Genomic DNA, 144,179 nt, shown 5'->3' with positions numbered 1-144,179 from the left:
CTCCCCGGACAGGCGCCGGAATGTGGCGACTAGGGGCTTTTCACAGTAACTTCATTGAAGCCTACTCGTGACAATAAGCGATTTTCATTTTCATAATAATAATCTTTATTGTCACAAGTAGGTTTACATTAACACTGCAATGAAGTTACTGTGAAAAGCCCCTAGTTACCACATTCCGGCGCCTGTTCGGGTACACAGAGGGAGAATTCAGAATGTCCAAATTACCTAACAGCTCGTCTTTCGGGGCTTGTGGGAAGAAACCGGAGCACCCGCAGGAAACCCATACAGGCACGGGAAGAACGTGCAGACTCCGCACAGACAGTGACCCAAGCCGGGAATCAAACCTGGGACCCTGGCACTGTGAATTGCTAAGCTCTGTGCTACCGTGCAGCCCCAACTGCAAGCTCCCGTGTGACAAATCGACTGCCCTTCCTCCCCCCCTTACTACCCTCCCCACCTTCCCACTGAATGCCCCCTTGTCCCCCAAAATGACCAATCACCTGTCCCTCCACTGCCCACTCAACCCCCTGTACTGACCGCCTGACTCCCCTGACCACACCCCCACTGGCAACCCCCCCACCTGACCACCCACTGACCAATCAACCCCCACCACCATGATCCCCATGATCACCAGACCCCTTCCAATGAGCATACCCACATTGACCAACCTCTTTGCCCCCTTCACTGACCACCCACCCATTCCCTTCCCAACCCTATCCACTTATTTTATAAACTTTTCCTTGGCTTCTGAAAATAGCTGAGCCTCTAAACGTACCTGCTTTAGTAAAAGAGGACGTGGCTTCCTTACCCTCAGCTGCCCTGGACACAGGGAACCCGCTGCCCTACACTGATCCCATCCGGCCTGAGTCGGAAGGTCTGGCGTGAAAGGAACGGCTTCATTTCCAGGTATGTAATGAGGAGCGAAGTGAGAATCCGACCCTGATTGCCACTCAACAGAAGTTGCGGGCCTATAATACTCTATCCCTAATGACATTGTTGGAACCCGATCTGCAGACTTCAGAGAAGGAGCAGGCTGGCTTCGGGTCACTGCCATTAGCACCAGATCTGTCAAGCAGCGAGTGGACTTTGTAACTGCCCCCTATTGCACAGGATGTGGGGAAATAACATGTGCTGGATTCTCCAAACGCTGGCGTTCCACTCTGGGCTTTCCTTAAGAAAGTCCAGAGTGATTCCCCAACCTGCAGAGGGCTAGCACGGCCCCGGAGTGCTTCTCGCAGCTCTGGCTGCGGATACGGAGCCCTGCACTTCCGGTCGGGAGTCTGAGACCCGCCCCATGCAACATGGCGGACTCACACCACAGACCCTGATGTAAGGAGTAGGTCCTCCCGAGATCGCACGCGCCTGATCACTTGCCTGGCCGTCCATGAGCCCCCCACCCTCCCCCCCGGTGAATGATCACCCCCGCCCCCTCCCCCCGGTGAAGGATCCCCCCCCCCAACCAGGGCGGCCGTGGACTGAGTCCGCAGCCACCCACCCGAGGTTCCCGACAGCCGATGCGTGGTTAGAACCACGCTGTCGGGCACTCAGCCAGTTTTCCTCAGAGCATCGCGGGGGGGGTCGGGCCTCTGTCAATGGCCCCCTACCCCGCGCCGCGTAGTTCGCGCGAGAGAGACTCCTGAGGAATTCTGGAGCGGCGTCGGACCTGATTTTGGCATAAACGCCCATTCTCCAGCCCCATGTCTCAACAGCTTTAAGGAGAGAGTTACAACATTCGGACCATTTTCGCTGCCAAGTAAGTTCCAAGGAGATTCATTTGAAATATTTTAAATTATGAACGGTTTTGATACGGTGACGAGGAAAAAATTATTTCCTTTGGTCGGGCAGTTAGGGACAAGGGATCATCAATTTAAAGTTGTCAACTAGAGAGTGAGGAGAGTGGGAAAAATAAATTATTTTCTTTAAACAGTTGTTGGAACATGGAATGCCTTGCCACAGTCAGTAGGTGGAGCATAGACCATTGCATCTTTCAAAATAAAACGGGATTAAACCCGATATTTGAAGTTGGTCGATGAAGAGAGAACAAAATGGTGAAGTTTGGATTGGTGCAGCAAAGTGTGGACATAGACACGATCATAGAATTTCCAGTGCAGAAGGAGGCCATTCGACCCATTGAGTCTGCACCGGCCCTTGAAAAGCGAACTAAGCCCACACTTCTACCCTAACCCCGTAACCCAACCTAACCTTTTTGAATACTAAGGGAAATTTATCACGGCCAATCCGCCCAACCTCCAGATCTTTGGACTGTGGGAAGAAACCAGAGCACCCGGAGGAAACGCACACAGTCACGGGGAGAATGTTCAGACTCCGCGCAGACAGTGACCCAAGCCAGGAATTGAACCTGGGAACCTGGAGCTGTGAAGCAACAGTGCTAGCCGCTGTGCTAACACCCCACACCTGGTACCATGATGTGTTGGCTAGTGTAGGCTTGAGAGATGAACAGACACTTCCAACACTGATGAAGGTTCAACTCAATTTTATTAACTACTTCTAACTAACACACGATGACTGTGGATCTAAATGATGCTAATTTAAACTAGAGACCTAAGCCTTGTCCGAACCAGTCGATTCTCTCAGCATGTGTTGTTATCTATGCTGGGCTGGATGAATTCCTGTTACACTCAGAGGCAGCACCCAGAATGAGCGGGAACCATGGTGCCCTCTGCCTTTATAGTGTGTGTATTCTAACTGGTGATTGGTTGTGGTGTTTGTACATGTTGATTAGTCCCTGTGTGTGTCCATCAGTGTGTGCCTGCACTAAATCGCTGGCTTTTAAAGCAGACCAAGGCAGGCCAGCAGCATGGTTCAATTCCCATACCAGCCTCCCCGAACAGGCGCCGGAATGTGGCGACTAGGGGCTTTTCACAGTAACTTCATTTGAAGCCTACTTGTGACAATAAGCGATTTTCATTTCATTTCAGTTTGTTTCAAGATGAACCAAATGGTCTTCCCAGGGCCGGCTCAAGGTACCGGCAACTCGGGCAGTCGCCCGGGGCGCCATGTACTAGGGGGCGCCATCAAGGAGTGCGTGACAAAGACAAGGAAATTTCCACAACCGTCAGCTTGTACAAGTCACCTAAGGTGGGTCGCGGGCGGCTGAGGACGCGGGCATAGTGAAATGTAAGTAAATTATTTCATAATTTTTATGAAGTATTTATCTGACTGTTTTTAATTTATTTTACAACGCAGTGTTTATTTTTACGTGACCGTAAATCATTTTCTGTTGGCTATTTTTACTTGAATTCCGGTCAAGTGCGGGACCCACGTAAAAATACAGCCCCTGGGCTAGGAACCACAGATGATTTTACAAACAGATGTGATCTCGATGTGAATATAGCTATTAGGTACACTTCTACCATTAAGTCGATGTTAGTAAGAAATAATATTTCAGAAAAACCAAATGCTGGTGTAAACCGTGTAATATAGACGAAACTGGGAATATTTAGTTATTAGATTAAAAGAACATAAACGTGACATGCCTAACTGCAACACAAATAATGCTGTTCATTTGTTCATACTTTTTATTAGGAGAAAATTTGTTACAGCTACAGTTTTTATCATCGTGAACTTACGGAATATAGTATGCTTCTCAGTTTGTTCAGATTCTGTACAGATTTGAATGCCTCGATTTTGTAATATTGTAATAAACTCTTTATTCTACATTTTCAGTTTTTCTCCTTGTGAAAATTTTTTAAAATTATACTTGTAAGGGCGCCGAAGTTCAGCTTGCCCGGGGCGCCAGCAACCCTAGGGCCGACACTGGGTCTTCCCTTGCTGCTCCTGGTTCTCGCCAGACAATGAGATATGCACAGTTGACAGAGGCTATTTGACCATCTCCATTCTGAATTTAAAATTTACAGATTACATCCCGAGTGGGTTATCTAACTGTATCTTTGGGCACGCGTCAGGTTTTTGATCCACAACCAGTCTGGAGGATTATACATTAGAATTAGAATAGTACAGCACAGAACAGGCCCTTCGGCCCTCAATGTTGTGCCGAGCAATGATCACCCTACTCAAGCCCACGTACCCACCCTATACCAGTAACCCAACAACCCCCATTAACATTATTTTTTTAGGACACTAAGGGCAATTTAGCCTGGCCAATCTACCTAACCCGCACATCTTTGGACTGTGGGAGGAAACCGGAGCACCCGGAGGAAACCCACGCACACACGGGGAGGACGTGCAGACTCCGCACAGACAGTGACCCAGCCCGGAATCGAACCTGGGACCCTGGAGCTGTGAAGCATTGATGCTAACCACCATGCTACCGTGCTGCCCTCAATAATCGCTGATCCATCTCTGCCCAAACAAATTGCTCCTGGCTTCAGAGCTTCTTGGCCTGACTACTAATGCCTCGATTTACCTAAAAGTAGCACTCCCACCTTAAAACGGTGCTTCACTTATGTTCTGATCTGTATCTGCCCCTTCTGTCAAACACTGGGACACACAATCGCATTGCATTACCATCAAATTAGTAAAACAGCATTTTATTTATGTTGAATGCCAGTAGAGCTGTGCCAGTGGGTGAATTGATGCACAATATGATTGTGTACTGAGCGATCCAAGTCAGATCTCTGCTCTGTCATGAGTTGGGTGATGACAAGCAGCGGTGGGGTGCGGGGGATGGTGCTGGAATTGATTTTCGCATCCCCAGGAGCAGGGGCAAACTGCAATTTTCAGCCGGGATATTTCTTGCCATGGCTCTCTACTGACGCCTGTTGGAAGGCGCGGATACTGCAATGAGAGATAACGACTGAAAGGGCTCTCAGGTTTTCCACCGGCAATGGTTTGAAATGGACGAAATAACGCTACCTTTTAAAATCACAATAATTTGAAGACGTCGACCGACAGACTGAGCTCAGATACGATGACTGGCGCGACTTTGGCAAAGCGATGGAGGATTGCTAGTGCTAATTAAACTGTGTCCTGAAATAAATTAATCCTACTGGAAGAGGGTGAAGCAAAGGTGCAAAAAAAATCACCCAAAGGCCAAAGGAAATCCCACATGGGCTTTTCACCTTGAAAGGAAAACATTTTAAGCTTGTACTAATAATAAAAAATATTTATGAGGATCTATACTAAGACTGAAAATGGACTTCAGGAGGATTTGAACCTTTGGTCATTGCATTTTCCATCAGGAATGCTGGATGTATTGTGGTAAACTCAGCTTTAATAATCAGAAGAATGCTTATTTTTCTTAAGAATAGAGAAGCATCAGTTTTCGTATTAAAAGCTGTTTCATCAGAGGATTTATTTGAAAATAATTTGACCATTTGAAAATTTGGGGCTTTTAAAATTTAAATGCTGCATTTTATATGCACATTTTAACCATCTGGTGACAATTTAGAAATAATTGTCAGGGGCTGGACATTGACGTCAAAGCTAGCATTTATTGCTTATCTCTCATGGACCCAGAGAAATGGTGTGGGACCTCCTTCTGGGAACTCTGGCACAGTTTGGTTTAGCTGGATCACTCCAGAGGGCGGAGTCAAAACATGCTGGCGTCACATGCTGGTAGGGGTTGCCAACCCTCCCGGGCAAGTCACTTGTGTTTGGTCCTTTGTACCTTACGAAGGAATCCACCAAACACTTTGACTTGTCCAAACCAGAATCTTTTATTGAGTCTCATGTGGTAAGATAGCAATCTGTTACAGAGCATGTTATCATGGAATCTGCTAACTACTCCTCTGGAACTTGCACCTAGCACCTAGGTATGTCTTGTTACCGTCTGAATCTTTTTCTGAAGATGGCCAGATGTGTCTCCCTTTATAACGGAGTCACAAGTCACATGACCTTGGTCTAGCGACTGTTTGGTTTGATATAGCTCACAGGTATATCACCACACCAACTACATCCCCACACCCATAGCCAACACGGTGCGTGACAAGTGTGCATTCAAGATGAAGCCATAAATCATTAAATGAGGGAATTACGCCGCACCAAATAACTTTTGAATGCCACGTGCACAAATAAGTCATGAAGATCAAACCCCATCACCACCCCAGGCAGCGCAGAAAGAAGCAGCAATCTACGACACAATATTCTATGGATACTATGGGGGCGATTCTCCGAGCACCGCACCGGGCCGGAAAATCACCTCAAGCGGGCCACGACACCCTGACGCCGGTGCACGATTCTCCGAGGTGCGAAGAATCGGCGGCATTTAGAGCCGGCGCGTCTGGCGCGGCGCCGGCTGCTGGAATCGGCGGGGCCACCGGTTCTCCGGCCCGGATGGAGTCCCGCCAGCGCCGTTCACCCCCTGTTCACTGCTGGTGGGAACTCTGCACGAACGGTCGGAGGGCGGCCTGTGGGAGGGGGGGGGAGGGGGGGCTCCTTCACCGAGGGGGGGGCCTCCCTGGGGTCTGGCCCGCGCTCGGGGCCCACCGATCAGCGGGCGGGCCTCTTCCCCCCCCCCCGAGGCCTACATCCCTACGCGGCCAGCCCCTGAACACTAATGCCACGTTGAGTCGGGGCCGGCACGCTAAAGAAGTCCCCCGCGCATGCGCAGGCTGGCGCGGACCAACTGCGCATGCACGGGTTGACGCGGCACCCATTTGGCGCTGGGAAAGGAGGCTGGAGTGGCGTGAACCGATCCAGAATCGGTTGTCCCCGTGCTCGTTTCGCGCCGCTGTGAAACGCGACGGCGTTCACGACGGCGCGAAGACTTGGGCTCCATATCGGAGGATCACCCCCTATGGGCTACAAATCCTGAAGCTCCAGTTCCAGTATAGTGCGGTTCATTAGAGCTGCAGATCATAGAAACAGATAAATAACTCACTGCATCCGATTCATTGCACTTCTGATTTTCTGGCCTTTCGTTTTAATAACTGGAACCTAAGGAGCACTGGGAATTGTGCATACCAACCTCTACACCAGGTTCTCTGATCTATGCTTCTGTTGAGCCAGAGTGCGCGCTGGTAACAGGGTAAGACAAAGTGTGCCTTAGCATTTCTTGTCATTATTTTAAAAATGAACATTTTAAGGCTACATTTTATGTACATATTGCACCATCTAGTGCTGATAGTAGATAATGCAACCAGTGTATTTATAAGTAATTGCTTCATTGTATGTGAAAATGCAACTTTCATGTCCTCAGGAAGTCCCGAAGCACTCTGTAGCCAATAAGATACTTTTGAAGTGTAGCCACTGTTGTAATGAAAGAAACACTGCAGCCAAAATTGCTCATTGCATGCTCTAACAAGCAGCAATAGATCATTTGTTTCTTTTTGTGATGCTCATACAATCCCTAATGCAGAAGGAGGCTATTCAGCCCATCGAGTCTACACCGATCCTCCAAAAACCACGCCACCTAGGCCCATTTACCCCACCTAACTCCAAAGCCCCACCTAACCTGCACATCCTTTGGACATTAAGGGACAATTTAGCACAGCCAATCCAACTAACCTGCACATTTTGTGACAACTCTGGTTGAAAAATAATTGTTGGCCCAGCATCTGGGGATAATTTTCTTGTTCATCTTCAAAGTGGTGCCTGAGAGCATTCTCTACTTGAGCGCCTCAGCTTGACATCTCACCTGCAAGATGGCACTGCCAACAGTGCATTACTGCCTCAGTAAAAGCAGCATCACCCTATATCTTATGCTCAAATCTGGAATGGGATTGTGGTACTCACCACTGTTTGTATATATCGCATACATGAGATGTAATACGTTAAGGCTCCTGTACTACAGGTACGGGGTAGATCCCAGCATGCTGGCTCCACCTCAATAAATTAATAAAGCCTCGATTTCACTCTACTCTCATCTCGTCGTAATTGATAGTGCATCAATTTATTACGCAGAGATTTTATAACGATGGATCTCAGCATCAAGCCTGATCGCCTGCAGCTGCACCCTCAAGCAGACAACGCCACTTCAGCCTTCGCTCACTGGCTAGCTTGCTTTGAAGCCTACATCGGATCTGCGACGGAACAACCCACAGAAGCACAGAAACTCCAGGTCCTGTATACACGGCTGAGCTCCGATATCTTTCCCCTCATCCGGGACGCGCCCACCTACGCTGAGGCCATGGCGCTTCTGAAAGAGAACTACACCCAGCAGACCAACAAACTCTACACCAGGCACCTCCTGTCCACGTGGCATCAACTCCCCGGTGAGTCCTTGGTAGATTTCTGACGTGCCCTGCACACCCTGGCAAGGGACTGCGATTGCCAGGCCGTTTCGGCCGTTGAACATTCCAAACTCCTAATCAGGGACGCTTTCGTTACGGGCATAGGGTCGGCGTACATCCGCCAGCGCCTCTTAGAAGGGGCTACCCTTGAACTCGCAGCAACAGAGAAACTCGCGACCTCACTAACGGTTGCCTCCCGTAATGTACAAGCATATGCTACCGACCGCACGGCACCCCCCTCCTGGACATCGTGGACCCCACCAGCGATCGCCCCATCTTGGACCCCACCAGCGACCGCCCCATCTTGGACCCCACCAGCGACCGTCCCCCAGCCAACCCCAAGCCTGCACCGCGTGGCAGCCAGCCAACCCCGGGGGACCCAAGTGCTACTTCTGCGGGCAGACAAAGAACCCCCGGCAGCGCTGCCCGGCGCGGAGCGCACTCTGCAAGGCCTGCTGAAAGAAAGGACATTTTGCTGCGGTGTGCCAGGCCCAGTCGATCGCCGCTGTAACCAGGCCCATTGTTCCTGCACCCCCCACGTGCAACCCGTGGGTGCTGCCGTTTACGTCCCCGCAACCCACGTGCGGCCCATGGGCGCCGCCATCTTCCCCCATTAGACCTCGTGCGGCCGCCATCTTTAACGCCGCCCGTCACGTGCACGTCGAGGGTGCCGCCTCTCTTCCCCGCCTCAGGACCCCTGCTCGCGGACACCTCATTGGGCCACTCGTCGCCCGCAACCGCCGCCGACCAGCCCGGAGCCTACCAACACCAGCTACAGCTCGCCTCCATCACGATTGACCAGTTCCGGCCGCACAACCTCGCAAGCGGGTCGATGACGGTAAAGGTCGATGGGCACAAGACATCCTGCCTTCTTGACTCTGGGAGCACAGGGAGCTTCATCCACCCGATACGGTAAGGCCCTGATCCCTCACGGTACATTCCATTACACAACGAATCTCCCTGGCCTCCGGATCCCACTCCGTGGAGATCCGGGGGTACTGCACTGCCACCCTCACCATCCAGGGCGTGGAGTTCAGCGACGTCCGGCTCTACGTCCTCCCCAAACTCTGCGGTGCCCTGCTAGTCATCCTGGACTTCTAGTGCAATCTCCAAAGTCTAACTCTGAAATTCAGCGGACCCTTACGACCCCTCACTATATGCGGCCGCACGACCCTTAAGGTCGACCCGCCTTCTCTGTTTGCAAACCTCACCCCGGATTGCAAACCCGTCACCACCAGGAGCAGACGGTACAGTGCCCAGGACAGGACCTTCATCAGGTCTGAGGTCCAGCGGCTATTGCTGGAAGGCATCATCGAGGCCAGCAACAGCCCCTGGAGAGCCCAAGTAGTAGTTGTGAAAACTGGAGAGAAACACAGGATAGTCGTTGACTACAGCCAGACCATCAATCGGTTCGCGCAGCTAGACGCGTACCCCCTCCCACGCATATCTGATATGGTCAATCAGATTGCACAGTACCGGGTCTTCTCGACAGTGGACCTGAAATCTGCCTACCACCAACTCCCCATCCGCAAGGCGGACCATCCATACACTGCGTTCGAAGCAGACGGCCGCCTTTACCACTTCTTTAGGGTTCCCTTCGGCGTCACTAATGGGGTCTCGGTCTTCCAACGGGAGATAGACCGAATGGTTGACCGGTACGGACTGCGGGCCACCTTCCCGTACCTGGATAACGTCACACCATCTGCGGCCATGTCCAGCAGGACAACAACGCAAACCTTTCCAAATTCCTTCACACCTCCAAACTCCTGAACCTTACGTATAACAAGGAGAAGTGTGTGTTCAGCACCAACCGCTTAGCCATCCTTGGCTATGTGTGCAAAATGGGGTTCTAGGGCCCGACCCCGATTGCATGCTACCCCTCATCGAACTCGCACTCCCCCACTACTGCCCAAAGGCCCTCAAACTATGCCTGGGGTTCTTCTCAAACCATGCCCAGTGGGTCCCTAACAATGCTGACAAGGCCCGACCACTCATTCACTCCACCGCTTTCCCCCTGATGCCCTATCCCAAGGTACATGTGCCAGCACACAAGTAGACCGACTCTGGACCCGACACGATGATCACTGTCACCCAGGGGTCACCTGGTTTTTTCACTTCATAAAGGCCCGCAATCTGCCCGACTCCATCGAGGAGGTCAGGGCTAACTGAGACTGCCAGGTCTGCGCAGTGTGTAAACCGCAGTTCTACTGGCCAGACCGAGTGCACCTACTGAAGGCGTCCCGCCCCTTTGAACGCCTCAGCGTGGATTTCAAAGGGCCCCTCCCCTCCACCGACCGAAACACGTATTTCCTTAACGTGGCCGACGAATACTCCAGATTCCCCTTCACCGTCCCATGCCCCGTCCACTCATTCACTCCACCGCTTTCCCCCTGATGCCCTATCCGAGGTACATGTGCCAGCACACAAGTGGACCGACTCTGGACCCTGCACGACGATCACTATCACCCAGGGGTCACCCGGTTTTTTCACTTCATAAAGGCCCGTATCGATCTGATATGACGTCTGCCACAGTCATCAAAGCACTCAACACCATCTTTGCTCTGTTCGGTTTCCCCACGTACATCCACAGCGATCGGGGATCCTCCTTTATGAGTGATGAGCTGCGTCAGTACCTGCTCAGCAAGGGCATTGCCTCGAGCAGGACGACCAGCTACAAACCCCAGGGAAACGGGCAGGTGGAGAGGGAGAACGGGAAAGTCTGTAAGGCCGTCCAGCTGGCCCTACGGTCCAAAACTCTCCCGGTCTTCCGCTGGCAGACGGTCCTGCCCGACGCCTTCACTCATCCGAACGCTACTTTGCATGGCATCTAACGAAACCCCCCATGAACGTCTCCTAGCCTTCCCCGGGAAGTCCACCTCCGGGGTTTCACTCCCAACGTGGCTGGCAGCTCCGGGACCCATTCTCCTCCGCAAGCACGTGCGGCTCCACAAGACTGACCCGTTGGTCGAGAGGGTACAACTACTCCATGCAAACCCGCAGTATGCCAGCGTACCCCGACGGCCGCCAAGACACAGTCTCCCTCAGGGATCTGGCACCAGCTGGTTCCCCACATCCCCCCCCCCCATTCTGCCCTGGCGCCACCGATCCTCCCCCCATCGCACCTCATCACAGCCCCCTCTCCAGGACGCTCCGTCCTCCCCTTGGTCCTACCCGGGGATGAAGATGAGGTCTACATGCTCCCCGAGTTACCGGCACTGGGACTGTGGCGCTCACAACGGAGGATCAAGGCACCCAACCGGCTGAATTTTGAACTTTCCTCAAAAATGTACACTTTAAAATGCTCACATGCATAAAACTAGTTTATCCACCACCCCCGCTGGACTCTTTTTTAACAGGGGGTGAATGTGGTAGTCACCACTGTTTGTATATATCACATAAGAACATAAGAACATAAGAACTAGGAGCAGGAGTAGGCCACCTGGCCCCTCGAGCCTGCTCCGCCATTCAATTAGATCATGGCTGATCTTTTGTGGACTCAGCTCCACTTTCCGGCCCGAACACCATAACCCTTAATCCCTTTATTCTTCAAAAAACTATCTATCTTTACCTTAAAAACATGTAATGAAGGAGCCTCAACTGCTTCACTGGGCAAGGAATTCCATAGATTCACAACCCTTTGGGTGAAGAAGTTCCTCCTAAACTCAGTCCTAAATCTACTTCCCCTTATTTTGAGGCTATGCCCCCTAGTTCTGCTGTCACCCGCCAGTGGAAACAACCTGCCCGCATCTATCCTATCTATTCCCTTCATAATTTTAAATGTTTCTATAAGATCCCCCCTCATCCTTCTAAATTCCAACGAGTACAGTCCCAGTCTACTCAACCTCTCCTCATAATCCAACCCCTTCAGCTCTGGGATTAACCTAGTGAATCTCCTCTGCACACCCTCCAGTGTCAGTATGTCCTTTCTCAAGTAAGGAGACCAAAACTGAACACAATACTCCAGGTGTGGCCGCACTAACACCTTATACAATTGCAACATAACCTCCCTAGTCTTAAACTCCATCCCTCTAGCAATGAAGGACAAAATTCCATTTGCCTTCTTAATCACCTGTTGCACTTGTAAACCAACCTTCTGTGACTCATGCACTAGCACACCCAAGTCTCTCTGAACAGCGGCATGCTTTAATATTTTATCGTTTAAATAATAATCCCGTTTGCTGTTATTCCTACCAAAATGGATAACCTCACATTTGTCAACATTGTATTCCATCTGCCAGACCCGAGCCCATTCACTTAACCTATCCAAATCCCTCTGCAGACTTCCAGTATCCTCTGCACTTTTCGCTTTACCACTCATCTTAGTGTCATCTGCAAACTTGGACACATTGCCCTTGGTCCCCAACCCCAAATCATCAATGTAAATTGTGAACAATTGTGGGCCCAACACGGATCCCTGAGGGACACCACTAGCTACTGATTGCCAACCAGAGAAACACCCATTTATCCCAACTCTTTGCTTTCTATTAATTAACCAATCCTCTATCCATGCTACTACTTTACCCTTAATGCCATGCATCTTTATCTTATGCAGCAACCTTTTGTGTGGCACCTTGTCAAAGGCTTTCTGGAAATCCAGATATACCACATCCATCGGCTCCCCGTTATCTACTGCACTGGTAATGTCCTCAAAAAATTCCACTAAATTAGTTAGGCATGACCTGCCTTTAACGAACCCATGCTGCGTCTGCCCAATGGGACAATTTCTATCCAGATGCCTCGCAATTTCTTCCTTGATGATAGATTCCAGCATCTTCCCTATTACCGAAGTTAAACTCACTGGCCTATAATTTCCTGCTTTCTGCCTACCTCCTTTTTTAAACAGTGGCGTCACGTTTGCTAATTTCCAATCCACCGGGACCACCCCAGAGTCTAGTGAATTTCGGTAAATTATCACTAGTGCATCTGCAATTTCCCTAGCCATCTCTTTTAGCACTCTGGGATGCATTCCATCAGGGCCAGGAGACTTGTCTACCTTTAGCCCCATTAGCTTGCCCATGACTCCCTCCTTAGTGATAACAATCCTCTCAAGGTCCTCACCTGTCATAGCCTCATTTCTATCAGTCGCTGGCATGTTATTTGTGTCTTCCACTGTGAAGACCGACCCAAAAAACCTGTTCAGTTCCTCAGCCATTTCCTCATTTCCCATTATTAAAACTCCCTTCTCATCCTCTAAAGGACCAATATTTACCTTAGCCACTCTTTTTTGTCTTATATATTTGTAAAAACTTTTACTGTCTGTTTTTATATTCTGAGCAAGTTTACTCTCATACTCTATCTTACTCTTCTTTATAGCTTTTTTAGTAGCTTTCTGTTGCCCCCTAAAGATTTCCCAGTCCTCTAATCTCCCAGCACTCTTTGCCGCTTTATATGCTTTTTCCTTCAATTTGATACTCTCCCTTATTTCCTTAGATATCCACGATCGATTTTCCCTCTTTCTTCCGTCCTTCCTTTTTGTTGGTATAAACCTTTGCTGAGCACTGTGAAAAATCGCTTGGAAGGTTCTCCACTGTTCCTCAACTGTTCCACCATAAAGTCTTAGCTCCCAGTCTACCTTAGCTAGTTCTTCTCTCATCCCCTTGTAATCTCCTTTGTTTAAACACAAAACACTAGTATTTGATTTTACTTTCTCACCCTCCATCTGTATTTTAAATTCCACCATATTGTGATCGCTCCTTCCGAGAGGATCCCTAACTATGAGATCATGAATCAATCCTGTCTCATTACACAGGACAAGATTTAGGACCGCTTGTTCCCTCGTAGGTTCCATTACATACTGTTCTAGGAAACTATCGCGGATACATTCTATAAACTCCTCCTCACGGTTGCCTTGACTGACCTGGTTAAACCAATCGACATGTAGATTAAAATCCCCCATGATAACTGCTGTACCATTTCTACATGCATCAGTTATTTCTTTGTTTATTGCCTGCCCCACCATCCCGTTACTATTTGGTGGCCGATAGACTACTCCTATCAGTGACTTTTTCGCCTTACTATTCCTGATTTCCACCCAAATGGATTCAACCTTATCCTCCATAGCACCGATGTCATCCCTTACTATTGCCCGGATGTCATCCTTAAATAACAGAGCAACACCACCTCCCTTACCATCCACTCTGTCCTTCCGAATAGTTTGATACCCTCGGATATTTAACTCCCAGTCGTGACCATCCTTTAACCATGTTTCAGTAATGGCCACTAAATCATAGTCATTTACGATGATTTGTGCCACCAACTCATTTACTTTATTCCGAATACTACGAGCATTCAGGTAAAGTACACTTATGTTGGTTTTTTTACCTCTGTTTTGAATCTTAACATCTCCAATTTTATTCCTTTTGTTATTACTGGGCCTATTCACTGTGCTCCCCTCAGTCACTGTACCTTGTACTGTCGCCCTTATGGATTTCTGACTATGTCTTCTCTGCCTTGCACTTTTCCCCTTACTTCCTTTTGTTTCTGTCCCTGTTTTACTACCTTCCAACTTCCAGCATTGATTCCCATCCCCCTGCCACATTAGTTTAAACCCTCCCCAACAGCTCTAGCAAACACCCCCCCTAGGACATCGGTTCCAGTCCTGCCCAAGTGCAGACCGTCCGGTTTGTACTGGTCCCACCTCCCCCAGAACCGGTCCCAATGCCCCAGGAATTTGAATCCCTCCCTCTTGCACCATCTCTCGAGCCACGCATTCATCCTATCTATCCTGACATTCCTACTCTGACTAGCTTGTGGCACTGGTAGCAATCCTGAGATTACTGCCTTTGAGGTCCTACTTTTTAGTTTAACTCCTAACTCCCTGAATTCCGCTTGTAGGACCTCATCCCGTTTTTTACCTATATCGTTGGTGCCTATGTGCACCACGACAGCTGGCTGTTCACCCTCCCCCCCCAGAATGTCCTGCAGCCGCTCCGAGACATCCTTGACCCTTGCACCAGGGAGGCAACATACCATCCTGGAGTCTCGATTGCGTCCACAGAACCGCCTGTCTATTCCCCTTACGATCGAGTCCCCTATCACTATAGCCCTGCCATTTTTCTTCCTGCCCTGCTGTGCAGCAGAGCCAGCAACGGTGCCATGAACCTGGCTGCTGCTGCCTTCCCCTGGTAAGCCATCTCCCTCAACAGTATCCAAAGCGGTATATCTGTTTTGCAGGGAGATGACCGCAGGGGACACCTGCACTGCCTTCCTACTCTTGCTCTTTCTTTTGGTCGCCCATTTTCTATCTCCCTCAGTAACCTTCACCTGCGGTGTGACCAACTCGCTAAACGTGCTATCCACGACCTCCTCAGCATCGCGGATGCTCCAAAGTGAGTCCATCCGCAGCTCCAGAGCCGTCAAGCGGTCTAACAAGAGCTGCAACTGAACACACTTCTTGCACGTGAAGGAGCCAGGGACAGTGGACGTGTCCCTGAGCTCCCACATCGCACACGAGGAGCATGACACGGGTCTGGGATCTCCTGCCATGTCTTAAACCCTTGGTAAACTTAAACAACTAGAATTTCAAAATAAAAATAAATAAATTAGACAATGAAAAGAAAAAGAGAGACTACTTACCAGTCACTTACCAGGGTAAAAAAGCACCTCCTCACACTCTGCACCGAATTACCTCACTGCACCAAATTACCAAGTTTAAATCTCTCACTCTGTATGAGTCTCACTCCGGATGTGTCTCCTGGAAAAGTGCTCGCTTACTGTGTGCGCTCTCTGTCTGTCTTTTATACAGACCTCAGCTAACCGATGACTCAAAAAAAACCTTACCTTCAAAGAGAATAATACAATGTGCCCCTAAACAGGCCTCAACAGGCCTCAGGTGATTGACAGATAACTGCCTCTCAGCAATTAGGGTGGGGGCAGCTTCAACCAATCAGACACTAAGCTCCACACTGCACTTTTAACTGAAAAACAGCAGAATTAGATTTTCCACTTACCTTTGCTGATTTACCTCACTGCACCAAATTACCAAGTTTAAATCTCTCACTCTGTATGAGTCTCACTCCGGATGTGTCTCCTGGAAAAGTGCTCGCTTGAGCATACATGAGATGTAATACGGTAAGGCTCCTGTACTACAGGTACGGGGGTAGATCCCTGCCTGCTGGCTCTGCCCAGTAAGCGGAGTATAAATGTGTGGGCTCACTGAGCTGCAGCCATTTCGGCAGCAGCTGCAGGAGGCTACACATCTCTGCTTAATAAAGCCTCGATTACACTCTACTCTCGTCTCGTCGTAATTGATAGTGCATCAGGGACTTGAACCCGCAACTTTCTGAATATGTTCATTCGCAGGATGTGGCTATCGCTGGCAAGGTTATTGGTCACCCACTGTTTCACTAAGCTTTCTTGAATGGCTGAAATCCATTTATTAAAGATGCTCCTACATGTTGTTAAGTAGGGAGTTCGGCCGTTGGATTCTTCGCACCCGAATGTCAAAATCGCGTTCAATGACGTGGCGGAGAATCCAGTTTCACGCATGAAATCGGGACCGCCGCCGGTTCCACAATTCTCCGCCCCCCCAAAAAGCGGCGTACTTGGGGAGTATGCCACGCCAATTATCCACCACCTGAGGCCATGGCTTGAGGCCCGCCCCGTTATTCTCTGCCCCTGACCGGCTGAATTCCCAACGGCGTATTCCTAATGTTGTCCTGCCGTTCGAGATACTCACAGTTGGGGGGCGGGCGGATCGGAGGGCAGGGGGGGCCTCATTCGGGACTGGGCTTTTATCATGCGGGCGGTCAGGGTCGGGCGCGCAGTCGATCGGGGGCACTATTTCAGCAGTCCAGGTCCGCAGTCTGAGTCCGCCATGGAGCATGGCGCTGCTGCTGGAGGCCACCGCCGTGCACGGGCACAGCCTATGACACAGAGGTGTGGGGGGCCGTATCGGTAGCTGGAGCTGCGAGTTCCATGGCAACTGCCTGCTAGCCCCCTGCAAAGCTGTGAATTTGTGGCCTTTTGATAGCCGTGTATCTGGCGTGAAAGACCACAGTTTTCACGATGGCGTGGGGACATAGTCCCTGAAACGGAGAATCCAGCCCCTGGAGTTTTGACACAGTGACAGTGAAGGAACGGTGATGTCGTTTTTTGTTAGGATAGTGTGTGACTTGAAGGGAACTTTCAGGTGCTAATGTTTCCATGGATCAACAGCCCTGTTAGGTCGGGGAGGAGAGGTTGCAGGTTTGAATAGCACTGTCGAAGATTTGACGGGTTCACGGTCTACAGTGCATCTTGTAGATCCTATACTGCTGTGCCCACCAGTGATGCATGGAGTGAATATCTAAGGTGGTGGTTGGGCTGCCAATCAAACAGCCAATAGTGAACCCAGCGATAGTAATGAACCTTAATGTCAAGGACAAATGATTAGAGCCTCTCTTGTTGGAGACAATCATTGTCTGGCACCTGTGTGGTGTGAATGCTGCTTGCCACTTACGCTTTTAATCCTGGATGTTGCCCAGGTCTTGCTGAAGGAGGACACGGACAACTTCGTTGTCTGAGAAATTGCGAATGGAGTTGATCACGGCAAATATCGGTGAACATCCTCAATTCTGACGTGATGAGAGAGGGAGGACGCGTTGAAGCAGTTAATTGGACCAAGAACATTGCCTTAGGAACTCCTGCAATGGTATCCAAGGTTAAGAACAAAGCAGAGTGAACAAGCTCTGGCTCTAGTCCCCGGAAAATAAAATGTGAGGGGGAACCTGAAGAGGACTTCAAGACTATGGAAAGATTTGATAGGATAGACATGGAGAAGGTGCTTCCACCTGTGAGCAAGACAAATGCTGGAGCTCATCAAGATAATCACTGATAAATTTAATGAATTGAGGAGAAACGTCTTGACCCAGAGAGTGGTTCAAATGTGGACCTGTTATGTGGACATGTTTAAGGGAAGAGTTATATACACATGAGAAGCCTAAGAATTTAAGCATATGTTGATAGATGAAATAGGATGGGAGGAGATTTATATGGAGAATACACATTGCATAAACCAAATGACTTGTTTCTGAGTTGTTGGGTGGGATTCTCAGACTCTCCGCGCTGGAATTGTGCTGTGCGGGGGCAGAGAATTACCCAAAATAGGCTCCCACGCCAGCATGAGATTCTCTGGTGACCGGAGAATCGCCATCAATTGCGCGCGCGCAATCGACGCGGCGCCAGTCGGGGGCTATTGAAATCGACCCCCGGGGTGATTCTCCACACTCGATGAGCTGGGTGCCCGCTGAGTCCCGCCGGCATGGTTCACATGTAGTCCCACCCGGCGGACCTCAGCGTTCTGGCTGCGGGGGCCGTCCTGGTGGGGAGGCGGGGGATCCGACTCCAGGGGTGGGCCTCCAGGGTGGCTAGGCCCGCGATTGATGGTTACCGATCGGCGGGGGTGCTCATTCCGGGGGGACAGAGGTCCTATGTTCCTCCGCGCCGGGCCCCCGTAGGACTCCGCTATGTTGCACGGGGCAGCGCAAAGATGGCCGCCGCGCGCATGCGCAGGCCCGCGGCCAGCCACCGTGCATATGCGTGGCTGTGCGGGTTTAACTGCAGGGTCCCACCAGCAGCCAGAGCTGCGGGACACACGCCGGGCCCCTGACTTGAAAGCGGAGAATCACCCCGGACTTTCTCGGAAAAAGTCCGGAGTGGTTCCCACCCGTTTTCCGGCGGGCGTAGGGACTTAGTCCCCTGAAAGGAGAATCCTGCCCCCTATTTCTATAGTAAGAAGTCTTACAGCACCAGGTTAAAGTCCAACAGGTTTGATTCAAACACGGGCTTTCGGAGCACTGCTCCTTCCTCAGGTGAATGGAGAGGTATGTTCCAGAAACATTTATATAGACAAAGTCAGAAATGCTAGACAATGCTTGGAATGCAGGCATTTGCAGGTAATCAAATCATTGCAGATCCAGGGAGAGGGATAGTCACAGGTTAAAGAGGTGTGAATTGTCTCAAGCCAGGACAGTTGGTAGGATTTTGCAAGTCCAGGCCAGATGGTGGGGGGTGGATGTAATGCGACATGAATCCAAGATCCCTGTTGAGGCCGCACTCATGCGTGCGGAACTTAGCTATAAGTTTTTGCTCGGCAATTCTGCGTTGTCGCGTGTCCTGAAGACCGCCTTGGAGAACGCTTACCCGGAGATCAGAGGCTGAATGCCCTTGACTGCTGAAGTGTTCCCCGACTGGAAGGGAACATTCCTGCCTGGTGATTGTCTATGTTATTATATTGTTATTATTGTTATTATCTAAAACCTCCTATTTCTATGTAAGAGGTTCTTTACAGTTGCTGAAGAATCTGAACTTGCTTGAGGGACTGCATGAACAAGTGAAGAATGGAGTGGAAGCTGCTGAAGGCTGGCCATGGATCAGGATTCTGTTTTCCTAATGAAGTACAACAAGACATGTTTCACTTTTAATGAATCTTCCAGTAATCCTGTCAAACCATATGTGTTCATTCTATTCTGAGCGAGCTTCAGGAAAACTCTGATTCAAAGCCTTAAACATGCAGGGATTTTAAATTTAGTTTGATTCCACTTTTCCTCTCGTCACTCAATTTAAAGCAAGACGCCTTACTGACGCCTTGTACATTGCTCAGTAGCTTACTTTCTTGTTTACTCTGATGAAGGGTACGTACACACTCACATACTGAATATCAATTTATTAGTGTCAGTCCTTTAAAGATAATCTTTGCTATTTGCAGCCAGTCTCCTTTATTCAAATTCACCTCGAGCAGTAATTTGTTATCTGATTTTTGAGCAGAGTGATTGCTGCCACGAGATTTAAATGGAAATCGCGTTCAGAATGCGGAATTACAAACCACTTTAGCGCTCTTGTTCTGATAGCTGCTTCCTTTGCTTTCTTTGCCTCCTGACAGCCTCTTGAGACCCAAAGCTGCCATATTCTGCCGCAGCATCTGTTGGAGCTGACTCGCGGCCAAATCCCCTCAGTGCATACTTTCCTCTAGCTTGGTATCAATTTTAATTTCAGCTTAAATGCGCAGTTTGTACACCGGCTCTCGTTCACTGATCCAGCTGGATGAGGCGGAATGTTTAACCCAACCGCATCGCCAGGCCCTCCGAGAACAGTCAAATCATGCCATTCGTTTACTCAGAAATCTTGTCAGGAAAAACTACACGGCAATCAAGTGGGCATTGCATAATAAGAAACAAGTGGAACCTGACACACAAATCAATATTGAATGAGTAAAAATTATAACGGCAATCATTTTTAGATTCATTAATGGTAATTGGGCATCACTGTCTAGGCCGGCAGCTGTTGCCCATCCCTAATTGCCCTTGAGAAGGTGGCGGTGAGCCGTCTCCTTAAACAGCTGCAGTCCCTACGGTGTAGGTACACCCACTGTGCTGTCAGGGAGGAAGTTCCACGATATTGACCCAGCGACAGTGAAGAACCAACGTTATATTTCCAAGTCAGGATGATTTGTACCTTGGAAGGAAATTGCTGGTGGCGGTGGTGTTCCCATGCATCTTCTCCTCGGTGGTGACGGGTTTGGAAGGTGCCATTGCCTCTATGTTGTGCAATTTGCTGCATGGTATCTTGTGTATGGTACACGCCGCCGCCACTATGCAATGGTGGTGAAGACAGACAATGCATAAGGTGATGAGTGGGGTGCCAATGAAGTGGAATGCTTTGCCCTGGATGATGTCAAGATTCTTGAGAGTTGTTGGGTATAAATGTGGGAGAGAATGTGAAAAAGGAGGAGAATAAAAATATTTCATTTTGAAAAAGCTTCTTACTAGTCGGCGGGATTGCATCCAGGTGACTGGAGATTATTCCATCACACACCCTACACTCTGCCTTGTGGCTGGTGGACAGAATGACAGGATTCCCAGCCTCTGTCCAGCCCTTAGAACATAGAACATAGAACGATACAGCGCAGTACAGGCCCTTCGGCCCTCGATGTTGCACCGACATGGGAAGTCAAAAACTAAAGGCCATCTAACCTACACTATTCCATTATCATCCATATGCTTATCCAATAAATTTTTAAATGCCCTCAATGTTGGCGTGTTCACTACTGTTGCAGGTAGGGCATTCCACGGCCTCACCACTCTTTGCGTAAAAAACCCACCTCTGACCTCTGTCCTATATCTATTACCCCTCAATTTAAGGCTATGTCCCCTTGTGCTAGCCACCTCCATCCGCGGGAGAAGGCTCTCGCTGCCCACCCTATCTAACCCTCTGATCATTTTGTATGCCTCTATTAAGTCACCTCTTAACCTTCTTCTCTCTAACAAAAACAACCTCAAGTCCATCAGCCTTTCCTCATAAGATTTTCCCTCCATACCAGGCAACATCCTGGTAAACCTCCTCTGCACCAGTTCCAAAGCTTCCACATCCTTCCTATAATGAGGCAACCAGAACTGTACGCAATACTCCAAATGCGGCCGTACCAGAGTTTTGTACAGCTGCAACATGACCTCATGGCTCCGGAACTCAATCCCTCTACCAATAAAGGCCAACACACCATAGGCCTTCTTCACAACCCTATCAACCTGGGTGGCAACTTTCAGGGATCTATGTACATGGACACCGAGATCCCTCTGCTCATCCACACTGCTAAGAATTTTACCATTAGCCCAATATTCCGCATTCCTGTTATTCTTTCCCAAGTGAATCACCTCACACTTCTCTACATTAAACTCCATTTGCCACCTCTCAGCCCAGCTCTGCAGCTTATCTATGTCCCTCTGTAACCTGCAACATCCTTCCACACTGTCTACAACTCCACCGACTTTAGTGTCGTTTGCAAATTTACTCACCCAACCTTCTGTGCCCTCCTCTAGGTCATTTATAAAAATGACAAACAGCAACGGCCCCAGAACAGATCCTTGTGGTACGCCACTCGTAACTGAACTCCATTCTGAACATTTCCCATCTGTCTTCTTTCAACTAGCCAATTTCTGATCCACATCTCTAAATCACCCTCAATCCCCAGCCTCTGTATTTTCTGCAATAGACGACCATGGGGAACCTTATCAAACGCTTTACTGAAATCCATATACACCACATCAACTGCTCTACCCTCGTCTACCTGTTCAGTCACCTTCTCAAAGAACTCGATAAGGTTTGTGAGGCATGACCTACCCTTCACAAAACCATGCTGACTATCCCTAATCATATTATTCCCATCTAGATGATTATAAATCGTATCTCTTATAATCCTCTCCAAGACTTTACCCACCACAGACGTGAGGCTCACCGGCCTATAGTTACCGGGGTTATCTCTACTCCCCTTCTTGAACAAAGGGACCACATTTGCTATCCTCCAGTCCTCTGGCACTATTCCTGTAGCCAATGATGACATAAAAATCAAAGCCAAAGGCTCAGCAATCTCTTCCCTGGCTTCCCAGAGAATCCTAGGATAAATCCCATCAGGCCCCGGGGACTTATCTATTTTCACCTTGTCCAGAATTGCCAACACTTCTTCCCTACGCACCTCAATGCCATTTATTATAATAGCCTGGGTCTCAGCATTCTCCTCCACAATATTATCTTTTTCCTGAGTGAATACTGACGAAAAGTATTCATTTAGTATCTCGCTTATCTCCTCAGCCTCCACACACAACTTCCCACCACTGTCCTTGTAACTGCAGTATTTACCTTTAGTTACATTTCTGCTCTGTGGTAACCCCACAGTGTTGATGGTGAATGTCGTGGAGGGGTACTTAACTTTTCTCTTGTTGAAGATAATCATAATCTGGAACTTGTGTGGCATGAATGTCACCTTTAAACTCAAGATTCAGTGTTGGCCAAGGCTTACCTCATGCGGGCATGGACTGCTTCAGTACCTGAGGAGTTGCGAATGAACACTGCAATCACCAGAGAACAATTGCACTTCTTTTTTTAAATTCTAGAGTAGCCAATTCGTTTTTTTCAATTAAGTGGCAATTTAGCGTGGCCAATCCGCACATTTTTGGGTTGTGGGGGCGAAACGCACGCGAACACGGGGAGAATGTGCAAACTCCACACGGACAGTGACCCAGAGCCGGATCAAACCTGGGACCTCAGCGCCGTAAGGCCGCAGTGCTAACCCACTGCGCCACCGTGCTGCCCCAACAATTGCACTTTTCACCTTATGAAGGAAGGAAGGTCATTGATGAAGCAGCTGAAGAAGGTTGGACCTAGGACACAACCTTCAAGAACTCCTACAGTAATGTCCTTGGACTGAAATGATGGACCTCCGACAACCATATTCCACTTTCCATTGTGCTAGACATAATTCCAACCAATTGAAAACAATTTCTGTATACTGTAGTATGTTAATCAGGGCACTATGTCAGTATTAATAGGAGACCAAGCACTATGCTGGTTTTAGCTCACTGGGCTAAATCGCTGGCTTTTAAAGCAGACCAAGCAGGCCAGCAGCACGGTTCGATTCCCGTACCAGTCTCCCCGAACAGGCACCGGAATGTGGTGACTAGGGGCTTTTCACAGTAACTTCATTGAAGCCTACTCGTGACAATAAGCGATTTTCATTTCATTTAATTTCATTTTCATATGCATGCTGCACCCAGAGACTTAGAGTGGCTGAACCAATTTGGATTGTTACAGCCAGGCACTGGGTAACTCAAAAACAGGAATGTTTTCTCTCCAAGTTGTTGGTGGGGCTGGGGTGAACACCAGCACAGTGTTTGCAACTTTGCTGTCAAATAACCATATGAGACCCAGCAGTGAGGCCTTTGGGTGGTCCAGTTGAACTTACCTCCCAACACCTATCTGGTGTGAAAAGTCTACCCTATTTCATAGTATCATAGAACTTACAGTGCAGAAGAAGGCCATTCAGCCCATCGAACCTGCACCAGCCCTTGGAAAGAGCACCCTTCCCAAGCCCACATCTCCACCCTATCCCTGTAACCCCAACTAATCTTTTTTGGACACTAAGGGAATTTAGCCTATCCATCTGAATACACTTGCAGTGATTTTATCTTTCCGACGTAACAATGTGGCACAGGATTGTCAGATGAGAAGGGTTTGGGTCGACTGGACCTGCATTCACTAGAATTTAGAAGAATGAGAGGGGATCTCATCGAAAGGTGTAAAATTCTAACCAGGCTGTACAGACTGGATGCAGGGATGATGTTGTCCTTGGCTGAGGGGTCTAGAACAAGGGCCACAGTCTCAGGATACAGAGTAGGCCATTTAGGACTGAGATGAGGGGAACTTTCTTCACGCAGAGGTTGGTGAACCTGCGGAATTCTCTACCAGAGAAGGCTGTGGAGGACAAATCACTAACTGTATTAATAGATAGCTATCTGGACTCTGAAGGTACCAAGAGGTATGGGGGATGCACTGGAGTGTCGAGATATTGAATGGCGGAGTAGGCCCAAAGGGCTGAATGGCCTACCCCGACCCTATTCCCAATGTTTCGAAGTTTGCATTCAATCTAATGCATCATTGTTTTGCCCACTCTCTTTTACTGCTGCACCCATTGTTACCACAGAAAGCTCAGCCACTCAACCATCTGTGTCTTAATCTGCCATCACCAGTGTGTCCATTATTGCATCCAAACCCAGGGGGCCATGCTTACCGAAGTAACAGTACAAGTTAGCACTGTCTCAAGACAGAGGGGTATTTAGAAATAAAACAGTTACATCAATGTGTTATTAAATATGGCCGGTATTTGTGTGTGCAAAACCTGCTCGGGAGTTATTCGAATTGTAACTGGAACACTAGTCTGCAAAATGAGTCACTTTACCTGAACATTGCAATACATAGGGTCGACAGAAGGAAGTACATCAGCTGTTCCCACAGGATTCCACTTTATAAGCTTCATCAGCTGCCATCGTTTTATTTTGTCTCCAGACAGGGTTTCAGAACTATATATCCAGGCCAACTCCATGACTGACACGCTGGCATGTTCGATGCCCCATGAGCATCACTCTTCCTTGCTCAAGGGATTTTCAAAGTGAACGCAAATTACATTTGGAAAGAGGGAAGAAGCAGCTCACAGGAGATAATGAAATGAAAATGAAAAATGAAAATCGCTTATTGTCACGAGTAGGCTTCAATGAAGTTACTGTGAAAAGCCCCTAGTCGCCACATTCCGGCACCTGTTCGGGGAGGCTGGTACGGGAATCGAACCGTGCTGCTGGCCTGCCTTGGTCTGCTTTAAAAGCCAGCGATTTAGCTTAGTGAGCTAAACCAGCCCCTACCAGCCCCTAGCAACCCCAAGCAGCCCCTAATGAGAAGCATTAACATATCCATCCTTGCAAAAATCTCCATTAAATCTTAATTAAAAAGCATAATTTTATTTCAAAAACAGTTAGCAGAATACGTAATGAGGAGCAGTGCCGAATCCATCTTCCTTCGTTTCTCATGAGACACCAGCCGTTGCTAACACTTAGAATAACCTGGACATTCCTCTGGTCTCTGTGATACGATCACTGAGTGGTCATAGCCAAAGTAAAATGGATCTATTCAAGCATAGAAACATCTGTATAAAACTGTTCTTGTTTACCATTAATATCACCTCAGTGTTTACTGAGAAGTTGAATGCTTGTAATTGTGCAAGTACAGTGTTAGGCATGTAAATGCTAAAACCATTCTGTCTGATCCTTTAATGTGTTCCTGAAAAGAGATATAACTCGCTGGATTCTCAGTTTCTGAGACTAGGGGCGCGATTCTCCGCTGGCCACGACAGGTCGGAGAATAGTGGAAGGGCCTTCCCGACAATTTTCACGGCCTCCCGCTATTCTCCCCCCCTCCGGCCGCCCCCCGACACGAATCGCTGCTTGCCGTTTTTTTACGGCGAGCAGCGATTCTCCGCAGGCCGATGGGCCGAATACCGCGGAGTTTACGGCCGTTTTCACGGCCGCGATCACACCTGCATTCAGCGTTCGTGAAAACGGCCGCAAAGTGCCCATCCCGGACAACAATGGCACCGATCGTGGGCAGCAGGTCCGATACCCGCGCATTATTTGTTCTTCCGCCGCCCCGCAGGATCAGTCCGTGGGGCAGTTGAGGGGCATGATGGCTCGTGCATGCGCGGGTTTGACGCGTCTGCGTGATGACGTCATCCGCGCATGCGCGGCATGACGCTTGGCGCGCGGACTTAGCGACGGTCGCTAAGCCCGCGATGCCGTGCTTCACGGGGCCCCGCTGCTAGCCCCGCCCGGGGATGAGAGTTTTACGGCAGCCTTTACGACTCGCCGCATTTGCGGAGAATCGCGCCCTAAGTGTTGATGCCAATGCAGAATTCATGAGCTTTCACAACAGCAAAACTGGCGCCTCACCTGGACCGATTCCGTTACTGTGGAGGGGCTCGCACCGGCAGCGCGTGGAACACAATCGATTCCAATGGAAAATAGTGCGGGATTCGCCGGGTCCGCGATTGACACTCGGGAGGCTGACAAGCTGCAGCCGCACAAACACATTACACTCCCCACACACACACCATCCCAGCCAACAGGATGGCACTGGTTGTGGTGGAGCGCACCCATACAGCTGATGGGTCGGCTGGGGCCAGAGGCCACTTAGGGGGTTGCCTTGGGGGTACACTTATACGACCTGTGGCACGAAGTTCACAGTGGGCTGTTAGCGGTGTGCACAGCTGCATGGCTGCCTTGCCGGCTGCGGCAATGGTGTTCCGTGCCTGTCCACCCACACTCCCACCCCACAGCCCACCTCCTGGACATCCCCAGCTACTCCCCAGCCCTGGCAGAGGCCCCCCCCACCCCCTGCCTAGTGGCACAACTGTCATCAAACTATGGTGATGGTGAACGCTTTCTGTACCCCCTTTCTCTCTCCCTCAGCAGCCACTACACAAGTTTCATGATTTTTAAAAGCACAAGCGACCACGCCGTTGGGTACTCGGCCCATCGGAGGCATAGAATCACCGAGGCCCCGGAGAATGCCAGGTCAGGCCCCCTAATAATATACAAATGGTGTTTACTGTACGTGCGTTCCAGAATACATTGACGCCACTGTTGATGTGATGGAGCTCACTCAGCTAAATCGCTGGCTTTGAAAGGAGACCAAACAGGCCAGCAGCACGGTTCGATTCCCGCACCAGCCTCCCCGGACAGGCGCCGGAATGTGGCGACTAGGGGCTTTTCACAGTAACTTCATTGAAGCCTACTCGTGACAATAAGCGATTTTCATTTCATTTTTCATTTGGCATCAAATCGGTGCCTGCTGCGATTTTGGAGTCAAAACCAATTCTTCGCGATTTCAGCATCAGTCAACGGAGAATCCCGCCCAATAACTTTAAAATAAAGAAAATGGCACTGGGAATAGTGTTTAATGAATGAACAGCTACCTAGCACAAATACAAGTCATCACTATTGCTTGCAGAAAGACAGTATTGTACTTCAGTTCTACATACCCATGGGTGAGACTAACTTTTCCTTTTCATTCCAATGCACATTACGCTTCTGAGCAGACACATCTTCCTGAAACATGTTAACAATTTACTTTGGATAATGATAGGCAAATATTGCTACCAGAGTAATGAGAAAGGTCATTGACCCGAAACACCTCAAAGCATGTAAAATAAAAGCAAAACACTGCGGATGCTGGAATCTGAAACAAAATCGGAAAATGCTGGAAAAGCTCAGCAGGTCTGGAAGAAACTGTGGAGAAAGTTAACGTTTCGAGTCCGCTCTGATGAAGAGTCACATGGACTTCAAATGTCAACTCTTTTTCTCTCACCACAGATGCTACCAGACCGGCTGATTTTTTTCTGGCAATTTCTGTTTTTGCCTCAAAGCATGTGGGGCGCGATTCTCCCAAAACGGGAGAAATCGTTCCAATGGCGTCAAACCCGGGCGGGTTTGACGCCAGCGCGCCCCTTCCCGACCGGGAACCGATTCTGGTCCCCGGTCGGGGCTAGCAGGCCAACGCCGCAAGCTCCGGCATCACGGGCTTAACGAATTTCGTTAAGCCCGCTTGCCGGAGTTAGCGCCGGCTGACGCGTCATATGACGTCAGCCGCGCATGCGCGGATTGGAAGACTCCAACCCGCGCATGCGCGGATGACGTCATCGCGTATTTGCGCGAAACCCGCGCATGCGCGGGCCGGGATGCCCCTCAGCCGCCCCGCGAATGGATACTGCGGGGCGGCGGAAGGACAAATAGTGCGCGGGCATCGGGCCCGCTGCCCGCGATCGGTACCCACCAATCGCGGGCCCATGGCACCCTTGGCACGGCCGTGGTACTGCCGTGCCAATCGGTGCCATGGTTATAAAAAGCGAGTTGTTCCCGCCGTTTTTACGAACGGCCAGACCAGGTGTGTTTGCCGTTCGTAAAAACAGCATAAAGGGCTGGGACTTCGGCCCATCGAACAGCTGTGAATCGCTGCCGGCCGTAAAAAAACGGCGGCAGCGATTCGTGTCGGGTGTTGGGCGGGGGGGGGGGGAGAATAGCGGGAGGGCGGGAAAAATGTCGGGAAGGCCCTCCCGCTATTCTCCGACCCGTCGTGGGGGTCGGAGAATTTCGCCCGTGGTGTGTGGAATATTGATTTATGTTTATCAACAAAAGTTGTTTATTCCTATTTGGCGCAAGAGTAGAAAGGGAACTGTGGCCATGCCATGTTTTACAAGGGAAATTAGAGAAAAAACAGGAAACTATACACCAGTGAGCCTAACATTGTTATTAGGGAAGTTGCTACAGTCCATTATCAAGGATTTCATAGCACAGCATTTGGAAAGCAATGGTGTAATCAGACAAAGTCAGCATGTATTTCTGAAAGGGAAATCATGCTTCACAAATGTACTAGAATTCTTTAAGGGTGTTACTAGTAGGGCTGACCAGGGAGAACCGGTGGATGTGGGTAATCTTTTCAGAAGGCTTTCGACAAGGTCTCACATACCAGATTACTTTGTAAAGTTAAAGTACATGGATTTGTGGGTAGTGGTCTTGAGATGGATAGAGAGCTGGTTAGCAGACAGGAAGCAACAAGTTGAAATAAGTTGGCGTTTTTCCAATTGGCAGGCAGTGACCAGTGAGGTACTGCAGGAATCTGTGCTAGGACCCTAACTGTTCACATTATATATAAATGATCTGGATGAGGGAACTAATTGTATTATCTCCAAATTTGCAGATGCAAAGTTGGCTGGGTGAACTGTGAGGAAGATGCAGAGATGCTACAGCATCTCAGGATTTGAACAGGCGAAATGAGTGGGCATGTGCATGGCAGATGCGGTATAATGTGGATAAATGTGAGGTGATTCGCTTTGGTAGCAAAAATAGGAAGGCAGATTATTATTTGAATGGGTGTAAATTGAGGGAGTTGGATACTTAGCGAGATCTCAGTGTCCTCATGCATCAGTTGCTGAATGGAAGCACGCAGATACAACAGGCAGTAAAGAAGGCAAATGGTATGTTGGCCTTCATAGAGAGAGGATTTGTGTATAGGAATAGAGATGTTTTACTGCAATTCTATAGGGCATTGATGACGCCACACCTGGAGTATTGTCTGCAGTTTTGGTGTCCTTATCTGAGGAATGTTCTTGCTGTGGAGAGAGTGCAGCAAAGGTTTACCAGGCTGATTCCTGGGATGAAGGAACTGTCATATGAAGAGAGACAAAGTCGGTTAGGATTGTGTTCATTGAGTTTAGAAGAATGAGAGGGGATCTCATAGAAACTTATAAAACTCTAACAAGATTAGACAGGGCAGATTCAGAAAAAATATTCCCGATGGTGGGGGATTCCAGAACTAGGGGTCATAGTTTGAGTATAAGGGGTAAACCTTTTGGGACTGAGGTGAGGAGAAATTTCTTTGCCCAGAGAGTGGTGAATCTGTGGAATTCATTACCACAGAAAGTAGTTGAGGCTTAAACGTTGTGTAATTTCAAGAGGAATTATATATACCTCTTGGGGTTAAAGGAATAAAGGGATATGGGGGAAAGGCCGGATCAGGGTATGAACTTGATGATCAGCCATGATCATAATGAATGGCAGAGCAGGCTCGAAGGGCCGAATGACCTCCTCCTGCTTCTATTTTCTATGTTTCTATGTAAGGTGGGAAAGTGGAGTTGAAGATTATCATATAAGACCATAAACCATAGGAGCAGAATTAGGCACCTCGTCCCATAAAGCCTGCTCCACCACTCAATCATGGCTGATATTTTTCTCATCCCATTCTCGTGCCTTCTCCCCATAACCCCTGATTGCCTTATTAATCAAGAACCTATCTATCTCTGTCTTAAAGACACTCAGTGATTTGACCTCCACAGCCTTCTGCAGCAAAGAGTTCCACAGATTCACCACCCTCTAGCTGAAGAAATTCCTCCTCATCATTGTTTTAAAGGATCGTCCCTTTAGTCTGAGATTATGTCCGCTGCTTCTAGTTTTTCCTACAAGTGGAAACTTCCTCTCCACGTCCACTCTATCCAGGCCTCAGTATCCAGTAAGTTTCAATAAGATCCCACCTCATCCTTCTAATCTACAACGAGTACAGACACAGAGTCCTCAACCGTTCCTTATACGACAAGCTCCTCATTCAAGGGATTATTCTTGTGAACCTCCTCTGGAACATTTCAAGGCCAGCACATCCTTCCGTAGATACGGGGCCCAAAACTGCTCACAATACTCCAAATGGGGTCTGGCCTGAGATATATATAGCCTCAGAAGTAAATCACTGGTCTTGTATTCTAGCCCTCTCGACATGAATGCTAACATTGTATTTGACTTCCTAACTGCTGACTGAACCTGCACGTTAACCTTAAGAGAATCGTGAACAAGGACTCCCAAGTTCCTTTGTGCTTCTGATTTCCTAAGCATTCGCCATTTTGACAATAGTCTATGCCTCCATTTCTCCTTCGAAAGTGCATAAGCTCACACTTTTCTACATTGTATTCCATCTGCCAATTCTTTGCCCACTCTCCTCGCCTGTCCAAGTCCTTCTGCAGCCCACCTGCTTCCTCAATACTACCTGCCCCTCTACAGATCTTTGTATCATCCGCAAACTTAGCAATAGTGCCTTCAGTTCCTTCTTCCAGATCATTAATGTATACTGTGAAAAGTTGTGGTCCCAGTACAGACCCCTGAGGCATACCACTAGTCACCGGATGCCATCAGCTTAGTCATGAGCTCATTGAAAGGCAGAGCAGAACACTGGACTGAGTGACCTTCTTCTGCTCCTATGTCTTATGCAGGTGCCAAACAAGCTTCCAGCGTCAACAAAAATAAGTAGTAACATTTCCTGGTCCCTTCTGTGTGCGGCACCAGGTTTCTTTCAGGAGTGCTGGTTCAGTAATTCACCAGTGACACAATAACAACACGCACATTTGTGCCACAAAATCATAATCAGAGTGCTGTAAGACATTATAGGATTTAATTTCCAAATTACAAGTGGTCTCCCACCTGAAATAGGTGGGTGGTCTGGCTGCCCATCCAAGACGCCGAGATGGTGGAGGTCAGAGTTGAAGTGTTGGGCACTGTGGACTAGTGAAGCAGACATATGCCACCAACACTGAAGAAGGTTCAACACTGTTTTATTAACTCTGATAAAATACTAGACATACTATAACTGTGGGTTTACACGATGTTTGTTTAACTAGAGACCTGTGCCTGTCCGAACCAGTTGAATCACTCAGCACGTAGTGTGAGTTTGTACTGTACTTGATGAGCTCTTGTGCTTCTGAGAGGCAGCATCCAGAAATGAGCGGGAAAAGTGATGCCCTCTGTCTTTATAGTGCATGTGTTCTACCTGGTGATTGGCTGCGGTGTTTGTGCATGTTGATAGGTCCTAGTGTGTGTCTGAACCATGATATACTGGTGTATATTATGACGTAAAAAAGATTAAAAAAAAAATAAATTTAGAGTACCCAATTATTTTTTTTCCAATTAAGGGGCAATTTAGCGTGACCAATCCACCTAACAAGCACATCTTTTTTGGGTTATGGGGGCGAAACCCACGCAAACACGGGGAGAATGTGCAAACTCCACATGGACAGTGACCCAGGGCCGGGATTCAAACCCAGGTCCTCAGCGCCGTAGGCAGCAATGCTGACCACTGTGCCACCGTGCTGCCCTTTAAAAAAAAGATTTGATGTGAATGTGTGACAATAAATAATGTGGGTCTGTGAAGAATGTTCCTAACTACATGTGAGGTGCGATGACATATGTACAGATCTATATACAGGAAAACGAAGCTATACAAGGGAAGGTGCCTGGTGCAGATAGTTAGTAAGCAATAAATTGAACAAGAACAGTGCTATATACAAACCAAAAGAAAACGATTGAACAAGGAAGGAAACATCTCAGAGAGTCCATAAATTTGAAAAGTTCATAAATTCAGTCTCTGAGGTGGGCGACGAACTCTGGTTGACCGTAAGGGTGACACACCATTCATCATCCGGATCAATGCTGTGTAGGGGAATGGGTTTGGTGCTGCGCTTAGGAGACATCCTGTGCTTGGTTATGATGCCGACGTGGAAAGGGGCTTGCAGGTCATCGCTGTCAAAGTCAGAGTACAGATCTGGGACAGGCTCGTTGAGTGTGGGCTGAATGGCCCGGACATCCCTGCGAAGCTGGCAGGATCTTCGGAAACTAGCAGGCTGAGTCGACCTGCATAAAGCAGCACAGTGGCCAAGTTTTCCACACTGCAAACATCGTCGGGTCTTTGCGGGACATTGCCGCTTTAAGTGGGCAGAGCCACAGTTGCCGCACGCCGTTGTGTCGGCGCGTTCGTTATGCCACCGCGCATGCACGGTGCAATCCAGCGTGGTGCGCGGCGGCACAGTATGTTCTTCGACGTCGCCACGTTCGTTGCATCCCAGCGCGGGAGCCTGGGAAAAGCGGGTGAAATGGCCGCCTTCGTCCAGGCTTAGGCCCTGGAGCGATTTGATGACCTGGACCCGTTCTGCCTCGTGGGGAGCTTGCCGCCCCATTTCAGCGGCCTGGATGCAGGAATATCACGTGAAGGCGTGCTCATGGAACACGTAGGTCTCAATGGCAGTGAACAGGGTGAACTGTTTGACCTTAAGGAGCTGTTGGCGAAGGGGCTCCGACTGCACACCAAAAACTATCTGGTCGCGTAACATGGAGTCAGAGGTGGACCCATAGTTGCAGGACTGCGCAAGGACACGGAGGTGGGTAATAAAGGACTGGAAAGGTTCGTCCTTACCCTATAAGCGCTGCTGAAAGATATAGCGCTCGAAGCTCTCGTTTACCTCAACCTCGCAGTGGCTGTCGAATTTTAGGAGGACCGTCTTGAACTTTGATTTATCTTCCCCGTCAGCGAAGGTGAGCGAGTTAAAGATGTGGAGGGCATGGTCCCTGGCTGTGGAGAGGAAGAGAGCAATCTTCCGTGCGTCCGGGGCAGCTTCCAGGTCCATGGCCTCGAGGTATAGCTGGAAGCGCTGTTTATAAATCTTCCAGTTGGAGCCCAGATTTCCAGTAATGGGGAGGGGCGGCGGCAGGAGAACGCTGTCCATACTGCAGGATGGCTGAAGACTGGTGGAAGGCTGATCACTGGAAGGTAGGTCTCAGAAGTTCTAACATCCCTCAACTACTGGTACCATGAAGTGTTGGGCACTGTGGACTCGTGAAGCAGACATATGCCACCAACACTGAAGAAGGTTCAACACTATTTTATTAACTCTGATAAAATACTAGACATACTATAACTGTGTGTTTACACGATGTTAGTTTAACTAGAGACCTGTGCCTGTCCGAACCAGTTGAATCACTCAGCACGTGGTGTGAGTTTGTACTGTACTTGATGAGCTCTTGTGCTTCTGCGAGGCAGCATCCAGAAATGAGCGGGAAAAGTGATGCCCTCCGTCTTTATAGTGCATGTGTTCTTCCTGGTGATTGGCTGCGGTGTTTGTGCATGTTGATAGGTCCTAGTGTATGACCATCAGTGTGTGTCTGCACCATGATATACTGGTGTATATTATGACAAGAGTGACAGTGTAAATGCAATGGGAAATGAACCAAGTATTCAAGCCACTAGTGCTAGGGGGAAGGAGTTAAAATAGTCTCTATTCAGTTCTCCCAGATCAAGTGTGTGTATTTGCTAGCGAGAAACCAAACTTAGTTCATGCAGAACCATGGAATAAAAAATGAAAACCACAAAGTGGTGTCAGTCGTTTACCAATAAATATAATAGGAATATAATAACTACAAAAAAGAGTAAACTATACAGCCCCTTAAACCTGCTCTGCCATTCAATACAATCATGGCTGATATTCAGCCTCAGCTCCACCTTCTTGCTTGATTCCCTGAGAGACCAAAAATACACCAGTCTCAGACTTGAATATATTCAACGGTCGAGCATTCACAACCATCTGAGAAAGACAATTGCAAAGATGCACAATCCTATGAATGAAGAAATTCCTCCTCATTTCTGTGCTGTATGATCAATCCCTTATCATGAGAATGTGCACCATGTTCTAGAGTCACCAGCCAGGGAAAACAACCTCTTAATGTCTACCCTGTCAAAATGGTGTCGGTTTCAATGTGATTGCCTTTCATTCTTCAAAATTCCAGAGAGTACAAACCCAATTTTCTCAGCCGCTCATCAAAGGACAACCCTTTCCTCCCAGGAACCAAACTACTGAACCTATTATGTACCACTTCCAAGGCAAGTAGGAATATGGAGACCCAAAACTGCACAGGTGTCACCTCACCAAAGTCTTGTACAATTGTAGCACCACTTTCTTATTTTCACACTCCAATCCCTTGGACTAAAGGCCAATATGCTATTTGTCATCATTAGTGGCTTGCTAGCATCCGGGACCTGCATGCTAACTTTCTGTGTTTGTTGTGCACTCAAACCCCTCAGTATCAACGCTTAAAAATGAAACACCTTTTAAATAATATTCTGATTTATTATTCTCACTTTCAATGTAAATAACTATGCACTTCTCCATATTATGGTCTATCTGCCACCTTGTTTCCCACTCTGTTGATCCATCTATGTATGTTTGTAGCTTCATTATGTCCTCCTCACAGCTTACAGTCCCACCTAGTTGTTGATAATGTCTGTCTTTTCATCTGAGTGAGTGGTGGGAAACGTGCGGCCTATCTGGGTTCTGAGTGAAGCTCATGAGACATGTTGTTGACTGTTGCGCATGCACAGAGTTGCTGCATTCCACTGGTTTCCATCCGTTTAGTTTTTTTCCAACCAGTATGACTGAATTGATAGGCATGTAAAAGAAGGACACATGAAGTGAGCTGCATGCTGACTGCACACAACATTGACCTTGAGAGCCGTGTGCTGTGCTCCCTGTGCATCCAATCAAGCGCAAATATATATTTTGTTTATACCACTTGAAGCTGATGACAGTTTTATTAATATATGAATAGAATTTTTAAAATATTTTTTATTCTTCTCCTTTTTCACATTTTCTTCAAAGTTTACACCCACCCGCAATAAACAATAATCAGTAACAAATATGTTAATCCCCTTATCAATAACAACGATCCCATCCTCCCACCAAACCCCAAACATTAGCCCGCATGTTCACACAAACAAATGACAAAAAGGAATTAGGGATCACCCATAGTCGGCATTAACGCACACAGCCCCCCTCCCCCCAACCCTCCCACCCATCCGCTCCAACTAATGTTCGATGTTATCCAGTTCTTGAAAGTGCATAATGAATAACGCCCATGACTTGTAGAACCCCTCCATCCTTTCCCTCAGTTCAAACTTAACCTTCTCAAGAGTCAAGAATTCGAACAGGTCCCCCCCGCCACGCCAGGGCACAGGGTGGTGAGGTTGCTCTCCAGCCTATCAGGATCTGCCTTCGGGCAAGCAATGAGGCGAAGGCTACAACATCTGCCTCCGCACCCGTTTCCAACCCCGGCTGGTCCGACACCCCGAATATGGCCTCCCGGGGGCCCGGGTCCAGTTTCACGTGCACCACTTTAGAAATTACACTAAAATCCGCCTTGCAGTAATCCTCTAGCTTTGGACAGGACCAAAACATATATGAACGTGGTTAGCGCCTGCCCCACCCCCCCCAACCCCCTCCGCAACATTCACACACATCTTCTACCCCTTCAAAGAATTGGCTCATCCTCGCCCTCGTGAGGTGTGCTCTATATACCACCTTCAGCTGTATCAGCCCCAACCTCACGCACGAGGTGGAGGCATTCACTCTCTGGAGTACCTCACACCAGAACCCCTCCTCCATACCCTCTCCCAACTCTTCCTCCCACTTTGTTTTGATCCCTTCCAGTGGTACCTTCTCCTCTTCCAAAATAGCTCCGTAAACCTCTGACACTACCCCCTTCTTCAGTCCCCTTGTCGTCAGCACGTCCTCCATCAATGTAGAGGCAGGTTCCACTGGGAAGCTCTGTATCTCCTTTCTGGCAAAATCTCGAACCTGCATGTATCTAAACATTTCCCCCTGCTCCAGCCCATACTTCGCTTCCAACTCCTTCAATCCTGCAAACCGACCCCTAAGAAACAAATGTTTTAGTATCTTAATCTCTTTCTCTTCCCATTTCCGAAAATTTCCATCCCACTTCCCTGGCTCAAATCTGTAGGTCCCCCAAATTTGCATTTCCCTTGACCCTGCCCCCAACCCGATGTGTTGGCAAAACTGCCTCCAAATTCTCAATGAAGCTATTATTATGGGACTCCCTGAGTACTTCCCCGGGGCTATCGGGAGCGGCGCTGTTGCTAGTGCTTTCAATCCTGACCCCCTGCACAAACTCTCCTCCATTCTGACCCACTGGGAATCAACCCCTCTGACCCAGCTCCGCACCTTCTCCACATTCGCCGCCCAGTAATAATACATCAGGTTCGGAAGACCCAAACCTGCCTTCCCCTCTGTAGCAGCACCTTTCTAACTCTGGCCACCTTCCCTCCCCATAAGAACAAAGTAATCCTTCCCTCAATCTCTCTGAAAAAAGCCTTTGGCAGGAAAATAGGCAGGCACTGAAAAATAAACAGAAATCACGGCAACACGTTCATTTTCACTGCCTGTACCCCACCTGCCAGTGACAGAGGGAGACCATCCCACCTTGCCTGTTCAGCTTTCACCCTCCCCACCAAACTAGAAATGTTGTACCTGCGGAGCCCCCCCACTCCCGGGCAACCTGCACCCCCAGGTACCTAAAGTGAGTCCCTGCCCTACGGAATGGCAGCCCCTCCCCCCCACCCTTGCCCCCACCCCCGACCGTGACACCACAAAATACTTACTCTTGTCTATGTTGTGTTACCTGCATGGTCGATAACACATGTTACTCAATCCTTGGTTGATGGTGAGGTCCTCTGAATCTTGTTGAAGAAAACTCAAACTCGTCCAGTAACAACAAAGATTTATTGAGTAACTATTAATGCCCTTCAACACCAGGTTAAAGTCCAACAGGTTTGTTTCAAACACGAGCTTTCGGAGCACGGCTCCTTCTTCAGGTGAATGGAAAGGCTTGTTCCAGAAATGTTTATATAGACACAGTCAGAGATGCCCCGGAATGCGAGCACCTGCAGGCAATCAAATCATCAAAGATGCAGAGAGAGAGGTAACTCCAGGTTAAAGAGGTGTGAATTGTCCCAAGCCAGTTCAGTCGGTAGGCCTCTGCAAGTCCAGGCTTGTTGGTGGGGGCCGAATGTAATGCGACATGAATCCCAGATCCCGGTTGAGTCCGCATTCATGCGTGCGGAACTTAGCTATAAGTTCAACCGGGATCTGGGATTCATGTCGCATTACATTCGGCCCCCACCAACAAGCCTGGACTTGCAGAGGCCTACCGACTGAACTGGCTTGGGACAATTCACACCTCTTTAACCTGGAGTTACCTCTCTCTCTGCATCTTTGATGATTTGATTGCCTGCAGGTGCTCGCATTCCGGGGCATCTCTGACTGTGTCTATATAAACATTTCTGGAACAAGCCTTTCCATTCACCTGAAGAAGGAGCCGTGCTCCGAAAGCTCGTGTTTGAAACAAACCTGTTGGACTTTAACCTGGTGTTGTAAGACTTCTTACTGTGCTCACCCCAGTCCAACGCCGGCATCTCCACATCATTAATGCCCTTAACATGGAAACTAGGAATTGGTTAACAAGATATAACAGTAATAACTAAATGTAACTTCACTAACTGTCTATGTGATTCTGCTGTTACCCTGTTCACAGTGCACCCACAAGAGAGACAGGCTGAGACCCCGTGTGGCTGTTTTTTTACACCCCTGTTGGTCCAGCCCTCTAGTGATCATGCAGTGCTGCTATCTACCCATTAACCCCTTGTGTGCATGCACCTACCGAGATCACTACAGTCTAGATTTAGTTTGTACCCCGAGAAAGACCCAAACACTCAAAGCAGCACCAATATTCCCCCTATTGACACATTTGGTTCCAACACGTATAACAGCAAGTCATTGGCAGATAAGGACACCTTATGCTCTATCCCCCCAGCACTATCCCTTTCCATACCCCCAAACTTCTTAACGCGATGGCCAATGGCTCAATCGCGAGTGCAAACAGCAGGGGGGGGGGGCATCCCTGCCTAGTTCCACGGTGGAGAGAAAAGTATCTCGAGCTGATGTTGTTTGTGCGGACACTCGCCCTCGGCTCCTTATATAGTAGCTTTACCAGTTCACAAATCTTGGTCCAAACCGCTCCAGAACGGCCATCAAGTACCCCCATTCTACCCGATCAAACGCCTTCTCAGCGTCCAATGCCACAACCACCTCTGTTTCCTTCCCCTCCGCCGGTACCATAACAACGTTCAATACCCTTCTAACGTTTGAAAAGAGCTGCCTCCCTCTCACGAACCCCATCTGATCTTCACCTATCACCTTCAGGAGGCACTTCTCCAGCCTACCCACCAGTACCTTCACCAAAACTTTTGCGTCCACATTCAGAAGTGATATGGGCCTATATCACCCACACTCCGTCGGATCCTTAGCTTTTTTTAGCAACAGGGAAATCGATGCCTGCCCCAAAGTTTGTGGCAACACCCCCTTCCCTATCGCCTCTTCAAACATCCCCACCATCAGGGGTGCCAGCTTATCCTTGAATTGTTTATAATATTCCACCCTCTCATAAAATTCCTCAAAAAACCCATTAATCAGATCCGGAGCCACAACCAACTTCCCTGCCATATCCCTCACCTGAACAATTTCCCTTACCGCTGCCTCCCTCTGGAGCTGACCTGCTAACATGTGCCCTGCCTTATCACCATGTTCGTAAACTGCACCCCTTGCTCGTCTCAGTTGGCGCACCGCCTTCCTGGTAGATAGTCGGTCAAAGCTCGCCTGTAGTTCCTTCCTCTTTTCCAACTTCGCTGGGTCCCCATCTTCTACATAACTCCTATCTACCTCCAACATCTCATCTATTACCCTCTGCCGCTCCAACCTCTCCTCTTTGTCCAACCGGGCCTTAAAAAAAATCACCTCACCCCTCACCACCGCCTTTGGAGCCTCCCAGACAACTGCCTTCGACACCTCACCCGTACAGTTGAAACATACAAATTCCTCAATCACCTTTTCAATTTTGTCACAGAACGCTTGGTCCTCCAAAAGTCCCACATCTAATTTCCACCCCGGCCTCTGCGCTACCCCCTTTTGCAGGACCATATCCACCCAATGCGGAGCATTGATCTGACATTGCAATGGCCAAGTATTCCGACCCCTTAACCCCAGCCAGCAAAGCCTTCCCCACCACGAAAAAGGCGATCCGCGAGTATACCATATAGACTGCTGAGAAAAAGGAGTACTCCCGTTCCCTCGGGTTCAGAAACCTCAAAGGGTCCACCCTCCTATTAGCCCAGCCAACGCCTTCGCCCCCCGCTGATGGGACCAGCGAGCACAGCCCTGACCTGTCCAATCTTAGCTCCTGCACCAGTATGAATGATTAAGCATTTTCCATAACTTCTTTTGAAATTTTCAGCATGGATTAAATGTATTCAATCTTATTCAAGGGTTACAGTTAGTGGACATCTCAATTTCAATCTTGTGGCCCATGAGCCGAGGTTGCCCATCACTTGTCTGAGTATATAGATTGCAAATAGCCGAGACCCAAATAGCTGAGATCCTGGCAACATTCCACTAGACAAACCTGCGAGCTTGAAAATCCACTGTTTAATTCTACCTTTTGCTTCCTGCCTGATATTCCATACTCTATCATTACTCTCTGCCTCCTTTTTTGAACAACGGTGTTACATTTGCCTACTTCTCATCCACAGGTACCATTGTATGATCAAGGACATTTTGGAAAATAATAATCATGTATCCATTATCTCTGCAGTTTTTACTTTTAGAACCTTACAGTGTAAGCCATCATGGCCTGGGGATTTGTCAGTTTTTAGTTCCTTAAATATCTTCAATACTTCTTTCTCTGCTGATATTTATCACCTTATGTTTCTCCCTTTTATTAACTCCTAGTTTACTTTCTATTTCTGTTATGTAATTTCTGTCTGCTACTATGACGACCGACACAAAAAATATTTTGGATCAATGACTCAATAATTTCCTCGTTCCCCATAATAATATCTTCCCTGTCCCTGATCTAAAGAATCAACTTTTACTTTAACAAATCTCCTTTTTATATGCTTATAAAAGCTCTTGCTATGTTTTTATATTCCTGGCATGGTTTTGAGAAAGAGAAATCATGTTTATCTGACTTACTGGAGTTCTTTGAGGAAGTAACAGGTGCTGTGGATAAAGGGAACCGGTGGATGTACTGTACCTAGATTTCCAGAAGTCAATTGATAAAGTGCCACATCAAATGTTATTGTGGAAAATAATGCTCATGGTGTAGCGGTTTACATATATGCATGGATTGAAGATTGACTAGCTAACTGCAAGCAGGGAGTAGGAATAAATGGGTCTTTTTCAGGTTGGCGAGTGAGTGGTGTGACATAGGGTTAGTGCTGGGAACTCAACTATTTACAATTTATATAAATGACTTTGATGATTTATTTTGTTAAGTTTCCTTTAAAGTTTTGTCATTCGATACAGTGCCCTTATACAGGTCTGTGAATTAGCTAATTAGTTAACGTGTTAATAAGTCTGTTTTTTTACTGGTATACAGAGTATAAAGAGAGTTATCTGGGACACTGGGGAATAGTTAAGTGACAGAGATCTGTAATGCTGCGTCCTGTGCACAAACCTACTCTCCAAGAAAAGAGTTGTGTCTTCTTCCATTCACCTGAGGAAGGAGCAGTGCTCCGAAAGCTAGTGTTTGAAACAAACCTGTTGGACTTTAACCTGGTGTTGTAAGACTTCTTACTGTGCTCACCCCAGTCCAACGCCAGCATCTCCACATCACTTCTTCCATACTTCACCATCTGGCTTGATCCAGGGATATAGGGAACTTTAATTGCTAACCCTTAAATCTCCAGTATGTCCAACAGCTTTCAAAATAAATATCATGGACCAAACGTGTGCATATTTAATTATTTTTTTTAAATTATGGAAATGTCTTTCAGTTTGGGCACAATATACATTCTTGTAAAATGCTCAGACTTGAAACAATATAGCACACCACCCCACATACATAGCCAATGAGCCACCCACACAAAAATACCCTTCCAATGTCAGTAAGTAACGGAAATAAAACATCTCAAACAATAAAAATGGGATTTAATGAAGAAACTAATACCCCACCTGTCCATTGCTTATTTTTTATTGCTTCTCTAGTTTTGTAACAATTTCTAAGGTATTCCCATGCTGCTCCTGGAATGTCCTATACTTAACATTGAACCGATTAGTCTCTATGTCTTGATGTGATGAAGGACTGAAGGATATATGTGGCAATGAGGTTACAGATTGTGCCATTATATAATTCTGATGCTGCTGATGGCCATAGATCCATATTAATGCCCAGCTTTGGGCTGATAGGTCTGTCTCACTTTGCACAGTTATAGTGACAGACTACACAATAGGCGACAATGAAAACAAAAGTTCCTTGACTCAAAGACTTTGCAGTGGTCAATTCTGCCAGTGCTTTCATGGACAGACGTGGCCGTGACCAGTAGATTTTCTTGTTCATTCTTCACTTGAAAAACAGGTCCACTGCCAACTGACTTCATCTCACAGTACCCTCACCTCTGGCCGGTCTATCCAGGACATATCAAGGACAGGAATGGAAGACACTGGGACAGTGGGGGATAATTATGATTCGGAGTATTATTAGCTTGTTTGACGAGTATCTGGGACAGTGATCCCAGGGTTGACTGAGCTGAGGTTGCCCTAATTTTATGGTGATATGACAGCAGGTCATTGCCGATGGGTCAATCTTGCATCCTTTTGCTATCCCACCTTAGACACAGAAACTAAAACCAGAAAATACTCAGATCAATATATTCCCATGACTTTGTAGATTGTAAATGCTGGGGGAGAGTTTAACCAGAAATATATATGTTGAAACAGTTACAAGCTTTCATATGGCCCTGTTTAGAGATGGTGTGTGTCATTTCTGTTATTTACTAGGCTCTTGCTACAGTCCAACATTACAATAATAAGGCATAGTAACCTAAGCTATGCCACATGATTGACACCTTTAAAACAAACTGATATGACCATCAATTCACTCGAGACACGATAGGAAGTAAACTGTGGCTTTAATAGACTTACAACTGAGCCTGCCTGCGACCAGAAGAACTGAGGGCAGACTCACAAGGCTGCAGCACTTTATACTTCCGGTAGTGGGAGGGGTCATGGGCGGAGCCATGGGTGGAGCCAAGGGTGGAGCCCTGTACAAGCTCCTCATCTCCCCCTGTGGGCAGAGCCGCGCAACGGCTCACAGACAGAGCCCACAAGGACACAATACTATACAGTGTGAATTACATGATGTACATTCACCACACAAACACACCTTACTAATGCAATATCTGCTTTGATTTGTTTAATCTTTTTTGTTTTGTTCTCTTCTTATTGCTTAGTTCCTTTTGGCAAAGCAGGGAGGTTTTGCCCATCATGGAATCTCCAGTCACTAAGACTTTAAACTGCAAGTGATTCATCATGTTTCAAAAATCATCAAAAATTGGGAGCTCAGCATTTCCTGCCCACCTCAAGCACCCCACCCCAGCAGCATTTAATAAAAAGCACACTCCATAGAAGATTGTCAAATCGGAGGTATTGTCGAGTGGGCTGGGAAAGAACACACACTTATAAAACACTCTTTAATCTCTCAGAAAGGCAGTCAACAACAAGGCAGTTGTTTAATGGGCACAGCCACACCCTTTCTCATCAAGCGGGCATGTTTGGAGAAGATGGCCATTCTTCACCTCCCACACCCATGCATAGTAAGATTCCAAGGAGGGTCTCGTGCATCTGAATTCCACTATTCTGCTTTTTGGGGCCATTGCTGCCTGCCCAAAGAGTTTTGAATGCTGTTGACATCAGACACATGGAGATTCAGATGCCCAGAATCAGTGTAACAGCTTACATGCTCTTAACTTTAAGGTGGTCAGTAAAACTAGAAACTGGTCCTCATGGTCAATGAGTACTAACAATACTCACAAAATTAGGCAATTAAAGTGTGCGTAGTTTGTTGAAATGAGATATCAATCAGCAAAAATTATTTATGAATCATGGGCTATAGTCTGTTGCACAATCGACAGAGGTCACAAGAGTAGTTCAGGCAAGCAACATTGATGCAGTTAAGTACAATCTAGACACACAAAGGAGAAAAGAACAGAAGGATGTGATAGTAGGCTGGGATGAGGCAAGGTAGGAAAGAGGCTTGTGCTGAGCATAAACAGTGAATAGGCCCGTCAGATCAAATGGCCAGTTACTCTGCTGTAAATTCTGCGTGACATGGCAGCCAGTTTACGCACACCAAGAACCCACAAACAGAGATGAGATAAATGAGCAGATAATCTGCGAGAGTGCTGCTTAGAACATCTAGCTTTAAAAAAAAAACATGCATACGTTTATTTGAAACACTGGGGTAAAATCCAATTTCAGCGAGGGTGCAGAATGGAATGGAGTGGACCGGCCCCATGATATAACCAGGTGTTAGGACAAATTGGGCATAACGTACAACACATGAACAATCCACCGATATTCATTTTGCATATCTACCAAAGTTGGATCTCAATTATTGCTGAAGATTTCTCACCAGCACCAATCCAGCACGGAGATCAGATACAACTGTGCGTGAATTTAAACCAGCAAGCTCAGGGGAGGGAATAGAGAAACTGACAGGGAATGGAGAAACTGACAGGATGGCATGGTGGTGGAGTAGTAACACTGCTGCCTCACAGTGCCAGAACCCAGGTTCAATTCCAGCCTTGGATGACTGTGTGGAGTTTGCACATTTTCGCATGTCGGCATGGGATTCCTCTGGATTCTCCGGTTTCCACACACAGTCCAAAAGATGTGCAAGTTAGGCAGATTCGTCATTCTAAATTGCCCCTTAGTGTCCAAAAGATTAGGTCGGGTTACAGGGTTAGGGTGGGGACGAGGGAACAAGTGCTCTTTCAGAGGTCAGTGCAGACTCATTGGGCTGAATGGCCTCTTTCTGCACTGTAGGGGTTCTATGATCTTTTCAACTTTAAAAGGGTGAATTTTGAAGTTAATGAAGTCACCTCTGAAAAATTACTACCTATAACTTTTCGATAAATTATTAAAGTATCCAAGTAACCATTGGAGCCAAGTTAATATAAAATAGAATTAGACTGAAATCCGTTAAAGGCTGCAGGAAGTGACCAGTTAAAATTGAAATAAATTGCTCCAATGAGGCCCTTGTTCAAGCTTGGTAAACTGAAACCCTCCTCAATTTTAACCTTTTAATGATTCTACAATAACAGCTGTACTGCTGCAATAGGAATGTCGTGATAGCAATTGTTGGACAAAAAAACCAAAGTATTGTTTCTTTAAGCTAGCTTTATTATGTAATAGTTTCACTGATAATTTATGCATTTTAAAAAGATTTTAAAGCAACAGTTTTAAAAATATGCAGCTGGTCTAGCTGCATTTCTTTTGTATTTGTTATTTTAACCTTGGATCGTTTCCCAGTAATATTCAACATTAAGTTTTGCTGATCCTACATTTAATTTAACTACTTTTCTGTGCTCATTGCATAGAATGATACAATGTAGATGGAGGCCATTTGTCCCATCATGCCTGTGCCTTTGGTAGGGAAATCCAATTACTTCTGCCCCCTGACCTTTCCTCATAGCCCTGTAAACCAAAAAAAACTCTCCCTTACAGCATTTAGCGAATTCTTTGTTGAAAGCAACTATTTGGTCTGCTTCCATCGCCCTTTCAGGCAGTGCATTCCAAATCAGAACCACTCAGTTTGTGGGGGTCAATTACTTTACACCTGTGTCCTTTGGTTACTGACCATTCTGCCACTCGAAAGAGTGTGGATTTATAGAAACATAGAAAATAGGAGCAGGACAAGGCCATTCGTCCCTTCAGCATTCCTCCCCATTCATTATGATCATGGCTGATCACCAAACTCAATAGCCTGATCCCGCCTTCCTCCTATATTCTTTGATCCCCTTCGCTCCAAATGCTATATGTAACTGCTTCTTGAAAACATACGTTATATCCTCAACTACTTTCTGCGGTAGTGAACTCCACAGGCCGACCACTCTCTGGGTAAGGAAATTTCTCCTCATCTCTGTCTTAAATGGTCTACCAAGTATCCTCAGACTGTGACCCCTGGTTCTGGGCACCCCCACCATTGGGAACATACTTCTTGCAGCTACCCTGTCTAATCCTGTTAGAATTATATAGGTTTCTATGAGATCCCACCTCATTCTTCTGAACTCCAGAGAATATAATCCTCTCCTCATACGTCAGTCCTGCCATCCCAGGAATCAGTCTGGTAAACCTTCTCTGCACTCACTCTAGAGCAAGAATATGCTTCCTCAGATAAAGAGACCAAAACTGCACACAATATTCCAGGTGTGGCCTCATCAAGGCGCTGTATAATTGCAGCAAGCCATCCCTATTCCTGCACTTGAACTCTCTCGCTCTGAAGGCCAACATACCATTTGCTTTCTTTACTGCCTGTTGCACCCAGAATTATAGGATTTCTATAGTGCAGGAGGCTATTCAGCCCATCGAGTCAGCACTGACCGTCTGAGAGAGCATGCTAACCAGGCCCACTCTTACGCCCTATTCCCGTAACCACATAACCCCACCTAATATACACATCTTTGGACACTAAGGGGCATTTGTAGCTCGGCCAGTCTATCTAGCCTGCACATCTTTGGGCTGTGGAAGGAACCCAGAACACCTGGTGGAAACCCACACATGGGTACCTTCAGTGACTGGTGCACACGGGCACCCAGTTCTTGTTGCAAGTTCCCTCTCCTAATTTATTGCCATTCAGATAATAATCCTGTTCTCATTTTTGCAACAAAGTGGATAGCCTCACATTTATCCAAATTATACTGCATCTGCCGCCATTCATTTGCCCACTCACTCAACTTGTCCAAAGCACTCTGAAGGATCTCTGCATGGCTCACCCTCCTACTCAGCTTTGTGTCATCTGCAAATTTGGAGATATCACATTGGGCTGGATTTTTCTGCCGCGCCCGCCGCAAGATCGCCACCAACGGGATGGGGACCATGTAAAGGTCCGTTGACCTCAGCCGAGAATTTCCAGTCGTCGAGCGAGAGTGGCCGATAAATCATACCCAATTAGTTCCCTCACCTAAATCATTAATATATATCATGGACAGTTTGGGTCCCAGCACTGATCCCTCCGGTACTCCACTAGTCACTGCCTGACATTTGGAAAAAGGCTTGTCTATTCCTACTCTTTGTTTCCTGTCTGTCAACCAGTTTTCTATCCATCTCAATACACTATGCCTAATCCCATGTGCTTTAATTTTACATGCTAATTTCTTCTGTGGGACTTTGTCGAAAGCTCTCTGAAAGTTGGGAACCACATCCACTGGCTCCCCCATCAACTCTACTAGTTACATACTCGAAGAATTCCAGTAGATGATAGTAGATTGCCTTTACAAAAATCCATGCTGACACTGTCTGATCCTGCCACTGTGTTCCCAAGTGCTCTGCTATAAAATATTTGATAATGGATTCTAGAATTTTCCCCACTACCGACGTCAGACTTACTGATCTATATTTTCATGTTTTCTCTCGAGCTCCTTTTATAATAGTGGGGTTACATTAGCTACTCTCCAAACTGTAGGAACTGTTCCAGAATCTATATAATCTTGGAAGATGACCACCAATGCATCAATTATTTCTTGGGCTACTTCCCCAAGTCATCTGGGATATAGATTATCAGGCCCTGGGGATTTATCGGCCTTCAATCCCATTAGTTTCCCCAACAACATTTCTCTACCAATACTGATCTCCTTCAGTTCCTCCCTCTTGCTAAACCCTGTGATCCCCTTAAAGTGTCCTCCTTTGTGAACACAGTAAGAAGTCGTACAACACCAGGTTAAAGTCCAACAGGTTTGTTTCAAACACTAGCCTTCGGAGCACTGCTCCTTCTTTAGGTGAATGAAGAGGTATGTTCCAGAAACATATATATAGACAAATTCAAAGATGCCAGGCCATGCTGTTGCTCGTTTTACTGGAGTGTGATTAACACGCCTCCATTTAAAGGCCGTGTGCTTAACACTACTATGGCCCTGTATGTGTAATTATGCTCGGAGTCGCCAGGTGTCGTATTGAGACACCGTCACAAGTATATCAAGGTCAGGTTCAAAGTAATAAATCCATACACCGATTAGTAAGTCCAAACGATTGGTGTTTATTATAACAAATATAATAAATACTCATGCATACGCTAAAGAGACTAACTTACTTCTAATACTAAACAACTAAATACTTATCTAGTCAGGAACAGGCAAGGTCAGGGAGCAAGGCCTTCGTCCCGTTCTTGGTCTGTAACTTTCTGATTGGCAAAGTTGTCAAGAGCTAGCAAGGTCTGGATCACGTAGCGATCGTTGTGTTGGCACTTACAGTTCGATGGCTGATGCTCAACGGCCGGTGATGAAACTGGAGTCAGGGTGCGATGCAACAGGTCTGGGCCGGAGTCTGGAAGCAACAGACCGAGTCATGTGCTTGACCTTCTTTTTATAGGTCCCAGGAGGTTCAGGCCCCCTTGGGGTGGTTCCCTCATCTATTGGGTCTTTCCCGATCGATATCTTTCAAACTCCCCAATCCTAGGGTCGTTCCTCGATGTTTGGGGCGGTCCCTACGGCTCTTTGTTTTGGTTGCTTTGGCGCCATTCTGTCTGGGCGTCTAAGGAAAAGTATCCATCGATACTTAAATGTTTCTATTGTACCTGGGCCTGGGCCGGGATCACCTCATTAATATGCAGATCTGTTTCCCATTTGCACCTTTGGCTGAAACTCTGCAACTCTTTGGAAACTGGTTTCTGTACGTGCAAAATGCAAAACAGTCTTTGCAAGCTGTGTGTCCTCACTATGACTGTTTTTCCCTGTGTTCCTTGCGGTTCTCCATTTTGTAGCCCAGTGCCCATCTTAGATGGCTACAATGCTTAGAATGCGAGCATTTGCAGGCAATCAAATCTTTACGGATCCAGAGATAGGGATAACCCCAGGTTAAAGACCTGTGAATTGTCTCAAGCCAGGACAGTTGGTAGGATTTTGCAAGCCCAGGCCAGATGGTGGGGGATGAATGTAATGCGACATGAATCCCAGGTCCCGGTTGAGGCCGTACTCATGTGTGCGGAACTTAGCTATAAGTTTCTGCTCGGCGATTCTGCATTGTCGCATGTCCTGAAGGCCGCCTTGGAGAATGCTTACCCGGAGATCAGAGGCTGAATGCCCTTGACTGCTGAAGTGTTCCCCGACTGGAAGGGAACATTCCTGCCTGGTGATTGTCGTGTGATGTCCGTTCATTCGTTGTCGCAGCGTCTGCATGGTCTCGCCAATGTACCACGCTTCGAGACATCCTTTCCTGCAGCGTATGTGGTAGACAACATTGGCCAAGCGCACGAGTATGTACCGCGTACCTGGTGAGTGGTATTCTCACATGTAATGGTGGTATCCATGTCGATGATCTGGCACGTCTTGTAGAGATTGCCATGGCAGGGTTGTGTGGTGTCGTGGTCGCTGTTCTGAAGGCTGAGTAGTTTGCTGCAAACAATGGTTTGTTTGAGGTTCCGCTGTTGTTTGAAGGCAAGTATTGGGGGTGTGGAGATGACCTTGGCTAGATGTTCATCTTCATCGATGATGTGTTGAAGGCTGCACTGTAAATTCTATGATGCTAACATGTGAGTGTTGTTTGCCGTCCTGCTTGAATACTGGCCACATTTATCCTCCACCTCCGGAAAAAAACGACTCATCGGTGATGCTGTCATGTGTGCTCTATGCACTACCTTGAAATGAATTTGGCTAAATCTTGCACAAGAGGGGTTGAATTTATCCTCCGCAGGGCCCCGCTCGATATCCCTGCTTCAAAACGTCCCCCCAGCTCCACCTTCCACTTCCGTTTTACCTCCACCAGGGCCCTCTCCCTTAGCTTCCCTTGAATATTGGAGACCGTACCTTCCCCTATTTCAGGGATGGGCAAACTTTTCCGTGCAAGGGCCACATTCAGAAATTCACAATTTTAAAGGGCCGCATAGTATAGAACATAGAACAGTACAGCACAGAACAGGCCCTTCGGCTCTCAATGTTGTGCCGAGCCATGATCACCCTACTCAAACCCACGTATCCACCCTATACCCGTAATCCAACAACCCCCCCCCTTAACCTTACTTTTATTAGGACACTACGGGCAATTTAGCATGGCCAATCCACCTAACCCGCACATCTTTGGACTGTGGGAGGAAACCGGAGCACCCGGAGGAAACCCACGCACACAGGGGGAGGACGTGCAGACTCCACACAGACAGCGACCCAGCCGGGAACCGAACCTGGGACCCTGGAGCTGTGAAGCATTTATGCTAACCACCATGCTACCCTGCTGCCCCTAAGTAAAATTAAGTAAAATAATTACTTCACCTGGTTATGATTTAGAACATAGAACAGTACAGCACAGAACAGGCCCTTCGGCCCTCGACGTTGTGCCGAGCAATGATCACCCTACTCAAGTCAACGTATCCACCCTATACCAGTAAGTAACCCAACAGCCCCCCCCCCCCCCCATTAACCTTAAAAAATTAATTAAAATTAAAAAAAAAAAAATTTTTCAATGACTTGGTGGGCCGCATAAAGACCTTTGGCGGGCCGTAGTTTGCCCACCCCTGCCCTATTTCATCCTCAGACACAATCTTTTCAAGCAACGACCAGGGTGGCAACCTCGGAAATATGGCCACCTGCTTCCTCCCAAAGTCCCTGAATTGCAAATATGTAAACCCAGGGGCTGGTTTAGCTCACTGGGCTAAATCACTGGCTTTTAAAGCAGACCAAGCAGGCCAGCAGCACGGTTCGATTCCCGTACCAGCCTCCCCAGACAGGCGCCGGAATGTGGAGACTAGGGGCTTTTCACAGTAACTTCATTGAAGCCTACTCGTGACAATAAGCAATTTTCATTTCATTTTTTCATTTCATTACCAACTCAAACTCTCCACCACCTCTCCCAGCTCTGCAAGCCTGCCCTCCATGAACAAATCCCTGAACCTCTCTATCCCCTCCCGCTCCCATGACCTGAACGCTGAATCCAACTTTGTTGTGATAAATCAATGATTATCACAAATTGTCACCCACAGCGACATGCCCTCAATCCTAAAACGTTGCCTGCACTGATTGCAGGCTCTGAGCGATGCAACCACCACCGGGCTCATGGAGTATTTGTTTAGTGAGAATGGAAGAGGTGCCAACACCAGTGCCCTCAAACTTGTCCCCTTTACCGAAGCCTCCTCCATCTGTCCCCACACCGACCCTTCCCACACAACCCACTTCCAAACTTTCTCCACATTCGCCGCACAGTAATAATTTAATTAATTTGGCAAAGCCGACCCGTCTCTCTGCCTGCCTCTCTCCAAAGACACCCTCATAACAAATCAAACAGTTTATCCTCCCAAAAAAACCTTAGGCACAAAAATCGGCAGACTCTGAAAGACAAACAGAAATTTCGGCAAGACCACCATCTTCACAGTCTGGACCCTCCCTACCAACAAAAGCAGATATCCCATCTCTTGAAGTCATCCTTTATTCCCTCTACCAAATTAACCAAATTCAATTTATGTAACTGAGGCCAACCATGCAGCACCCTTTTTCCCAGATATCGAAAACTCAACTTAACCAGCCGAAATGGCAACTTCTCAACACCCCTCCTCTGCACCCGAGCATTGATCAGGAATACCTCGCCCTTTTCCACTTTGAGCTTATACCGTGAGATACTCTGTCAATACCCCCATAATCCTATCCATACTAACCACTGGGTCTGTGACATACATTAGCAAGTCATCTGTGTACAGGGACATTTGATGCTCCACCCTCCCTTCTCTATACCTTTTCACCCGTTGAAGCCGTAAGTGCCATCACCAATGGCCAGTGCAAAAAGCAATAGCGACAGCAGACACCCCTGCCTCGTTCTCTAGTTCAGACAGAAAACAAGCCTTCTCCCCATCCATAGATTTTATCACCTCCGTTTTCTGACACGCTCGAGGTCATCACCACATTTAATAACCTCCAAATATTAGACGATAGCAGTCACCCCATCACTCCCGGCACAATCCTCCATGTGCATTGCCAGCACCTTGGCCAACAACTTTGTACATTCAAAAGTAGTATCAGATGATATGACCCATACTCCTCTGGATCCTTATCCTTCTTTAAAATAAGCAAAATTGATGCTTGTGTCAGTGTGGGCAGAAGCTCCTCCTTATTAACTCAATCGTTAAACATTTCCACCGAGAGAGGCCCCAACTCAGTAACAAGTATTTTATAGAATTTCACTGGGAATCCATCCAGACCCGGGGCCTTCCCCGACTGCATGGATCCAATACATCGTATCACTTCCTCGCATCCAGCCCTGCACCTTCTCCTCCTCCACCACCGGGAACTCCAAGCCATTCAAGATGCACTGCAGGCTTTAGTTCCCGAGGTGACTAAAAAGTTCAATGCACATTCTGTGGCAGGTGGGGCAGAGAATGTTTTTGAGACTGTTAGGTGGGATGCTTGAATTTTGGTATGCTCGTTCCGCTTGGCCTCAATCTGGGCCCGTTGGAGGTTTTCAAAATGGTTGGCACTTCTGCGAATGCTTTTTCTCCAGTTGGGCGATGTTGAGAAAGAGATTCCCACAAATCGGCAGGCGTGTTGCATTTTTTCAGGTAGACTTTGAGAACATCCCACTGCCCTCCTGATGATAGGTTTGCTGTGATGAAGCTTGGAGCAAAGCGCTTGTTTTGGGAGTCTTGTGTCAGGCATGCGGACGATGTAGCCTGCCCAACATAGCTGATTAGCAAGTGCCACTAAACTGGGGACCCTGACCCGAGACTGACATTAGAGCATCCATTTTGTCGTTAAATTATCATTGTACAGAGGCATTACTGGTGGTATTTCTCCAGGGATTTAAGGTGTCTGCTGTACATTGTCCATGATTGTGACACATACAGAATGGCCAGATTGCACTGCAGCCCTGTAGACCATGTGCTTGGTATTGGGTTCAGGTCTTTGTTATCAAGCATTATTTTCCTCGCATAGATTGCGAATACCATCAATCCCAGAGGTGAAAGGTTTCTTTTTTGCTTACTGCCACCTTGGATGGGCACCAATGCTGCAGGTGTCAGGAACCAGTACGAAAACCAACCAGAAATTGTGAATATCTGAATCTTCTCCAGTGATCCTCACCTCCCCGCTTCTTCTGAGCTCACACTATTCATAAATGTCCAGGGTCAGATTAGCTCAGTTAGCTGGACAGACATTTTATGATGTACAGGAAGGCCAGCAGCGTGGGTTCAATTCTCATACCAACTGGGGTTAATAATGAAGGCCTTCTAAGCCATGCCTTTCATCTGAGGTATGGTGATCCTCAGGTTACCACCAATCAGCTCTCCTCCTTTAACGAGAAAACAGCCAATGGTCATCTCGGACAATTGGGCTACTACTGAATTTTTCTCTTATGTAGTGCTGTCATCAGAACTGAAATGATAATGGTTTCAGCAGGCCTCAAGAAATATTAAATGGCCCTAAAATGTTTACTTGGAGGGAAAGGGTCTCTCTCCTGACCCCAATACTTATCTGCTGAAGGCACAGCTCTTAGGTCAAAACCTTCAGTGGGAAATCGATTCCAATCTTCAGGCAGTTCTGTCTCTTTAAGTCTTTATCACTTCTGCCATTGCCTCTGCAGCAGAGAATGTTGAAATGCGTTTGGATTGGTTATTTTAGGAATTTGTTGGATTACGTGATATCTGAATTACAAGTCTTCAGTATAGCAACATATGAACTGAACATTTGCGATTTAACACAAGTTTCTGACACAGTGAATTAGAGATTACATGGAACACCTACAGACAGTTTGATTTTGGTAGTATTACGTTTTCCATTGTTAACTAGTTGTCTTTACTATTTCACCACATTTTTATTGGTAACGTATGCTCATTGCTCATTACCTCTTCTTAATGCAATCCAGGGTTACAAACCCTCATTTCATTGCCCCAGCTTAACTGTTAAATAGGCTACACAATCTTCCAGGACTGTTGTAAATTCATGTTTCTCAACGTAAACTGATAACACTTATAAAGTTTCTTTAATACCACGCAATAGGCACAGAGAAAATAGACAACCAGGGCAGAAATTAGATGGGTTGACAGAGGTTTAAATGGTAAGATTTGGGAATATAGAACCATGAGTATTATGGCTGATCTGTAGCCTATGTCCAATTACCTACCGTGGCTCTATGTCCCTCAATAATCTAGCAAGCTTATTTATTGAGCTGGCGGATACTGCTTTTCTGAGCAAGAGTTCCACACTTCTACCACTCTTTGTACGATGAAATGCTTCCCAATTTCTCTCCTGACAGGTCTGGTACGGTTTTAAAGATATAATCCCCTTATTCTATTCCGCCACCAATTAAAAATGTTTTTACCAACACTATCACTTTGCTTCAAAGTTCTAAAATCATCAAATCAAACTCTATATTCCACAGAAAACAAACTCATTTATTTTAAATCTCCTCACAATTTAACCTTTAGAGCCCTGGTAACATTTTGCTGAATCCATGCTTGTACTCCCAAGGTTTGTATCCTTTCTGAAGTGCAGTGCCCGGAACTGTAGACGGTATGGCTTTAATATAAAGGTTCATATTCCATTAGCCTTTTTGTTTTTTTTTCATACCTGACCATTATATTTTATTGATGTGTATTTAGGCTTCTAAATCTTTTTGCTGATCTCGTTTTAGCTTTTCACCATTAAAAAAAATACAGGTTAATCCTTTGCCAATGTGGATAGCCTCTGTTCTTGAAAATACAGAAAAATGTGTCATTTGAAACATGGAAGTCTGGCAATATCTGGCCTGAGAGGATACAGGGAAAGATCCCACAAAAGGTTAATAGCAGCTGCAAAGAGCAGGATTGTAAAATGCAGATTATCAAACACACAGGTTTCATGTGGTAAGCTAAAACAATGGTTCACACCTTCATGGAATGTAACTATCTCAGGAAGTATCTGGAAAAGCATGGATGAGAGTTTCAATTGACGAATGTTTAAAACAGGCAGGTCTTTCAGTTAAATTTTAGCATACAGCTAAAAGCAAAGTCTCACACCTTAATTTAAATAAACTCTTAGTAAACAGCTGGAAAGGATGGAAGATGCTCAGTTGAATTTGGTGTAAATTGTAAAGTGTAAAATTCTATGGACATCAAGTCAATTAAAAGAAAATTGGAGACGACCTGACTACGGGAGACACAATTTGAAGTCAAAATCAAAGGCAAAGTTATGAGCTGGGGACAATTGGAAAATTAAGCGATTCAAAAGCAGGAAGTGGAGGTAACACCTATTGAAACCGGGGTGTTTTTAAATCAGATCTGACAGGTGACGTTATGCGCAAAGTGAATAGTTGGTTGTATTTGGATGTTTGCATCAAGGATACTTTTTGACAATCAAAATGAAACAAGCTCATTTACAATAAAGTCGTTAAAACTTGGTGACTCTTCGAAAGAGAATATAAACCTGAAGGGGACAGCCAGCAGAGCCAGCTCTCACAGCTTGGTGCATGGGAAGGATAGGACACAGCAACCGAGTTCACCAGCGAATACAACTCAAGAGGAGCAGATTTTAAGAAGATCGATTGTCAAGGCCAGGGCCTGAAGGTCCCTTCAACCAACAGGAAGGATCCCGAAGCAAGATCTTTTTTCCTTTCTGTAAAGAAAGTGTTTGCAGCTTTTAAAAGAAAAAATATAATAATAAAATAACTTAACTTAACTTAACCTGAAAAAGTGGTTATTAGCCTACTTTACTTCCTTAACAACGCAGGACCCAGGACATCGATGCTACTAAGGGGTAAGTAGGTAAAATTCTTCGGTGAAGGTATGGGTTATACTGGGGGATAACTTGAAAATATAGTTTGACCTAAATAGCACCCACCGAAGCCTGCATCGGAGTCAGGGAGTGAGAATCCCTGTTCACCATTTAGAATAGCGGCCTTTTTTTGGTATAGGGGGAATTCTAAGAATAGTGGTGAGTTTAAAATTCACCTCCCACTTATCTGCATTGAAATCAATCTGTCAGTTTTGTCCACTGAATCAATCAATATCTCGAGCACAATCCTGTCCACATCATTTACTATACCCCAACTGCGTTATCAGTTTACATGCATATATGACTCTCTATTGTGTTATCCAGGTCATTGAGTAGAGTGAATATTTGAATCCTTATTAGCTTTTTCTAATCAGCTCAAATTTCTCTAATTGCAGAGTCATTTTGTAGTGTAAAGGAGTGTAATGGAGTATTCGCCACTTATCTGGATCCGTGCAGTTCCAACATTTAGGAAGCTCAACACTATCCAGGACAAAGCAGCCCTTCCACAAACATTCATTCTCTCCTCCACCAACGAACAGCGACAGCTGTGTGTACCATCTTCAAGATGCACTGCAGGAACTCACCAAGGCTCCTTAAGCAGCATCTTCCAAACTCACAATGCTATTAAGGAGGAAATGGGCAACAGACACCCTTGGAGGTTCCATTACATGTCCCTCACCATTCTGACATTGAAATATATCACCGTTCCTTCACTATCGCTGGATCAAAATCCTGGAACTCCCTCTCTAACTGCCCTGAGGATGTTCTTACATCTCAGGGTCTCTAGTGATTCAAGGAGGCAGCTCACCACTACCTTCTGAAGGGCAATTTAGCGAGTGCCCTTCAGCCAGCGACACCCGCATTCTGTAAATTAATTCTTTAAAATTCCTTACCTTCTTCCTTTAAAGCCCGAGAAGGGATCAGGTGCTGGGGATTTATTAGTCCTTGGTGCCATTATTTGTACAAATAATGTTTTTTTCTAGCTTCTTATATTTTAGTGAGTTATTAATTATTAGTTTCCCTGGAATGTCAACTATATTATTCTCTCCTCTGAAGACTGGCACAAAGTGATCATTCCATAAGACTGTCATTTATTTTAATTTGCATGATTACCTGCATCAAGTTTAAAAGGCCATCAGTGTCCTTAACTACCATCGTTCTTCTAATATAATTGTTACAAACCTTTGCTAACCTTCATATCCATTTTTTAAAAATGTTTCTTTTTGCACTTTATACATCTTTTTAATCTTCCTTGGCTGTTCTTTAGATCTCTCCTCGCCCTTTGGATTTTCACCATTCCTTGTACTTTTGTATGCTCTTTCCATTTTTTTTATATCATCTCTCAACCCTTTTGTCAACCATTGGTGTTTTATTTGGGAAGAAGAGCACTTGTCCCTTAGGGTTATATACTGGTGCCGTATCAAGTTAAATTATTTTTTGAACACCTCCCACTGCTGATCTGTAGTGTTACCAGATTGTAGTTTTAACCCCTTTGCTGTCATCAATTTCATTCCATTAATGTTGGTCTTACAAAAATCTAGAATCACAGTAATGGTGTTATATTTTTCTTTCCAATTATAACATCAAATTCAATTATGATTAGTTAATAAACTAAACAGCTCCCCAAAAATGTGTATATCTGGCTCATTACGAAATCTAGTATGACCTGGCCCTCTGATTATAAAAAATGGAGAAACAAACGAGTTGAGTGGAGCCCAGAGTCGGAGATGAATCGGAGATAATCAATTGAAGGTTTGATAACTAATGTATGGCAGGCTACCATAATATTATCCCTCTGATATGTAAAATACCGAATTCTGTAAAAAATTTAATTTTTTTTTTAAAAAGACATGCACAACAGGGAGATACATAAGCAGTTGCATCATACTCTACAAATACAAATATACAGGACTTCAGGCAATATGTACAGTGCATAATTTTTACCATATACAAATACTTCCATATAAAACATTAATCTTTTTAAACTAGCTAATATTGCATTGCAGACATCCTGCAAAATAATTTGGCTCTTAAGGGCACACTTTCCAATATATTCTGCCCTTTCTACTGAATGTCCTCCATTTCAGCGATGTTAAATTATGAAGTCTGAGTAATAAACTAAACATTTACATCTATAAAATGTTCTGTCTTACAAAAAAATATAATGAGAGCTTGGCTTTGGAGAACATTTGCTTTCCTCTCTTTCCTTCCCCCACCCCCACCAGAAATATAAGAAGCTTGGAAATAGAACTTATATACCGTAGCTCTGATTCAAACAAAGAGTACACCCGCAGACATGGCATTTTAGATTTCAGAATGCCACATGTTTTGACACTGTGCAGTAGTTTGCAAATTCCTATACTTTTATCACAAATACGTGATTAATTGTACAAAAACATAACAAATTTTAAATGCAAATTTGAAAGTACACACACAAGCATAATGCTCGACATGAGCATTCAGTGTATGCCATGCATATACAGATGTGCTGCAACACAAATGTGCACATGAATCTGAAGGGAGCACTTAAAAATCAGAAGCATTATTAAACACCGTTAAGGAGTGAAGGTCTTTTCAGGAGCCACTTTCAAGTTTTCATATATATTTATGCCATGGTATACCCATAGCTGCCACAGTGCAATGCCACAAGAATCCGATCCTTCAGGTTCTCTTTGCTGGGGTATTCTGGCAACTTCAACATGTTGATGCTGAAACACATTTTAAGTAATATTAGTACAAGCCACATTACATTAATCTATAAGCAAAACTGATTTATACCTACTAGCCTACTCAAACATATTATGGAAGCAAGCATGTGAACGTATGGAACATACAGTTGAAATAACCAGCATCCTCGAGTTAAGAGTTCTCGTCATACTAGACCATTAAGCCAATTATATCACCAACTTCGCTGGTAACTTGCTCCACATAGATAGCCTTTTGAGCAGATTTCCAGCTGACCTCTCACCTGTACCATTCACACTATCCTTCGCTGCACCATCAATAAACACTATCCTATGTATTATGACCAGTGTTGTTTCAAGTTTACCATAACTGCTCTATTTGCTTTTTAATTTTATTTCACAACATGTCTGAACAGAAAACAACATGTTTTTTATAATACCCAGATTAATTTCTAATACTCATCTTGCATACTTTTGTCCAAACTGACATACTTCGCCAATAATTAAATTAATTTGCCTGTTCAACTATATTTGAATATTATGCAAATCTTTGATCAAGTTCTTGGTTTCTTCCAACAAGTAATTTATGTAGAATATGTGTGTCCTCTAGCATTTGGACTTTGAACAAAGCAGCTTACTCAACTTGGTCAATTCCCCTTTAGGATGCACAATTTTTGAATACTTTGCCAACGATTTGTGACTATAATCCAATCACTGGACAAATAAAATATTTTGAGATGTTGAGTTGCTGCAGGAAAACACTGCTTAGATATCACAAGTACTTTGGCTATAATGTTTTTTGATGTCTTTAGGTTCCAAAAGGCACGAGTGGAATTTCCCAGTCCTACCAAAGTCCGTGGAGTTTTGTTTTTGCATTCATGGGTAGTTGTACGTGGTTGCACATTTTAAACCTTTTGCTAGTAATTTATGCATCTTTACCTGATTAAGTTTTAACAATAAAACTGACTCTTTACTTGTTAACTTAAGGAACATAATTGGCTTATTTCTTACACTGAGCTACACAAAGACTGGAATTCTTTGGCTGTTGGGATTCACTTTTTCCGCTGGCAGCGCACCGCCGTCTGCAGGTTTCTCGGCAGCATTAGGTGGCTTCAATGGGAAATCCCATTGAAAAGTGACAGGAAGAGAGACTCCCGCACCACCAAGAAATACGCAGCTGGGGGACAGGAGAATCCAGTCCATAGTTTTATATATATATTATATAAATCCTTTTTAAACCATTTAGTTGTAATTGACTTCTGGTGATGGTGATGTGCTGAGTGGACGCACATCAGGTCTATCTCCACCTAACCAGGACCAAATAGGCACTTTTAGGCAAATTTTGTTCGAAATTTGAAGGCAAATTAACCTCAACGGAGAAAAGAAAACCATCACACAAACAAATAGCCAGAAAACTGGGGCTCGGGGGGGGGTTGAAGAGGTGGCAGAAAGGGCCACGAGCAGCAGGCGGACAAGCCGGCGAACCCATGAGGCGAAAGGGTCCGGCCACCCAGGAGAGAAGGAGAACAGCCACCTGAGCATCGACCTGGAGAGGACAATCCACGACCTGGAGAGGGCCTCGACGGACCAGAGTGACAGGACCGTCATTCTAGAAGCAGAAGTTAAAAAGTTGGTGGCGGTCAAGGAAGCTTAAAGGGGAATGTCGAGGACCAGGAGAACAGGTCCTGATGACAAAATATCCAGGTTGTGGGCCTGCCAGAAGGCATCGAGGCTAGAGACCCGATAGGCAACGTCGCCCAAATGCTGGGCAATATAGTCTGGAGAGACAGCTTCCCCAAACCCCCAGATGTCGACAGGGCACACAGATCGCTCATGCCAAAATCCCAGGCAGGGGAGTAGCTGAGAGCGATCATCGGGAAGCTACACCAATATCAAGACCGGAAGAGGATCCTGCAGTGGGCAAGACAGACTAGAGCGAGCACATGCGAAAGACATAAAATCCAGGTTTACCAAGACATTGGGACAGATCTGGCAAAATGCAGGGCTGGGCTTAACCAGGCAAAGTCAGCCCTGTATAAAAACGGGGTGCGATTTGGTATGCTGTTACCAGCCAGGCTCTGGGTCACAGACCAGAACAAAGAGCACTAATTCAATACCCCGGCGGAGGCAAACAAATTTGTGCAGACCAACGGCCTGGACAAGGGACAGGCGAGGTAGCGATGAAGGTTGATCAGAGGAGGATTGCTAAAGAAATAGAGACTCATTGGACAGTTATCATGTTTGGGTGGGACTGTACTGCTTTGTTTTGATCAAAACGACAGAGTCACAGGAGAGAATGAGGATAGGGAAATGCAGCTGAGGGTATAGGCTGGGAAGGCGAACAGTCAGCTAGGGGCTAGACCCGCCCTGGGAGAGGAGCTACCATATTAGCAGGAATAGCTAGCACGGGAAGACAGACAGCAAGGGGAACCGCGGCGCACCTCTTGGCAGAATGCAGGGGCACGTCCACCAGGTAAGTATGGTTGATCCTGCAGGAATTAGGGGACAGAAATCCCCTCATCAAGATTATCATCTGGAAGGTCAGGGGACTTAACGGCCCAGTGAAAAGATCCAGAGTCTTTGTTCACTTAAGAGGTCTCAAAGCCGACATAATCTTCCTGCAGGAGGCAAACCTGAGGGAGAAGGACCGAATGCGAGTAAGAAAGCTGGGTGGGACAGCTGTACCATTCATGCTACGGGACGAGGGCTAGGGTAGTAGCCATAATGATTAGTAAGAGGACGAGGTTTACAGCAACAAAGACGGTTACGGACCAAGGGGGATGGTAAGCCATGGTCAGCAGTGTCCTGGACGGGGCACCGTTAGTTCTGGTGAATGTGTATGCGCCCAACTGGGACAACACAGACTTTATAAAGAAGACCATGGCGGAAATCCCCGACATTGACACTCACCGACAGATCATGGGGGCCAATTCAACTGTGTACAGGACCCTCTGACGGACCGATCAAACTCCAGAACAGGGAAAAAGACAGGCATGGCTAGGCAACTAGGAGCATTCATGGAGCAGATGGGGGCGGCGGACCCATGGCAGTTTCTACACCCCAGTGAGAGGGAATTCTTTTCACCAGTGCACAAAGCATATTCAAGGATAGACTACTTTGCGGTGGGGAAATCGGTGCTTCCAGGAATAAAAGGGTGGAATATTCCACGATATTCATCCCCAGCCATGCTCCACATTACAGGGATATGAGTTTGGAGACGGCGCCCCACATGGAGGCTGGACCTCCTGGCTGAAAAGGCCTTCTGCCAGAAAACATCACAGGCCATAGGTGAGAACTTTACTAATAACCAGAGCGGGGAAGTCTTCCACGGTCGGGGAGGCATTGAAGGCGGCGATTGGGGGAGAAATTATAGCCTATAAGGCACGTAGCGATAGGGAAGAGAGGGAGGCCAGACAACAAGAGAGCAATTCTATTTTGGAGGTCGACAGAAATAATATTCTATATTATTGTCAAATGTACAAGAACTGGAGGGGGATCCAAAGAGGAGGCAGAGAGCACAGTCTCGCTTTATGCGGATGATCTGCTCCTCTACATCTCGGACCTACAAAGCAGTATGGAAGGAATCCTCGCGCTCCTGAAAGAATTTGGCAAAAGCGGGATATTCCCAGTGAACGTGCAAGGGGGAGGCACAACACTGACGTTTAAACAAGCTCAACACAAATTCCGCTACCTGGGGTTCCAAATTGCTCATGACTGGAAAGGGGTTCACAAATGGAACCTGACTAGTCTGACAGAGGAAGGAAAGAAGGACGTGCAGAGATGGAAAACACTCCAGCAGCCCAGCGGTGGTAGCCAGCCTCCAGACCTGGAACCAGCTACGACAACAATTCGGCCTGACCGAAATGTCCGACAAAGCCATTATCTACAATAACCACAGATTCACGGCAGCACTCACTGACAGACCGATCCAGAGTCTTTGTTCACTTTTACAAGGTGAACAGGACGGTGGACACTGACAGTCAGGCCCGGTACACCGACGGCAGGGTCACAATACAGGACAAACTGACGGAGAGATTCCAGGTAGCTTAGGGCAACAAACTCAGATACCTGAAAGGAGACAACGACTTATCCACGACCACTGCGACGGACGCTACTAGAACAAGTACTGAACGCAGACATTCTAGGTAGAGAGAACTGTAGTGACATGTACGAACGACTGATAAGAGAGGGCCGACACTGTACTGGACGCGACTAAGAGGAAATGGGAGGAATACTTGGGGTTCAAAATAGGGTGGGGACTATGGAGCGAAGCACTACATAGGGTCAACTCCACGTGCATAAGGCTCAACCTAATGCAACTAAAAGTGGTACACAGAGCCCACTTAAAAAGAACCCGAACGAGCAGGTTCTTCCCGGAGGTGGAGGACAGGTGTGAATGGTGCCAAGGTCCGGTCAACCACGCCCATATGTTGTGGTCTGGCCCCAGACTTGCTGGGTACTGGTCAGCCTTCTTCAAGCCACAGACCAAAGTGGTGGGGCCATGCTCGAAAGTGGCGGTCTTCAGGATATCAAATCAGCCAGATCTCTTCATGTGGAGGAGGGCAGATGCCCTTGCCATTGCCTCTCTGATCAGCCAACATAGAATCCTGCTCGGCTGGCGGCCAGCAGCACCACCTAAAGCTGCAGACTGGCTGTCCGACCTCTCAGAATCTCTCCAAATGGAGAAAATCAAATTCGTCATCCGAGGGTCGGAAGATGGTTTCCCCACAACATGGGAGCCATTCACCCCACTGTTCCGGGACCTGTTTGTAGCCAATAAACAAATAAACAAGTAGCCAAGAAGCAGGGGAAAGTCGCCAGGAAGTGATAGAAGATAGGGATGGGAGGGAGAACCAGGGAGGGGAGCAAGATGGAGTAGCCAAACACAGGAGTGAAAGGGGAGTAGCAGAGAAGGGGGTGGAAACTGGGAGGAAGGGAGGATGAGGGAAGGAGAACAATAGAGGGGAGCCAGAAGGGAGGAAAGAGGAAGAAACACAAACTGGGAGGAGAGTGCAGGAAATGATAATGACCACAACAAGCACAGCAAGGCAAAAGAGAAAGAAAGAGCAGGAAGAAGGAACAACAGATGGCCGAAGTTGAGGCAACTGGAAGCATCAATAGGTCTGGGAGAGATCATGGAGACCATCAGCTCCGTGCAAGCGGGGAAGACGGACTCCCGGCGGACTTCTATAAAAATTGTGCATCAGCCCTGGCCCCACACCTAAGGAATATGTTCGCAGACTCACTAGCGAGGGGAACCCTGCCTCCCACACGAACACAGGCCACGATATCGCTAATACCCAAAAAAGACAAAGATCCAACGGAATGCGGATCATACAGACCCATTTCGCTGCTCAACGTAGACGCAAAGATACTTACAAATGTTTCGGCCAAGGGACTGGAGAACTGCGTACCAGAAATGGTCACAGAGGACCAGACAGGCTTTGTCAAGGGTAGGCAGCTGACCACGAACATTAGACGGCTGCTGAAAGAACACCAGATGTGATCGTCTCATATAGAATTTACAGTGCAGAAGAAGGCCATTCAGCCTATAGAGTCTGCACCGGCTCTTGGAAAGAGCACCCAACCCAAGTCCTCACTCCACCCTATCCCAATAACCCAGCAACCCCATCCAACACGAAGGGAAATTTTGGACACTTAAGGGCAATTTAGCATGACCAATCCACCTAACCTGCACATCTTTGGACAGTTTGAGGAAACCGGAGCACCCAGAGGAAACCCACGCACACACGGGGAGAACGGACAGACTCCACACAGACAGTGACCCAAGCCGGGAATCAAACCTGGAACCCTGGAGCTGTGAAGCAATTGTGCTAACCACCATGCTGCCCGGACGTATGCCGTGCTGAAGGGGTTGGATTACGAGAAGAGGTTGAGTAGACTGGGACTGTACTTGTTGGAATTTAGAAGGATGAGGGGGGGATCTTATAGAAACATATAAAATTATGAAGGGAATAGATAGGATAGATGCAGGCAGGTTGTTTCCACTGGCGGGTGAAAGCAGAACTCGGGGGCATCGCCTCAAAATAAGGGGAAGTAGATTTAGGACTGAGTTTAGGAGGGACTTCTTCATCCAAAGGGTTGTGAATCTATGGAATTCCTTGCCCAGTGAAGCAGTTGAGGTTCCTTCACTAAATGTTTTTAAGATAAAGATAGATAGTTTTTTGAAGAATAAAGGGATTAAGGGTTATGGTGTTCGGGCCGGAAAGTGGAGCTGAGTCCACAAAAGATCAGCCATGATCTCATTGAATGGCGGAGCAGGGTCGAGGGGCCATATGGCCTACTCCTGCTCCTAATTCTTATGTCTCCCTGGACGTAAAAAAAGCCTTCGACAGAGTCGAGTGGAAGTTCCTCTTTGAGGTACTGGAACGGTTTGGGCTAGGAGCGGGCTTCACCTCGTGGGTGAAACTTTTGTACAAAGGCCCCAAGGCAAGTGTTCGAAACAACGCCACCAGCTCTGAATACTTACAGCTGCACAGAGGCACAAGGGAGGCACTGTTCCCGCTCCTACTCACCCTGGCAGTTGAACTCCTGGCGATCGCTCAGGGAGACACAAAAAGCTGGAAGGGCACCTAAAGAGGAGGCAGAGAGCTTAAAAGAGTTTCACACTCCATGGATGACCTGCTCCTCTACATCTCGGACCCACAGAATGGCCTGAAAGCAATCATGCAGCTCCTGGAAGAGTTTGGAGCTTTCTCGGGCAAGACTGAGGCATTCCTGGCAATCCAGAGGGGGGAGAGACAGGGCTGGAGGGACTGCCATTCACATTAGCCCAAAACTAATCTGGGGATCCAGACATCCCATGACTGGACACGGATCCACAAGTGGAATCTGACCAGTCTGGTGGAGGAAGTTAAAAAAGACCTACAGAGATGGGATGCACTCCCTGCGGGAAGAAAGCAGACGATCAAAATGAACATACTGCTAAGGTTCCTCTTCCTGTTTAGATCCATACCGATCTTCATCCCTAAGGCCTTTGTTCATATCTGTATGTGTGTGGGGGGGGGGATGAGGCAGCATTTTGGTCTAACCAAAATGGCCCCCATCTGGGGAAACCACAAATTCCCACCAGCCATGTTCGACACCATCTTTAAAAAATGGAGACAGGATGGGGCACGCTAGCAGTCAGGGACTTTTACATCGGGGACTGACTAGCGACCTTGGGCGAATTAACGGAAGACCTGGAACTACCGACAGGACAGAAATCAGACACCCCGGAATCAAACACTTTCTCTGCAAGGAGGCGGCAAGATACCCCAGGGCCGAGAAACACACTACTAGAGGAACTAATAAACATGGACAGTAGGGAGGAGGGCAACTGTGGGAATATCTATGGACGGTTACCAGATAGGGGAGGACTAACCCTTGGACGAAGCCGGACGAAAATGGGAGGACGAACTGGGGACAGAAGTGGGTTGGGGAATCTGGAGCGAAGCACTGAACAGGGCCTACTCCATCTCCTGTTGCGCAAGGCTCAGCCTCATGCAGTTTAAAGTGGTTTGTTCTGGGTTTGCCCCAGACTTGTTGGGTTCTGGACAGCCATCTTCAAAGCGATGTCCAAGGTTGTGGGGGTGAGGTTGGAGCCCAAGCCCGAGAGTAGCAATCTTCATGGTATCAGACTGGCCAGAATACATATGAGGAAGAGGGCCGACGCCCTTGCTTCCTTAATCGCACGCCGGAGAATCCTGCTCGGCTAGCGATCAGCAGCACCACCCACAGCTGCTGACTGGCTGGCAGACCTAGCGGAAGGTCTCCACCTGGAGAAGATTAAGTACACATCCTGAGGGTCAGACGAGAGCTTCCACAAAGCGTGGGGCTATTTGTTCCAAGGACCGCTTGAGGCCAACAGTGACTAGGAAAGTGGGGGAGACGGAAGAGACCAGACATGAATGCATACAACGAGGAGGAGCAAAGGGGGAAGGGGTTGGGGAGGAGATGAGGAGGGAACCCGAGAGAAACATGGGGGAAAAGAGAGGAGGGGTAGGGGCAGGAAGTGTTCCCCCTCCCCACAAGGTCAACAACAAAATCCACAGAAAAATATTTTGATCCAATGTTTTGATTGGAGAGAGTAGGTGGCAAGCAGGATTTTGCAGATTTATTTTGAAGAGTAAAAGGTATTAGTTGAATATTTTAAAAGAAATTCCATTCCTTCGCCACAGTCCCTCTCATGAAAGCAAATGGCAACTATATATGAAGGTCGAAAGCTGTCTGCTGTTCCTGGAAACATCTCAATGGTCACGACTCCACCTTAAACTATTAAAAATTAATTATAATACATGATTAGTGCCCCAAAATACTGTATCTTGAACTAAAATAAGCCTCATGACTGAGAATATTTCATGCATGCAACTGCATATAAAATCGAAAATGTCAATAAAAATGTTTAAAAGAAGAATATTTTGTGCCTTATTTGTTAATCAGATTTGCTGTTGATATTCAAATAGCCTGCAAAAGCCATAAATACGAATAGTTTCTGCACATTTCTTCATTCTAGTATCCTTTGGCGGGATTCTCCGGTCACCCAGCTGTGTTTTTCCCAGCGGTGCGCCGTTAACTGGTGGCAGGATTCTCTACTCCCACCGCTTGTCAATGGGATTTCCGATTGAAGCCACTCCATGCCGCCGGGAAACCCATGGGCAGGGGTGGGCTGCCAGCAGGAAGAAAGAATCTCAACAGCCTGAGAATTCCAGCCCTTATATTTGAAGTAAATTGCTTCTTACTATTTCAACCATGTAACAATCCACCAGAGTAATAAATGCTTTGCTTTTGAAAGTACATATCCCATGTGTTAAAAAGATCGTAGGTTATATGCAAATACAGCTGAATATTTCAATTTTTTTTAAAAAGAGACCCGACTGATAGGCTGAGGATATTTTATTGGAGAGATTTTCGCAACAGAACTGCAAAATTCCACAGAAATTTGAAGTATTTCATTACTTTGTCATGTTAATCGGCCACACATGCATTCATTCTGTTGTCAGCGTTTATCTTCCTGTCACAGTATTCAAAAGCCTGAAATCTCATGAATGGCAACATATTTCATGAAATAACATAAGGCATTTGCATAGTTGCCAAATAGATTAAAGAAAGCCTTTACTTCGCCTTAAATTATACAGAATACATGCTCACTATATTTTGTCTTGCATATGAACGGTACATACCAAGTACTGGATGTTGGCAAGAGGTTTGAAGTGTATGGTACTGCAGCTACTGTAAATTTCTGCAAACCACTGCCACCCATGAGATATGCAAAACCACCATGAGGGACTCTGGAGCTAGAGAACACAAAAATAGAAATTAGGCAACATTTTCAAATTAACATTACCATAACACTGTTGCAAGTGATTATACATCATAAATGATTATACAAATGTACTTCAAACTAAAATAAAACAGTCACTTTAGTTTGGAGCATCAACTCTCTCATTACTCATCACCGATGAATAGGGATACAAGTTGCAACCTTTCAATTTCCAGGCACAGGCTCACAAGTCAGTACCAAGTGGTAGTCGAACCATCTTCCACTCCAATAAAAATGTTCAGGACAAAGTCCAAGCAAACCCAATTCTGAATTCATACAACAATCCTCATGTTTCAGACATCACCTTTTCCAGTGAAAGATTCATAAAGCTTTTAGTACTGTTGCTACGAATAACTCATCTTCAACTGGACTTTTTTTCCCCCTCACTACTAAATTGGGAAATATTACAAAAGGAGCTTTGGCCCCGGATTTTTAATCGCTCCACATTGGCCACCATGTTTTTAGCTGTCTAGGCCCAGAGCACGTGATTGCCCTCCCTAAACCTCTCCACTTCCCTCCTAAAGATGCACCCTAAATCCTCTTTGTCCAAGCTTATGGTCATCTGTCCCTTCTCCTTAAATGGCTCAGTGGCAAATTCTGTTTATTAAACAAAAGTGCTTAGATGTGTTTTATGCTGTTAAAGGTGCTAAAAAATGTAAATGTTTATTGTATCTAATCCAATAGTAGTGGTATAAGTGAGCTTCCACCATTTTTCCATTTCACTTGCTACAGTGCACGGTGTGGAAAAGAAACACAGATGTTAACAACACAGAAGGAAGCCATTCACCCAATCATGTTCATGCCAGCTCTTCGCTTGAGTAATCCAAAATCAATCTCACTGTCCTAATTTCTACATGTCCATAAGTCTCTGCTTCAAATGTTTATCCACGTTTCCTTAAAAGATGGAATGATCTCTGCCTCTCAATTCCTTGATCATAATTTTAGATTGAACAAAACCAGATGTCTATGGTTCAAGAAACAGCTTCACAAACTGCAACCAAAATTAATTTCAAAATAAGAACCATCACACAAATCCACATAGATACATACAAGATAGGAGCAAGAGGCGGCCTTTTGGCCCTTCGAGCCTGCTCCGCCATTCATCACGATCATGGCTGATCCTGCAACTCAAAAGCCTAATCCTGCTTTCGCCCCACAGCCTTTGATCCTATTCTCCCCAAGTACTATATCCAGCCGCCTATTAAATATATTCAATGTTTTAGCATCAACTACTTCCGTGGTAATGAATTCCACAAGCTCACCACTCTTTGGGTGAAGAAATGTCTCCTCATCCCTGTTCGAAATGGTTTACCCTGAATCCTCGGACTGTGATCCCTGGTTCTGGATACAGCAATCATTGGTAACATCTTCCCTGCATCTACCCTGTCTGTCCACATAGCAGAAATTTAATAAATGGACCTGGAACAACTCTTACATGGAGAAATATCGACACCAGGCAGCAATAATATGCACCAATAATGCTAATTAAATCAGATCTGAAAGCCTTCAATAAAAATGTATTATGGCTTCAGTTCAAGTATTTTAATCACAATGTCTTACCTGCCAGTGACAAACTGCAATAATAAAACACATTCTTCTTGGGTTAGTGCTTCCACAACCTCCCAGAACCACTTGAAAAATATAAAGATTAACAGCAATGACAAATTGAGGCAAATCGGGCCATTCTGTACATGGGCAATTTCTCTTACTGATACTATATTTATTTGCAGATTCAATTTCTCAAACAACCATTGTGCGATTTGAATTTTTCTCTGGATTACTACTCCAGTAACATAACCATGAAACATCCATAATAAAAAAAGCAAAATACCACTGATGCTGAAATATGAACAAAAAGCATTGCAAATGGACCAGGAATTTTGTTTTTTATTAAATCACACCTGCTTCCCACCCTATCAGACGTTTTGTTCTTATCTTTCCCTGCATCTGGAAAACAGCCCCTGTGCTTGTTTAAAACCGGTTACATCGGTAACATTTCCGAGATAGAACATAGAACAGTACAGCACAGAACAGGCCCTTCGGCCCTCAATGTTGTGCCGAGCCATGATCGCCCTACTCAAACCCACGTATCCACCCTATACCCGTAACCCAACAACCCCCCCCTTAACCTTACTATTAGGACACTACGGGCAATTTAGCATGGCCAATCCACCTAACCCGCACATCTTTGGACTGTGGGAGGAAACCGGAGCACCCGGAGGAAACCCACGCACACAGGGGGAGGACGTGCAGACTCCACACAGACCGTGACCCAGCCGGGAATCGAACCTGGGACCCTGGAGCTGTGAAGCATTTATGCTAACCACCATGCTACCCTGCTGCCCCAATGCTACCCTGCTGCCCAGGGATCTGACAGACGGTTACAGGCCTTTAACATTAATTCTGTTCATCTGCATAGATGCTGCCTGGTCTGCTGATTATTTCCAGCATTTTCTGTTGACGCGACTCACCACTTGACATCGTACCCATGTGGTGTACAATGGAGGTTTTCAAATAAATTTATTTATACGAGTAAACTATTCAAAGTATCTGAGGGATCACAAGAACTGCTGGTGTACAATAGTCAATTTGCTGAAGAAGATGAGGTTATGTATTCTCACTTAACAGAGGGATCATCTAAATATTGGAATCTACTATTTACATTTTGAACACAGATTGTAAATATAGCCTTGCTAAACAGTGACTGCACTTCATAAGTACTTCATTGGCTGTAAAGTGCTTCGAGATGCCTGGTGATCGTAAAATAGCTAACTAAATTCAAGTCTTTTAATTATTTTTAAAAACCATATTGTACTCCAAAATGTTGATTGTTAATGTTATATTTGAAAAAATCCAACTGAGGTTGCAATATTGGAATATAATTAATTGATTGTGCCTCTAGGGGTTTAAACTTTAATAACAAATGTTCAATTACTTTACTGGAATCAACCATACTTAATCTCTTGATGGTAGTACAGATATTAAACAGCCTGTTACATTTCTATATCCAATTGGATCCTTGATTCTGGCAAGTATCACTTTATTTATTATTGCACCACTGAGATACAATGCAATTACACGACCAAGAAACAGCAGTTGAAGTCGTGAGCCATCAGCACAGTTCAAGCACGTTATCTAAGATTTGCAAGTACTTTATTTTTTTTTTAAATTATGTACTTCTTTTCCTGCTGATTAGTGAACTGAACTGTTGCATTGGGGAGATTCCTTGTTTATTATAAAAGACTGTTTGTTGCATTGTGTGGATTGTTTGTAAAAGTTTATTTCCCATGGCATTTCTGTAACATTGTCAGACCCAAGTATGACCACAGAACGGAACGCAAACACCAAATTGATCATATTTCTATTTTTTAAGTTAATACTAGTACCTGTATCACTGGATCCTCTTTCTCATAACCACTCGTGTATTCTGTATTCCGTTTCCAGTCAGCCACGTCAATTTCTGGCATCCCAGAGAGCAGCAACTCCTATAGATAAGAGGACAAAAAAGATGAATGCTTGTGAAGCACACCAATTTTAGTTCTGGTTGATTAATATATTTGGTTCTATTGCAGCTTTAATTCTTCTCATCCCTTTCTTCACCCCTGCTCAATAGTTAATACTATTAACCTTACCTTTTCTTTTTTTTCAATCTTCATAACCTGTTCCAACTTGGAATAATAATTTGAAGGTTATCTGCAATTTCTTTAACTTCCTTTCCCTCACCTGTCTCAAGTATCACTCTTCTGCAAGAACCAATATGGCTAAATTAGCCTCTGATTAGTTAGCCTCTGATCATAGAAATAGTCCTGAAAATGAGAGAATGAGAATCGCTTATTGTCACGAGTAGGCTTCAATGAAGTTACTGTGAAAAGCCCCTAGTCGCCACATTCCGGCGCCTGTTCGGGGAGGCTGGTACGGGAATCGAACCGTGCTGCTGGCCTGCTTGGTCTGCTTTAACAGCCAGCGATTTAGCCTTGTGAGCTAAACCAGCCCATTATTCAGTTAATTGAAACTCACGGGTCACAGGTTGGCATATTCCCATGTTATTATTAGGGCAATCTGATTTTATTTAAATTTTAAATGGTCGTAACAGCCTGACTGTACTGACTCACTGGTGTTTCAAAAGTTCCAGAAATTAACCATTATTAAAAAGGCCTGGCTAAACTTGTTTGTCTGCAAAAGATAGCCTTTTTATATTAACCACATCTACTACTTTCACTGTATCCTGTATTTGCTAACACAGTGCTAAAGAGATATGAATAAAACGGCTTTGTTTTTTAACTTCATGGCATGCAAGAGTCACAGTCATCTTAAATGTTTACCTCGAACTGAAGGGCTTACTCGGCCATTTCAGTGGACAGTTAAGAGTCAACCATATTGCTGTGGATCTGAAGTCATGTTTGGGTCAGAATAAGCAGATTTCTTCCCTAAAGTATATTAGCAACACTAATTTCCAGTAGCAACTGCACAGTTGGCCAACACCTCAGCCACAGACAAAGGTGTTCCTGACACATTTCCAGTTGGCAACAGGAAAGAGTTTTTGTTTAACTCCTGGACAATCAGGTTTGAGATAGTATAATCAGGAAGTGAAAGTGAACTGATACTTCATGCCTCATTGAGCAGCATGGTAGCACATGGTTGCTTCACAGCACAGGGATACGGGTTCGATTCCCGGCTTGGGTCACTTTTGTGCGGACTCTGCACATTCTTCCTGTGTCTGTGTGGGGTTTCTCCAGGTGCTCCGGTTTCCTAAAGACGTGCTTGTTAGGCAAATTGGACATTCTGAATTCTCCCTGAGTGTTCCCGAACAGGCGCCGGAATGTGGCGACTAGGGGATTTTCATAGTACTGCATTGCAGTGTTAATGTAAGCTTACTTGTGACACTAATAAAGATTATTATTATGCCCATTCCACTCTGGCTCTATCTACGAAGGGGTTAAAGGGCACACACACCACATGCACACACTAACATGTCACAATCTATAAAAATAAACAAAATAAATGGGTTCAAACGTGTTAAATGCTGGGTTTGATTTTACACCCAGCATGTTATGGCTTTGTGCAGAGAGTTCCTACAAAGCCCAGGTAGCTCAGCTGGTAGATAAGGTGACTCTTAATTTCCCACTTAAGGTTTTGAATCCTACATGATTATGATTAACTTTTTAAATATTTTATTTAAAATTGCTCATCATTTTTAACCCCAAAAGTTTACAATAAATTCATTCACAGTCTGAGTTCATTGAAAGTTGGGAATCTCATTTCCTGATTATATGTCTTAATTTACTGAATTGTCAGACGCATGTTTTAGAGGAAACAGTTGATAAATGGTAGCAGGTAGATTCAAGAATTTGCAGACCTAAAAATGTGTAACGTGAATTTTGTTAGACTGTCAAGCAAACTTGTTAATTTTAATGCCGCCAGCAATAACTTTGACACTGTACATATATAAACATAGAAACTGGGAGCAGGAGTAGGTATTTCGACCTTTTGAGCCTGCTCCCTCATTCAATATGATCATGGCTGATCATCTATTTCAATGCTATATTCCTGCTTTTGTCTATTACGATCCTGGACCAGATCCCAACAGTTGTTCGGATACTGGACAGAAACTCCAATATTTTATTTAATTTATAAAACTGCAAGGAAAGGATAATTCGCTCGAGTGATTCCACACACAAATAGGGATATGGTATACTAATACAAACTTTTTTACTGACACAGTATCACTAACTTTAACCTCAAAGAAAATAGTTTACAATTACAAATCTATTTGTAAATTAATTAAAGTCACCCATGATTACAGATGTACCCTTATTGTATGCACTTCTGATTCCTTGTTTAAAACTTGCTTACAATTCCCCTGCTATTTGGGGGCCTATGGATAACCCCCAACAACGTGTTCTGCCTCTTGGTGTTTATCTTCACCTATACAGATTCCATATCATGATTTTCCTTCCTTACTATTGCACGGATTTCCTCTTTTACTAACAATGCTACCCAACCTAATGCAGCCCCTAATGTTGCAGCACAAGTAAGAACAGCCAGAAAGCAAACCAATGAAAAAAAAACAACAATCCATTAGTTTTGTGGTCAGCAGTACTGCTACTTTTTCTTATTCCAAATTTAAATGAATTAACTCAATTTAAATTACTCAGCTGCCATGGTGAGATTTGAATTTATATCTCTGGTTCATCAGCCCAGGCCTCTAGATTACTAGGCAAGGAATTTAACTACAATTCCATTGTACGCTGCAATAACACGATTACCACCGTGTTTATTTATTTAATCTCTTCAGAGAGCAATTTTACATGTTGCTTTTCACCTCTCCTTAAACAGTTTAACATTGGCCATCTGAATCAGTCAGCTTGATCACAGCATAGATTAGTTATAATCAGTGCCAGTTGACTATCATTAATGGTATCTTAATCATAAAAGACTTTTCCACATGAAAAAAAGATAATTCTGTATATGTTACGGAAACAACTCTGGGAAATAGGAATTGAAGTATTGCGCTCTCTTCCTCATTTCCGTCATTTTCCATCCCAGAAACTCACTGAATCGCTGTTAATCAGCATCAATATTCAGCGTTCTGTACATACTAGTGTTCTTACCAGCTCATATTCATCAAAAAGCTGAATGAGAGAGGGTGGAATGAACAGATGAAAGCCTTGCAAAAATGCATTAATCTGAGGCTGAATGGCACGAGTCATTCGTAATTCAGTAACAAGCTGGACATACTCCGCCTGAAAAGGAAAAACAGTTGTTTAATCTTCTGAAAAAGATAGCTAATCTTACCAAAACATTTCACTGAATGAAACAACAGATGCAAAGATGAGTAATAATGTAGTTAACAAACAAATGTAAAATCCTTTCATTTCACTACATAACTTCCCAAAGGTGCAAAGGACAATCTAAAAGCCTAATTTTGAAAACAATCCCTTTTAAAAAGTGACACCTACTGGAGATATTGTGAATGACTAGACTAGTTTATCAAGTTTAATCAAAACTTTGACCTGAAGGCCACATGCAGGTCTGAAAGTCTGGGAAACTCAACACCTCGTACATATACTACCCAGTTAATGGTTTATTCTGTTAAGATTAGTACTATTTTATCTACACCAGAATAACATGGTCCAACAGGAAACTAAGGTACTCAGCAGTGTAGTACAGTAATCTGCCCATTTCTGAATTTCTTGAATTATGATCAGATTCGCATTTTGGAGTGGGAGTTGTGAGGGGAAAGAGGAAGGTAACTGTCAACATTCAAGGATCATAACCAACACATTTGTGAAGATTCCTTTTGTGTGGTGTCACTCATAATAACATTTAAGAACAGATTTATAGTTTTACGAAAAATACCAGAGGAAACCGTCACAAATTCTGCAATACAAATGACAAGTGAAAGTTTTAACGCATGTTGACAGAATATTTCACTTAATATGCAGTGCTCACTATAGTGATTAAAATGGAATTGATTTTGGAGTTCTAGGGCATTATAGATTTTAATTGTGCCACAAATGACAACCATGCCAGGGCAGCACGGTGGTGTAGTGGTTAGCACAGCTGTCACATGGTGCCAAGGTCCCAGGTTTGATCCCAGCTCTGGGTCACTGCCCATGTGGAGTTTGCACATTCTCCCTGTGCTTGTGTGGGTTTCGCCCTCGCAACCCAAAGATGGGCAGGTAGGTGAATTGGCCATGCTAAATTGCCCCTTAATTGGAAAAAAAATGTAATGGGTACTTTAAATTTATTTTTTAAAACTGTAAACGAAATATTCAGGGGTGTGTGACTTTTTGAAAGGACAGGAAGGAAGGAAAGGGTGGTGGAGTAGCTTTGCTAGTAGGAAATGGAACATGTACAACACCAAGAAATGATCTTGGATCAGAAGGTGTAGAATCCATTTGGACGGAGGCAAGAAATAACAAGGGGAAGAAAATACTGGTGGGAGTAGTCTATAGGCTCCAAAACAGTAGTTATATTGTAGGATGCAAAATAAATCTGGAGATAATACGGGCATGTTAAAAGGGCAGTAAGTTAATCACAGGTGACTTTAATCTTCATGTAGCTTGGGAAAATCAAATTAGCAGAGGTTGCCATGAGTGTGTATTCGGGATTGTTTCCCAGAACAATACATAGAACATACAGTGCAGGAGGCCATTTGGCCCATCGAGTCTGCACCGACTCACTAGGCTCTCACTTCCATCCTATCCCCATAACCCAATAACCCCTCCTAACCTTTTTTGGACACTAAGGGCAATTTAGCATGGCCATTCCACCTAACCTGCATGTCTTTGGACTGTGGGAGGAAACCGGAGCACCTGGAGGAAATCCACACAGACACGGGGAGAACGTGCAGACTCCGCACAGTGACCCAGCAGGGAATCAAACCTGGGACCCTGGCGCTGTGAAGCCACAGTGCTATCCACTTGTGCTACCGTGCTGCCCAATACACTGTGGATACAACCAGGGATCAGGCTATTTTGGATTTCGTAATGTGTAATGAGACAGGTTTAATAAACAATCTCAGAGTAACTCATCCCCTAGGAAGCAGTGGCAGAATTTGAGTGAAAAACCTGGGTCAGAAACAACTGTGCTACACTTAAATAAGGGTAATTATAAAGGAATGAGGGTAGAGTTGGCTGGAGTGGACTGGGAAAGGAGTTTAGCAGGAAAGACAGTTGATCAGCGACAGCAGATATTTCTGAAAATAGTTCATGACTCATAACTGCACGGTGATTCATGGTTGAATGAGAATGTTTTTGGAGTTGGGTAACAAAAGGGAGTTCAAGGGCTAAGTTGCAAGAAGTAGTAATTAAACGTCATTTAATCTAGTAACTAAAAGCTGTTCTTTTGATTGCATGTAGTTTAGTTACATTCCTGAAACAGGAGTCAGCTGAGTTTTTGATTGCATGTAGTTTAGTTACATTCCTGAAACAGGAGTCAGCTGAGTCACTCTTGGGTGAAGGATAGTGTTAAAGTGAAAGAAAAATAAAATAATATGGCAACAAATTAGTGGTAAGCCAGGACTGGAAATTTTTTTTAAAACCAACAAAAGATGAACAAAAAAGATGATAAAGTGGGAGAAGATAAACTGAGGGTAAGCTAGCAAGTAATATAAAAACAATAGCTTCTATGGTTCAAACGTTTACAAGATGTAGGAGCAGAATTAGGCCATTTGGCCCATCGGGTCTGCTCCCTCATTCAATCATGGCTGGTATGTTCCTCATCCCCATTCTCCTGCCTTCTCCCCGTTACCCATGATCTTCATGTTAATCAAGATATCCCCTTATTCATCATGAACACCATAGGTGTGCTCGGGGTGCTATTACCTACAATGCTGCAGACCAGGAAATGGATAGCGAAATCAGCCAGAGTAGTTCTTCCCTAAAACTCATGAACTAGGAGCAGGAGTAAGCAATTTATCCTCTCGAGCCCACTCCACCGTTCAATACGATCACGGCTGATCTCATCCTGGCCTTAACTCAACCATCTTTCCCGTTCTCCATAACCCTTCAAGTCATTACCAATTAAAAATCTGTCTAACTTCCTTAAATCTACTAATTGTCCCAGCATCCACCACACTCTGGGGTAGCGAATTCCGCAAATTCGCAACCCTTTGGGAGAAGTAGTTTCTCCTCAACTCTGTTTTAAATTGGCTACCTCTTATCCTCAGACTATTAGCACAGGGCTAAAGAGCTGGCTTTTAAAAGCAGACCAAGGCAGGCCAGCAGCACGGTTCAATTCCCATACCAGCCTACCCGAACAGGCGCCGGAATGTGGCGACTAGGGGCTTTTCACAGTAACATCATTGAAGCCTACTTGTGACAATAAGCAATTTTCATTTCATTTCATGAAGAGGAAATCATTCCTGACAATTTTTTAAAGAACTATTTGAGGTGGTAACAAGTAGGATATTTAAAGGGAACCGGTAGATATAATGGGCGCGATTCTCCCAACGGGAGACTAAGTGCTGACCCCGGAGTGTTTCACTCCGGCGTCGGAGGCCGCTCCTCGCCCCCCTATTTCCCCCCCCGGGGGGGGCTAGGAGCAGCGGCGCGTGAATTCCGAGAGCCCGGCCTTGACGCTTGCGTCAAAGCGGCGCGCCAGGAATGACGCAGCCGGCGTTGCCGAAGTGACGTCAGCCACACATGCGCAGGTTGGCCGGCTCCAACCTGTGCATGAGCGGTTGGCTTCTTCCCCTCCGCTGCCTCGCAAGACACGGCGGCTTGATCTTGCGGGGCGGCGGAGGGAAAAGAGTGCATCGTTTACAGACGCCAGCCCGACGATCGGTGGGCACCGATCGCGGGCCAGACATCTGCTGAGCACGCCCGTGGTGCTCGATCCTCCCTCCGCCCCCCACACTCACCGGTCGCGCGCTGTTGTCGTCGGCAGCGACCAGATGTGGTGGGCGCCAGCGTGAACCGGTCGGGTTCGGCAGGCCACTCTGCCCATCCGGGCCGGAGAATTGCCGGTCGCTGTGAGAAACGGCGAGCGGCGATTCTCCGAGCGGCCTGTCGAAAAACGCGACACACCATTTTTGGGGGGGTGGGAGAATCGCGGGGGGGGGGGGGGGGGGGGGGTGCCAGGGCGGCATGCCGTGATTAACCCGGCCCTCCCGCGATTCGTGCACCCGGCGTGGGGTGCGGAGAATCGCGCCCAATATATTTGGAATTCCAAAAAGGTATGATAAGGTACCATATAAAAGGCTAGTTAATAAAATAGTTTAGCATGGTGAGATGATTGGCTAATTGATAGAGGACAGAATTGGAATAAGAGAAGAATTGGAATAATTGGAAAAACAGGATGGCAACCTTTGGTAGGAGCAGTAAAGGAGCTGAATAGTATTTAAATGGAGAAAGACTGAAGAAAACTGCAGCACAGAGCGATTTACAGGTCCTCATATATGAATAAATCACATAAACCTAGCAAGTTCAGCAGGTAATTGGGAATGCAAACGGAATGTTGACCTTTACTTCAGGCCATTGTCCTTTGTTCTTAAAGTTGCTACATTTTATTACAATCTCTCACAACTAGACTTTAATATCTAATACATTAATCCTCTCTTCAATTCTGACCAAGAGCCAAAAGGACATTAACTCTGCTTTCTCTCCTTACAGATGCTGACAGACCTACTGGGTTTTTCCAGCATCCTCTGTTCATGTTATTGAGACTTATCCCAATATATTGGCATTTTGCATTAAATATCATGTGTTCTTAAATTTTGTAAAATTTAAATAGGAGAGTTGCTGTCTATATCAAAATGAAACTTTCTGAAAACATTTGATAAAAAAACTTTTTGATGCACAATGCGCTCATGCAACATAATATGGAGTTAAACTGAATTAGATTTCAAATCTCAACCAAGCAGTATGTAGTACTGGGAATGGCAGCACTCACTCGGAACTAGCTTATGTCAACACAATTAACAACCCTGCTTCTCAGTTCTGAGGCTCACCAAGTGCAAACACTGACAAACAGCAAGAGGATAAAGAACACAAAAAATGGTAATGATGAATTCACTTTTTTTACATCACATTGCTCACCTACCATTCAGTCAAGGTCACAAAATAGTTAATGCTCTCTAACCTTCAATAAAATGCAGCAAAAATTACTTTTAACTAAATTAGATTCATTTTAAAAGCAGAGAGCAATATAACAGGAGAACAGAAGTCTTTAAGTTAAGAACGGTCATTCAGCTCCTGAATCTTTTAATTCAGAATATATTCTTTACCAAAGTAATTTCCTGCCCCAAAATCTGGCCTGTGTCTAAAAATGTTAATCAGAATTCTTCAAGTATTATGCAGACTTTTCCGTCAAAAAGTATCAAATGCATTAAGATACACAAAACAAATGCAAAACTAGAGTGCCATAAAAATGTATTTTTAGATCTAGCAACACATTGCTTGTGTTGCTGTATCTTAGATAGTATTAATCTAATTTGTGGTCAGCTATTTCTCAGGCAACATTGCATTTCTTTTTCTTTTTGAATTTAATTAAAACGGCACATCGAACAGAATTAAATGTACAGATCTGACAGTGCTGACTAATGTCAGAATACAGTTCACATCTAGAATTCTTGAAATTAAACAGAATTTGCCACAATAAAAGTCAATTTAATAAAATAACCTAGTTTAGTCATACAATTAAAATGCTAAATATTAAGACATTGCTGATTTAAAAAAATATATTTTTATTCTCCTTTTTCACATTTTCTCCCAAATTTGCTCCCACCAACAATACACAATAAGCATTAACGAATATAATGTCAATCCCCATATCAACAACGACAATCCCATCCTCCCACCAAACCACTTGCCGGCTTGTTAACATAAACACATAACAAAAAGGAATCACGAATCACCCATAGTCACCATTAACACATATATTCCCCCTCCCCAACCCTCCTCCCCCAACTAATGTTCGATGTTATCCAGTTCTTGAAAGTGCGTAATGAATAACGTCCATGAATTGTAGAACCCCTCCATCCTTCCCCTCAGTTCAAACTTAACCTTCTCAAGAGTCAAGAATTCCAACATCCCACCGCCACGCCAGGGCACAGGGTGGAGAGGCTGCTCTCCATCCCACCAGGATCCGCCTTCGGGCGATCAACGAGGCGAAGGCTACAACAACTGCCTCCGCACACGTTTCCAACTCCGGCTGGTCCGACACCCCGAATATGGCCACCCGAGAGCCCGTGTCCAATTTCACATGCACCACTTTAGAGATTACCCTAAAAACCTCCTCCAGTAATCCTCCAGCTTTGGACAGGACCAAAACATATGAATGTGATTTGCGTGCCCGCTCCCTCCCCCGCAACTTTAAGACATTGCTGATTTTAATAAACAAATGTCATAGAGAGTGCCAACAGGAGGAGATTTACAAAGAATCAAAGCATGCAGGCATGCAAGGAATATTCTGTAATTATTTTTAAAATTAGCATGACAAAGTCTTGCGGCAAACACGTTGCTTCATTTCATAGGACAAATTAAACAAGGTGCCCACCCTTGATCACAAACAAAGAAAATTACAGCACAGGAACAGGTCCTTCGGCCCTCCAAGTCTGCACTGATCATGGTACCTGTCTGGACTAAAACCCCTTAACCCTTCCGGGGACCATATCCCTCTATTCCCATCCTATTCCTGTATTTGTCAAGCCGCCCCTTAAAAGTCACCATCGTATCTGCTTCCACTACCTCCCCGGCAGCGAGTTCCAGGCTCCCACCAACATTTGTGTAAAAACTTCATACATCTCCTTTAAACCTTGCCCCTCGCACCTTAAACCTATGCTCCCTGGTAACTGACTCTTCCATCCTGGGAAAAAGCTTCTGACTGTCCACTGTCAGGTACTAACCCACAGTAAGCCCTATGTTGCCCAATGAAAAGGTTTGCTGCCAAATCTGACATGTAAGGAACTGCTTGGATAATATAGCAGGATACAATTGGTACCTGTGAAGAGTGGGAAAAAAGATAATTAACTTACCTTATTTTCCTGCGTGACAAGTATGCATATCCCTCCAGGTTTCAAAGGCACCTCCTCCATTGCACCAAAAACATCAGTCTCAACTGAAAAAGTAAGTTCCAGGCCAAGGTCACTAATATCATTGTCCAGAATCCACTGAAGGTTTTTCGCATACTCTGGGTCAATGGAGGCTACATCCTGGTAGTTTACAGGGATACCTGAAAAACAAGTATTCACACCAAAAAGATCATTAGACCAAGTGCATTATTAGTTTAATGTGAATATTTGGAAGACTAAGCAAGAAATGTAAAATGCCCAGTCCGTGTATTAAAACATTAAAAACAAATCTCTGTACATACAAGTGCAATTTCAGTCACATATGCTACCTCTGGGACTATCCTCAATCTTTCCAATCTCACATTTCTGTAGGGAAATAGTCGCTTCTTGATTTTTAGTTTTCCTTTGCCTGAAATTATTGTAAAGACACCTGGCTATATTTCTCACATCCTCTTCACTTAGTCGCCTTTTCCCATAAAAGATAAGGAAACAATAAAAGTGTGTCTGTGTGCGTGTGGGGGGGGGGGGGGCTAAAATAGTTGCTGCCATTGTGCGCCTGAAATAGCGGCGTGGGCATAAAATATCACTCGGAAAACAAGGATCTCTTTGCCAAGCTCTCATTTTCTGTTCTGATTCTTCCTGTCCCCCCGCAGGAAAGTCGGGAATCTCATTTCAATACGTTTCCATATAATTAGTGGGCTTTACCGCCTATCTTTCTCACATTTGGAATTTCCCTCTCAGCGATGTGACTCGTTCCTGGGACGTAAGCAACGCAGGCTGTGCCAGCATTTATTGCCCATCCCCAATTGCCCTTGTGGGTCTGGAGTCACAGATTTCCTTCCCGAAAGGACATTAGTGAACCAGATGGGGTTTTATGACAATTTGACTTTTAATTCCAGATTTTTATTGAATTCAAATTTCACCGTCTGCAATGGCGGGATTTGAACCTGTGACCCCAGAGTACTCTGGGTCTCTGGATTACTAGACCAGTGACATACCACTATGTCACCACCTCAACTGCTTTATTAAAACTGGAACCAGGTAAAGGGAACCTGCCGGGGACAGTCCTATTTATCCTGTCCACTTGGGCCTTGGTCCTAGTATTGTTCAGGTGGTTTCCATTCCAACAGTACAGTTCCTTCCTGTTTTAGTATTGGAGCCACCCTTCTAGCTCACACCACTTCCTGTGTCATTAGCTCACCGCACTAATCTGTGTGCCAATTTACACGTGGCTCAGGTAGTAATTCAGAGATTCTAATCCTTCAGGTCCTGTTTTCTTAATTTAGCTCCTAGTTATGGGCCTTTTACCCAATGTCATTATCTCAAAATAATTCTTAACAAAGAGATTTCTTCCAGGAGGTAGACAATGTACTATGTGTCAATGTACACTGGGTACACTTGTTGCCTACAAAGGGATGCTGTCCATCAACCTAATTATTAAATCCCCTGAAACTACAACATCATGCTTTCCTTCTTCCTCCCTCCAGCCTCCTGCTCCAGTACTGTAGCGATATCATGACTGTGTTGTAATTCACCGACTGACCACTAGGATTCTCATTAGTATATAAGTGAATGTTAGAGTCATGTGACCCCTCAGACTGGCTGGGAAGCTGGAGAGAAGTTGCTTGTGCATGTTAATACTGTTATTCATCTGTTGTTTTGTATATAGTTTACCCACAATTAATGCTGACAAATCATTTATAGCTTTAGCTACAAGTGTTCTTGTAATATAAATCAGGCCTTCCAATAAGATTACAAACACCATTTTCCTGTCATTTTCCTGCAGACAGTCCATAACCTTACCCTCAAGTTAACAAGTACATTGTATCTATTGAATAGGATCAGTTCTGCGGATCCTAGTTCTCGATCCGAGCTGGGTTCCGCTTACTCGGCACATCACCTCCACCAACCCCAATCAGCCAGCACACTTACACAGCATGAACAAAGTTTGAAAAGTTAACTACTCGCAATGTACAGCTTTCCCTCAGTGCAATGCAATTTTCAGAAACAAGAGTAAAATAGCATAAATTAGAAAATGAATTTTCAACTGAAACAATTCTTACCAAGAATATGTTTGTAAAATGATCGTGTAAAGTAGATGTTAACCAGTTGTCGGTGATAAAGTGCCAAACCCAGGATCTGCCCAGCAAACCGAAAATAATTCAGATGGTCTGGATTCACCGAAGAATTACTGTTAGGCTGGAAGGTGGTTCCTGTAAGAACGTAGATGTATTTTGTCATGGTTTCTTTGGCTCAACTGATAAACCAACGAGTATTAAAAAAATAGAACATACAAGATTCTTAGCTTGCATTAGATGGTTAATCAACATCTTGAGTTGAAGTAAAATGAAAGATTCCTGCTTTGGATATTAAAGACCTTAAACAGGCTATGTATAGAAAACAATTTCGTTTCAAATCCATAGGAGACAAGTACCATCTGCCGACTGAGTGAAGAGTGCATAGTCTGGGTTGATTATTTCACTGGAAAGGATGTCGAACCATTCACGCACCACACCTTGGCCCTGAGTGCAGAAAAGGAACACAGAATTTAAAGGTACCATGCTAATCCATTTATTGAAGTAGTATAGAGTTTTACTCCCCAATCCCTTATCTCTCCAGTCTATTTTCCGAATATATGTCACGATCAAACTCATTACTGGTATACATCAGTCTCATTTAGAACAGGTCACTATGACATGTAAAACAATAACTTGCAAGAGCCTCCGAGTGATTTTGTTTTTTCTTTCACTGATACTCTGTCCTCCCATGCTCTGACCACTGCCAAATCTGAAATCCCAAGAATCCACTCAGCATTTCTCCACATCACATCAATGCTGAGAACTGGAACTCAGTAGTACCATAGAGATTGCAGGTGCTAACACAAATCCGATTTCAAACTCATTTGACATAAAATAAAACAATAGTTTACAAGCTTGCAACCACAGCAGTCAAAAGCAAATACTAAACAACTTAAAAAGGCAAGTCAAGTACGGACAAATTTATAACACCTATAATTCCATTAGATTTTACTATCTAGTCATTGACAGTGACCAATAAGCTCACACATAATCCGATTTCCAGCATCCACAATATTTTACTTTTATTTCAATGTTAATGATTTAATTTCATTCCACCTAACATTTATATACGGTCAGTTTTAAGAAAATCTCTCCACAGGATTCAAATGGCATGTCATATTATCAATTTTTGAAACATTTTTAAATAATCTATTCCACATGAATATATGTATTAGCCCAGTGATAACAGTAAAAAAAATAATTAGCAAATGGAACTGGAAAACACAATTCATCAAATATGGTACTGCAGAGCTGCAAAAGAATTGTCTCTCAGGATATCACAAAGATCTTCATATGTAATAATATAGGAACATAGAAATTAGGAGCAGAAATAGGCAATTTAGTCCCTCGAGCCTGCTCTGCCATTCAATCAGTTCATGGCTGTTCTGTCCCTGGTCTCAACTTTCGAGAATAACCTTTGAAACTTTATAATATTCCTAAATAATTGTAAAACTGATTTAAATATCCCAGTATTGTTGTTGATATCATAAGATTACTAAATGTTTCCAGCTGTTCAGAACAATTACATATTTTGAAACAATCTTAATGAAAAAATAAGTTCAATAACACGGGTGACAGCTTGCTAAAAGTAAGTGATGAGTGGTTGGTGGAGGGGAACATACCATGCCTTCTTCACCATGAAAGCGGACAGCAACGCCTTGTTTCAATTTTTCATAGCTTGTTTTTGAGACAACCTCACAGCTACTCTGGAAAATTGAATCTGTAAACAGAAAATCTAAATGAAATGGTACATCCTCGAAAGACAAGAAACGACACAACAAAACATGCTAGGCTTTAATCCCCCTCACACTTCTCACCCTTCTTTTCATAGGCAAATTAGCTCTGAACTTATAAAAGTAATGTATAATGTCATCGCAACTCCAGCCCTTTTCATTCAAGCACCAGATAAGCAGTAAAAGAGCACTCTAGCTTCCACGACCATCATTTCCTCTGGCATGTAAAGTCAGAGTACTCGCGTAACTACCAAAAATGCAGGAAATTGCACTGCTGGTCTCATCATTGTTTACATGGCAATCTGAAAACTCAATCCTTCCTATCTTTAGAATGGGAATAAAAGTGTCACTGGTTAATATATATCTAATAAAGTCAAACAAAACTGAGCAGTAACATAATATAATTGATTTTAAAACCAATAGTCTTCTTGTTGCTCACCATACTGCATTTTATATTTGAAGGAAGCATCCCATCACATTGAAGGGTAATTTGAAGCAGAATGCTTTTGGTTTGAATAACTGACACTTAAAGGTTTCAACCCAATGTTAAATTGACAAAACTTCCACAAGTAAAGAAAGAGAAGTCCATGCTCGTTAGAATGAGGTGTGCTATGAAAAAGGGAACATATATATTTTATCTACAAGATGAAATTTTGAAATGAAAATTCATCGATACAGCTAAAGTAACTCAAATTGTACCTCTATGAACAAGTAAGATATCATTTTCATTAACTGGTCTGTGCACCATATCGGAGTCAGGATGATTAGCATGAAGATGTTCGTAGAACCACTCACATCTATCCTTGAAGGGCTAAATGAGGAGAATGAAAAATCTAATTAAAATCTTTTTCATTCAATTTTCAGAAGAAATAGACAACTAAAATGGAACCGAAGACAATGACAGAATCTTCCTCACAATTGTAATATCACACCTCCATCAATAGCCCATTATCCCAATGCTGGCTTAGATCGAAGGTACAAGTTTCCAACATGAAGTTTTTCAGGGAGTTTCTTTCCGGCTCTGCCAACGAGTTTCCCACCGGTATCAAACAACACTTAGTCACTTTCCTGATCCCTGGAATGTTTCTTCCCAGTTTAGCCCACATTTAAGGTTGAATTCTTCTGCCCCGACTGCCACAAGATCGTCACAGGCAGGACATGGACCATGTGAAGGTCCATTGACCACGGTCACCGGGCAGACGCAGCGAAGAATCCCACCCCTAGAATTAACATCATCACTGGGGAACTAAGATCGGGCCACCATTTTGAAAGGTGCTCCGATTCCTTAAGTAAGTTTGTGCTCGTGGGTCCTCCACAACCCCACCCATGGGCAATGTCACCCCTCCCCCCCAAATAAGGACACCCCGCTGCGGGATCCTTGGGGATCCCACCTCTTCAATCTTCCTCTCCCCTCCAGGACCGCACCAACTTACCTACCATGCAGCACCCACCCTCCTTTCATGGGCATAGCCCCCTCCCCCCCCCCCCCAACCAATTGGGCCTTGGCCCTTGGAAGTGCCACCCAGGCACCTTGGTAGTGCCAGGGTGCCATGTACCAGGGAGGGGCCCGGGGAGAAACCCTGCACTATCCTATACCACCCAGGGGCGTCCGATGGCCCGGGAGACACGCCCCCGTGTGAAAAAATGAAAAGTTTTTCATTTTGCACTCATCAGGACAAATAGAACAATGCCAAATATCAATGGGAGCATGAGAAAAGGGTCCTAATTGGTCAATTCTGATATGTTGCCATGGAAATACACCAGGGAACTATGCAGTAACCCCACTGAATTGTTGAATTCAAAAAGGATACAATGCCTGGACATGTTCCTTTTGCTTGCAAAGAATAGGTTCCTACATATGAATATATGTACACTCTAGCAAGTGAGCATGAGCCATTAGAGGCCTGACTGATGATCTTAAATTGCTGAATAATTTATTGCTACAACAATGCCGGTTAGTAATAGGAGTTTACACTACAAGCTTCACCCGTATGTCGACTGATTAAGGCTGTTAGCAGCTGAGTCATATACACCATGAAGGTCCCAAGTTTGATCAGTTTGGTGTTACTAAAGCTAACTTTTACGGAGGGGACTGTAGGTGCATAACAAGAGTTAGAGATGGGAAAATTAGCCTCAGCACTGACCCATGACCAGGGTAGAGTTTTATGAGCAGAGGTAACCTCCAGGGTTTGCTTTAGTGCCATTATTTATGCTTTGTATCAGCAGAGCAACAGCATTGCAACCAAGCACAACCACGTACATTTCGAGCAGAAACTCACGGGGTTTTAATTAAGAGCACGATCTTAGTCACCTTCCCCACCCAAATAATGGAACAATTCAATGCAACAGCCATCACGGCTGACATCAGCCACTGAAAAAAGATTATAAACTAAAGTTGATACTTTTATGATCTGCAAATCCATCATATAAATTTACTGGGATATTGGAACAAACTTTTATTTTAAGTATTTAAAAAAGCTTACCTGTGCTTTGATGATGTGCATGAATCTTGACATCAGTTCGGGGCACTCCAGAAGAAAGTGAAAGTGGTCAAATATTATTATTGGATTTCTGTAACAAAGTATTTTTGTTTTTAAAATGGGTGTCACGATAATGCAACATTGAAGAGCATCTGAAAGCACATATGCTCACCTTGTCACAAAACACTTCAGAACGTCATCATGCTTGCACACAAATTCTATAAAACGAGGTGATGTAATTCTGCAAAAGAAAAATGACACGTATTCTTTTACACGCTCACTAATGTCTTCAAGTAGGATGTGAGGAAGAGCATTTTTTTTTAATGCAGCAAGTAGAACACTCTGCCCACAAGGGAGGCAGAGAGAATCAGCGATTTCAATATGAAATTGGATAGGCACTTCAAAAAAAACGAACTTACAAAGTTATGGGGATAGATGCAGGGATATAGGGTTGACTCGATTGTTCTACAAGACTGGCATGGGCTTAACTGGGCCCAAGAGCTTCTTTCTACGCTGTCAGGATTATGACTCAAATTGAAAAATTCAAACATGAACAATAAAAACCTGTAACTTACAGAACGGAGTCTCAATCAATGCACTCAAACTAAAGCAACTGTGAATACTAAACTAGCAATTTTGATCAATATAACCACGCTGTATTCAATTTTTCTATCCTGCTGGGAATCCTCAGTAATGTAAACATTATATGACCACTGAATGTCCCGGAAGAGTATAACACCATTATTAAGTGTAACTCTGCATACATTGCAAAGAGACACTGGAGTGTTGTCAAGCATGAGAAACCTTGGGCTGGACTCGCCGTTCCTGAGGCTAAGTGTCGACGCCAACGGAGGATCCGTGATGTTTCATGACACGAAAATAAACGCAAAACCTCACCGATTCCACTACCGGTGAGGGGCTAGCACCGGCACCGCGTGAAAATCCTGTGGAACTTGCGGAAAACAGTTGGAGAATTGCCGGGTCCGTGCTGCACGTGCGCAGGGCTGACAGGCTGCAGCCGCATGTACGCCAACACCCCACACCGATCGTGCCGGAAAAGGTGGAGACGGCTGTGCTGGACCGTGTACCCACCCACCCCGACCCCACAGCCCACCTCCTGGCCACCCCGCCCCCCCCCCCCCCCCCGGCCAGCGGCACTGATCTCGGCCGAGTGTGGCGGTGCTGGACACTGTCCGAACACCCTCTCTCTCCACCCGTAGACGCCACGTTAAGCTCATGACGGCTGAGACCACACGAGGCCCACGCCGTCAGAACGCGGCCCATCGGAGGCGCAGCATCGCTGGTGGGACCACTAATGACATTCCAACGGACTTGCGACTGCGCATGACGCGCATCTCGATAATGCCGATTTGGAGGGGGCAGAGCATCATGACCAGCCGTTAAAACAGCACCTCTGCGATTTCGGCATGGAGAGCCATTCTCCGCCCAATCGCCATTCCTGGTATCGGTGTCGGGCTACGGAAATTCACGCCCCTTATAATTTCAAAAAAAAAGTAAAGACCGTTCAAACCTTAGCTAACAAGCAAACCCTGCAACTTATTGTCTTGAAATTTGCTTCTGCATCCTATAGTTTACGCAGTGCACTTACAACTGGCACCTTCTGGCCTGCATAGATGACTCAACATCACTTTACATACCTGGGCAAAATAAATGAGGAATGTTGTACACCCAGCAAAACAGAGCTAAAATCTGAGGCAAGGTTTAGTGATGGTGCAGCCAAAAACATTTGATCAAATTCAGCATCATGTAAACATGTTGCACACCAACATCCACAAGCTCCTGTATAAAGTTCCTCTGAACACCAAGGTAAGCCAGTGCAAACCCTGCACCGTAACGAAGGTCACTGGACAAGCACACAATTTCAGATGTTACGTTCAAGTCCCAGTGTGGGTTTGTACATTTTGTGACAAAGATGTAGAGATATTAGATAGATTGAGAAATACAGCACAGAACAGGCCCTTCGGTCCACGATTTTGTGCCGAACTTTTGTCCTAGGTTAAATCATAGATCATAGAATTTTGGACACTAAGGGCAATTTATCATGGCCAATCCACCCAACCTGCACATCTTTGGACTGTGGGAGGAAACCGGAGTACCCGGAGGAAACCCACGCACACACAGGGAGGATGTGCAGACTCCACACAGACAGTGACCCAAGCCAAAATCGAACCTGGGACCCTGGAACTGTGAAGCAATTCTCCTTTACTTGGGATTCCCAGTGGCATGGGGTGGTAACAATGGGAAATCCCATTGACATGCGGCGGCAAGGTAGAATCCCGCTGCCAGCGAATGGTGCACCTCCGAGAAACACGCACGTCTGGGTGGCCAGAGAACCCAGCCTATTGCTACGCAGCAATGTGCACATTGCTACGGACTGCCTTTTGAACAAAACCCATCCAACGATACATAAAAATGTGAAATAGTTTCCATTTCATGCATGCAAATTTAAATGAAATATTTTAAAACTGGACTTTGTCTCAATGGAAATATCATGACTACTCTGCTCAGTACATAACTACTCTGGACAGTCAATTCAAATTAGCAGTAACAGTAAATGCAGTTCAATGCTCTTTGAATAGAATTGCTGAGTACAGAAGACACTAAGCATTTAAACCAATGGATAAGTTCTATATTCCCTGCACCAAATGAACATAAGGTTAGGGCAAGGTATTGTAATTTATTTTGTTTTTGTTCTCTCCTTTTGAGTTGCCAACAATACATTATATTTGTTCAGGTTTTCATGGCACCACAAACATTAGATATTCCAGCAAGATAACAATTAAAACCCATTTTTATGAAAGATTTCAATACATTGTTCATTTTTATTTCCCTTAATGTCCCAGGAACCTTGCTGTCAAATTACATTTGCCACTGTATCAAAGAGGTCAAAGTCCGAGGCAATGAATCTACAAAGGATGAAATGGGAATCTGAGGAATATTCTCCACCGAGCTACAGTTGTTGTTGGAGTACAGCTCCAACAATACTCAATAAGTTTCATAGAATTTACAGTGCAGGAGGCCATTTGGTCCATCGAGTCTGCACCGGCCCTAGGAAAGAGCACCCTATCCAAGCCTACACCTCCACCCTACACCTGTAACCCAGTAAACCCACCCAACCTTTTTGGACACTACGGGAAATTTAGCATGGCCAATCCACCTAACCTGCACATCTTTGGACTGTGGGAGGAAACCCACGCAGGAGGCACGGGGAGAACGTGCAGACTCTGCACAGACAGTGACCCAAGCAGGAATCGAACCTTGAGCTGTGAAGTAACTGTGCTAACTACTGTGCTACCCTAAGTTTGACACCATTCAGGACCAAGCAGTTTGTTTGAATGGTACCACCACTTTCAACCTTCACTCCCTCACCACTTGTGAAATGAAAAATGAAAATCGCTTATTGTCACGAGTAGGCTTCAATGAAGTTACTGTGAAAAGCCCCTAATCGCTACATTCCGGCAACTGTTCGGGGAGGCTGGTATGGGAATTGAACCGTGCTGCTGGCCTGCCTTGGTCTGCTTTCAAAGCCAGCGATTTAGCCCTGTGCTAAACCAGCCCCTGTAAGCAAGTTAGCATGTAAAAATTATTTTTAAAAAGATGGTATAATTATGTGCATGAAGTACCAAAGAAAACTACGAATGATATATTTTCTTCACTGTGACCAATGCCGTAATGAGACAATGGTCCAAATCGTCCAATCTCTGGCTTATCAGAAGATACTTGAGAGAACCGTGCGGAAGTTTCTGAAGCATGGCCAGGTTGTGCACAGTGCCAACAGAGTTGCACTGCAGCATATCACCAAGGCTCTTTCCACAGCACCTTCCAAAGCCACAGCCTCCACAATCTAGAAAGACAAGGGCAGCAGATACATGGGAACACAATCACCTGAAAATGTACCTCCAAGCCACACACCACCCTGACTTGGTCATTCCTTCACTGTCGCTAGGTCAAATGTCTGGATCGTCCTTCCTAATAAAACTATGTTTAGATACGCAAGTTAGACTGCAATATTTCAAAGCTGCAGCCCAGCACCAGCTTCTCAAGCTCAATTGAGGATGAGCCACAAACTCTGGCCTAATCAGAGCACTCACATCCCATGAACATATTTTTAAAAAGAACTAGATTGAGATCCTAAATTCTGCCACAATTCTGGTTCGGAAACTCAGAAGGGGCATTGTGAAACATTGATTGCAATTGCCCATCAGAAGGCGGTGAGTGTTGCATTCTGAACCGCTGAAGTCCCTGAGATGCAGGTGTGCTATTAGGGAGAGAGTTCCAGGATTTTGACCAAGTGACACTGAAGGAATGGCAATATATTTCCAAATCAGGATGGTGTGTGACTTGGTGGGGAACTTCGGGTAGTGGCGTTCCCATATACCTGCTGCTCTTGTCCTTCTGGATGGTAGCGGTCGTGGATTTGAAATGTGCTGCCGAAGGAGCCTTGGTGAATTCCTGCAGGGTACCTTGTTGATGGTGTATATGGCTGCCACTGTTCGTCGGTGGTGGAGGGAATGTATGTTTGTGAAAGGGGTAGCAATCAAGCGGGCTGGTTTGTCCTGGATGGTGGTGAGCTTTGAGTGTTGTAGGAGCTGCACTCATCCAGGCAAGTGGAGAGTATTCCGGGCAGCACAGTGACGCAGTGGTTAGTACTGCTGCCTCACGGCGCCGAGGCCCCAGGTTCGATCCCGGCTCTGGGTCACTGTGTGGAGTTTGCACATTCGCCCCGTATGTCCGTGGGTTTCGCTCCCACAACCCAAAAGATGTGCACAGCAAGTGCGTTGGCCACACTAAATCACTCCTTAATTGGAAAATGAATTGAGGTTCCAATATCCTAAGAATTTGAAACCTCCCTCTTATACTATCCCTCAAGCCACATATTCATCTTAGCTATCCTGTCATTCCTATTCCAAATAGCACGTGGCATTGGTAGCAATCCTGAGATTACTACCTTTGAGGTCCTGCTTTTAGTTCCCAACTCCCTAAATTCAGCTTGTCGGACCTCATCCTATTTTAGGCCTATTCGTTGGTGCCTATATGCATCACGACAACTGGCTGTACACCCTCCCCCTCCAGAATATCCAACAGCTGCTCAGAGACATCCTTGACCCTTGCACCAGGGAGGCAACACACCATCCTGCAGTCTCATTTGCGGATTCAGAAACGCCTATCTATTCTCCTTACAATTGAATCCCCTATCATTATAGCTCTGCCACTCTTTTTCCTGCCCTCCTGTGCAACACAGCCAGCCACGGTGCTATGACCATCTCCCCCAACAGTATCTGAAACGGTACATCAGTTTTGGGGAAGGGGGGAGAGGAGGAGAAGATGACCACAGGGGATCCATGCACTACCTTCCTACTCTTCCTGTCTGGTGGTCACCCATTCCCTATCTTCCTCAGTAATTTTCATCTGCAATGTTACCAACTAACTGAACATACTATCCATCATTTCCCCAGCATCGCAGATGCTCCGATGTGAATCCGCCTGCAGCTCCATCACTTTGTTAATGATCGAGAGAAGACTAATGGGGCAATAATTGGCCGATTCTTGTGTACTGGGCACACCTGGGCAATTTTTCACATTACCGGGTAAATGCCAGTGTTGTAGCTGTACTGCAAAAGCTTGGCTAGGGGAACTGCAGGTTCTGGACCACAAATCTTCAGGACAATTGCCAGAATATTGTCAGGGCCCATAGCCTTTGCAGTATCCGATGCCTTCAGCCTTTCTCAATATCAATCGGAGTGAATCAAATTGACTGAAGACTGACATCTGTGGTGCTGGGGACCTGCGGAAGAGGAGTCAGAGATAGATCATCCACTCGGAAATTCTGGCTGAAGATTGTTGCCAATGCCTTATTTTTTTGCGCAGATGTGCTGGGCTCCGCCATCATTGAGGATTGGGATACTTTTTAATAGAGATTTACAGCACAGAAAAGGCCCTTCGTCCCATGGCACCTGCGCTGGTCAAAAACAACCACGACTTATTCTAATCCCATTTTCCAGCACTTGGCCCATAACCTTGTATGCCCAGGCATTGCGAATGCACTTCTAAATACTTCTTAAATATTTGGAGGGTCACTGCCTCCACCACCCTTTTCAAACAGAGAGTTCCAGACTCCCACCACCCTTTGAGTAAAAGGTTTTCCTCACATCCCCTGTAAATCTCATGCCCCTGACCTTGAATCTATGCCCCCTGGTCATTGATCCCTCCACCATGAGAAAAAGGTGTGCCATGTCTGCTGTATCTAAACCCCTCAATTTTCTTTTTTAGCCAATGCTGCATAGCTCTTGATATCCAGGGTTAACTGGGTTTGTGGTCCCACCCTTTCTTTTATTGGAACATGTTGTCCCTGTACTCTCCCTATTTCCTTCTTGAATGCATCCCAATGTTCTGTCACAAAAAGTGTCTGCTCCTAGTCCACTCGGGCCAAATCATATCTGATCTTATTAAAAGCGGCTTTCCCCCAGTTTAGAACTTTGATTTCAGGCCCATCTTTGTACTTTCCCATAACAATCTTGAATGTAACGGAGTTATGAACGCTGCCTTCAAAATGCTGATGATTCGTTAGCTAAAATTAAATCCAGGACCACCCCTCTCTTGTAGAACCTTCTACGTACTTGTGGAGTCGCCTCCTCTCGCGAGTTGTTTAGTTGCCCACCAATATCCATGGCTGGATGTTTCAGGACTGCAGAGCTTAGATCTGATCTGTTGGCTATGGAATCGATTAGCTCTGGCTATTATTTGCTGCTTATGCGATTTGGCACACAAGTAGTCTGGTGTTGTAGCTTCACCAGGTTGACCTCATAGGTATACTTGGTGTTGCTCCTGGCATGGTCTCCTGCATTCATTGAATCACTGTGGATCCCCTGGCTTGGTGACAGTGGTAGAGTGGGGGGGTATGCAGAGTCATAAGATTACAGATAGTGGTTGAGTACAATTCTGCTGCTGCTGATGGCCCACAGTGCCTCTTGGGTGCCTAGTCTTGAGCTGCTAAATCAGTTTGAACCCTAGCCCATTTAGCAGGGGGGTGGTAATGCCACACAGCACAATGAAGAGTATCCGCAATGTGAAGATGGGACTTCATCTCCACAGGGACTGTGTGGTGGTCACTCCCACCGATATGGTCATGAACAGGTACATCTGCAGCAGGCAGATTGATGAGAATGAGGTCAAGTATGTTTTTCCCTCTTGTTGATTCCCTCACCATCTGCAATAGATCCCAATCTAGCAGGTACGTCCTTTAGGACCCAGCCGTGGTCTGTGGAAGTACCGAGCCACTCTTGGTGATGGACATTTAAGTCCCCCATCCAGGGTGCATTCTGCACCCTTGCCACCCTAAGTGCTTCCTCCAAGTGGTGTTCAGCATGGAGGAGCACTTATTCATCAGCTGAGCGGGGACAGCACATGGTAATCAGTAGGCAGGAAGTTTCCTTGCATATGTTTGACCTGGTGCCATGAGACTTCATGTTGACACAGAGTCAATGTTGAGGACACCCAGGGCAACTCCCTCCTGACTGTACACCACTGTGCCACCACCTCTGCTGGGAGAGACAAGACATAACCAGAAACAGTGATGGTGGTGTCTGGGACATTATCTATAAAGGTATGATTCCAAGACCATTACTGTGTCAGGCACTTGCTCAACTCATCTGTGGGACAACTCTCTAATAGTAAAGGGCATTTTGCAGGGTCAACGGTTTTACCATTGTCGTTTCTGGTGCCTCGGTTGATGGCAGGTGGTCTGTCCAGATTCATTCGTTAGTGTTTTCTTTGAATGTGTTGAACACAACTAAGTGGTTTGTTCGGCCATTTCAGAGGGCATTTAAGAGTCAACCACATTGCTGTGGGTCTGGAATCACATGTGGGCGGGACCAGGTAAGGACAGCAGGTTTCCAGTTGGGTTGTAACAGCAATGGCTTCATTAGACCTTTAATTGCAGATGTCTTATTGAGTTTAAATTCCATCATCTGGTGGGATTCAAACCGGGTCCCTAGAGAATTAGCCTGAGTCTCTGGATTACTAGTCCTGCGACAATGCCACCGCTCTTTGGTGGAGAAAGCTCAACAGGCCATATGGCCTACTCCTATCTTGTTTTCCTGTGTGTCCTCGGACTCAAGACTGTACATCTCTCTTACTCACTTCAGTCTCAACCACACAGTTCCCAACTCCCTTCTTAAACCCTTTGCACATTTACTTTTAAAATATTTGGAGACATTTTTTATATCTAACAGTCTTTACATATAGTTGATAAATTCTCAACTGATGAAAGGTCTAAAAACGCCCAAGTTTCTACATACTACAATAAAGTTAACAGAAGATAGGTAGCACACTGGATTTCAATTCTAATGTCAAAAATGGAACTTTGTCCTTAACAACCCACTCTAGACAACTTGTCTTGTTATCAGGGAAAGGAAATCTATTTGATATCAATCAGCACAAGTACAAATCGGTGGAGATTTCCACATTTAGATTATTATCCTGTAGGCAGAGGATGAAGACAATAGAATGACTGACTCAAAGCAACCTAAAGTTTGAATTTTTCTCACCCCGGAGGCATCTGACAAGAACAGCACATATAAAAGGCCTGGATGACTGCACTCAGCCGGTTTGCTGTCATAGAAATTACATCTAGACCATCTGAACTGGCATCTTCCATAGGGTTGTCATCATACTCCAGCTTCGCCAAGCTTGTTTGTTGCTCTTCCAAGATCTCTTTCCTTACAGTTTTAAACACCTGAGTGGCGACAACTTCCTGCTGTTCTTGGGCTCTTTGTTTCAGTAAAATAGAAGTGATATTTTTGGCATCCATTTCAGAGTCTTCTTTACTTTTCTTCAATTCTGTGGCAATGAGAACCAACCACTCATCCAGTGAGTGCCACAGTAGTTCTAAAGGCTATGAAGGCACAGAGAGAAACAAAAATATTACCATCACGGGAAAGGCCAATTCTATTACTGAACTGTCATCTGGGGAAATTACTTTGTAAAAATGCATGAATACCAATTCATGTACAAAGTACTACATTTGATTTTGTTGCTTCAATCTTAGCAGATACAGAGTGTGGCAATTAGAGTCATTGAGGTAGCACAATGGCAAGATACAACCAAAAAGCCTGTAACTCTTCACATTTTGTCACACATGAAATGCTTCAGGTCCCATAATGGAGAGCGTGTTTTCAGCAAAGCAGGTTTACACAAATATATAGACTCAGAATAAATCACAATAAGCATTACTGGAGAACCAAAAAGATTGTATTTTTTGATGTTGGTTAGTAAACGTGGTTCCCAGCCAGGTACACCAAAGTGGACACAGGCTCAAACATAGACTTTGCTAAAAATGTTACAATTGTTCTCCGGACCTTTGGATTAGAGAATAATTCATTCCATCAGTATCCAGCATCCTGCTGAGGAGGGGAGAGGGGGTAATAAACGGGAAATCCTCCATAAAACCTACCTTTTTGATCAAGCTTTTAAAACAATTTTCCTCTTATTGCGTTCTTAGTGCACTCATCTTAGTGCACCTTGGGATGTTCTCCTATGTTAATGCTTGATATAAATCCAACTATCATCTTATAAACGGTTTTAGATTTATTTTAGGTGGTCTGTATGCTTTACACAATTATTTTGATGGTTCAGGCAATCCAGCTTGAACCATGATGCAAATGTAACATTTGTATTCTCAGGCAAGCAATGCAAGTTCCTTCCACCCAAGAAATTGATGGGCAGGTTCAATGGGAGGGGTTGAGTATGCACAGAGGCAGACTCAATGGGTCAAATGGCTTCCTTCTGGACTGTAAATTCTATGCATCTGCGTGTATGTATTTATGTCACAGTTGCTTTTGTTCATTATATACCTCAGTTATCGAAACAACAATTTATCAAAGAATGGTTTCTATCAGTCGTGGTTCAGTTAGCAGCACTCTCATCTTTGAGTTAGTGTACTGCATTCGCACCCCACTACAGGACTTGAGCACAAAAATCAAGGCTGACATTGCAGTGCAGTACTGAGAACCATTGCATTGCCAGAGATGGCATCTTTTTGGCGAAGTGGTTAAACCACAGCCCCATCTGTCTACTCAGGTGGATGTAAAAGTCCCATAGAACTATTTTGAAGAGAATCAGGGGAAATATCACCGGTATCCTGACCGATATTTATCCTTCAATCAACATCACAAAATGGTTGTGAACTGCACTATTATAAATCTTTATTTTCTTTCTATCACTAAATAGCTCCATCAAGCTTTTGTGTATAGAAAGAACTTGCATTATGTGGCAACGTGATCTTAGGGTGTCCAAACACAAGCTAAGGATGTCCAAACACAAGGTAATTAAGTACTTTTGAAGTGTAGCTGTGTCACTGTTGTTAAGAAAATGAGACAGCCAATTTGCACACAAGGTTCCAAAAACAAAAATGGGACAATAACTAGTTAACCTGCCAGTTAGGAAGGTGCTGGTGTGTGGTGATGTCACTGGACTAGTAATCCAGTGATCCTGGGACATGACAGCTATCACTGATCATTGTAAAAACCATTCTCGTTCACTTATGTCTTTTAAGCAAGGAAATCTGCCATCCTTACCTGGTCTGGCCTAAATGCGACCCAAGACCCACAACAATGTGACTGGCTCTTAACTGCCCTCTAAAATGGCCTGTAAGTCACTCTTTCCAAGGGAATTAAGAATGGCTGGCCCTGCCAGTGACAACCACATACCATGAAAGAAAAGGAAAAGAAAATTGTTTTTAGTGATGTTGGTTGAGGGATAAATGTGAGCAGGAGCACCAGGAGAACTTCCGTGCTCTCCTCTGAAATACTACTATGGGGTTTTACATCTACACGAGAAGAGAGTTTAACATCTCATCTGAAAGAGAGCACTCCTTCAGACTGCACCAAAGTGTCAACCTAAATCAGGTGTTTAAGGGCTTGATTCAACTAAATGGAAACAAAGTCACATAGCGAGCGCGTTTAGCCGCGACTCGCTTTGTAATAGGGGCCTCAGCGGGGTACGCGCGGCTGAGGCTGCACACAGCCGAGTTTTTTTTTACACCGGAGAGCTCTGCTCACCGGAACTCCCCAGTGTAGCGAGAGATCGGGACACCATTTTTAAATGATGCTCCAATCTCCGAGGCCCACAAAGCGATCTCCGATCCCCCCCAACAGCCCGAACGCACTGTGGGAGGGTTACCGGGCTCCCCGGCCCGATCGCGTGCGCATAAAATGCCAGCTTAGCATCTAGGCAGTACCCCTGCCAGCTGACAATGCCACCTGGACACCACGCTGCCCAATAGGCATGCAGCTGGGGCCTCCGATCCCCTGGGAGACTGGGAGGCATTGAAGGTGCCGACAGGTTTTAAGAGGTTCACCTATGGGGTTCCTAGTAAAATCATTTAAGCTGTTCGCGGACCAGCTGGCCCTATTGGTACTGGAGAAGTTTAATGACTCAATGGTGTGGGAATTGCTTCCGAAGACAGGCGTCCATCTCCCTCCTTCTGAAAAAGGACAAGGACCCCACAGCGTGGGTTGTACCGCCCAATTTCTTCCTTTAATGTGGATGCAAAACGTTTGGCTAAAATTCTAGCATTGAGGTTGGGAGCACTGCCTCCTGGAGATGGTGGGCAAAGACCCGACGGGATTCATGAGGGGTAGAAAGCCATCATCGAACATTATGTGGTTGCTTACACTGATGGGGGGGTGGATACAGAGATAATTGTGTCCCTCAACGCTGAAAAAGCATTCAACAAGGTCAAATGTAACTACCTGTTCACATTTCTGGGGAAGTTTTGGATTGGTTCTATGTTTGTATCGTGGGTTCAGCTATTATATGATGCACCGGCTGCTGCTGTGCATACGAACACCTTGAATTCAGAGTCGCTCGGGCTACACATGGAGACGAGACAGGGATGTCCTCTGTCACCTTTATTATTCATGCTGGTGATCAAATCACTTTGAGAGCATCGGACGAATGGAAAGGGATTGTGCAGGGTGGGATGGAACATAGGGTATCCCTGTATGTAGATGACCCTCTGCTGTACATAAGGAGTCTAGGGCCAATGATTGTGTGTGTGCGTGGGAGGGTGGAGTGGATTATGGAGATATTGAAGAAGTTTGGTTCCTTTTCAGGATATAAAATAAATGTTGGGAAGAGAGATTTTTTGGGGGCTTAGTCCTCAGGGGGAAGAGACTGAATTGGGAGATTTACCATTCCATCAGACAGAGACCAGTTTTCACCACCTGGTGGTCTAGATTGCATGGGATTGGGCGCGACGTATCAAACAGAATTTTACAAGCTTGGCGAGCAGGGTTAGAGCAAACTTGCAAAGGTGGGACAGCCTTCAACTTTCACTGGCAGGCCGAGTACAATCTATTAAGATTAATACTTTGCCGCGATTTTTGTTCCTGTTTCACTGCCTCCTAGTCTTTCTAACAAAGGCTTTTTTCCGGGAGATGGAACAGCTCACAATGGGCGTCGTATGGGTGGGGAGAGCGCCTCAGATTCGGAGAGGAGACGGCAAGTGGGGGTTTGCCGCTGCCAAACCCAATGCGGAGAAGGTGTTGAGGTGGGTTGGGGATCAGGAAGTTAGTTGGGTACAGATAGAGTCAGGGTCTTGTTGAGAGAGAGGTCTGGAACCACTGGTGATGGCATCTCTGCCGTTTGCTCCAGCGAAACACTCTGTGAATCCAGTGGTAGTTTCTACGCTGAAGATATGCCGGCAATTCCGCCAGCATTTTAAACTGAGGGCGGTGTCAAGGTGGGCCCCTATCTGTAGGAACCAATTTTTTCAGCTGGCAAAATTGGATGCTACATTTGCGGGGGGGGGGGAAATCAAAGGTCTGGTGAGGGTGAAAGACTTGTTCCTGGAGGTGCCTTGATTTGATTTATTTATTGTCGCATGTACCGAAGTACAGTGAAAAGTATTTTTCTGCGGCCAAGGAAACGTACACAGTAGACAAAAATTCATGAGTTGGGACAAGTTGAAGGATAAAGCAGGGCTTGCGAGGGGTCGGATATATTCAGGTGCAGGACTTTGTCCAGCTGGCATTTCTAACATTTCCAATGGCGCCACCTTCTACTCTTTTGAAAAGGATAACTCTTGTGTGCGGGATTAGAGGGCAGCATGTACAGCATGCAAGAGGTATAATTGGGCAAATCATGGGGGAAGAGCAGGTTTCGGTGGAAGAAATGACGGCCAGGTGGGAGGAGCTACTGGGACTCATTCTGGAGGAGGTGAATGCCACTGCATTCTGTGCGAGGTTGAGTCTGATACAGCTCAATGTGGTGTTTAGGTTGCACCTGACCAAGGGTAGGATGAGTCAATCTTTTGAGGGGTCGAGGATAAATATGAGTGGTGCTCAGGAGGGCTTGCTCACCACCTGCACATATTCTGGCCCTGTCCCAAGATAGTGGATTTTTGGGAGTATATTTTCAGCACCATATCCGCAACCCTGAAGGTTGACTTAAAACCTTGTCCATTAGTTGCTGTATTTGGGGTGTCGGGCCAGACGGAGTTGAGGATGGGGTGGGGGTGTATGCTTTGGCATTTGCATCACTGCTGGCCTGGAGACGAATATTGTTGAGCAGGTGGTCCACACAGTGTGATAGCGTGGCTGGGTGATTTAATGGAATTGCTGTACCTCCAGAAGGTTTGCGGTGAGGGAGTTGATTGATGGGTTCTATCATAGACAGCAGCACTTTAAAGAGCTGGTCACTTTTAGCTGGTCGTGGGGGAGGGATGATTGTTTGTGTTGTTGTTTGGGGTTATATTTCTGCTATTGGGGTTCATGGTACTGTTGTTGCTTGTAATTTTTGATGTGCCTGTTATTATGGTGATCTGTTACAAATCTTTGATATAAATATGTTAAAATGTCAATTAAAATATTCTCCAAAAAAAAAAAAGGATGAAACTGAGCAACACAACATAAAGCAAAAATATATATATTTTAAATTATTTAGAAATCCTTAAACACTGCTTGCAAATTTACAAGTTGCTGTGTCCAAGTAACTGAAGAGATTTAAATTGGTAAATTAATGGGTGGCATGGTGGCGCAGTGGTTAGCATTGCTGCTTCACAGCACCAAGGACCCAGGTTCGATCCTGGCCCTGAGTCACTGCCCATGTGGAGTTTGCACATTCTCCCAGTGTCTGCGTGGGTCTCACTCCCACAACCCAAAGATGTGCAGGGTAGATGGATTGGCCACGCTAAATTACCCTACAATTGGAAAACAAATTGGGTACTCTAAATGTAAAAAACATGTGATAAATTAATATAAAGGAACTTATACACTAAAAATCAAAAGTAATTTTTAACAAATTAATCAATAATTGTTTGTTCAAAATTTTTAATATTGCTGAAAAGAGAGACATGTTGCTAAAGCATTTCATCTTGCACTCATTGGGACAAACGCAGGAATGCAAATTTCTCACAATCAGAAAAACTAATGCTAGAGGAGGAAAGGATGCCCATTGGTTGTCAATTTGACTCTGATTAAGGCATTACCTGAAGAAAGCAAAGTGGTTTTTTCCACTAACAGATGCTGCCATCAGTCCAAAAAGAACATTCCAGTTTCCACACAACTGAACACCACTGTTTTGAATTTCAGTGCCAGTGAGATGCCAGATATATAGGTCACACGTTCCAATGACTGGCTGATCAAATCAAACATCATGGATGGGATTCTCCGTAGCCCGACGACAAACTCGGGATCAGCGATCGGGCGGAGAATGGCTTCCGACGCCGGATTCGGGGCAGGCACTGGCTTGATGCCAGTTTACGATGCTCCGCCCCCTCCAAATCGGCATCATCAGGACTCGCGCCGCGTGAAGTCGCAAGGCCATTGGCGCATCATCAGCCGGCCAACCCACGATGCACCGCCCCCACTGGGCCAGATTCCAGATGCCGCAGGTTACCGGTTCTAGAATCAGTGAGGGCTTCGCGCTGATTTTCCCATCGTGAATCACCCGCAGATTCTCTGTGAGCCTCAGGAACAGAGAATTCCGCCCCATGTTTATTTGGTTGCTGGTTTAATAACAGACAACATTCAACCAATCCGTGCTTGCAAAACCATCAATAAAATCTCTCCTGTTAGACATGATTTTGAGGGCAGCACGGTGGCCAAGTGGTTAGCACAACCGCCTCACGGCGCTGAGGTCCCAGGTTCGATCCCGGCTCTGGGTCACTGTCTGTGTGGAGTTTGCACATTCTCCCCGTGTCTGCGTGGGTTTCGCCCCCACAACCCAAAAATGTGCAGAGTAGGTGGATTGGCCACGCTAAATTGCCCCTTAATTGGAAAAAATAATTGGGTAATCTAAATTTTTTTTTAAAAAGACATGATTTTGCGACTTACTGAGTGTGCTAATAGCTATACTAGCAAATAATTTGTGACAATCAGTCGAGCTTACAATATGGCTCATTTATGCTTGCCAGAAGCACCACATAATCAAACAAAAGAAATATACTCAAGCTGCCTTGCGTTTTTTTTCTGCACTGGCCTTGGGTTTGGAGAGTCTATCGTTTCCCATGGCAACTCCTCAGCTGGAGTCAACTCACCAACCAATCATTTGAAATTTGGCATTCTGGAATTTGTTCTGATGGATGCAAGATGAAAAGCTTCGGCAACATGTCTCATTTTTCAGCATTCTTCAAGTTCCATACTAACAAGCGAAAATGTAAGTTTCACAATGTTTAAATGTGTACATACTGTGTCAACCAAACTTACTTCTTTTTCAAGAGTTGTCTGATTAATGTTTGCATGCTTTGTGAAATTCATCTCTTTTACTTCAATCTTCCTAATAACGTCATACATTTTTCTGACCTTGAAAACTTGGCTTCTCGGAGTTTTATTTCCATTGTAAGCCATGTCATTTCCATTACTGGGAGAAGTTGGGCCAAGGCGGAACACATGGCAGAATATTCGCACTATCTTCAACAAACTCTTCATCTGAGCTTCATAGCTACTTGATATGCTGAGGGGGGGTTGGGGGGGGGGGGGGGGGGGGGGTGAAGAAAATGAAGTAACATTTAATATTTTCTCCTGCAACACTACTTACTTTGCAAAGAGTAACATGTAAACATTTTTGTAAATATTTTGTAATGATTGCAATATGAATACTGTTCAATATTAAATATTAGCCATTTTATTCATGTTTGGAAAAGATAATTCAACATGAAAATGTGATTATGGTGTGAGCATTTCCCTACAATAATCTTACAATACTGCAAACTCATATGCACATCATATTATTCCTGATGGAGAATTAATTAAATAAACTGTTGCTCATTTTTGCATAATATTCAATGGCTCACAATTTTTTAAGAAGATATTTATTATACAAAGCTCCTCATTGCAACCCCAGATCATAGCCTCTTCATTTATCATAATAATTTTTTTAAATTAATTCAAGGGATGTGGGCGTCACTGGCACACATCCCTAATTGTCCCCGAGAAAGTGGCGACGAGCTGCCTTCTTGAATTGTTGCAGTCCATATGGTGTAGGTACACCCACAGTGCTGTTCCAGTTTTTGACCCGATGGCCATGAAAATATAGCGATATAGTTCCAAGTCAGGATGGTGAGTGGCTCGGAGAAGAACTTCCAGATGGTGGTGTTCCCAAAGAATCATAAAATTCTACAGTGCAGAAGGAGGCCATTCGGCCCATCGTGTCTGCACCGGCCCTTGGAAAGAGCACCCACCCAAGCCCACACCTCCAGCCAATCCTCGTAACCCATCAACGCCATCTAACCTTTTATTTTTTAAGGACACCAAGGGCAATTTAGCATGGCCAATCCACCTAAACTGCATATTTTTGGACTGTGGGAGGAAACTGGAGCACGCAGGGAAAACCCACCCAGACACAGGGTGAACGTGCAGAATCCGCAGAGACAGTGACCCAAACCGGAATCAAACCTGGGACCCATGAGCTGTGAAGCAACCCTCAAAAATATACTTAAAGGACCAGAGACCCAGGCTTGAATTAGAAGAGTTCACAAATGAGAAATTTAATTCTGAATTAAAGATCTGGCCTATTCCCCATAAGGGATTTATGCAATTGGAGTTCCCCTTTCAAATGCTGTGGGCAAGTTGTACTAAAGGAACTGAAATTAGAGTCAATGCTGTATTTGGATCCAACTGTACTTCTTAACTCACCTGAGCAACTTATGGCCATTTGTTGTAGCAACTTCAGCAAGGCTGGTCAATATCTTCTGATATTGACTCTCGTTTTGTGGACAAAGGTGCTCAAGAACCTGACGCAGCTAGATGCAAAAGTAATCAGACTCTAAAATACTTATGAAACACAACAGGAATGACAAATAATGAACCTTTCTGCAAAGTAACCAGGAGCGCAAGATAAAATTAGCTTACAACAATTTCATGCTGATACATTTCAATTGTTCTTAAAGATGCATAAATATTAGGAAACCAATATTTTCTGGAGTAAAGAATGAACAGGTTCCCCTTCTATGTCTATGTTCTAATTATCAATACAGATGGGAGGGCCAAAAAAACTTAAAATGGCAGCAGATAACGGAAAAGTTTCAACGGTTTTTAAAATTAATGTGAGGCATCTCTTCATTTGCAAGATATAAACTTAAAGTTGATTGAAACGGATGGAAGGGCGAAATAGGTCAAAACAAATACACTCCTGGAGGAAGCAGCAGATAGATGGATTTGGATCTGTTTGGGGACTAGTCACTAGTGGTGTTCTGCAGGCATTGGTGTTGGAACCATTACTATATTTTCTTCACGTAGTTATTGGGATACAATTGACAATTTTTTAGATGATGCAAAGCTCCTTGCAACTGTTATGGTTGCAGGCAATGTGAAATGAAGTAGAAAATCGCTTATTGTCACAAGTAGGCTTCAAATGAAATTACTGTAAAAAGCCCCTAGCCGCCACATTCCTGCGCCTGTTCGGGGAGGCTGGCACGGGAATTGAACCGTACTGCTGGCCTGCCCTGGTCTGCTTTCAAAGCCAGCGATTTAGCCGTGTGCTAAACCAGCCCAATGTTCAGCTACTTCGGGCAGATCTTGATGTTTTGGGGGAACTGGAAGCATGACTGTGAAGCGACACAATTTAAAAGGTGTAGCTGTGTGCATATGGTGTGTATACACACCACACACAGCTACATTGGCTACTGGTTAAGTTTGAATGGGAAAAATCATTAAAGAAAGTGGGCAAAGAGAGGTGGGTGTTCTGGTGCATAGATCTCTGAATTTTATGAGCAGTACCATAAAACATGAGCAAGTAGGATGGAGTTTATTTATTTCAAGGACAAGTGACTGTATGATAAAACATATTAATGCCCTCAGCAACTGCCCCAAAGCCAGTTCGACATGTACACGATAGATACTCAGTCTATCTCACCACCATCTCTCTTTACTTCTCCATTGTCAGTAAATTTTCAAACTACTTGTCCAACATTCAGTATTGGATAAGCAGACATTTAATCCAATTAAACATTCGGACGACTGAAGCCACTGTTATCAGTCTCCATTACTAGCTCCGTTTCCTAGTCATCCCTCTCTTTAGCAACTGTCGAAACCAGACTATTCTCACCATCTATATAACAGCCTCGGTGTCGTATTTGATCCCAAATTGTTCTAACCATTAAACTACACCATCACTAAGACTGCCCACTCCCACCACTGTAGCATCACCGGACACCATCCCTGCCTCAGCGCACCTTCTGCTGGAACCTTCATTCATGCTTCTTTCAATGCTAGGGTTCACTATTCCACTAATTTGTCTGATCTACCTTCCAACTTGCATCCTTAATAAAGTTAAACTGTTCTCAATGACCAACTGGCTACTGGTTAACCAGCTAATCAAACTTAAAAGTTATAGTGTTCAATTCTGGTCGCCACGCTACCAGAAGGATGTGGAGGATTTAGAGAGGATGCAGAAGAGATTTACCAGGATGTTGCCTGGTATGAAGGGCATTAGCTATGAGGAGCGGTTGAATAAACTCGGTTTGTTCTCACTGGAACAACGGAGGTTGAGGGGCGACCTGACAGAGATCTACAAAATTATGAGGGGCATAGACAGAGTGGATAATCAGGGCTTCTTCCCAGAGTAGAGGGGTCAATTACAAGCGAGCATAGGTTTGAGGTGCGAGGGGCAAGGTATAGGAGATGTACGAGGCAATTTCTTTTTTTTTTTATAAACACAGAGGGAGTGGGTGCCTGGAACTCACTGCCGGAAGAGATGGTGGAAGCAGGGACGATAGTGACATTTAAGGGGCATCTTGACAAATACATGAATAGGGTGGGAATAGAGGGATACGGACCCAAGAAGTGTAGAAGATTTTAGTTTAGACGGGCAGCACTGGTCGGCACAGGCTTGGAGGGCCGAAGGGCCTGTTCCTGTGCTGTACTTTTCTTTGTTCTTTAAAATTTACACTGGATTGGATTTGTTTATTATCATGTATACCAAAGTACAGTGAAAAGTATTGTCTGCATACAGTTCAGACAGATCATTCCATACATGGAAAAACATAGGGCAAATGTAAATATACAATACATCCCTATTTTCAAAACCCTCCATGGCTTCCCCTCCCTAATCTTTGCAGCCGCCTCCAGCTCACTAACCTCCAATGTATCTGTACCCCAATTCTGACCTGAGCATCCCCGATTTTAATCACTCTTCCTCAGCCCTAAATTCTGCAATTCCCTCCTTCAATCTCTTTGCCTATTTACCTCTCCTTTTGCCCTCTAAAGTTGTTCCTCAAAACAGCTCTCTTGGACTACTGTGTGTCGCTCAGTGTGAAATTTTGATTGATCATCTTCCTGTAAAGCACCTGGGGAAGCTTTACTATTTTTAGAATGCTATACAAGGATGCTAGTTATTTTTGTGCAATACCTTGGACAGAGCTGTGTGAGGTAATTTTGGATTCCTTGCAAGGCTTGAGGGTGCAGAGGGAGGGTAAATTGACCAATTCCCAATTTTTGCATTTTAGTTATCAAGATAGAATTAAACACTATACTTCGGACAACACAGTCAATGGGGTGATCTGATCAATGTTTATAAGATGAAGGCATTTGAGTTGACCATTTGTTCCAGTTGAATATCAGTAGGGTTATAATAATATTAATCGTTATTAGTGTCACAAGTAGGCTTACATTAACATTGCAATGAAGTTACTGTGATAAGCCCCTAGCTACCGCATTCCGACGCCTGTTCGGGTACACCAAGGGAAAATTCAGAGAATGTCCAATTCACCTAACAAGCACGTCTTTCAGGACTTGTGGGAGGAAACCGAAGCACACGAAGGAAACCCACACACACACGGGGAGAACGTGCAGACTACGAACAGAAATGACCCAAGCTTGGAATCGAACCCGGGTCCCTGGCACTGTGAAGCAACAGTGCTAACCACTGTGCCACCATGAAAGCGGCAATGGAGAAAAAACAACTTGATCAGGATAAATTTTTCATCTGCTGTAGGAAGTGCAACAACACTCACTCTGCTTCCAAAATATCCTCCACATTTTATATTCAGATTTCTGAACCGTCTAGTGTTTCTTTTCTGAGACTCTGCTTTGCCTTCTTTCAGCTAAAGGTCAATGGGCAAGTCTTGCACAGCGCTAGCACCTTGAACTGTTTGCAGTTCAAAACAACTCAAGGGTCAACCGATATCCCAGGATCCTTAGTTGCATCAGTTGATGGGGCTCTCATTTACTTTAGTGGGAGCATTCTTTATTGAGGGAGCTGAACTATGAGTTTCAAGAACCATTGTTTCTAAGCAGATCTTTTCAACACTAACCTTTCTTGAAGCTGATGCAGTGAACCTTTCAATCCAGAAATTACTGCTGGCAGTATCAATCGATGAATGCTCAAAGTATTTAACATTTATTTTAAAGCTGGTGTGGCCAATTTAAGGCCGGCACAATTTAGTCACGTTAGGACCAGAGAATCAAAACTTTTAAGTTGTATTAACTCAGATCCAGGTTTAGATGTTAGAAGATGGTTATGTTCTCAGTACAGGCACTTTTGAAACATACTGGCCCATACAGCCACCAATTTTACTTCATTCCTTCAAGATGGCGCATTGCTACCTCAAGCGCCAGGGACCCGAGTTCAATTCTGACCTCTGTGTCTGTGCGGAGTTTACACATTCACCCTGTCTGCATGCGTTTCCTGCAGGTGCTCCGTTTTCCTCCCACAGTCCAAAGACGTGCAGGTTAGGTGGATTAGCCATGTTAAATTGCAACAAAGTGTCCAAAGGTTATGTGGGGTTATGGGGATGGGGCGGGGGTTCGACGTAGGTCGGGTGCTCTTTTGGAGGGCTGGTGCAGGCCCGATAGGTTGAATGGCCTCCCACTGCACTGTAGCGATTCTGTGAAGTAGAGGTTGCACATGTGCATGTTTGGGGGGGGGGGGGGGGGGGGGGGACAATAGATAATTCAAGTAATTATTAAAGGCCAGAATGATTTTTGTGGTTAAGGTTTGGTCACTGTGATTTTGTTTGTAAAGAAGAGGCATTTCTTACTCTCTTCACTCCCCAAATAGCCCGAGTTTTCAAAAAGCATTCTTGTACCACTCCCAGGCAATTGCATTGTTGCATTGTGCTTGGATGGGAAGGACAGTGTATACCCGATACCCTGTGGGACTAACTGTATGGATGAGAGCATCTTTTCTTGTCCATCACAGTTTGTATATTTTATTCTACACTGTTGGTACACAATCCAAACTAGTCAAAGGAATGAAGTCGAAGGTACATTACCATATTCTCCTTGATATCCACATTCTGCGTCATTTGAATAAGAGTTTGGAAGAGTCTGGGATGATGTTGGATTAAAATTTCACATGTCTCCCCGTACCCTCCCTAAAGCAGCAAAAGAACAAGAGGTTTGACTATTCAGTTAATCAAATAAGTCAAAAAATTATGAACCTTCACACATATAATCATGAAAAAGAGAAAAATAGGCCCAATGGCCTGTATAGACTAAATATAGTTGGCTTATTGCAAAACATCAATGGTATGAACATCTAAATTGCTTCCCTTTCTAAGCATCTAAGACTTAATGAAATAGCTGAAGTCCTTTATTGTGGTTAAAGAAATGTTGAGCAGCAATTCAAACTGGCAAGCTATTCTTAGCTGTTTAAAGTCTTGGATGTTAGAGGAATTCTGTGATGCATTCAGAGCAGAAAAAACTTATGCCTGATGTCACCCTTGCAGGAAGAGAGGAAAATACAAAAACTCAAGAAGGTATCATTCATGTGTGCCAGTCAAAAAACTTCCCCCTGAAAATGCTACCTGCAGTACTTTCCAAAATACAAACATAGAAAAGCTATATATTTTTTTCAAAAACCTGTCCTTGACCATGCCATTCAACTTAATGACATGTAACTGTATAATGGCCCAGATCTTCTAGTCAACAGTAGGCCTGGTACACACCCAGTGATCGTGATTTATACTGTCCACTTACTATTTTACCCTGGCTTCTTTAATTGGAGGGGGATTGGCCATGGTAAAATTGCCCCTTAGATGTGCAGGTTAGGTGGGGTTGCGAGGATAGGGCAGGGTTTGGGCATGGGTAGAGTGCTCTTTCAGCGGGGTGGTGCAGGCCCGATAGGCCGAATGGCCTCCTTCTGCACTATAGGGACTCTATGGGGTGAGGTGGAACTGAATATTCTGAACTGATAACTGAAAGTAGGATGTTGAGGAAATGAAAAAAAGAGGATGGCACTGAAGCATGGTGGGTAGTCAGGCTAAGTCAGGCGTATCATTGTGAGGGGGGATGGGTGATCACAGGGGCCTCAGGCAAAAGGAATGTGAGGGCAGCCTATTGGGACCAGTAATTGCTAAGGTTACCTTATATGGCTAGGTTAAGGAATTTAAAAGAACCTATGGAGACCCTACAATTGCCAAGTTACCTTATTTCGTCATGTGTTTAACCTCATTTTTTTATACCAATGTATATGAGACAAAGTCTTTGTTCTGTGCCTCACTCACTCTGGGGACTCGACAAGACTGGCAGAGAGAGTCAGCTTGCAAGACACACAAATAAAATAAAGTGTTTTACCTACGGTCCGACTTGGTATATTTACTGAGACCAGATTGAGGGCAAAAAGAACTCAAATTCTCATTGTGGGACTATGGAGTGCAATAAGTGAGAAACAGTTGAAATGTGGAGTTCACATGCAGTGGGAGAAGACTGCCAAGAGAGATGAATTTTGAATTCACATTCCTCCAGTCTGAAAAATAATTCACTGCAGATCTCGGTTTGCTATTCTATCACCAATTTTGAATCCACTGCCCCTTTTGTTGTAGGGCTTTAATTAACAATGTTGTGGAGATGCCAGTGTTGGACTGGAGTGGGCACAGTAAGAAGTCATACAGCACCAGGTTAGAGTCCAACAGGTTTGTTTTGAATCACTAGCTTTCGAAGCACAGCTCCTTCCTCAGGTGAATGGCTTTAATTAGTAAGATCTGCTTCATTTTATTTTGGTACCAATTTAAAGTACCCAATTAAGGGGCAATTTAGCATGGCCAATTCACCTACCCTGCACATCTATGGGTTGTGGGGGTGAGACCCACGCAGACACGGGGAGAATGTGCAAACTCCACATGGAAAGTGGCCCGGGGCCGGGATTGAAACTTTGCAGTCGTTGCCGCGAGGCAGCAGTGCTAACCACTGCCCCGCTGTGCCTTGATTTGCTTCACCAACAAATTTCATGTCTATAAGGGACCAATGGATATTCTATCGCAAATAACTTTTACGCCTGTCAGCTCAGGTTTGTTAAATAAATGTTGAAGTGCATAGCGTCATTACTCTATTTCCAAAACAAAATAGAAAAACATATAAGCATATATGAACAAGGGACCATAAATATAACATAGTCAATGTTAGGCTGGTTAGGCTGCAGCTGGAATTTTGTGTCCAGTTGACTGCCACAATACAGGAAGGACATAATTGCTTTTGAAAGGTACACACGAGTATTACAAGAATATTGCCAGGGCTTGAAAATTGCGGCTAGCGAGAAAGCGGACAATTCTTGTGGTGAGGTGAATTACCAGGGGGCACAGACTTATGTGATTGGTAGACAGATTAGAGAAGACATGAGGAAAACCTTCTTCACCCAGAGGTTTATGGTTGTTCACTGTCTGGTTTGGCAGTGGAGGCAGAAAACTTCAACTCATTTAAAAAGGTACCTGGATCTGCACCTAAATTGATGTAACTTGCAATGCTGCAGAGTGGGTGCTGGAAGGTGGGACTGGAATGGCTAGCTAATTTCAGTTTTCCTTTATTGTCCAGCACAAATTTGATGGGCGAAATGACCTCTTTCAGTGCTGTAACACCTTGATAGTTCTATTAATAAATCCAATAGAGCATTAAGGAGAAACGTCTTCACCCAGAGGGTGGTTTGAACGTGGAACATTGTATGTAGCACAAGGCTTAGTTATGGATACATTTAAGGGAAGGTTAGATAAACATGGCTGAGAAAGACATTTGAAGACGGTCACGTTAAACATGGAGTCAAATGAAGAATGGTGCGGAAGAGATAGGCACGTTGGGATGAATAGCCTGGTTCTGAGCTGCAAATTCGTAATGAAGCGAACTGAAGGGCACAAGAGGTCAACACAGCAAAAATGAACAGTGGGCAAGGACACGGGCCAGAGTTTGGGCAAAACTTGTAGAGCCAAGATTAATTAACACAGCATTAAAAATAACTTATCCCAAACGTGATGAAAATGCACACCGATTTCAATGTGGAAGGGGATCTTAATTACAGACTAGTTATGTGATGTGATGAGAAACGCAGCATAGTGGGGTGGGGGGAAGAAGGGACAAAGGATAATACAACTGGAGGATGTCATCAAGCCTGTTCCATATACTAGGAAACACATCAAAGCAAGGAGAGCCTCACTCACAGAAAAAATTCTGTTGCTAAGCACTGAAATGAAGAGTCCTCAGACAGTACCTTCCAAAATCACGACAACTACCATCGAGAGGGCATGGGGCAGCAGATACATGGGAACATCACCACCTGGAAATTCCCCTCCATGCCATTCGCCATCCTGACTTCGAAATATATCGCCATTCCTTGAATGTCGCTGGTCAAAATCCTGAAACTCCTTTCTTAACAGCACTGCGGGTGTACCTACACCACATGGATTGCAGCAGTTCAAGAAAGCAGCTCACCACCACCTTCTCAAGGGCAATTAGGGATGGGTAATGAATGCTGGCCTAGCCAGAGAAGTCCACATCCCTTGAATGAATTACAGACCATAAATAACGTGAAATTGTTGGCTTGCGATGGACACACAGAATTGCAGATTACTTGATGGCTCAGTTCAGAATCAAAACCATTTCATAATCCACCCAAGAGTAATGATAATCAGAGTGTGACAGGCAGGGACAGAACAAGCAAACTAAGGAGTGCACCAGTAGATAAGGTTAGATGCTGCAAAAATAGTAAAAAGACAGTGCTAATGACTCCCTGAATTCGCATTGCATGTGTTACAAAATGGATGAATTGCCAGCTCAAATAGAAATAAATATGTATGAAAGGATAACCATTAGAGAGACATTGCTGCAAGATAGCAAAAGCTGGGCATGAATAATCAAGGATGAATGACCTTGGAAGCCAGGAAAAGGGGGGTCACATAAGTACAACAGAGACCAAACTTGGCTCTGAAGTTCAAGAAGTAGCATCAGTTTGGGCAGAGATAAAAATTGCAAAGGTATGAAGTCACTGGTGGGAATAGTTTGTAGGTCCTCTAACAGTAACTGTACTATAGGATGAGGTATACAGTGAACTTATCCACTTTTGACAGGAAGAATCAAATACCGCACATTATTTAAATGGAGAGACTCCCAGAACTCCGAGTACAGAGATTTCTTGGCACACGAATCATAATAAGTTAATATGCAAGTACAGAAAGTGATTAGGAGGCCAAATGGAACCTTGTCCTTTATTGCAAAGGGAACGGAGTACAAAGTGGAGACAAAAGAGAAAATGCTGAAAAATCTCAGCGAGTCTGGCAGCATCTGGAGGGGGTGAAAAGAGCCAACGTTTCGAGTCCGATGACTTTGTCAAAGCCTTCGGACTCAAAACGTTAGCTCTTTTCTCTCCCGACAGATGCTGCCAGACTTGCTGAGATTTTCCTGCCTTTCCTCTTTCGTTTCAGATTCCAGCATCTGTAGTAATTTGTTTTTATAAATTAGAAACATTTTGCTTCAGTACAGGGCATTGCTAAGACCACATTTGGAACACTGTATGCAGTTTTGGACTCTTTACTTGAGATATAGTTGCATTACAAGGGGTCCAGTTTAGCTCACATGGGTGGCTATGCAGCTGGTGCAGAGCAAGGTCATCAGCATGGGTTCAATTCCTCTACCAGCAGAGGTTACTCATGGTGCCCCTTCTCAACCTTGCCTCTCGCCTGAAGTGTGGTGATCACCATCAGTCAGCTCTCCCCGTTAAAAGGGAAAGCAGCCTCTGGTCTTCTGGGACTATGGCAACTTTACCTTACCTTACAAGCATTTCAGAGTAGGTTCACTCGATTGATTCCTGTGATGAAGAAGTTAACGTCGGAGGAAAGGTTGGGCCTGTATGCATTGGAGTTTAGAACAATCAGAGATGATTTTATTGAAACACAAGATCCTGAGGGGACTAGTTGGATTTATGCTGAAAGGATTTGATGGGAGTAGAACTAAGGGACAGTTTAAAAATAAGGGACCTCATAGAAAAGATACAGAAGCGAGAAATCCTTTTGCTCAGAGGATCAGGAACATGTGAATTCTCTTCTCAGAGAGAGGTAGAGTCATTGAATATTTTTAAAGCAGAGTCCGATAGATTATTGAATGATGAGTGGTATTGGGGTGCAGACAGGAAAGTAGGGGACCACAGTCCAGTCAGTCATGATCTTATCAGGTGGCAGAGCAGGGTGCAGCGTCTGAATGGCCTGCTCCTGGTTTGCATGTAATAGAATTTATTCGACTGTGAAAAATATAGTTCACAAGTTCAGAATCCAGTTTCAATTCCCTTGGATTTAAAAAAAACACATTTCCGAAGTCACATTACCAATAGTTCAGTTTGTACCTGTACACAGAGATCTAGTGGAGTAACACCATTTTTGTCAGGTAAATATTTGGCTCCCCTTGAAATCAGGATCTGTGCTGTATCCCTTTGGCCATGACTGAAATACATTAATAGGTAAATTAGTCAACTTCAAAATTTACTTCTTTTTTTCAAAATATATTTTATTACAAACATGTATCAAAACAGGTTACAACACAAATACCCCGTGAAACATACTTCCCAGCAATCAACTGTACAGTCTGTACACACTTCACCTATTAATTACACTTCGTGATTTAAACCAACTCAGCTCGATTTTTTGTGGCACTCATTTGTTAAAAATATATATCTGATGTCAGGTAACAGAATAGATAATAATCTTTATTGTCACAAGTAGACTTACATTAACACTATAATGAAGTTACTGTGAAAATCCCCTAGTCACCACATTCTGGCGCCTGTTCTTTCCACTGAGGGAGAATTCACAATGTTCAATAGATTCATAGAATTTACAGTGCAGAAGGAGGCCATTCGGCCAATCGAGGTTGCACCGGCTCTTGGAAAGAGCACCCGACCCAACCGCACACCCTATCCCCATAACCCAGTAACCCCCACCCAACACTAAGGGCAATTTTGGACACTAAGGGCAATTTAGCTTGGCCAATCCACCTAACCTGCACATCTTTGGAATGCGGGAGGAAACCGGAGCACCTGGAGGAAACCCACACACACACGGGGAGAACGTGCAGACTCCGCACAGGCAGTGGCCCAAGCCGGGAATCGAACCTAATAGCAATTCACCCAACAGCACGTCTGTCCTGTGAGAGGAAACCAGAGCATCCGGATAAAACCCACGCAGACACAGGGAGAATGTGCAGACTCCACACAGACAGCGACCCAAGCAGAAATAAATCTGGGACCCTGGAGCTGTGAAGCAACAGTGCTAACCAGATAACATGAAGGGACCCTTTGTCTTTATTCCAAAGCAAGCCGACATCTCTCAGATAGGACCAAAAATAAATTCAGAACATAGATATGATACAAAACTACCAACGCAATGCTATAGCTAACCCGAGTGGCTTGAGTTTTGGGGAAGGAAGAAAAGAAGAAACTAGCCAGAATATCTATTTCATATCACTACCAGATGATCTGCAATGGAAACGGTGCAGAAATAAGCATCAAATGAGCTCAAGATAAGCAGACCATCGAGGCACTACAGGTCAGCAATACTGTTTTCACAAGAAAGGGACAAAAAGGTGATAGCATACATCAAGACTAGGTAGCATGGAAGTGTGCTTTTTGGAAGCAATCAGTGGGGTAAGAAAAAAAGCAAGGAAACTGGACTGCATAAAACCTGCATTGTTGAATGGTATCTGAAATTACTATTTTCAGTAATTGAGTCTTCCTGTTGCCAAATTGCTCCTAGAAAATGTACACAGGTTAACGTCCATATCGAACACCAAAAGTCAGACCCCAGATTCTGGACCATATAATTATTACCATAGGCAATATCCATTTTGTTTTGTCTCAGTGATACTTCCCAATGGAAACCTACAAGTGAAGACCCAATACTTTAGACAGAAGTGGTTCCTGTCACAATATCATAGGACATTAATCCTCCAGTAAAATAAGAGGCATAAGATGACGCATATGCTTTCAACTAGATATTTTCTCCTTTCCCTCCAACAACCAAATGCCATACAGACAAGTTATTCTGACTTTTCATTGTTGCCAGTGATTCATATCCACTGCTAATCTCTTGTGAGTTCAGAGTTGAATATAGTCCAATGCAGGCAGTGCATTGTCTGTTTAGTGAGCGCATTGCAAGTAGTAATTCGCTGATGCAAAGGCCACTGCCACACACGTTCCTTCTTGAAGTCACACGGGATCAGGGGTGAGCTGGCAAGATGGGTGCAGAACTGGCTAGGTCATAAAAGGCAGAGAGTAGCAAAGGAAGGGTGCTTTTCTAATTGGAGGGCTGTGACTAGTGGTGTTCCGCAGGGATCAGTGCTGGAACCTTTGCTGTTCGTAGTACATATAAATGATTTGGAGGAAAATGTAACTGGTCGGATTAGTAAGTTTACAGACGACACAAAGGTTGGTGGAATTGCGGATAGCAATGAGGACTGTCAGAAGATACAGCAGGATGTGTCGCAGGATCCGGGAATCCAGGAGGAGAAAGAGGCAGACGTTCTGGCCTTTGCTTCTCTGGTAGCCCGGAGGCGGATATTACTAGCATGGAGGTACTCAAAGCTCCCGAAGTCGGAGACCTGGCGATCGGACATGGCTAGCTTTCCTTGTCTGGAGAAAATTAAGTTCCCCTTGAGAGGGTCACTGTTAGGGGGTTAATTAATGGTGGGAACTGTTGGGGAAGGAGGTGGTATTTGCACTATGTTTATATTTTCATGTACATTGTTTATATTGCTGCTGTAACAATGCCAAAAAATACCTCAATAAAATGTTGATTAAAAAAAAAAGAGGATACAGCAGGATTTAGATTGTTTGGAGACTTGGACGGAGAGGTGGCAGATGGAGTTTAATCTGGACAAATGTGTGGTAATGCATTTTGGAATGTCTAATACAGGTAGGCAATATACAGTGAATGGTAGAACCCTCAAGAGTATTGACAGTCAGAGAGATCTAGGTGTACAGGTCCACAGGTCACTGAAAGGCGCAACACAGGTGGAGAAGGTAGTCAAGAAGGCATACGGATTGCTTGCCTTCATTGGCCGGGGCATTGAGTATAAAAATTGGTTGCAGCTGTATTAGTTAGGCCACACTTGGAGTATAGTGTTCAATTCTGGTCGCCACACTACCAGAAGGAGGATTTAGAGAGGATGCAGAAGAGATTTACCATGATGTTGCCTGGTGTGGAGGGCATTAGCTAAGAGGAGAGGTTGAATAAACCCGGTTTGTGCTCACTGGAACAATGGAGGTTGAGGAGCGACCTGATAGAGGTCTACAAAATTATGAGGGGCAGAAACAAAGTGGATAGTCAGAGGCTTTTCCCCAGGGTAGAGAGGTCAATTACTAGGGGGCATAGGTTTAAGGTGCGAGTGGCAAAGTTTAGAGATGTACGAGGTAAGTTTTTTTTTACACAGAAGTTAGTGGGTGCCTGGAACTCGCTGCCGGAAGAGATGGTGGAAGCAGGAACGATAGAGACATTTAAGGGGCATCTTGACAAATACATGAATAGGATGGGAATAGAGGGAAACGGACCCCGGAAGTGCAGAAGATTTTAGTTCAGACGGGCAGCATGGTCGGCACAGGCTTGGAGGGCCGAAGGGCCTGTTCCTGTGCTGTACTTTTCTTTGTTCTTGCAATGGCACTTTTCTGTAGCAATGGAAAGACGCAGTATTCCAAAATTTCTGTGCTCCAGTTGGGAGACTTCAATGCCCAAGTGCTTCGGTCATATGCAAACTGTTGAAATCAATCTAGCATAAAGTGGTATTTTGCTTGATGAATTCTTTCATCTTAATTTTGACCACCTAATAGGTCAACTCGCACAATCAAATGCATCATTTAGTGGCCGACCATCATCCATTCCACAAACAACACAAAAGCAAAATACTGTGAATATAAAATAAAAACAGGAAATGCTGGAAGTATATAGCAGGTCAGGTAGCATCGTTCAAAAAAGAACAAAGTTAACATCTCAATTGGATTACCTTTTTTTAAAATCAGAACTACCTGATCTGCTGAATATTGAGCATTTTCTGATTTTAATCCATTCTAGCAACATGGTCTAGCTATTATACTCAACACTGCTTAAACACTGGAGCATTTAGATGTGCACTTGCGATCTCAAGGCATGCCAGACTTTGGGCCAAGTGCTGGGAAGTGGGATTAGAATAGTTAGGTGGTTGTTTTTGACTGGCGCAGACTCGATAGGCCAAAAGGCCTTTTCTGTGCTGTATGACTCTGACACCCATCATACTTTGAGTTGAAAGGCTGTATTTTCTGGTGTTGACTCTATTCTGCCAACAGATCCCAAGGATCTTTCTGAACCAACATATCTGAAATGATTCAATCTGCCTCCCCGCTTCTGATAATATAGTCCAAGGTGCAGCGCTATTCTGCAGCCCAATTAACGCACAGGCATTATAGATTCATAGTTGCCCAAAGCTCTCCAAATGCCGTAGCAGTACTACCAATATGAGTGGCTTTCTCCTTATCTAGCTTCATTTTACTGGAGATGGTTGGTTTTAGGAAGTAGAAATTACCTAAATTTTTCAATTCAATATGTCTGCTTTCACTGACCACCACGAATCATTGTTATTGTCTTTTGTAAGCTGATCGTATCCCCTAATACCTCTGCAACAATTGAGAAGCCACTGAGAAGAACAGATTGACTAATTTTCTTACCAAAAGGTTTCCGTAATTACAAACTTTAAAAATACACTAAATGCCAACAAACTCAGCAAAACTCCTGATACAAAATATTATTGTTTTAAAAATGCTTTGAAAAATAAACATATTGTGGTCGATATACCATGAATTAAACTTCAATAATGAAATGAAAATCGCTTATTGTCACGAGTAGGCTTCAATGAAGTTACTGTGAAAAGCCCCTAGTCGCCACATTCCGGCACCTGTTCGGGGAGGCTGGTACAGGAATCGAACCATGCTGCTGGCCTGCTTGGTCTGCATTAAAAGCCAGCGATTTAGCCCAGTGAGCTAAACCAGCCCCAAAATGAAAACCGCTTATTGTTACGAGTCGGCTTCAATTAAGTTACTGTGAAAAGCCCCTATCGCCACATTCCGGCGCCTGTTCGGGGAGGCTGTTACGGGAATCGAACCGTGCTGCTGGCCTGCTTTCAAAGCCAGCAATTTAGCCCAGTGTGCTAAACAGCCCCTAATAATACAATAATAATAATAATAATACCATAAGATATAGGAGCAGAATTAGGCCACTCGGCCCATTGAGTCTGCTCTGCCATTCAATCATGGCTGACATTTTTCCTCTTCCCCATTCTCCTGCCTTCTCCACATAACCCCTGATCCCCTTATTAATCAAGAATCTACTTATCTCTGTCATAGATAGATGTCATAGATGTTTACAGCATGGAAACAGGCCCATTGGCCCAGCTGGTCCGTGCCACCCAGTTTCTATCACTAAGCTAGTCCCATTTGTCTGCATTTGGCCCATATCCCTCTTTCCCCACCCTGCCCATGTAACTGTCTACCTGCTTTTTGAAGGACAAAATTGTACCTGGCTCTACCACTGCCTCTGGCAGCACATTCCAGATGCTCACCACCCTCTGTGTGAAGAAATTTTCCCTCTGGCCTCTTTTGTATCTCTGTCCTCTCACCTTAAACCTATGCCCTCTAGTTCTAGATTCCTCTACATTTGGAAAACAATGTTGACTATCCACCTTATCTATGCTCCTCATTATTTTGTAGACCTCTATAAGATCACCCCTAAGTCTCCTACGCTCGAGGGAAAAAAGTCCCAGCCTATCCAGCCTCTCCTTATAAAACAGACCATCAAGTCCTGGTAGCATCCTCGTAAATCTCTTCTGCACTCTTTCTAGTTTAACAATATCCTGCCTATATAATAGAGTATATAATAATAGTGACCAGAACTGAACTAATATCTTGTACAACTTCAACAAGACGTCCCAACCCCTGTATTCAATATTCTGACCAATAAAACCTTGCATGCTGAATGCCTTCTTCACCACCCTGTCCACCTGCGACTCCACCTTCAAGGAGCTATGATAGATTGATTGATATTCTTCCCAGTCCCTTGCAGGAGGTGGTGGCCCACAACAACAGGGAACAGCGAGAGCTAGCAAATGACAGACAACTGCATTAACTGAGCAGCCTGGAAAAGATGGCGCTCAACATCAATTGACTGGCTGTTGTTGAAGCTGTTGCATGTGATGCTGCCAAGAACATTCAGGATAACTTTATGCTCCTACCTTTATGTCTCCACCTCACCCCCACCCTGTTACCTGACATGATGGTTGTGACCATGGACTTCTTTCATTCTACCGCACCCCAGTTTCCTCAATCATACTCCGTCTTTCTGCATTTATGCTTTCAGATACCCCAAAACAGTCATGTGGTCAGTTAGTGCATCCTCATGAGCAGAGAGAGCTACACCAAACCTGTAATGAAGGAGAACCATATTCTGATCTGACAATCAAAACTACCAGTTTAGATACTGGCTCTGCACAGTTGAGGGCAGTACAGAATCTTGATTCTGTACTGCCCTCAACAGCACCTGAAGTCACAATGGGTGGAAAAACCTGAAGCAATTCTAAGATACACGGTTGACAAAAGTTGAAACCCTTGATTAAGCTTTCTACTTTGAAGAACTATATAGAGACAACAACCACTACCTGGACTCCAATCTGTTCCATAAACCTTCCCTGGTCCATCAACTTAGTTTTAGTTTGTATTTGCTGTCATTTTTGAAAAGGTATTATCATAAATTGATAATAATCTTTATTATTGTCTCAAGTAGGCTTACATTAACACTGCAATTAAGTTACTATTAAAGTCCCCTTGTCGCCACACTGCGGCATCTCTTCAGGTACACAGGGAGAATTCAGAATGTCCAAATTACCTAATAGCACGCCTTTAAAGATGGCGCCGGACCATGGCGACTCTGCAAGCTCTCTCAACCAGACCCCTTTCTTTTATCTCTTATCACTGTTCTGACCCACTAAAACTCTTTTCCACTTCATATATAATTCTTGTCGGCCCTTGTTTTGCACTGTAACCAATCACTGTCTGTTGATGTACTATTATCAATGTACTCTGTCGATTATTCTTTTGTCTACCATGAACATACTGTGTACGATCCCTTGGCCACAGAAAAATATTTTTCACTGTACTATGGTAAATGAAATGAAAATCGCTTATTGTCACAAGTCGGCTTCAAATGAAGTTACTGTGAAAAGCCCCTAGTCGCCACATTCTGGCACCTGTTAAAATATCAATCAATTATGGGAGGAAACCGGAGCAGCCAGAGGAAACCCAGACATGGGGAGAACGCGCAGACTCCTCAAAGACAGTAATCCAAGCTGGGAATTGAACCTGGGGCCCTGATGCTGTGAAGCAACAGTGCTAACCACTGTGCTACTGTGCCGCCTCGTCAGATTACGAAGCAATGGAACTAACTATATAATGCGGAAATAAAATGTGGTTGCAAAAAGAGCTTTTAAAAGAACTGGTATGCTGCGATTTTTCAAAGTGTCCTGGAAATAGTACAAGAGATGCGAAATATTGTTTAATTGCTTACTTAGAAAGTGATAATCAGACAGGGGTACTTTGCTATTATGTCACTGATGGCAACATATGGTACAAAAACAGATTTTGGTTTTGATTTGTTGGCACTTATGAAACAGAAACACAGGCTTACTTTATCTAAAACTATGAATGGTTTGCATTATTCACGGCTCCAGTTTAGAACTGTTCATCAGGGGCTGTTTAGCACACTGGGCTAAATTGCTGGCTTTGAAAGCAGACCAAGGCAGGCCAGCAGCACGGTTCGATTCCCGTAACAGCCTCCCCGAACAGGAGCCGGAATGTGGCGATTAGGGGCTTTTCACAGTAACTTCATTGAAGCCTACTCGTGACAATAAGTGATTTTCATTTCATTTTCATTTCATCTTTAAACTCAGCAGGCATTATTCCATTTCCGTGGAAATCAACTCAACGAATCTAAAATGAATTTAAAATTCTTGAACCCAAAGTCAGACTTGTTGGACAAACATAATACAATTACTAACACCTGGTTTGAAACTGATCAACCAATTTAAATAAATTTGTGGGAAGTATAATTCCAAAGGAAAAATCCACAATACCTGCAAGCAAAGTACAAAGGGGTAGCTCCAGAAACATTAGGCCGGTTAATATCTGCACCACGATCAAGAAGGCAAAGTACGGTCTGTGAAGAGAAAAAAAAGATGACAAAGCAGATCGCACTGAGCATCCAAAATGTAATATGCATACTACACAAGTGTCAGGCAATGATCATATCCAACAGCAAAGAATCTAACCAAATGCCCATGACTTTCAAATGTATTATTACTGAAACCCGCATCATAAACATTCTGGGGGTCACAATCAACCAGAAACCTACATAAAAATACAAATACTGCAGCTACAAGAGCAGATCAGATGGTGGGAAATTTACAGAGTGACTCATTTACTGACTTTCTAAAGCCTGCTTAGCATCTAAGACATTATGGCACAACGATTAACACTACTATCTCAGTGCCAGGGACCCAGGTTCCATCCAACCTCAGGTGTGTGGAGTTTGCACATTCTCCCCATGTCTACATAGGTTTCCTCCGGGTGCTCCGGTTTCCTTCCACAATCCAAAGATGTGCATGTTAGGTGGATTGGCCATGTTAAAAATTGCCTCCTTAGGGTGGGGTGGGAGATTGCGCCTAGGTAGGGTGGCCTTGGTCGGTGCAGGCTCGATGGGCCGAATGGCCTCCTTCCGCACTGTCGGGATTCTAAGTCATAGGGCAGCAAAGTAGTTAGCACTGTTGCTTCAAAGCACCAGGGATCGATTCCTGGCTGGGTCACTGTGCGGAGTCTGCAAATTCTCCTCGTGTCTGCGTGCGTTTCCTCCGGTTGCCCTCCACAAATCCTGAAAGACGTGCTGATGAGTCATTTGGACTTTACAAATTCCTCCTCAAATGTATCCTAGTGTGGCGACTAGGAGATTTGCACGGTAACTTCATTGCAGTATTAATGTAAGCTTACCTATGATACTAATAAAGATTATTATATGAAGTGTGATGGATAACTGCAGGTCCAACAACACTCAAGAGGCTTCACACCATCTAAGAGAAACCAACAACTTAATTGGTACCCACCCATCACCTAAACATTCACTCCTCGGCAGAATAGTGTACACTATCTACAGGAGGCACTGCAGAAACTCATCAAGGTTCTTTCCACAGCATCTTGCAAACCCACAATCTCCACCACTAGAACAAGCACATAGACCACAGGCACGATTCTCTGCTCCCCACGCCGCATGGGAGAATCACGGGGGGGCCGGGCGACTCACGACACGCCGCCCTGGCACCCCCCCCCGCGATTTCCCCCCCCGCTTGCAGAATCGCCCGGATGGGCTGAGCGGCCTGACGTTCCCGACCTGTTCACGCCGGCTGCAACCACACCTGATCGCTGCCGTTGTGAACATGGTGCCAAATCTTCATTTGTGGCTTGTGGGGGGCGGAGAGGGGAGTGAGCACCACGGCCGTGCTCAGGAGGAGACTGGCCCGCGATCGGTGCCCACCGATCGTCGGGCCGGCGTCTCCAAGCGACGCACTCTTTCCCCTCCACCGCCCCGCAAGATCAAGCCGCCACGTCTTGCGGGGCAGCGGAGGGGAAGACGGCAACCGCAGGTTGGAGCCGGCAGCCGTCGTGACGTCAGCCACGCATGCGCGGGTTGGAGCCGGTTTCCTCCAGGTGCTCTGGTTTCATCCCAAAGTTCAAAGGTGTGTAGGTTAGATGGATTGGCCATGCTAAGTTGTCCCTTAGTGGCCAACAGTTAGATGAGGTTACAAGGATAGGGCAGGGGAGTGGGTCACTCTTTTGGAGGTACAGTGCAGTTCTGTTTAACTTCACATCATTTTCTTAAAGTCATGTGCACTCACCGTCTTATGCCCATTCTGACAGGCTACATGTAAAGCAGTCTGACCCATTGCATCTTCAACATCCACATTATCAACATGCTGAACTAGGTCATGAAGCAGTTCAGTACGTCCATTAACAGCCAGCCAGTGAATCTGCAGCAACAAATTTGTTCCATACCGTTAGCAAGCTCTAGCTATATGCTGGAAAACAAGTCTTCCTTTAAAATAAGTATGCTTATTCTACATCACCATTATTTTCACTGGTAATTAAACAAAGCCATCATGACATTCTTCCCTGATTGGAGTAATAATTTCTCTAACAGCAACACAGGACATTGCTGCACCTATTCTCAGTCTCCTACCGCTTCGCTGAACTAAACACAGATACTCTGTGCAGCTAATTTAAGTTACTTTAATCTAGTTTGATGTAATGCTGATGTAAGTAAATCAAGCAGCATGGTAGCATAGTGGTTAGCACTATGTCCTCACAGTGCCAGGGTCCCAGGTTCGATAACCGTTTGGGTCACTGTCTGTGCGGATTCTGCATGTTCACCGTGTCTGCAAGGCTTCCTCCGGGTGCTCCAGTTTCCTCCCACAGTCAAAAGACGTGCTGTTAGGTAATTTGGACATTCTGAATTCTCCACTGTGTACCCAAACAGGCGCCGGAATATGGCGACTAGGGACTTTTCACAGTAACTTCATTGACGTGTTAATGTAAACCTACTTGTGACAATAAAGAATTTTTTAAAAAGCAATCTGCATTTTGAATTGATTACTTCATTTTTACACTGCTAGAATGCAAGCTTTGTGGTTAACAAAATATCATTTATTTTCCATACAAATATTACTCCAAATGGGAAGAGCTCTGTTAATTTTGGGAACGGTGCACAAACCTGGAAAAAGCCTCAGCAAATTTTTCGAAATTGCTGAGACACACTTCTATTAATTCAAGCGCTAAGGAACTAGGAGGCCGATGAACACGAATTCATCAAACCTCAGTGCCAATCCTGAGCAGAAGTCAGAAACGGTAAACAACATCACAAAGGAGTACGAGTAAGAAGCATTTGTGAAGAAACAGAAGTCAATCAGCACATTTCAGTTCTAACACCATCCCTCACGACTGACCTTTTTCTCCACAGTTACCTGATAAACTGAAGAATTTTTAGCTGTCACTTTTTGGTTTCAGACTGCCAACATCTGAAATATTTTGCTTTTCATCACACTTTAGTACATTTTCCTAGAATCCGGTAGTCTCAGACTGACTCCTGGGCATCCTGTTAAAATGTTTGGTTGCTCTTCAGTAAATTCACAGGAGTTCCGAAGGGTGCAACCCCTCCCACTCATGTAACTGAGTGAAGCTACCTAAAATTGACTAGTTTGAAAACTGAGAATTTCTATTGGACATGAAGTGTGCTGAGTCATTGGAAGAAGCCCATCACGGCATTGAACTGAAATTACTTCCAAAGTTTCAGTCCTTTATTTCATAAATGTATTTTTTCATTTATGGGCCAATCCACATACCCTGCACATCTTTGGCTTGTGGGAGTGAGGTCCACGCAGACACGGAGTGTTTTCAAACTCCACACTGATAGTGACCCAGGGCTAGAATCAAACCCGGGTCCTCGATACCGTGAGGCAGCAGTGCTAATCACTGCGCCACCCTGCCGTCCCTAGTCCTTTATTTTATTTATTGAGATGAAAATCTAATTTCTTTATTTTTGAAATGCATGTTTCCGATATTCCCGATTTTTATTATATTTTACCTACAAAGCTATTATTGAAGAAATCTAACCAAGTTCAAAACTCATTTATTCAAGTAGAAAACACAAGAGTAAAAAGGCAAAAAGAATTGTGAAATACAAAGAAACAATCAACATTATTTTAGGCTGCCATAAGAAAATCGGAATGCAACAACGAACTAACTGGATGAAAACATAAAGTGCTGGACAAACCCATGAATGTAGGAGGTATGATCAATAGGTTTGCGGATGACACAAAAATTGGTGGTATGGTACGTTGCGAGGAGGAAAGTCTTAGATTACAGAACAATATAGACGGCTGGTCAGATGGGAAGAATAGTGGCAAATGGAATTTAACCCTGAAAAATGAGCTGTGAAATATTTTGTGAGGACGAACAAGGCAAGGGAATATATAATGAACAGTAGGACACAATGACGAACAGAGGATCAGAGGGACCTTGGGTGCATGTCCAAAGATCCCTGAAGGCAGCAGGACAGGTAGATGTAGTGGTTAAGGCACGAGGGGATAGCTAAGAGCAGGTAGGTTACAACGGAGCTGTATAAAATATTTTTCAGGCCACAGCGAGAATCCTGTGTGCAGTTCTGTTCGCCACATTATAGAATGTGATTGCACTAGAAAGGGTGCAGGAGATTCACCAGACTTCCACCTCACCCCCCTAGAAAGGCATGAAGGTGATCTCACCTCCCCCTCCCAACCCTTCAGTGCCAATGGTGCATTGCACTCCACCCTAGCAGTGGTGCATTGGACTCTGTGGGGCAAGAAGGATGCAAGTCCAGTGTCCCTCTGCCACTGCCAGGCTTGGAGAGGGCGGGTTCCCCCAAGGGTTCTGGAAGTTGAGTGGGCTCAGGCAAAGGGTTCAACCCTGAATATCACCTTGCTGCTTGCCATGAGATAGGTGTTAGAATCAATCATTAAGGAGGTTACAGCTCAGCACTTAAAGAATGTCAAGGAAATCAGGCAGAGTCTGAAAGTGAACTTGATGTTTGACCAATTTCTAGGAGTTCTTTGTCAAGAAAGCGATGCAGCCTCACCACCATCACCCTCAGCGGTTTATTAATAGACAGATAGGTTCCCCCACTTGCAACCTCCCCGACAGCACCCTCAGCACTCGGTCCACATCGAGAGCACAGTCAAAGGCCCCACCCTCATCAGCTTCTCCAACATGTTTGTCACGTACTTGGTGGCTTGTGCTCCTTCAATACCCTCAGACATCCCAACGATCCAGAGATTTTGCATCCTGGAGTAGTTTTCAAGATCCTCCAAAATTTCCTTCAGCCTTTTTTGGCTGCTCACCACTATCCCAATCTCCGCTTCCAGCGAGATCAATCGATTCTCATGCTCCCCCGCCATCTCTTCCATCTTTCCGATTGCCTGGCCCCATGTCTCCTGCTCTGCTTCACACTCTCAATCGCTGCCCAAAGCGGCTCCACCACCTTAGTCATGTTCTCTGAGGCCTCATTCCTTTGCTGCTGGAACTTGCTGTTGAGAAATTCCACCAACTGCTCCATAGACTACTGGGCAGGCAGCGCTGCGCCCCTACTCTCTGTCATCTTCCCGTGTTGCACCTCTGTTATTCTCTCGGTCAAGCTGCTGCTTTTTGCTCGCTGCACTCCTCATCCGAGAAGCCATAAACCAGTCCCACCAGAATATTGCATTCTCTCATACCCATGTATCTTTTGCTACCAAATACCACTCAAATCGAGTGGGGCGGGACCAAAAAAGTCTGCCTCGAGCGGGAGCCACCAAATGTGCGACCACTCACTCCATGGCCACCACCGGAAGTACTAGGAGTTCTTTGAAGGAGTAACATACATGTGAATAAAGGGGAGCCTGAACTTGGCTTTAAATGTGCTGTACATGGATATTCAGAAGGTATTTCATCAGTTGTAGAAAATAAAAGCCCATGGCGTAGGGGGTAAAATATTAGCATGGATAAAAGATGAATTATCTGATTGGTAGAAAGCAGAGTATAGGAACATAAGAATTAAGAGAAGTAGGTAATTCAGCTCTTCGAGCCTGCTCCGCCATTCAATCAGATCATGGCAGATCTCTTCCTGGTCTCAAATCAACCTCACCGACTGTTCCCCATATCACTGAAACCTATTTTTTTTAAAATCAGAATTATATCTATCCTTCTTGAAATATTTAATGATTCAGACTACACTTCACTATGGGGCATGAGTTCCAAATTCACCACCTTCTATGAGAAGTAGTTTTTCCTCATCTCAGTTTTAAATCTACCGCCTCTCAACCTATATCTGTGACCTCTCATTCTAGATCGGCCCATACGCTGCAGGAAAGGATGTCCCGAAGCTTGGTACATTGGCGAGACCATGCAGACACTGCGACAACGAATGAACAGGCATTGTGCGACAATCACCAGGCAGGAATGTTCCCTTCCAGTCGGGGAACACTTCAGCAGTCAAGGGCATTCAGCCTCTGATCTCCGGGTAAGCGTTCTCCAAGGCGGTCTTCAGGACACGCGACAACGCAGAATTGCCGAGCAAAAACTTATAGCTAAGTTCCGCACGCATGAATGCGGCCTCAACCGGGATCTTGGATTCATGTCGCATTACATTCACCCCCCACCATCTGGCCTGGACTTGCAAAATCCTACCAACTGTCCTGGCTTGAGACAATTCATACCTCTTTAACCTGGGGTTACCCCATCTCTGGATCTGTAATGATTTGATTACCCGCAAATGCTCGCATTCCAAGTATTGTCTGGCATCTCTGACTTTGTCTATATAAATGTTTCTGGAACATACCTCTTCATTCACCTGAGGAAGGAGCAGTGCTCCAAAAGCTCGTGTTTGAAACAAACCTGTTGGACATTAACCTGGTGCTGTAAGACTTCTTACTGTGCTCACCCCAGTCCAACGTCGGCATCTCCACATCATGGCCCCATAAGGGGGAACATTTGGTCTACTTTACTTGATCAATCCCCATTAATATTTTATATGCCTTGATCAGATCTCCTCTGATTCTTCTAAACTCCAGCGAGCGTACACCCAAACTGTCCAAACTCTCCTCATACTTCAACCCTTTCATCCCCGGAATCAATCTGATGAACCTCCTCTGAACTGCCTCCAATGCCACCACATCCATCCTCAAATAAGGAGACTGAAACTGGACACACTACTCCAGATGTGGTCTCACCAATACCCTGTACAATTGCAACAATACTTCTCTACTTGTATACTCCGGTTCTTTTGCAATAAACGCTCACATTACATTTGTAATTATTACATGCTGTACCTGCATACCGAGTTTCGCAATTCATGAACAAAGACACCCAGATCCCTCTGCCCAGATGCATTTTGAATCCGCTTTCCATTTTCTATATTTTCAGCGAAAATGGATAACCTGACACTTATCTACATGTCTGCCAAATTTTGGCCATTCTCCTGGCCTCTCCGTATCTGTCCGGAAATTTTTTAATTTCTTCATTGCCTGCTTTCCTACTTATTTGAGTATCATCTGCAAATGTTGCTATGTTACACTCTGTCCCTGCTTGCAGATCATTTATATAAATTGTAAACAGTTGAGGTCCAACGACTGACCCTTGTGGCATCCTACTAGTTATAGTTCACCAGCAGAGGAGGACCCATTTATCCCGACACACTGCTTTCTTTCAGACAATCTTCAATCCAATCTCGTACTCTACCTCCAATTCCCTGCGGTCTCACCTTCTGGATCAGTCTTTTATACAAAACCTTGTCAAACGCTTTCTGGAAGTCTAGTTATACCACATCCACAGGTTGCCCATTATCCACCTTGCTGGTTACTTCCTCAAAGAACTCAAGCAAGTTTGTCAACCACGACTTTGCCTTCATAAAACCATGCTGACATTAGTGGATTGAGCTTTGTCTTTCCAAATGTTCAGTCATCTCCTCCTAATCATGGATTCCAGCAACTTCCCCACCACAGAAGTCAAGCTAACCTTATAATTGCATAAATGTATTGTTTCCTGATTAACAAGGTGTAACGAGCGGAGCCCCCTGCAGGGGTCAATGCTGTGGCCTCAACCTTTTGCAATTTATATCAATGACTTAGGCGAGGGGAGCAAAGGCTTTGCAGCCACATTTGTAGATGACACAATGATAAGTTGGATGGATAGAGATCAACTGAGTGAGTGGATAAAGATCTGGCAGATATAATGCGGGAAAATGTGATGTTTTTAACTTTTGGCAGCAGGACAAAAAGTGGAGTATTATTTAAACAGAGAATGACAGCAGAATTTCATGTGCAGAGGGATCTAGGTGTTCTGGTGCTCGAGTCACAAAAGGTTATTATGCAGGTACAGCAAGTAATGGAATTCTGTCCTTTATTATGAGAGGAATTGACTGGTAAAAGTAAGGATGTTGTGCTTCAGACCACTTCTCAAATACAAGTGCAGTTTTGGTCTCCTTAGTTAAGGAAGGATTTAAATGCATTTGAGGTAGTTCACGAGATTCATATTGAGAACGAGCAGTCTGTCTTATGAGGAAATGTTGGATAGACTGGGCTTGCTTCCACTGGAGTTTTACAAGAGTGAGGGGTCACTTGATTGAAGTATGTAAGATCCAGAACAGTCTTGACAATGTGAATGGGGAAAGGATGTTTCCTCTTCTGGGCGAGTACTGAACTAGGGTCACCCTTTTAGGACAGGGATGAATATTTCTACGGTGATGTGGATTGATTCTTGGTCAACAAGGGAATCATAGGTAATTGGGGTAATGGAATATGGAAATCAAAACACAAATAGATCAGTCATGATCTCTTTGAACAGCAGAGCAGGCTCGAGGGGCCAAATGTTCTATTGCTCCTTTTTTGTATGTTTATATTCCAACCTTACCGCAGTCAGCCCTTCATTGTTGCAGATGTTCACATCAGCACTATACTCCAACAGTTTTCCCATGCACTTTTTCTGCCTAAAAAGAAAACGCATTCCTTAACAACATCATTTATCATGCATGCCCACCGATTTTAAAAAAGCACACTCCACGCTTGGCACATGGGGTCAGCTTTCACATCTACAGTAACACCAAGCTTTAACTCTCCCCATCCTCCATCAATCCAAGAACCATTATCATGGTCTCCATCTGTCTGTCTATTCTCAGCAAATCAAAAGATTTATCTCAGTGACAGCAAATCCAATCACATGATCTGGAACTTCTGTTCGCACCTACGGGCAACTAATTTCAAATCCATCAAACCAGCCCACTGCCAGCTCAGGTGGTCTCAAGGTGCAGACCCTGTGCATTGTTTTTTCATCTGCTTCCTTCACCACATACACTGTTTCCAAAACCACCTTCCTCCCCAATGCAAAATCATTTGCCTCTATGTATTCTTCAGGATGTAGATCTTAATCCGTGCCCTTCAACTTGGAACTGACTTGCTCAAATACTCCATTCTGGTTCCATTCTTTACAAATTACAACTCATTCAGAAAGCTTAAGTCAATGCCCTTATCCACCTCTACACCAATCATGCTATCCTTGTCAAGTCCCTCTGGTTCCACTAAATTAATTCTACGATGTCACCTTGCTTTCAGACTCTTTCCCCAACCTTATTAGTGATGTAGCTGTATGTATCCCCTATTTCACCATTACTGGTTTATTCTTCACCTCCACTGATGATCAGTCCTATGGATCGCTCTACTTTTTTTGGCCTCGATAACCAAATTTCTGCCCACAAAAGCACTCTACACTTTTATAGATAGAACAGTACAGCACAGAACAGGCCCTTCGGCCCTCGATGTTGTGCCGAGCAATGATCACCCTACTTAAACCCACGTAACCCGTATACCCGTAACCCAACAATCCCCCCATTAACCTTACACTACGGGCAATTTAGCATGGCCAATCCACGTAACCCGCACATCTTTGGACTGTGGGAGGAAACCGGAGCACCCGGAGGAAACCCACGCACACACGGGGAGGACGTGCAGACTCCACACAGACAGTGACCCAGCCGGGAATCGAACCTGGACCCTAGAGCTGTGAAGCATTGATGCTAACCACCATGCTACCGTGAGGCCCCTAAATTACCCTTTCTGATTAACTGTTACTCTTTCTGTTAACTGTGCTTGACTTTTGTTGTTCTCCCTCTTCCCTCCTGTTCAATATTTTTTTACTATTTTAGTGTCATTCCACATATTAAGTTATTAAACAACTTGCTGCTCCACCAAAATAACCATTTCAACACTAACTGTATATCTGGGCTGCATCAGTATCAGCTTTTTCATAAAAGACACTCCATGCCATGTGTGCTGGAATAAAACCTGCCTAAACAGCCAGATTGGAGTGTTTAAATTCCAAATTTTAGGACTATATTAGAATTCAAATTTCAGCGTTTGTAAACATTGCAAATACACCAGTAAAAGCTCCAGTCTAGGCATTCACAACAAATTCTAAGCATAATAGCAATTTAAGATTAAGTTTAAATACTAAAATTATATTTGATTAAGTAATAGCACAAAAATATTTGGGGGAAAAGTGCCCAAGTTCGTGGTCAAGTATTCTTTTGATTTCAAAATTCCATAGTTACATGACAAAACCTGCTCCATATCAATTCTATCTTGATCTGTTTTAACTAAACGTAACCACATGCTTGAGTATTACAAGACTACCTGGAAGTTGTACTCAAGGATTGAGGGCGGCTTAGCAAACTCACCCATTCCTAGCTGCTAAGTGAAGGGGTGTACACCCAGAAATATCCTGGTAATTTGGATTTGCTCCTTTCTTCAGTAGTAGAATAAGGCATTCAACAGAGCCACAACTATACCAGACAAAGAAAACAAATCAGTAGGCATTAGAAACAGAGTCGTCATATTGGTTTTCAATATTGCTCTCTCTCCGCAGATGCTGCCAGACACAAGTACTTCCAATACTTCATTTCAGATTTCCAATGTCTACGCTATTTTGCTTTTATTAAATCAGTTGGAAACCTTGGCCTTTAATTTGCATTTTTATCATTTTGCAACAATTAAAATATTTTAAACAACATTCAAATTCCCCCAAATTAATTTCAATTAAACCTGGAGAGCTTGGAATGCTTCTCCTTTTAACCAACCAGTAGCTAAAGCTTGGCATTAATGAAAATTTACTCATGAATAATTAGACTCATAGATCATCCAAACCTGCTCAATTTAAATTCTTAAACTGGTCATAGAATTTAGAGTGTGGAAGGAGGCCATTCGACCCATCTAGTCTGCACCAGCCCTTGGAAAGAGCACCCTGCTCAAGCCCACGCCTCCATGCTGTCCCCGTAGCCCAGCAACCCCACCTAACCTTTGGGACACTAAGGGGTAATTTAGTAGGCCAATCCATCTAATCTGCACAACTTTGGACTGTGGGAGGAAACCGGAGCACCTGGAGGAAACCCACGCAGACGCGGGGAGAACGTAGAGACTCTACTCAGACAGTGACCCAATCCGGGAATCGAACCTGGGACCCTGGAGCTGCGAAGCAACTGTGCTAACCACTGTGCTACCGAGCTTCCCTCCACTGTGCAACCGTGCTGTGGAAAGAATGATTCCCTCCAGGAGTGATTACATAAAGAAATAGGGCTTGGTTATTTTTAGAGCAAAACTTTATTATGGCTACAATATCAAACTTTGTTAACTTCACACCCGAAATGAACAGCTTACAATTTATACCTTGAACACGAGTAATCAATTTCCCATTAAACGACAACAAAAGAAACATACAGCTCTCAATCTATCTTACTGTGGGAGAATTGTGGACTCAGCATCGGGCAGATCAGAATTCAACTCCTCTCTCCAAAACTTTCTCTACCAATTACTTCTCTCCACAGCTTCTCAAAACATCTCTCTGCCTTCCTTGGCTCTACCCAGCAATGACCTCACCTCCCCAAGCTAAAAAATTAATTTTCTCTTGAGGCTGCAAAGCAAATTAACTCCGTAGGGACTTCCCCAGTCGATCCACAATCCATTGGACTAGTCACTAGACTGAAAAACACATTACTTTGTCAATTTCACCTTCTGGCTGCTGAAAACAACTATGCTCTGCAAAACAGAATTTAAAAAAAACACAACCACAGCAGACAAACACACTAATCCCAACCTTTTAACCCTTTAATTTCCCAATACTTAGAATCCAACACTCCTAAAGGCTTCCAGTCATCACACTGAGAAATAAAATCACCTACAGTTCCCATTCTTGCTGCTAGCTGCTTCAGAAAGTGCACACATGAATATTAGGTGAGAACAGCTAGCCACTATGTTGCCTTTCAATTGAACAGTCTGTTGTAGCTCGCCATCTTACACAAAGAATGACCACTTGAGCAAGGTAACAGGTTGCAAGGGCTGCATCTCAGCATACTAGCCAAGGGAGAGAAAGAGAAAAACTAGAAAAAATTTCAGGACCTCAAAAAAATGAAAGAGAAGTTGCTCACGGTAAACTTCGCATTTATATGCTCTCTATAGAGAGCATATAAATGCGAAGTTTAACGTGAGCAACTTCTCTTTCATTTTTTTGTAATCTATGATGATCCAAGAAACAACCAGAAATTCTGCCAGAAATTGTGTGTTAACAGAGTGTGAGGACTCCAATCCTGGCTATTATTCTTAGTCCAGGAAACCCAATTTAGAATGGCAAACAGATTCTCAAGAAACCAATGAGCTCTATTTTCCATGATTCATAATGAGAATTAGATCTAATAAAAATATAAGACAGGACTTACAGTTACAGCATAGTTATATCACACAAATAACACTTACACCTCTATCTCATATTCAGAGTGGTTTGGAATCTTACTTTGCCGCAATATGCAGTAAACTTCTCTTGACACGTCCAAAAGCGTAATTGACATCAAAGTTGGAATTTGTCAGCAACTCTGAAACAGACCTTGGAAAGGAATATATTACATATTATCTGTCATTTAATATCTGAAGATGCCTGCTCTGCCATTCAATAAGATCATTGCTGATCTGATTTTCACCTCAAGTCACATTCTGCCCACCCCGAAGCCTACTTGTGACACTAATAAAGATCATTATGATCTTAAGCCGCTTGCTTATCAAGAGTCTATCTACCTCTGCCTTAATGATATTCAAGGACTCTGCCTCAACCACCTTTTGAGGAAGTGTTACAACACACTGGGAAAGTGCAGTCAATTCTAGCCACACACGCCCCAGAATCCCAAGTGAATTAACCAATAATTTGTATAAAATTTCTGATACCTTTGGCCCTTGACTGCTCCAATTACTTACAGGCATCAGATTTGCAAGTTAAACACAATAACTTTATTTATAACAGGAAAAAGTTGACGTGTGCAATAATTATAACAGAATATCGGCCATCTAATCTACTACCCCCCATTCTGCCATCCCACCCTCTATCCAAACACACACAAGACAGATAGAGCCAGAGGGAGGGAAAGGAGTAAAATAATGAGTGTTGTTGCTTCTGATGTTGATGTTGTTGTAGTAGGCTGTCCTCCCAGGATGCTTAGGGATCAAAGCCTCCAATTACTAATGAGGATCCTCTGGCAGAAACATTTATTCAGCTTCCAGGTTGTAGGGTTTCCTCTGGGGGAGTCACTTTTACTACCCTGGGCCTTCACTCAAAGGAGCAACCTCAGGCCAGTTTGATTCTTAAGACTCTCAGTCTCCCCACAGTGGTGATCACTGGTGCTTCACATCGCCAGGGTCCCAAGCTCAACCTGAGCACCATTCAGACTCAGAATGGGGCAGCACGGTAGCATGGTGGTTAGCATAAATGCTTCACAGCTCCAGGGTCCCAGGTTCGGTTCCCGGCTGGGTCACTGTCTGTGTGGAGTCTGCACGTCCTCCCCGTGTGTGCGTGGGTTTCCTCCGGGTGCTCCGGTTTCCTCCCACAGTCCAAAGATGTGCGGGTTAGGCGGATTGGCCATGCTAAATTGCCCGTAGTGTCCTAAAAAAGTAAGGTTGGGGGGGGTTGTTGGGTTACGGGTATAGGGTGGATACGTGGGTTTGAGTAGGGTGATCATTGCTCGGCACAACATCGAGGGCTGAAGGGCCTGTTCTGTGCTGTACTGTTCTATGTTCTAGAAGTGACAAAGAACGCTACACAGTACCAGGTGATAATCTCCAATAAGTGATCCTAAGCGAGCTGGACGCAATCCAAAACAAAGCGCCCCACTTGATGGGCACCACATTCAAAACCTTAATCATTCACCACTCACAAGAAGCCTTACAAAACCTTTGGTGAGTTGTTTCCACAACATCTCCCAAACCCACAGCCTCAACCACTTAAAAGGAACAAGAGCAACAGGTGCACAGCGAGATCTCTTTCTCCTCCAAGTTCCCTTTCAACTCAGACCATCGTGATTTGGAAATATATAATTGTTTCTTCACCGTCACTGGGTGAAAATCCTGGAACTCTCCTTAGCACCTCTCAAACTGCAAGAGCTCATGGCGGCGGCTCATCACTATTCTCTCAAGGGCAATTAGGGATGAGTAACCAATGATGGCTTGTCAGCAATGCCAACGTCCCATGAACAAATTGTGACAAAAAAATAATATTCCTAACTTGGATTCTTGAAATCCAGATAATTTTGAATGGTGACATGCCACTATCTGATCTTCCAAGGGCAACATGTGGCGCAGTGGTTAGCACTGGAACTGTGGCGCTGAGGACCTGGGTTCGAATCCCGGCCCTGGATCGCTGCCCATGGGGAGTTTGCACATTCTCCCCATGTCTGCATGGGTTTCACCCCACAACCCAAAGATATGCAGGTTAGGCAGATTGGCCATGCTAAATCGCCCCGTAATTGGGAAAAAATAAATAGTTGGGTACTCTAAATGTATTTTTTTTTAAACTATCTGATCTTCCAATGTTAATATTATTACACCGCAAGAACAGTTGCATTCACTATAAATTCAAATCTTAAACAGAATGAATCTCTAGCGCAGAATGAAACTGAATTACTGTTTCTGGAGGAAAAGGTACAAATCTTATGTGTTTTCTCTGGCCCCTCATAGCATTATGATTTCCTACCAGTAGATTATTGCATACTCACACATTTTTCTTTTCATCATGGAAAGTGAGACTATAAACAAAGCTTACCTGTGCTGATCAGCCATTACCATTGGCATCAAAGTATAAACTGCAGTTTCATTATCTGTAAGGGGAGAGAAAAAAAACATGATTTGTTAGCATGGCTATGTTGATGAATTGAATATCTTGAAGCAGCATGCTAAATGCTCATTTTCATTTTTTTCTAAATTAGGAGTTAAATAAGACAGAAACAGGAGGAAATTATTGATTAGAACAATGTGGAATGGTCAATTATCTGGAAAACCTAATCAAAGGTACACATTATTCTTTGATTTCCAATATCTTTCCATCAACACTTCTACAAATTCAAAAGATAAAAAAACTCAAAACAAAAAGACCATCTGCTGGAAATGGGCAATAGGCTAGTTCTGTTTTTTTTTAAAAGAGAAAAGGCAAGTTTATAGGTGTTTTGGACAAGCAGTCTTTATCAGATTCACATTCAAAATATCACATCCTGACTTTTCTCTCAACAATGTTAACTGACCTGCTGCTTAATTCCAACATTGTTTCAGAATTCCACAATATGTACTTTTTCATATTGTTTTCTTTTATCGAAGTTCTGTGGAATATTACAAATAGCCATTTTCTGTAGCAGTTTGTGGGGTTACTGTGTTAATGTTAAGCAGCAGGATTCCTTTTATTTTGTCCACTCCATGAAATCGGAATGCCTTTCCAAAATACTGGAGAAATAAACTGGACCAAGTTTCACTGCGGGAAGAGGAGAGAAAAGGAGGCACTGGTCCTCTGAAAATAGAAAATGTTCTGAATATGTTAATATTTCAAGATATTGACCACCAATCTTCATAATGCAGCTGAAGAAATATTTATTTCCAACAATACTTCAATATATCTGCTCTACAAACTGCTGCATGAAATGGATGTTTGCAGGGCTTCAGAAATACATTTGTCAAACAGAGGGTGCAAAAAAAAAACCTACTGAAATAGTTATCACTTCTCCACCCAACATATCCTGACTTTATTACCTGGCCTAAAATATCATAAAACAGCATGCTCCCCTGGCTCTCCCTAAGTATTACATGACCAGTATATTGGAACAATCAAAGTTAGTTCACCTGCTGGTTCCTCATTTCAATATCGATCGTGGCAACAGACCAATTTAACCAACTGACTTGATTACGTAGCACAAGTGATTGGGTGGGGTTACGGGGATCGGGTGGAAGTGTGGACTTGGATAGGGTGCTCTTTCCAATGGCCGGTGCAGACTCGATGGACTGAAAACCCCCCTTCTGCACTGCAAATTCTATGATTCTGTGAAGTGTGGCACCACAATTGTCATCAACATTTCTACATTGAGAGCCCTACCATTCCAGTAGGTTCTACTTGCATTTATGTGAAGATTGGAATAGATTCTGTACTAATTTATTCCATGGTTAAACACCTTGAGACACACATTCACTCAGCTCTGAGAAGAATGCTCACTTGGATAAAGTGCAAGAGGACTGATCACAGAATTGTACACCACAGCAAAGTAAATAAAATTGTTTTTGAGAATATTTGAACTTAAACAGGGAGAAGGGCCAACTCTGTAGAGTAATAGTTAGTCCCATTCCCCACTATAACCATGGCTCGGAAAATTTATTGCCCTCTTTATGCCCATTCAATTTCCTTTTGAAATCAATTGTACTTTTTGAAGCGTAGTCACTATTATAACGTGACAGCCAATTTGCTCAAATTCTCACAGACAGCAATATGATAATAACCAGATGATCTGTTTTTTGTAATGTTGACCAAGGGGTAAAACATTGGCCAGGACACCAGGGATAACTTTCTTGCTCTTCAAAATGTTGAATCTTTTGCATTCAGTTGGTGCCAAGGTTTAATATTTCATCTGAAAGAAGGCACTTCCAAAATGTAGCACTCCCTCAGCAATGCACAGGAGTGTCAGTCGAGACTTCACTCAAGCCCCAGAATGAGACTTAAATGCAGAACCTTGTGACTGGCATGGCGAGAGCACCATCAACCTAGCCATAGCTGGCACTTGTAAAGCTTCAGCATAGCTTTTGTACTTAATGCCTCTAATTAAAAAGCCCAAGATCCATTACATTCTTCTATGCTCACAATATGTTCTGCCACCTTTAAGGATCTGTGCACATGGACCTCAAGGACCCACCTAAGTCTTCAGAACTGTTCCATTAAGTCTACATTCCCTCTCTCTATCCCTTCTTCTGAATTGCCATCAGCTCACAATTTTCTACATTCAATTCCACTTGCGACCTGCCTACCCATTCTGCTAGCCTATCTACCTTCAGTTGCATTTGATAGCAATTATGAAAAAAGGCACATTTTCCTGGGGTAAATGTGGATTCAGAACCTAGTAATAATAGAACACATAAAAATGTGTATCATCTGAACAGTAATTCAAAATCAACATGATTATGCAAATTATATTCAGCTAAAGAACAAAATATACAGTAGTCTGTGTTTTATAACACAACTCATCTTGTCTTCAAAATAAGAAAAATGCTGTAACAATCTGAAGAGAAGACAGGGAATGCTGGAAAAAAACTCAGCAAGTCTGACAGCATCTCTAGGGAGAGAAAACAGAGTTAACGGTTTCAATCCGCTTGAATCTTTATTGGAACTAAAAGAGAAGGATATTATGCTGCAGCTATGATAGACTGCAACAAAGATGTAGCTAATTTAGAAACACTGGACCGCACAGTGGTTAGCACTGCTTTCTCACAGCACCAGGGACCTGGATTCATTTCCAGCCTTGGGTCACTGTGTGTGGAGTTTACACTCTCTCCCCATGTCTGCGTGGGTTTCATCCAGGTGCTCCGGTTTCCTCCCACAGAGCAAAGATGGGCAGGTTAGATGGATTGGCCATGCTAAATTGCCCTTAGTGTCCAAAGATGTTGGGAATATGGGGATAAGGTGGGGGAGTGGGCTTGGCAGGGAGGCCTTTAGAGGGTCAGTGCAAGCTCAACTGGCCAAAAGGCCTCTTTCTGCACTGGAGGGATTCTATGAAGAGACAGATGGGGTGGGCCCATTGAGACAAAAGTTGTATGGGATATTAAAACAAAAGGGTTAAGATGGGGGAGAAAGGTCACAGTCCAAAGTTTAACTTAATCTTGGGTTGTGAGGGCCTACTCAAAAGACAAGATGCTGCTCCACCAGCTTGTGTTGGGTTTCCCTGGAACATTGCAGCAGGCCAAGGACAGACATGTCGGCATGGGAGCAAGGTGCTGACTGACAAGTAGGTTGGGTCATGCTTGCGGGCTGAGCAAAGATGTTCCGCAAAGCAGTCACCCATTCTGCATTTAGAGGAGACCCAATTGGGAGTAGTGGCTGCAGTTAGCCAAACTGAAGGAGGTGCAAGTAAAATGTTGCTTAACTTAGTGCCCTGAATTATGAGAGAGGAGGCAAAGGGGCAGGTGTTGCACCTTCTGTGACTGCAGAGGCAGGTACGGTGGGAAGGGATGGGGAATTGATGGAGGAGTGGTCCAGGGTGTCATGGAGCGGCGAGGGGAATATCTGTTGCATGATGGCCTCATGCTGGAGTTGGCAGAAATGGGGAAGGATGTTTCTTTGAATGCAGAGGCTGGTGGGGCAGAAAGTTAGGAGGGGTGGTTCTGGGAAGGAGGTGGGGTGAAGACAGAAGCGAGTGTTGGGAGGTGGGGGTTCAGTTAGACAAAAAATGCAGACATGCAAAAATAGATATTTTCGAAGGTGGCATCAACAGAGTGGATGCAGCAGGAGCAGAGAAACTGAGGGAATGGGATGGAGAGTCCTTATAGGAACGAGGAGCTGTAGTTGAGGTAGCTGTAGGAGTCAGTGGGCTTGTAATGAATATCAGTGGTAAGTCTATCACCAGAAATGGAGAGACAGAGGACAAGGGAAGTGTCAGATATGGACAATGTGAAGGTGAGACAGGGATGGAAATTAGAAGCAAAATCGATAATTTTTTTCCAGGTCCAGACGAGAGCATGAAGTGGCATTAATACAATCATTGATGTGACCGGAAAAAAGTTGCTGAAGCGGGCCGGAGTAGGGCTGGAACAAGGAATGCTCCACACACCCCACAAAAAAGAAAGCAGAACTGGGGTTGATACAAGTATCCAGGGCCACACCTTTTATTTGCAAGACGTGAGTCAGGTTTAAGGAGAAATTCTGCCGCTTGTTCTTACGTTTGCTACATCTCTCCCAACTACACTATAATATCTTTTAGTTTAAATGAAGAAAGAGTCAAATGGACTTGAAACATTAACAGTGTTTCCTCGCTCTACAGATGCTTCCAGACCTGGGTTTTCCCAGTATTCTCGTCTTTTGTCCTTAATCTCCATGCTGCTCCTGCAGAAAATGCAGACAGATAATTGCAAATATTTTGATATACAAAAAAAAAGCCTTGATGTGAAATATCAATTTCTCAAAACAGAATGATAGAATATTTTCAAGTGGTTAACTAGATGATGGACACAGTTCCATCTTGAATTTATATTCGTATTTGATAACATGGACAAACAGATGTCTGTGTTTAACTCAGCCAGGCAGTGTGAGACATGCTATATCAGAGGCTGTCCTTTCTGTCAAAAGAGATGCTAATGAAACAAGGCTAGTCTGTCGGTTTACTGTAACAAAGCAATTGTTACGGACCGGTTTGCTCAATGGGGCATGGTACACTTAAGAACAGGCCAGTGACCATGCAAATGCAGCTGCTTTGATGATTAAGCAATAATATTCTCACTGCTTCAAGGCCTACAGATGGCAAGCTTCTGGTGCAAGATATTTTACAAACCACTTCCAATATACACGGGCTGTGTACATGGTGCATTAAATTTCTGTAAATCTCTTGGATAATTTTGTTAATTGAACAGCACTATACAACAAAACCTTAGATTCATACAGCATCTTTAACATAGTGAAACAGCAAAGACACTTCAGAGAACTATCAAATAAACTTGGGCGCTGAGCTGCAGAAGGTTTAGGAGGGCAGATTGGTCAGAGATAGGTATGGCCCGGGGGGGGGGGGGAGAGAGAGAGAGAGAGAGAGAGAGAGAGAGAGAGAGAGAGAGAGCCCAGTTAGCTACATGGCTAACTCGTGAATCAGATTAACGCCAACGTTTCAGGTTTGATCCTGGCTCTTTACCCCACCGCATGGCAAAAATCTCAGAATATAGTTGTGGTTCCGCCAATAATCAACAATGACCCACCAGGCAGAGAATTCAAGAAGGTATGAAGAAAAACTCCTCTACCTCACTTTCAGTTCTAGGAAAAGATGTCCAGAGCTTAGGCCAACAGCAGAAACCACAATCACCAATTAAGTAATTAAAAATAGGAATGTTAAGAGCCCTGAGTTAATGTATGTATTCAGATTTATTGTCACATGTATGGAGATCGTTCCATACAAGAAAAACGTAGGACATATTTCAAAGAGTTGGATTATATCATCTTTATTGTCACAAGTAGGCTTACATTAACACTGCAATGAAGTTACTGTGAAAAGCCCCTGGTCGCCACATTCCGGCACCTGTTCGGGTCTACAGAGCGAGAATCCAAAATGTCCAAATTACCTCACAGCACATCTTTGGACTGCGGGAGGAAACTGGAGCACCCGGAGGAAACACAGGGAGAACGTGCAGATTCTGCAGTGACTCAAGTCGGGAATCAAACCTGGGACCCTGCCACTATGAAGCAACTGTGCTAAATACTGTGCTACTGTGCCACCCGGTCAGAGATAGCAAACAGCCAAAAAAAACAAATTCCCTCCTGGTCCACATCTTCGTAATTGTCTCCCCCAACCCCCCTTCTTTAAATCTGCTGTCACCCCTCCCCTCAAAGACCATGGCCCCTTGCATTAGATTCCCTGAAGAGCAGAAACAATCTCTCTGCATCTACCCCATTAAGCCCATTCAGAAAATTGCAGGCTTCAATTAAATCACTTCTCATCCTTTTAATCTCCCGAGGGCATAAACCCAAATTTATCCTCTCAGCTGAGAGCAGCCCCCTCGCCCCAGGGACCAGTTTAGTGAACCTTTGCTGTACCCCCTCCAAAGTAAGCATATCCTTCCGTCAACATGGGATCAAACAAGGTGTCCCAAGCTCTTCAAAGGCGTCGGCAAGGCGGACACCGAGAAACTGTCCACGGTTCCGGCTGTGCCAAGGGGATCAATGAAAGTAAAATCCTGCGGATGTTGGGAATCTGAAACAGAAAATGCCGAGATTGAGGGGAAACCCGCAGCAGATCTGGCAGCGCCTGAGCGGAGAGCGAAGCAGAGTTAACGTCTCCAGTCCAATGTGACTCTTCCTCGGGGTTGGGCTCAATTCGATCGGCCCCCCTCACCACCCTCGCCTGACTCACCCTCGGGTAACTCCACGGTCCGTGCCCGCCTCAGGGAGCGGGTCAACCGGGTCAGCTGCACGTTTAGCTGCTCCATCGCCCGTTCCATCATCAGCCGCAGCGAATCGGGTGAGAAGAAAGCGCACAGGCACAGGCCCGGCGCCGGCTCTGGGTCCTCCTCCTCCACCACCACCGCTGCCTCCCCCCTTCAGCCGCGACGTTGCCTCCCGCTCGCCCACATCGCGGCGGGGCCTCGGCCGCTCGCCCCCCCCGGCTGGCACCGAGCTTCACACAACAAAGCCTCCCGAACCCCTGGTCGTTAAACCCGTTACCCAGACTGCCCCGGCCTGAGCCGCTTCCGGCCGCAGCCGATTGGAGGGCGGTCGGCCGCGGGGCATTCTGGGGGCTGTAGTCAGGTTGCTCCTTGGCAGCTTCCTGCACACTCAGTCACCCAGACTGGAAAGGTCAGCTCCCACCTTTCCCTCCCCTCCCCTCCCCTCTCCACAGACGCTGTCAGACCTGCTGAGAGTTTCGGGTTTTGTTCGAGGTTCTCCGCTGACAGTTCTCGCTCAACCTCGGTTGCAGATTTCAAGTCGTGAAATTAAAGATTTTCATTCACATGGGTTTCAAAAGGAAGGGAGATCTCGCATATCTGTGGTGCCTTTCAATCATATAGTACCCCATAATTGCAGAAGTGGGCCTTTCGGCCCATCGCTTTTGTACCGCCCCTCCGAAAGAGCACTCTGACCAGGTCCACTCTCCCGCCCTAACACCGTAACTCATCCTCCACATCACTGGACAGTAAGGGGCAATTTAGCATAGCCAGTCCACCTAACCTGGTGGATGCCTGAAACGCTTTGCCAGTGAGGGTGGTGGAGGCAAGCATGATGGCGATGTTTAAGATGTATCTTGATGGACATATGAAAGGGCGGGGAATGGAAGGATACCGATCGTTTGGGCAACAAATAGTAGGTCTAAAAAAGGAATCTGAATTGGTGCGGGCTTGGAGGGCCGTAGGGTCTGTTTCTGTGCTGTAATATTGTTTGTCTTTGTTCTTTGAGAGGAGATTTGATGGAGGTATTCAAAATCATGAGGGGCCATGGACAGAGTGAATGGGAAAAATCTGTTTCCATTGGTAGAAAGAGGGTACAACTTTAAGGTATTGGCAAAGGAAACAATGGCTATA

General features: G+C 44.8%; 1 protein-coding gene across 2 annotated transcripts; it reads right to left on the bottom strand.

Annotated features, from left to right (window-relative positions):
• Window positions 1–57,240: 57,240 nt before the first annotated feature.
• hace1 (HECT domain and ankyrin repeat containing E3 ubiquitin protein ligase 1) lies at window positions 57,241–143,326 on the bottom strand. 2 transcript variants are annotated; one of them, XM_038799266.1, is made up of 24 exons: window positions 143,015–143,326; window positions 136,705–136,759; window positions 134,413–134,502; window positions 132,308–132,412; window positions 130,489–130,564; window positions 123,912–124,043; window positions 122,100–122,182; window positions 114,304–114,400; window positions 108,977–109,078; window positions 104,400–104,506; window positions 102,972–103,218; window positions 95,811–96,157; window positions 87,416–87,484; window positions 87,247–87,334; window positions 85,463–85,574; window positions 84,653–84,750; window positions 83,387–83,474; window positions 83,016–83,165; window positions 80,917–81,113; window positions 74,048–74,179; window positions 70,823–70,921; window positions 68,997–69,067; window positions 67,297–67,410; window positions 57,241–58,138 (listed from the first exon to the last, which is right to left on the bottom strand). In XM_038799266.1, exons 1-24 carry the CDS (start codon window positions 143,103–143,105, stop codon window positions 58,036–58,038), a joined length of 2,853 nt encoding a protein of 950 aa, XP_038655194.1. In that variant the 5' UTR covers window positions 143,106–143,326; the 3' UTR covers window positions 57,241–58,035. The 2 variants fall into 2 exon arrangements, with proteins under 2 accessions (XP_038655194.1, XP_038655195.1); XM_038799267.1 differs by having other exon boundaries at window positions 103,068–103,218; window positions 143,015–143,325.
• Between the last annotated feature and the right edge of the window lie 853 nt (window positions 143,327–144,179).

This window comes from Scyliorhinus canicula, chromosome 6 (assembly GCF_902713615.1).
Source record: "Scyliorhinus canicula chromosome 6, sScyCan1.1, whole genome shotgun sequence".
Taxonomy (NCBI): Eukaryota; Metazoa; Chordata; class Chondrichthyes; order Carcharhiniformes; family Scyliorhinidae; genus Scyliorhinus; species Scyliorhinus canicula.
This window is presented reverse-complemented; position numbering and strand designations above follow the sequence as displayed.

Excerpts from the sequence above, each read along its gene's own strand:
- hace1 (XM_038799266.1), bottom strand. The coding sequence starts at position 143,105 with ATGATGGAACGGGCGATGGAGCAGCTAAACGTGCAGCTGACCCGGTTG. Across the intron at positions 134,503-136,704 it reads GTAATGGCTGATCAGCACAG|GTCTGTTTCAGAGTTGCTGA; the intron begins GTAAGCTTTGTT and ends TTCCTTTCCAAG. Across the intron at positions 103,219-104,399 it reads AATGGCCATAAGTTGCTCAG|CATATCAAGTAGCTATGAAG; the intron begins GTGAGTTAAGAA and ends ACCCCCCCTCAG.